This window comes from Aegilops tauschii, chromosome 4 (assembly GCF_002575655.3).
Source record: "Aegilops tauschii subsp. strangulata cultivar AL8/78 chromosome 4, Aet v6.0, whole genome shotgun sequence".
In the NCBI taxonomy this organism is placed as follows: domain Eukaryota; kingdom Viridiplantae; phylum Streptophyta; class Magnoliopsida; order Poales; family Poaceae; genus Aegilops; species Aegilops tauschii.
In genome coordinates, this window is record NC_053038.3 from 124,077,236 (window position 1) to 124,221,414 (window position 144,179).

The following is a 144,179-nucleotide window of genomic DNA, read 5'->3' on the forward strand; positions in this document are numbered from 1 at the left end:
ACTTATAGTGCAGTAGAAGGTCCAAGTCCACCGGCTAAATCTACAAACATAGTATCACCTGCTCCACCAGCTGCAGCATCCGCTTCAACTGTACTAGCATCTCAACGAGTTACTCGTTCGTTTGCTCCGGAACTGGCCAGTTCCCAGGCTGCCTTCACACCTAACACTACTTCCGAAGCACTGCTGACACAACATGACTTGGCAAGATCAAATGAACCTCATGAGCATCAACACCAAGACGGTACCTGACCGAGTCAAGTTGCAGTTGCATGCTCCTTTATATGTACTCTCACAGTTTGATGTACACTAACACTTTCCATATTCGTTGTTGAACTAGCACCACGACGCAAGCGAAAACAGACATCAGGGATAATGCTTGACAGATTAACAAAATCTAAAGGAGGAAGAATGGAGATCCATTTTGAGGCAGGTTTAAAAAGGCCACGTGATGCTACAGAGTCAGCCAAGTTAGTATCAAAGGCAGCCGTTGCCGTTAGGTGTCATGCGCGTATCCTCCCAACGTGGATCCAGTACAGGAATGAGAAAGACAATACCCAGTTTAACACCTTCCTTGACCAGTACAGGATCTCGTAGCTATATTGCACACTGCGAGACTCTTGTAAATAGCTGCTACTTCCTTCTTTTTTCTGTGCCATATTATCGTATCTATATTGACTTGTTCCAAATACAGAGGAAAGCCTGTGCGGACCAAAAAACCCTGAACCGAATGCAGTGCAAATCTTCAAGGATTGCCACACCAGCAAGATGAAGGGCATGAGCACACTAGTTCAAGCCGCTGTTGTAAGTCCTTACTCCTCTTGCCTTTGAACTGATTGGTACTGTGATGTGTTCATTTAACTACTTGGGTTGCAGCCAATGTCAGTTACTCTGTTCACTTTTATACACAGTTGTCTTAACGTATCATTTCACCTTACATGGTTTAAAAGAGATGAAGGATATTCTTTTGGTCTTGATCTGTAATCTAGTTGTTATGTTCACGTGCGCACACAATGATAAAATAGCATGTTTGTTTTATATCTGTTTGCCCATGATATGAATGATGACATACTATGTTCATCCTACTTTAAACCATGTCTCTTTATCCTTAGATGTCAACATATGTGAGGAAATAGACAATACAATAGGCATGCTACATGGACATATGTTCCGAAAGTGGTTTTATTATGTAGTTGGCACTACAATACATGCTAGTGTATTACAGTAGTTCACCAAAATAAGTTATGTATAAACGTGTAACCTACTTTGTTCGTTTTTGTCTCATTAGTAACTTATCTGGTACACTAATCTACAAGTTCAAACTTTCAGGAAGCTATGGAACAAATGATTGAACAGCCACAACCACCTGAAGGTGACGAGGCTACCACATGCACAATATCACCTCTTGCTGTAGTGCGTCAGTATCTCTCCACTAACAGTGCAAAAAGCACCTTCCTGCGTAATTTTGGGTTGGTTGTCAAGGTAACCTCGTCCAAATTGCCTACTGAACAAAATCTTCCTGCTAGACAGAGTGATATATCTGTGCACCAGACACAAGTCCAATCCCTAATGGACGTCATTTTGGAAACAAGAATAGTGGTTGACAACTGTCGTCAAGATATGAATGGTTTTGAAACCAGACTATCAGACATTCGCTTCGTTGTTCAAGAGCAATGGCAGAAAAAAGGTGAAGATCGTGCTGCTCCATCAGATTCTACAGCCTGAAACATTAGCACTCAGGTCAAATGATCTGTGCTTCTATACATCTGATGGTGCTTTTATGTGCAAGGACTGTAAACTTTATGCCAACAAGCCTTTTGTTGTATGGTTGGAATTTATTTTTTTGTGATACAGCATTTATGATGCTGCCAAAGGCTGCAATAATTACGACGCTATTTTTGTATAGTGTAGGTTTATCTTAGTAATGTATTCAGCCGAAAGCTTCGTAGGAGCCCAACATGCCAACATTTGTCGGGCCCATTCCAATTGGGCTAAAAATGATTATGGGCCGAAATTTGCATGTAGCCCACTAAAAATATCTGGGCCTAAATCAGCATAAGATTTCATATTTTTCTGGTAGGCCTGTGCCCATAGTGGGCCTTTAACAGGCCTAAACATAATTTGGGGCCTCAGTAACAATAGGCCGTTTACAGGTGTAAATATCTCGAGCCCATAAAAACATTGGCCTTTAAAAGACTGATAGTGAGATTGGACCCTGATTGTGCCAAATAACCCACTGGTCTTAGCAGGCCAAAATGGTGGCCCATTTAGGATGCGGATCTTTCACAGGCCGAAATTCGGATGGGCCGTAAATGCGCCAACCTAATACACGGGCCTTTAACAGGCCGGAAGTTCGTTCGGGCTAGATTATCGCCATTTTTATATGGGTCGTTAATGGGCCCGATGTGACGTTGGGCCACATATGGCCCATGGATTTCGTCCGACGTTAACAGGCCGAAAATCACAACAGGCCGAAAGTGGCCCAAATCTATAGTGGGCCTCTAACACGCCGAATGTCAGACATGGCCGAATATGACCCAAATCCTTCACGGGCGTTTATGGGCCGAAAGTTTCAATGGCCTGTAAATGGGCCCAAATGAAGCAGGACCTTTAACAGGCCGGAAATACACCGGGCCGTAATTCGGCCCATATACTTAGCAGACTGTTAACGGGCCAGATTTGACACTAGCCGTACGGGCCTTAACTGAGAATGTTGGGCCTTTAGCTGGGCCGGCCCATTATGGTCTGCAAAATCTTGTGGGCCTTTAGCTGGGCTGGCCATTGTGGTCCGCTAAATCTTATGGGCCTTTAGCTGGGCCGGCCCATTATGGTCTGCAAAATCTTGTGGGCCTTTAGCTGGGCCGGCCCATTATGGTCCGCTAAATCTTGTGGGCCTTTAGTTGGGCCGGCCCATCTAAACTTTATGGGCCACTTTTGGGCCCATCCACGTGTCAACATATCATAGGCCCATCTCGACCGTTGGATGAGTGACACATGTGCTAACGCGGAGCTGACGCGTGGTTCCGTCAGCCAATGAGAATTTTACACGTGGAAAATCGGCATTGGTCGTGGCTGTTAGCGGGTTATCGGATCCAAAACCGGACCCGATAGCTTAATGGCGTCCCGTTACGGTGGATGCCACGTGTCGGTCACCCTTGACGAAAGCACTTCTATGACGCATGATTTATCGTCATGGAAGTGGACACTTCCGTGATGATAATTTTGGTAATGTCATGGAACACTTCTATGACAGCACAGGTATGACTATCTTCATTCTGTCATAAATTTGTCATGGATGTACATGCATGACAGAAAACGTGACCTACTGTGACAAACACGTATCATCAAGGAAGTGTATTTTTTTGTAGTGCATGTAGACAAGACCGAGACATCTCTCCAGCCAATAACCAACAGCGGGATCTGGATACCCATGTTGGCTCCCACATGTTCCACGATGATCTCATTGGATGAACCACGATGTTAGGGATTCAATCAATCCCGTATACAATTCCCTTTGTCCATTGGTATGTTACTTGCCCAAGATTCGATCGTTGGTATCCCCATACCTCGTTCAATCTCGTTACCGGCAAGTCTCTTTACTCGTTCCATAACGCATGATCCCGCGGCTAACTCCTTAGTCACATTGAGCTCATTATGATGATGCATTACCGAGTGGGCCCAGAGATACCTCTCCGTCATACGAAGTGACAAATCCCAGTCTCAATTCATGCCAACCCAACAGACACTTTCAGAGATACCTGTGATACGTCCATTTTGCATCATGCTTTTATATCGATATTTATTGCATTATGGGCTATTATTATACGTTATGTCACAATACTTATGCCTATTCTCTCTTATTTTACAAGGTTTACATAAGGGGGGAGAATGCCGGCAGCTGGAATTCTGGGCTGGAAAAGGAGCAAATATTAGAGACCTATTCTGCACAACTCCAAAAGTCCTGAAACTCCACGAAAGTTATTTTTGGAAATAATAAAAAATATTGAGCGGAAGAAGTACGTTAGAGGGGGTCCCACCTGGCCACGACGGTGGGGGCGCGCCCTACCCCCCAGGGCGCGCCCCCCTGCCTCGTGGGCCCCTGTTGGCTCTCCGGTGGCCATCTTCTGCTATATGAAGTCTTTCGTCAAGAAAAAAATCATAAGCAACCTTTCGGGACGAGACTCCGCCGCCATGAGGCGGAAACTTGGCGGAACCAATCTAGGGCTCCGGAAGAGCTGTTCTGTCGGGGACACTTCCCTCCGGGAGGGGGAAATCATCGCCATCGTCATCACCAACGCTCCTCTCCTCGGGAGAGGGGAATCTCCATCAACATCTTCACCAGCACCATCTCCTCTCAAAACCCTAGTTCATCTCTTGTATCCAATTCTTGTCTCCAAGTCCGGGATTGGTACTAGTAGGTTGCTAGTAGTGTTGATTACTCCTTGTAGTTGATGCTAGTTGGTTTATTTGGTGGAAGATCATATGTTCAGATCCTCTATGCATATTAATACCCCTCTGATTATGCACATGAATATGCTTTGTGAGTAGTTACGTTTGTTCCTGAGGACATGGCATAAGTCTTGCTATTAATAGTCATGTGAATTTGGTATTAGTTCGATATTTTGATGAGATGTATGTTGTCTAGCCTCTAGTGGTGTTATGTGAACGTCGACTACATAACACTTCACCATTATTTGGGCCTAGAGGAAGGCATTGGGAAGTAATAAGTAGATGATGGGTTACTACAGTGACAGAAGCTTAAACCCTAGTTTATCCGTTGCTTCGTAAGGGGCTGATTTGGATCCATATGTTTCATGCTATGGTTAGGTTTACCTTAATACTTTTGTTGTAGTTGCGGATGCTTGCAATAGAGGTTAATCATAAGTGGGATGCTTGTTCAAGTAAGAACAGCACCCAAGCACCGGTCCACCCACATATCAAATTATCAAAGTACCGAACGCGAATCATATGAACGTGATGAAAACTAGCTTGACGATAATTCCCATGTGTCCTCGGGAGCGCTTTTCTCTATTAAGAGTTTGTCCAGGCTTGTCCTTTGCTACAAAAAGGATTGGGCCACCTTGCTGCACTTTATTTACTTTTGTTACTTGTTGCTCGTTATAAATTATCCTATCACAAAACTATCTGTTACCACTTATTTCAGTACCTGCAGAGAATACCTTGCTGAAAACCGCTTATCATTTCCTTCTGCTCCTCGTTGGGTTCGACACTCTTACTTATCGAAAGGACTACGATAGATCCCCTATACTTGTGGGTCATCAAGACTCTTTTCTGGCGCCGTTGCCGGGGAGTGAAGCGCCTTTGGTAGGTGGAATTTGGTAAGGAAAAATTCATATAGTGTGCTGAAATTTACTGTCACTTGTTACTATGGAAGGTAATCCTCTGAGGGGCTTGTTTGGGGTATCTTCACCCCCGACCAGTAGAGCAAAGAGTTGCTCCTCAACCTACTGAACCTACTGAAAATGAAAATGTTCCCTTTGAAGTTCCTTCGGGTATGTTAGAAAAACTGCTAGCTAATCCTTTTGCAGGAGATGGAACAAAGCATCCTGATGAGCACCTAATCTATGTGGATGAAGCTTGTGGATTATTTAAGCTTGCAGGTATACCCGATGATGTTGTTAAGAAGAAGGTCTTCCCTTTATCTTTGGAGGGAGATGCATCGACATGGTATAGGCTATGTGATGATACGGGGTCATGGAACTACAAACGATTGAAATTGGAATTTCATCAGAAGTTTTATCCTATGCATCTTGTTATCGTGATCGCAATTATATATATAATTTTTGGCCTCGCGAAGGAGAAAGCACCGCTCAAGCTTGGGGGAGGCTTAAATCAATGTTATATTCATGCCCCAATCATGAGCTCCCAAGAGAAATAATTATTCAAAGTTTTTATGCTCGGCTTTCTGAAAACAATCGCACCATGCTCGATACTTCTTGTGATGGCTCTTTTATGATGAAGACTATTGAATTCAAATGGAGTTTATTGGATAGAATTAAACGCAACTCTAAAGATTGGGATCTCGACGAAGGTAAGGAGTCAGGTATGACACCTAAGTTTGATTGTGTTAAATCTTTTATGGATACCGATATTTTCCGTAAATTTAGCACTAAATATGGACTTGACTCTGAGATAGTATCTTCTCTGTGAATCCTTTGCTACTTATGTTGATCTCCCCAAGGAGAAGTGGCTTAAATATCATCCTCCCATAGAAGTAAAAGTAGCTGTACCTATTAAAGTTGAAGAAAAGACTATCACTTATAATGATCCTATTGTTCCTACTTCTTATGTTGAGAAACCACCTTTCCCTGTTAGGATAAAGGATCATGCTAAAGATTCAACTGTGGTTCGTAAAAGCAATATTAGAACTTATACACCTCCTGAGCAAGTTAAAGTTGAACCTAATATTGCTATTGTTAAAGATCTCTTGGCTGATAATATTGATGGGCATGTTATTTATTTCTGCGGTGAAACTGCTAGAATTGCCAAACCTTGTGCTAAAGATAAACGTAGACCTGTGGTAGGCATGCCTGTTATTTCTGTTAAAATAGGAGATCATTGTTATCATGGCTTATGTGATATGGGTGCTAGTGCTAGTGCTATACCTATTGCCTTATACAATGAAATTAAGCACGATATTGCACCTACTGAGTTAGAAGATATTGATGTCACAATTAAGCTTGCCAATAGAGATACTATATCACCAATGGGAATTGTTAGAGATGTTGAAGTCTTGTGTGGGAAAACTAAATATCCTGCCAATTTTCTTGTTCTTGGTTCCCCACAAGATAGCTTTTGTCCCATTATATTTGGTAGACCCTTCTTGAACACTATTAATGCTAGGATAGACTGCGAAAAGGATGTTGTTACTATTGGTTTGGGTGATATGTCTCATGAATTTAATTTCTCTAAATTTAGTAGACAACACCATGAAGAGGAATTGCCTAGTAAGGATGAAATAATTGGTCTTGCTTCTATTGTCGTGCCTCCTAGTGATCCTTTAGAACAATATTTGCTAGACCATGAAAATGATATGTTTATGAATGAAAGGAGGAAAATAGATGAAGTATTCTTTAAACAGGAACCCATCCTAAAACACAATTTGCCTGTTGAAATCCTAGGGGATCCTCCTCCACCCAAGGGTGATCCCGTGTTTGAGCTTAAACCGTTGCGTGATACTCTTAAATATGCTTATCTTGATGAGAAAAGGATATATCCTGTTATTATTAGTGCTAACCTTTCAGAGCATGAAGAAGAGAGACTATTGAAAACTCTGAAGAAGCCCCGAGCTGCTATTGGATATACTCTTGATGATCTTAAGGGCATTAGTCCCACTCTATGTCAACATAAAATAAATTTGGAAGAAGATGCCAAACCAGTTCGTGATCGGCTCAATCCTAAGATGAAAGAAGTGGTAAGAAAGGAAATACTAAAGCTCCTTGAGGCAGGTATAATTTATCCCGTTGCTGATAGTCAGTGGGTAAGTCCTGTCCATTGTGTCCCTAAAAAGGGAGGTATTACCGTCGTTCCTAATGATAAAGATGAATTGATTCCGCAAAGAATTATTACAGGTTATAGGATGGTAATTGATTTCCGCAAATTAAATAAGGCTACTAAAAAGGATTATTACCCCCTACCTTTTATCGATCAAATTCTAGAAAGATTATCCAAACATACACATTTTTGCTTTCTAGATGGTTATTCTGGTTTCTCTCAAATACTTGTGTCAGCCAATGATCAATCAAAGACTACTTTTACTTGCCCTTTTGGTACTTTTGCTTATAGACATATGCCTTTTGGTTTATGTAATGCACATGCTACCTTTCAAAGATGCATGATGGCTATATTCTCTGACTTTTGTGAAAAGATTTGCGAGGTTTTCATGGACGATTTTTCCGTCTACGGATCCTCTTTTGATGATTGCTTGAGCAACCTTGATCGAGTTTTGCAGAGATGTGAAGAAACTAATCTTGTCTTGAATTGGGAAAAGTGCCACTTTATGGTTAATGAAGGTATTGTCTTGGGGCATAAAGTTTCTGAAAGAGGTATTGAAGTTGATAAAGCCAAGGTTGATGCTATTGAAAAGATGCCATGTCCCAAGGACATCAAAGGTATAAGAAGTTTCCTTGGTCACGCCGGATTTTATAGGAGGTTCATTAAGGACTTCTCAAAAATCTCTCGGCCTCTGACTAATTTATTACAAAAAGATATACCATTTGTTTTTTATGATGATTGTGTAGAAGCATTTGAAATACTTAAGAAAGCATTGATCTCTGCACCTATTGTTCAGCCACCTGATTGGAATTTACCCTTTGAAATTATGTGTGATGCTAGTGATTATGCTGTAGGTGCTGTTCTAGGGCAAAGAGTTGATAAGAAATTAAATGCTATTCAATATGCTAGTAAGACTCTAGACAATGCTCAGAGAAATTACGCTACTACTGAAAAAGAATTCTTAGCAGTTGTATTTGCTTGTGATAAGTTCAGACCTTATATTGTTGATTCTAAAGTAACTATTCACACAGATCATGCTGCTGTTGGAAATATGCCCTAGAGGCAATAATAAAATGGTTATTATTATATTTCCTTGTTCATGATAATTGTCTATTGTTCATGCTATAATTGTGTTATCCGAAAATCATAATACATGTGTGAACACATAGACCATAACATGTCCCTAGTGAGCCTCTAGTTGACTAGCTCATTGATCAATAGATGGTTACGGTTTCCTGACCATGGACATTGGATGTCATTGATAACGGGATCACATCATTAGGAGAATGATGTGATGGACAAGACCCAATCCTAAGCATAGCACTAGATCGTGTAGTTCGTTTGCTGAAGCTTTTCTAATGTCAAGTATAATTTCCTTAGACCATGAGATCGTGCAACTCCGGATACCGTAGGAATGCTTTGGGTGTACCAAACGTCACAACGTAACTGGGTGGCTATAAAGGTGCACTACAGGTATCTCCGAAAGTGTCTGTTGGGTTGGCTCGGATCGAGACTGGGATTTGTCACTCCGTATGACGAAGAGGTATCTCTGGGCCCACTCGGTATTGCATCATCATAATGAGCTCAATGTGACTAAGTAGTTAGTCACTGGATCATGCATTACGGAACGAGTAAAGTGACTTGCCGGTAACGAGATTGAACGAGGTATTGGGATACCGACGATCGAATCTCGGGCAAGTAACGTACCGATTGACAAAGGGAATTGTATACGGGATTGCTTGAATCCTCGACATCGTGGTTCATCCGATGAGATCATCGTGGAACATGTGGGAGCCAACATGGGTATCCAGTTCCCGCTGTTGGTTATTGGCTAGAGAGGTGTCTCGGTCATGTCTGCATGATTCCCGAACCCGTAGGGTCGACACACTTAAGGTTCGATGACGCTAGGGTTATAAGGAAGGTTTGTATGTTGTTCGGAGTCCCGGATGAGATCCCGGACGTCACGAGGAGTTCCGGAATGGCCCGGAGGTAAAGATTTATATATGGGAAGTCACCATACGGTCACCGGAAATATTCGGGGGGTATACCGGTATTGTACCAAGACCACCGGAGGGGTTCCGGGGGTCCACCGGGAGGGTCCACCTGCCCCGGAGGGCCTTATGGGCTGTAGGTGGAAGGGAACCAGCCCTTAGTGGTCTGGGCGCCAAACCCCCTAGGGCCCATGCGCCTAGGGTTTTGGGGAAACCCTAAAGGGGGGCGCCCCCCCCCCTTGCTTGGGGGGCAAGCCACCTCCCCCTTGGCCGCCGCCCCCCTCTAGATCCCATCTAGAGGGGCCGGCCCCCTTCCCCCTTCTCCCTATAAATAGAGGGGTGAGGGGAGGGCTGCAGCACCACATCCAAGGCGCAGCCCCTCCCCTCCCCAACACCTCTCCTCCTCCGCGTGTGCTTGGCGAAGCCCTGCCAGAGAACTGTCACTCCACCACCACCACACCGTCGTGCTGCTGTTGGAGCCTTCTTCCTCAACCTCTCCCTCCTCCTTGCTGGATCAAGGCGTGGGAGACGTCACCGCTCTGTACGTGTGTTGAACGCGGAGGTGCCGTCCGTTCGGCGCTTGGATCATCGGTGATTTGGATCAAGACGAGTACGACTCCATCAACCCCGTTCTCTTGAACGCTTCCGCTCGCGATCTACAAGGGTATGTAGATGCACTCCTCCCCTCTCGTTGCTTGTAAACTCCATAGATTGATCTTGGTGATGCATAGAAAATTTTAATTTCTGCTACGATCCCCAACAGTGGCATCATGAGCCAGGTTTATGCGTAGTTTCTATGCATGAGTAGAACACAAGTTGTTGTGGGCGTTGATTTTGTCAATTTACTTGCCGTTACTAGTCTTATCTTGATTCGGCAGCATCGTGGGATGAAGCGGCCCGGACCGACCTTACACGTACGCTTACGTGAGACAGGTTCCACCGACTGACATGCACTAGTTGCATAATGTGGCTAGCAGGTGTCTGTCTCTCCCATTTTAGTCGGATCGGATTCGATGAAAAGGGTCCTTATGAAGGGTAAATAGAAATTGGCATATCATGTTGTGGTTTTGGCGTAGGTAAGAATCGTTCTTGCTAGAAACCTATAGCAGCCACGTAAAAGTTTGCAACAACAATTAGAGGACGTCTAACTTGTTTTTGCAGCAAGTGTCATGTGATGTGATATGGCCAGAAGGATGTGATGAATGATATATGTGATGTATGAGATTGATCATGTTCTTGTAATAGGAATCACAACTTGCATGTCGATGAGTATGACAACCGGCAGGAGCCTAGGAGTTGTCTTAATTTATTTATGACCTGCGTGTCAACTGAAACGTCATGTAATTACTTTACTTTATTGCTAACCGTTAGCCATAGTAGTAGAAGTAATAATTGGCGAGAGAACTTCATGAAGACACGATGATGGAGATCATGATGATGGAGATCATGGTGTCATGCCGGTGACGATGATGAACATGGTGCCCCGAAGATGGAGATCAAAAGGAGCAAAATGATATTGGCCATATCATGTCACTATTTGATTGCATGTGATGTTTATCATGTTTTACATCTTATTTGCTTAGAACGACGGTAGCATAAATAAGATGATCACTCGCTAAAATTTCAAGAAAGTGTTCCCCCTAACTGTGCACCGTTGCGAAGGTTCGTTGTTCCGAAGCACCACGTGATGATCGGGTGTGATAGGTTCTAACGTTCGCATACAACGGGTGTAAGCCAGATTTACACACGCAATACACATAGGTTGACTTGACGAGCCTAGCATGTACAGACATGGCCTCGAAACACAAGAGACCGAAAGGTCGAACATGAGTCGTATAGTAGATACGATCAACATGAAGATGTTCACCGATGATGACTAGTCCGTCTCACGTGATGATCGGACACGGCCTAGTTGACTCGGATCATGTATCACTTAGATGACTAGAGGGATGTCTGTCTGAGTGGGAGTTCGTTAATAATTTGATTAGATGAACTTAATTATCATGAACTTGGTCTAAAAACCTTTACAATATGTCTTGTAGATCAAATGGCCCACGCTAATGTTGCCCTCAACTTCAACGCATTCCTAGAGAAAACCAAGCTGAAAGACGATGGTAGCAACTACACGGACTGGGTCCGTAACCTGAGGATTATCCTCATAGCTGCCAAGAAAGCATATGTCCTTGAAGCACCGCTAGGTGATGCACCTGTTTTCCCAGCAACTCAAGACGTTTTGAACGCCTGGCAGTCACGTAGTGATGATTACTCCCTGGTTCAGTGCGGCATGCTTTACAGCTTAGAACCGGGGCTCCAAAAGCGTTTTGAGCAGCACTGAGCATATGAGATGTTCCAAGAGCTGAAAATGGTTTTCCAAGCTCGTGCCTGGGTCGAGAGATATGAAGTCTCCAACAAGTTCTACAGTTGTAAGATGGAGGAGAATAGTTCCGTCAGCGAACACATACTCAAAATGTCTGGGTTGCACAACCGCTTGTCTCAGCTGGGAGTTAATCTCCCAGATGACGCGGTCGTTGACAGAATCCTTCAGTCGCTCCCACCTAGCTACAAGAGCTTTGTGATGAACTTCAATATGCAGGGGATGGAAAAGACCATTCCTGAGGTATATTCAATGCTGAAATCAGCGGAGGTGGAGATCAAACAGGAACATCAAGTGTTGATGGTGAATAAAACCACTAAGTTCAAGAAAGGCAAGGGTAAGAAGAACTTCAAGAAAGACGGCAAGGGAGTTGCCGCGCCCGGTAAGCAAGCTGCCGGGAAGAAGACAAAGAATGGACCCAAGCCTGAGACTGAGTGCTTTTATTGCAAGGGAAACGGTCACTGGAAGCGGAACTGCCCCAAGTACTTAGCGGATAAAAAGGCCGGCAATACCAAAGGTATATATGATATACATGTTATAGATGTGTACCTAACCAGCGCTCGTAGTAGCTCCTGGGTATTTGATACCGGTGCGGTTGCTCATATTTGTAACTCAAAGCAGGAGCTGCGGAATAAGCGGAGACTGGCGAAGGACAAGGTGACGATGCGCGTCGGGAATGGTTCCAAGGTCGATGTGATCGCCGTCGGCACGCTACCTCTACATTTACCTACGGGACTAGTTTAAAACCTCAATAATTGTTATTTAGTGCCAGCTTTGAGCATGAACACTGTATCTGGATCTCGTTTAATGTGAGATGGCTACTCATTTAAATCCGAGAATAATGGTTGTTCTATTTATATGAGAGAGATGTTTTATGGTCATGCCCCGCTGGTCAATGGTTTATTCTTAATGAATCTCGAACATGATGTTACACATATTCATAGTGTGAATGCCAAGAAATGTAAGGTTGATAATGATAGTCCCACATACTTGTGGCACTGCTGCCTTGGTCACATTGGTGTCAAACGCATGAAGAAACTTCATGCAGATGGACTTTTGGAGTCTCTTGATTATGAATCATTTGACATGTGCGAACCATGCCTCATGGGCAAAATGACCAAGACTCCGTTCTCCGGAACAGTGGAGCGAGCAACCAACTTATTGGAAATCATACATACTGATGTGTGCGGTCCAATGAGCGTTGAGGCTCGCGGTGGCTATCGTTATGTTCTCACCCTCACTGATGACTTGAGTAGATATGGGTATGTCTACTTAATGAAACACAAGTCTGAGACCTTGGAAAAGTTCAAGGAATTTCAGAGTGAGGTTGAGAATCAACATGACAGGAAAATAAAGTTCTTACGATCAGATCGTGGAGGGGAATATTTGAGTCACGAATTTGGCACACACTTAAGGAAATGTGGAATTGTTTCACAACTCACGCCGCCTGGAACACCTCAGCGTAATGGTGTGTCCGAACGTCGTAATCGCACTCTATTGGATATGGTGCGATCTATGATGTCTCTTACCGATTTACCGCTATCATTCTGGGGTTATGCTTTAGAGACTGCCGCATTCACTTTAAATAGGGCTCCGTTGAGACGACACCGTATGAATTATGGTTTGGAAAGAAACCTAAGTTGTCGTTTCTTAAAGTTTGGGGATGCGATGCTTATGTCAAGAAACTTCAACCTGAAAAGCTCGAACCCAAGTCGGAAAAATGTGTCTTCATAGGATACCCCAAGGAAACCATTGGGTATACCTTCTACCTCAGATCCGAAGGCAAGATCTTCGTTGCCAAGAACGGGTCCTTTCTGGAGAAAGAGTTTCTCTCGAAAGAAGTAAGTGGGAGGAAAGTGGAACTTGATGAGATGACCCCTCTCGAACCAGAAAGTAGCGCAGCACAAGAAAATGTTTTTGTGGTGCCTGCACCGACTAGAGAGGAAGTTAATGATGACGATCATGATCAAGTTACCACTAAACTTCATAGGTCCACAAGGACACGTTCCGCACCAGAGTGGTACGGCAACCCTGTCCTGGAAATCATGTTGTTGGACAACGGTGAACCTTCGAACTATGAAGAAGCAATGGCGGGTCCAGATTCCAACAAATGGCTTGAATCCATGCAATCCGAGATAGGATCCATGTATGAAAACAAAGTGTGGACTTTGACAGACCTGCCCGATGATCGGCGAGCGATAGAAAATAAATGGATCTTTAAGAAGAAGACGGACGCGGATGGAAATGTTACCATCTATAAAGCTCGACTTGTCGCGAAGGGTTATCGACAAGTTCAAGGAGTTGACTACGATGAGACCTTCTCACCCGTAGCGAAGCTGAAGTCCGTCCGAATCATGTTAGCAATTGCCGCATTCTACGATTATGAAATATGGCAAATAGACGTCAAAACGGCATTCCTTCACGGCTTCCTTAAGGAAGAATTGTATATGATGCAGCCGGAAGGTTTTGTCGATCCTAAGAATGCTGACAAAGTATGCAAGCTCCAGCGCTCAATCTATGGGCTGATGCAGGCATCTCGGAGTTGGAACATTCGCTTTGATGAGATGATCAAAGCGTTTGGGTTTACACAGACTTATGGAGAAGCCTGTGTTTACAAGAAAGTGAGTGGGAGCTCTATAGCATTTCTCTTATTATATGTGGATGACATACTATTGATGGGAAATGATATAGAATTCTTGGAAAGTATAAAGGCCTACTTGAATAAGTGTTTTTCAATGAAGGACCTTGGAGAAGCTGCTTACATATTAGGCATCAAGATCTATAGAGATAGATCGAGACGCCTCATAGGTCTTTCACAAAGCACATACCTTGACAAGATATTGAAGAAGTTCAATATGGATCAGTCCAAGAAGGGGTTCTTGCCTGTATTGCAAGGTGTGAAATTGAGCACGGCTCAATGCCCGACCACGGCAGAAGATAGAGAAAAGATGAGTGTCGTCCCCTATGCCTCGGCCATAGGGTCTATTATGTATGCCATGTTGTGTACCAGACCTGATGTAAACCTTGTCGTAAGTTTGGTAGGAAGGTACCAAAGTAATCCCGGCATGGAACACTGGACAGCGGTCAAGAACATCCTGAAGTACCTGAAAAGGACTAAGGATATGTTTATCGTTTATGGAGGTGACGAAGAGCTCGTCGTAAAGGGTTACGTCGATGCTAGCTTCGACACAGATCTGGATGACTCTAAGTCACAAACCGGATACGTGTATATTTTGAATGGTGGGGCAGTCAGCTGGTGCAGTTGCAAGCAAAGCGTCGTGGCGGGATCTACATGTTAAGCGGAGTACATGGCAGCCTCGAAGGCAGCACATGAAGCAATCTGGATGAAGGAGTTCATTGCCGACCTAGGAGTTATTCCCAATGCATCGGGGCCGATGACTCTCTTCTGTGACAACACTGGAGCTATTGCCCTTGCCAAGGAGCCCAGGTTTCACAAGAAGACCAGGCACATCAAGCGTCGCTTCAACTCCATTCGTGAAAATGTTCAAAATGGAGACATAGATATTTGTAAAGTACATACGGATTTGAATGTCGCAGATCCGTTGACTAAACCTCTTCCACGGGCAAAACATGATCAACACCAGAACTCTATGGGTGTATGATTCATCACAATGTAACTAGATTATTGACTCTAGTGCAAGTGGGAGACTGTTGGAAATATGCCCTAGAGGCAATAATAAAATGGTTATTATTATATTTCCTTGTTCATGATAATTGTCTATTGTTCATGCTATAATTGTGTTATCCGGAAATCGTAATACATGTGTGAACACATAGACCATAACATGTCCCTAGTGAGCCTCTAGTTGACTAGCTCGTTGATCAATAGATGGTTACGGTTTCCTGACCATGGACATTGGATGTCATTGATAACGGGATCACATCATTAGGAGAATGATGTGATGGACAAGACCCAATCCTAAGCATAGCACTAGATCGTGTAGTTCGTTTGCTGAAGCTTTTCTAATGTCAAGTATAATTTCCTTAGACCATGAGATCGTGCAACTCCCGGATGCCGTAGGAATGCTTTGGGTGTACCAAACGTCACAACGTAACTGGGTGGCTATAAAGGTGCACTACAGGTATCTCTGAAAGTGTCTGTTGGGTCGGCTCGGATCGAGACTAGGATTTGTCACTCCGTATGACGGAGAGGTATCTCTGGGCCCACTCGGTATTGCATCATCATAATGAGCTCAATGTGATTAAGTAGTTAGTCACGGGATCATGCATTACGGAACGAGTAAAGTGACTTGCCGGTAACGAGATTGAACGAGGTATTGGGATACCGACGATCGAATCTCGGGCAAGTAACGTACCGATTGACAAAGGGAATTGTATACGGGATTGCTTGAATCCTCGACATCGTGGTTCATCCGATGAGATCATCGTGGAACATGTGGGAGCCAACATGGGTATCCAGTTCCCGCTGTTGGTTATTGGCTAGAGAGGTGTCTCGGTCATGTCTGCATGATTCCCGAACCCGTAGGGTCGACACACTTAAGGTTCGATGACGCTAGGGTTATAAGGAAGGTTTGTATGTTGTTCGGAGTCCCGAATGAGATCCCGGACGTCACGAGGAGTTCCGGAATGGTCCGGAGGTAAAGATTTATATATGGGAAGTCACCATACGGTCACCGGAAATATTCGGGGGGTATACCGGTATTGTACCGGGACCACCGGAGGGGTTCCGGGGGTCCATCGGGAGGGTCCATCTGCCCCGGAGGGCCTTATGGGCTGTAGGTGGAAGGGAACCAGCCCTTAGTGGGCTGGGCGCCAAACCCCCTAGGGCCCATGCGCCTAGGGTTTTGGGGAAATCCTAAAGGGGGGCGCCTCCCCTTGCTTGCGGGGCAAGCCACCTCCCCCTTGGCCGCCGCCCCCCCTCTAGATCCCATCTAGAGGGGCCGGCCCCCTTCCCCCTTCTGCCTATAAATAGAGGGGTGAGGGGAGGGCTGCAGCACCACATCCAAGGCGCAGCCCCTCCCCTCCCCAACACCTCTCCTCCTCCGCGTGTGCTTGGCGAAGCCCTGCCGGAGAACTGTCACTCCACCACCACCACGCCGTCGTGCTGCTGTTGGAGCCTTCTTCCTCAACCTCTCCCTCCTCCTTGCTGGATCAAGGCGTGGGAGACGTCACCGCTCCGTACGTGTGTTGAACGCGGAGGTGCCGTCCGTTCGGCGCTTGGATCATCGGTGATTTGGATCACGACGAGTACGACTCCATCAACCCCGTTCTCTTGAACGCTTCCGCTCGCGATCTACAAGGGTATGTAGATGCACTCCTCCCCTCTCGTTGCTAGTAAACTCCATAGATTGATCTTGGTGATGCGTAGAAAATTTTAATTTCTGCTACGATCCCCAACAGCTGCTATTAAATATCTGATGGAAAATAAAGATGCTAAACCTAGACTTATTAGATGGGTTCTCTTGCTACAATAATTTGATTTGCATATTGTTGATAGAAAGGGAGCTGAGAACCCCGTCGCAGACAACTTGTCTAGGTTAGAAAATGTTCTTGATGACCCACTACCTATTGATGATAGCTTTCCTAATGAGAAATTAAATGTCATAAATGCCTCTCGTACTACTCCATGGTATGCTGATTATGCTAATTATATTGTTGCTAAATTTATACCACCTAGTTTCACATACCAGCAAAAGAAAAAGTTTTTCTATGATTTGAGACATTACTTTTGGGATGACCCATATCTTTATAAAGAAGGAGTGGATGGTGTTATTAGACGTTGTGTACCTGAGCATGAACAGGAACAAATCCTACGCAAGTGTCACTCCGAGGCTTATGGAGGGCACCACACTGGAGATAGAACTGCACATAAGGTATTGCAATCTGGTTTTTATTGGCCTACTCTCTTCAAGGATGCCCGTAAGTTTGTCTTATCTTGTGATGAATGCCAAAGAATTGGTAACATTAGTAGACGTCAAGAAGTGCCTATGAATTATTCACTTGTTATTGAACCATTTGATGTTTGGGGCTTTGATTATATGGGACCTTTTCCTGCCTCTAATGGATATACACATATTTTAGTTGCAGTTGATTACGTTACTAAGTGGGTAGAAGCTATTCCAACTAGTAGTGTTGATCATAACACTTCTATTAAAATGCTTAAAGAAGTTATTTTTCCGAGGTTTGGAGTCCCTAGATATTTAATGACCGGTGGTGGTTCACATTTTATTCATGGTGCTTTCCGTAAATGCTTGCTAAATATGATGTTAATCATAGAATTGCATCTCCTTATCACCCACAGTCTAGTGGTCAAGTAGAATTGAGTAATAGAGAGCTCAAATTAATTTTGCAAAAGACTATTAATAGATCTAGAAAGAATTGGTCCAAGAAACTTGATGATGCATTATGGGCCTACAGAACTGCATATAAAAATCCTATGGGTATGTCTCCGTATAAAATGGTTTATGGAAAAGCATGTCACTTACCTCTCGAACTAGAACATAAGGCATATTGGGCTATTAAAGAGCTCAACTATGATTTCAAGCTTGCCGGTGAGAAGAGGTTATTTGACATTAGCCACTTGATGAGTGGAGAACCCAAGCTTATGAAAATGCCAAGTTGTTTAAAGGAAAAGTTAAAAGATGGCATGACAAAAGGATACAAAAGCGTGCGTTTAATGTAGGTGATTATGTATTGCTATACAACTCTCGTTTAAGATTTTTTGCAGGAAAACTTCTCTCTAAATGGGAAGGCCCTTACGTTATTGAGGAGGTCTATCGTTCCGGTGCCATAAAAATTAACAACTTCGAAGGCACAAATCTGAAGGTGGTAAACGGTCAAAGAATCAAATATTATATCTCAGGTAATCCTATAAATGTTGAAACCAACATTATTGAAACCGTAACCCCGGAGGAATACATAAGGGACACTTTCCGGAACGTTTCAGACTCCGAAAAGGAATAGGTATGTGGTACGGTAAGCAAACCGACTCCAAAACAATTTTTATGGCAATATTTCTCCGTTTTGGAATATTTAGAAAAATAGAAAAATAAGAAGCAGTCCGGGAAGGACACGAGGGCTCCACGAGGGTGGAGGGCGCGCCCTACCCTACTGGGCGCGCCCCCCTACCTCGTGGAGCCCTCGTGTCCTCTCCGGACTCCGTTTTCTTGCACGATACGTATTTTGGTCGGTAAAAATTCATTATATAATCTCCCGAAGGTTTTGACTCCCGTATCACGCAAATATCCTCTGTTCCTGTTTCGAGCTATTTTTCTGACAGATCTAGATTATCATGACGTCTCCAAGTGCCCCCAAGGACAAGTTCTTCGAGAAGGTCATCAACCCTTACCTCACGGAGGTGCTGCGACACCCTCAAACCATTGAGTTGCGTGATGGGTTGCTGCAGATCCGCGATGTTGAGGGACCGAAGGGGACCGAAAGCATGGAGACAAGGCCCGAAGCAATGGAGCAACAAGTTTTCAAGTGCCAAGGGATGGTGGAACGTGGACTCAACTCCAACCACATGATGATCGCGGAGTTCACCAACAACCACAAGCTGGATGCTGACAACATCGGGGAGACCATCTTCAAGCTTCACGAGATGATCGAGCACCTTCAAGCCCAAATCTATGACCTGCCAAACCAAAACTGTGAGTATGAATATAGATTCAAAAGGATGAGTCTGGCTGCAGATTTGAGGATCCCGGAGACTCGATCATCCTTCTATGATGGTGAGCCTATGCCTTGGAAGATGGACGATAAGCCCGCATCATCAACAACACCGCCACCTTCTTCATCAGCAAAGGAGACATAATCACATGGGTATGGGCACTCCCCTTGGCAACTGCCAAGCTTAGGGGAGATGCCCCGGTATCGTATCACCATCACACTCCCATCTTTATCGTTTTTTTTCTTAGTTCGATCCCATTAGTGGTATCTTGATCTAGTAGAATAAAGTTTTGGTATGATCTAGTTTTGAGTTTTGCTTAATGATGTCTCTATGTAATCGAGTCCGTGAGCTATATAATAAAGATTAGTGTTGAGTCAAGGGCTTGATTATCTTGCCATGATCTTGAGTGAATAAAAGAAAAGAGAAAATAATAAAAAGAAACAAAGAGATCATATTGATCTTGTCGAGAGTAATGACTTCACATAGAAAGAGTATGATGATTAAAAATTGTTGAGAGTTGACAAGCATAGCTTTGATCATCGTTGCAATTAATAGGAAGTAATAAAGAAAGAGAGGTTTCACATCTAGATGTACTATCATAGACATCTTTTATGATTGGGAGCACTCATTAAAATATGACATGCTAAAGAGTTGATGTTGGACAAGGAAGACAACGTAATGGGTTATGTTTTCTTATATCTGAGATAAAGTATATTGTCATGGATCATCCAACATGTTGAGCTTGCCTTTCCCCCTCATGCCATTCTTAGCACCAAGTAGAGATACTACTTGTGCTTCCAAAAACCCTTAAACCAGTTTTGCCATGAGAGTCCACCATATCTACCTATGGATTGAGTAAGATCCTTCAAGTAAGTTGTCATCGGTGCAAGCAATAAAAATTGCTCTCTAAATATGTATGATTGATTGGTGTGGAGGAAATAAGCTTTATACGATCTTGTGATGTGGAAGAAATAAAAGCGACGGACTGCATAATAAAGATTCATATCACAAGGGGCAATATAAAGTGACGTTCTTTCGCATTAAGATTTTGTGCATCCAACCCTGAAAGCGCATGGCAACCTCTGCGTCCCTCTGCGAAGGGCCTATCTTTTATTATTATCTTCTACCTTATGCAAGAGTCATGGTGATCTTCACCTTTCCTTTTTACATTTTATCCTTTGGCAAGCACAGGGTGTTGGAAAGATCCTGATACATATATCTAATTGGATAGGGTTAGCATGAATTATTATTGTTGACATTACCCTTGAGGTAAAAGCTTGGGAGGCGAAACTATAAGCCCCTATCTTTCTCTGTGTCCGATTAAAACTCTGTAACCACAAGTATTGCGTGAGTGTTAGCAATTATGAAAGACTAAGTGATAGTTGAGTATGTGGACTTGCTATAAAGCTCTGACATAGACTCTTTCTGATGTTATGATAAATTGCAATTGCTTCAATGACTGAGATTATAGTTTGTTAGTTCTCAATAAAGTTTCTGATTCATACTTGGCATTGTGAATAGATTATTACTTGAGCATAAGAAATCATATGACAATATCCATTTATGTTGCTGTTATGAGAATAATCATGATGCCCTCATTTCTGTATTTTATTTTATCGACACCTCTACCTCTAAACATGTGGACGTATTTATCGTTATCAGCTTCCGCTTGAGGACAAGCGAGGTCTAAGCTTGGGGGAGTTGATACGTCCATTTTGCATCATGCTTTTATATCGATATTTATTGCATTATGGGCTGTTATTATACGTTATGTCACAATCCTTATGCCTATTCTCTCTTATTTTACAAGGTTTACATAAGGAGGGAGAATGCCGGCAGCTGGAATTCTGGGCTGGAAAAGGAGCAAATATTAGAGACATATTCTGCACAACTCCAAAAGTCCTGAAACTCCACGAAAGTTATTTTTGGAAATAATAAAAAATATTGAGCGGAAGAAGTACGTCAGAGGGGGTCCCGCCTGGCCACGAGGGTGGGGGCGTGCCCTACCCCCCAGGGCGCGCCCCCCTGCCTCGTGGGCCCCCTGTTGGCTCTCCGGTGGCCATCTTCTGCTGTATGAAGTCTTTCGTCAAGAAAAAAAACCATAAGCAACCTTTCGGGACGAGACTCCGCCGCCACGAGGCGGAACCTTGGCGGAACCAATCTAGGGCTCCGGCAGAGCTGTTCTGCCGGGGACACTTCCCTCCAGGAGGGGGAAATCATCGCCATCGTCATCACCAACGCTCCTCTCATCGGGAGAGGGCAATCTCCATCAACATCTTCACCAGCACCATCTCCTCTCAAAACCCTAGTTCATCTCTTGTATCCAATTCTTGTCTCCAAGTCCGGGATTGGTACTAGTAGGTTGCTAGTAGTGTTGATTACTCCTTGTAGTTGATGCTAGTTGGTTTATTTGGTGGAAGATCATATGTTCAGATCCTATATGCATATTAATACCCCTCTAATTATGAACATGAATATGCTTTGTGAGTAGTTACGTTTGTTCCTGAGGACATGGGATAAGTCTTGCTATTAGTAGTCATGTGAATTTGGTATTCGTTCGATATTTTGATGAGATGTATGTTGTCTAGCCTCTAGTGGTGTTATATGAACGTCGACTACATAACACTTCACCATTATTTGGGCCTAGAGGAAGGCATTGGGAAGTAATAAGTAGATGATGGGTTGCTACAGTGACAGAAGCTTAAACCCTAGTTTATCCGTTGCTTCGTAAGGGGCTGATTTGGATCCATATGTTTCATGCTATGGTTAGGTTTACCTTAATACTTTTGTTGTAGTTGCGGATGCTTGCAATAGAGGTTAATCATAAGTGGGATGCTTGTTCAAGTAAGAACAGCACCCAAGCACCGGTCCACCCACATATCAAATTATCAAAGTACCAAACGCGAATCATATGAACGTGATGAAAACTAGCTTGACGATAATTCCCATGTGTCCTCGGGAGCGCTTTTCTCTATTAAGAGTTTGTCCAGGCTTGTCCTTTGCTGCAAAAAGGATTGGGCCACCTTGCTGCACTTTATTTACTTTTGTTACTTGTTGCTCGTTATAAATTATCCTATCACAAAACTATCTGTTACCACTTATTTCAGTACCTGCAGAGAATACCTTGCTGAAAACCGCTTATCATTTCCTTCTGCTCCTCGTTGGGTGCGACACTCTTACTTATCGAAAGGACTACGATAGATCCCCTATACTTGTGGGTCATCAACCTGTAGTACACCTTTATAGCCACCCAGTTACGTTGTGACATTTGATACACCCAAAGCACTCCTACGGTATCCGGGAGTTTCACAATCTCATGGTCTAAGGAAATGATACTTGACATTAGAAAAGCTCTAGCAAACGAACTACACGATCTTGTGCTATGCTTAGGATTGGGTCTTGTCCATCACATCATTTTCCTAATGATGTGATCCCGTTATCAACGACATCCAATGTCCATGGTCAGGAAACCATAACCATCTATCGATCAACGAGCTAGTCAACTAGAGGCTTACTAGGGACATATTGTGGTCTATGTATTCACACATGTATTACGGTTTCCGGTTAATACAATTATAGCATGAACAATAGACAATTATCATGAACAAGGAAATATAATAATAACCATTTTATTATTGCCTCTAGGGCATATTTCCAACAGCATCACCCTTTCCTCTTCAAGGGAAAATCCAACACATGCTCAAGAAGTAGCAGCGGCCGCTAGAGCCAGCGCTCCGCGGCGCGCAAAGACTCGCGATTACAGTGCTGTAAACGGTTTTAGCGCGCCGCGCGATGCGCGGCTGTTGGAGATGCTCTTAGAAGTTACAACTACTCAAAAATGCCATTGTTTTGTGAGATGCTTGCTCAAAATGCCATTAGATATCTAAATAATGTCACATTTCATTAGATGTTTGCTTAAGAATGCCATTAGACATCGTTATTGTCAGGTCAAACCCGTTGACCATGTTATATCACAGAAAATACCCCTAAACCCACATGTCAACTCTTTCTATCTCATAATGACAAGTGTTGGCCCCACTTGTCAGGAGTAAGCAAGAGAATAATTTTAGAAGAAAATAAGAACGTCATTGGGATCAGGTGGGACCCACACTTAATTGTAGTGTGATAGTGGAAGAGCTGACATGTTGGTCCATAGGTATTTATGTCACTATAACATGGCAAACGAGATTTGAGCCGACAGTAATTGTGTCCACTGGCATTTTTGAGCATGCACCTAAAGAAGCGATGACATTTTTGAGTAGTTGAAATTTCTAGTGGCAATACTGAATAGTGTCACACAACTAGTGGCATAAGTTGATAAAACCCTATAATGATAGACAAGACTTGGCCAACAAGCCGGTAAATCTATTCAAACTCTAATATTATCTCTAAACTGACTGGACTCTTTCCTAAAAAATGCTTAATCAACTAGGACCCTAAATTGTTGGGCTAGTCCACATAATAGTATCCATATTTTAAGATGAGCACTACTCGTAGTTCATGCAATGACATGCTTGTATTGTTGTAAGTGAGCCATTACAATTTTTCAGTCCATCACATGATTGTATTGGCGTAATAGATGGTACTCATGTGACTTCTAGAGTGTCGAGGTCACAAGCTGCAACATAAAGAGGAAGAAAACACTACACAAGCCAGAATGTGCTTGCTGTTGTTGATTTCGATCTGAAGTTCACATATGTGTTAGCAGATTGGGAAGGATCAAGCCATGATGCTAACATTATTGCTGAAATCATGGCTTGAACTGATGGGATCAATATCCCCGACAGTAAGTTCTACCTAGGAGATGTTGGATATGCATGTCCTTCTGGGTTCTTTTACCCTTCATGAAAACCAGGTACCATCTCGACTGCAGAGGAATTATTCAATTTCAGACACTCTGCCTTAGAGTTACAGTTGAAATGGCATTTGGTGCTTTGAAGAATAGATTTAAGGTCCTTGATGAGAAGGCATTCCACCATTTCTCCATCCAAGTAAGGTTTGTTCTAGCATGTTGCATTCTGCATAATTGAATATTAGAACAGGGTTACGACGAGCTTGTGTCGAAGGAGGAGGACGCGGCGGTTGATGATGACCACGACTTTGACCAGGGTGTGGAGGGACATGACAATGAATCTTAAAAGAGCAAAGAGTTGGAGTGGGCTGAGGCAATGTGGGACAACAAAGGCAACATAGAGATCAGAAAACATTCCACCCTTTATTCACTTAGCAAGACCCAACAGAGCCACATATGCAAATAGCCCAAAAACGACGCAGGTAACTAAACATGCCTATCGAAATTGAAAGGATATAATTCATATAGAAAAATGTTTGGAGCAGAGAAATTTTGGAGGAAGAGTCTTACCACATGTTTCTTTTCTTTGACGTCTCCGATTCCTATATTCTTCTTGGAGAAAATTTGCAAAACAAAGCATCATGTTTGCGCATGAGTTTGCTAAAATCCATCGAAACACTGCTCAACAAAGGCAACGGTCTACAAAAACCATCAATTTTTTGTAATTTTTTTTGCAAGAAACACTGCTCAACTAGTCGCGTTTTGACACCGAATATGACCGATGAGGCCCATCGTCAGTGTTGATGTGGCACCAAGTCTTCATACCACTTGATAGGAACGTTAAGTTGAGGAAGGGCCCACCTGTCATTGCCCATTCGCATTTGCATTTTGTTAAGCACCTCATGTGCATCGACCGTTTCATGCTCTCTACCACGCACAACACGACATCGTGGAGGTTGCCGACCGCCGACACCTGCACCCCGCGTTCGCCCCGCACATCAGCACTGGGCCCCATCGGTCAGATTCTATGTCAATACGCGGTCAGCCAAGCAGTTAGTGCTTCTAGAAAACAAATTACTCAAAGATGGTGGTTTTTAGAAACTGTTAGCATTTCAACGGTTTTCGAAGAACTCACGTGCAATTGTGATGGTTTTATGCAATTTACTCCTTGTGTGATGTCCAAACAACAGTTTTTGAGTTTTTTTTTTTTTTTTTGCGGTTTTAGTTCCTGTAGGAATCCTTGATGCACGACATCTCAATTCTTGCGTTTCCATACATATGTTCCAAAGGAAGCGTCCCTAATTTCCTGTCCTGACAGCAATCGTATGATACAAACCACGTATATCCAAGAATTCAGTTACTTTTATCGCAAAAAAAATGGAATTCAGTTACTTGGACAAATCTAATGTGCAGATTGCACATGTTGACGTGTACTGATTATCATCATTTCCCATTTTCTGACGCTTTATGAGCAATTGGGCTTACAGAAGGAAGCACGTAATGAGAGATATCTGGGGCTTCCGGTCCACGTTGGTCAGTCAGGAACTAATATGTTTGGGTACATTAAAGATCGTATTTGGGAACGCATTCAGGGGTGGATGGAAAAGCTGCTGTTAAAGATTAATAGCATGATTGACAGATATTTCTGGGCTCAACAGGAAAATGAGAACAAGGTTCATTGGATTAGTTGGGAGAAGCTTACACTGTCAAAGGATAAAGGACAAAGGATCTTCATTCATTCAACTTGGCCATGCTAGCTAAACAGGGTTGGCGATTATTGACCACCCCATCTTCCCTGTGTGCATGGGTGTTACGGGCCAAATACTATCTGCACAGCGATGTGTTGCAGGCACAGCCAAAGGAAGGAATCTCGTATACATGGAGAAGCATTTTGAAAGGTGTGGAATTGTTAAAGGAGTGATTAAGAGTAGGAGATGGATCATCGATACAAATTTGGACATGTCCATGGGTCCCTTGTAAGTAGGAAGACGACCAACCAATTACACCGAAGGGTCTTTCCATCCCGCGAAAGGTAGATGAATTGCTTGATCCATACACTGGCGTGCCGAGCCAATTCTTTTGCTGGCTTCTAGAATAGGCTAGGATGTCCCCTACATTCTAGAAGCCCAATCAAATTTATTTATTTTAGAAGCCTACTAATTAAGACTTGACTAATAAGCTCTTAAAAAATCATTTTTGGTTGGGCTTCTAGAAGCCTAAAATTGCCACCAAAAGAACTAGCCTATGCCATTCAAGCTGCTCAAGGGTGGTGAATGACCATTACCGAGACAAATGCTATGGAGCTCAAGAAGGCCATCAGGTAGACCGACTTGGACCTGGCACCAGTGGGTCTTTATTTGAGAAATAAAAACTGTTCTTAATATACATTTTTCTGTCTTTTAAGGTGACATTTTGTCCCAAAACTTGTAATATACATTTTTCTGTCTTTAAGGTGACATTTTGTCCCAGAACTTGTAATAAGGTTGTGTATGCCTTAGCGGCGTTCGGTTCGAAGATGGACGTCGAGCCCCAAGCCGTATGGCCGGGTGGCGCTCCCACCTTTGTCCGAGACTTGGTGGCCAGCGACATTGCTGTGCACGTTGGTTAATGGAATAAAGATATTCCATGTCAAAAAACCAGAAGTATATGCATAAAGATCAGCTTCGGCAAGGTTACCAGAAGCAGTTTCAACGTCGACCAACAACCACCTAGTCAATCTATAGTTACACAAATCTGTCAGCACAGCTCCAACGTTTTCCCTATTCGTCTTTCATGGCCGTCTGATGCCTCCTTCTCTGTGCAACCTCGACAAGCAGAGTCAGCAGAGCTTCGCATACCTGCGACGTGTTCGCCTGATCCCCGGGCTCCTCATTCATCGAGGAATACACCATCCACGCATGGTCCAGCTTCCGCTCTGGTCGGACCGCCACCGATCCGGGAACTTCAGCATCCTTCCTCGTCACAAGACCGTCACTCTTCTCACCATACCTCGCCACCAGCAGCTGCGAGCATGCTGCCAAGGCAGCTGAAAGTGGCATTACAACCGGAATCCTCGCAGGATTGCCGTCAGCGGCAACCGGGAGCTCCACATGCGCGACATGAGAGAGGGCTGTCAGCACACTTGGGGTGATGCTTGCCTCCGTGTGGAATGATACAATTGGCACCTCGGGGGGCAATGGGTGCTGCGCCAGGAATTCTTTCCTCCTTTCATATGTCAGATCTTCTAGTGCCTGCAGATCACCCTGGAGAAACCCAAATGATTATGAAATTAAATTTGGTGTCATCCACTGTGTAAGCTGGCATGGTAATGATTGCAATGATCAATTCACAGAAAATACCTTAAGGACTTTTGAAACCAAAATCTCCATAAGCTTGCGTAGCATGACATAGTCACCAAGCTGCCCCTCTCTCAGGATATCAGAAGCAACTGGGCTTCCTCCATAGGGGCTTTGAGCTAGTACCAAACCTGCAACCTTGTCTTTCAGTTGTGGCCAGTAGAGTGACAGAGCTGCTGCCGCATCTACACCACCCTTGCTGTGACCGAGAAGTAGCACACGTTTCCTTGATCCCCAGTATATTTCTTCAATGTATTCCTTTATCTCCCTTGCGTTTTTACTTACTGAAGACTGAAGGACACCTTTAGTATCACTTGATGAAAATAATATATCAAGAGAAGAACACAAACTAATATAGGTAAGTACCTCACTGTGAATCTTGGCAATGTGACAAACCAGACCCATTTTGGAGAAGTATGCTTTTGTCTTCACAAAGTAAAGTGGCCCGTGGTTACTAAATAAACCTGTAAAAGCAGAAGAACATGTGTAACCACAAAAGTTCCATAAATTGTTTTCAGTACCGACATAGCATCAGACTAACCTGGAACTAACAAATACACCACCGCATCAGGTAGCTTGTGCTCATTTTTTCTGGAGAGGAGTAAAATAAATACATAAGATAGTTACGAAAAGCATTCTTTACATATTGTAAAAACTGAGATTCAGTGTTTTATTTTCACTGACCTCACGGAGTCAAGTATCTCCAAAAATCTGGTCGTCCCATCCTCAGCTGCAGGTAAGCCTTGAGTGCGCTGAAGCCATCCGATATCATCTGCTGAACCACGTACAGTTTTCCGAGCACGATCTACGAGACTGCATATAGACATATAAAGAATCCACCATTATATTCTAATTCCAATTTAATCTAAAAATAATAAGAAAACACTGCTGGTTTAAATGAAAATAGATATAGTTGAAAAGTATAATACACAAATGACAGAGCAATCTCTACCCTTGAAATAGTGAAGCTCCATTCTGAAAAACACGAAAAGGTGCCATCTGCCCTGAGATGTCCGAGATTTCTTGAGAGGAACTTATTACACTGGGAGACAAGCTACTGCCATCCAACTCTGCAGAAGAAGTCTGAAGAGCAGGCCTGCCAGAAGTTGAGACCGGTGGAAGTATTGCTAGTTCTTGGCCTTCCTCCGGTATTCCTGTAATAGAGAGTAAAGATAATGAAGGGGTTCAACCAGATTTATGACATGAATAAAAAAAATCTTACGGCATAATCGTCAGTCAAAACAAGAAATCTAACCTGTGTAACCAGGCACCGGGAGGCACTGGGTAAAATACGAAGCTATTTGGGCAAGATTAGACGCAGCTTGGTTTAATGCTGGGACAGAGGGAAAGAGTTCTGAATCTTCAGCCCTATAGACTGATTGGCTATCGTCAACCTAGATATTGTGATTTATCAGTAACTATTTTGTTAGCAAAAGGAAGTGATAAAACAAAAAAACAAAAAATGACCACAGGGGCCTTTAGCCAGCATACTGCAGGTAACGGATACGTAAGTAACAACCCTGTCCTGGCACTAAGGTTAAGTAAGCCAAATCACTTGGCAACTTGGCTTGGTGGGTTTTTGTGGACGTTAATTGCACGACGCAGCAAGCAAGTTGGGTTCAGAATACTGCAGGAATTGCCATTTAATCATTCGCGTTGGATAAAATGGCTACACGAGTAGCAGACCAATTTCCTTGTGAAAGGAATGTCAACTCTCGACTTGAATAGGCTCAATTCAATTCCTTTCACCTAGTGACGGGCATGCTTATATTTCTGCAGATTTATATAATTAAAAAAACATAGAAGTGTTGCTGCAATGTGGTAAAGTTGATGGACCAAACCCTTCCTTCCGAATTAAACTTGAAAATGTATATGAAGAAGACCAGTAGTACGGAGGAAGGATAAGGATAATAAGGGGTTGAAAAGTTCAGGTTTATTATGGCAGGCAGCAAACAAGGCAAACAGACAGCTATGACTGCTGCCTGCTTCATTCCTACCATGACAAGAAAAAACTGCAGTACCAAATTCCTAACCCAGCCAGGTAATATCTGAACATAGAAATATTCAAGGCATAGGAAGGTGGGTAGTAACAGCAAGAGGAAAACAAGTAGAGATCAAGATGAACACGCATACGTACCGACGCGGAAGTAGAAGGCTCTCCCTGTGCTGAGGGCTCCATGCTGGACCGATGGATCCGCTAGTCCCAGATATTAGTCCTAACGCGCTGGAAGAATACGGATTGAGAGGACCACGAACGATAAAAGTTAAGAGGAATGAATGAATTAGGAACGAAACAAAACAATCTCGATTCGATCGGCTGACAGACGGACTGACCAAAGGAAACGGGAATCGGAACCACGAACCGGTGGATCCAGGAGGCGGCGGCTCGGCTGTCTTCTCCAGCGGGGGTGAGGTGGGGGTGTGGCGGCGGGAGAGGAGAAATTCCGTTTCGTGGGGAGGCAGGAGGGGACGGGACGGTAGTCGGTTTCTGCGGCAAGAAGTTGGTGGGAGCCTGGGAGGGAGGGAGAAGACGACTCCCCCACGGACACGCGGCGCACCAGCAGCCCCAGTTCACCCGTGACTTCACCTCGACTACCCTAGGGGCGTGTTTGGTTACATTGCCGATTCAGCCTGGCCCGGCGATTCTGACTCTATTGAGCCGGTTTGAGGAGATGCAGGCAAAAAACCCTAGATGCATATAGTTTGGTTACCTGCATGCCCCTAGTTGCATGAGACAAACATTTTTGACCCAGCGATTCGCATTGCATTAGGTGCACATATGACATGGTGTTTGGTTGCAACCTGCATAAGGTGTTGTCGCCACTTCTATCTAGTGGTGACCTTACCACACACAATCTGAACATAGTGCCAGCTAGTTAAACAAATGACAGTTCAGCCTAACTACAATCAAATGACAGATCAAATTATTAAGAGCCATTGGCTAAATAGGGGATAGTTCATCGGTGTTGCTGCTTCATCTTCCTCTTCTGCTGCTGCTGCTTCTTCTTCCTCTTCTTCTGTGCTTCTGCTGCTGTTTCTTCTTCCTCTTCTTCAAATCCCGCACTGACCTCTGTTAAGCCACATTGCCTCTGCCCACTCCAACCTTTTGTTCTTCCAACCGTCATTGTCAAATGCCTCCACACCATGGCCAGAGCTAACAACATCGTCAGGCTCGACCTCTTCCTCCTCAGGCACGTGTTCATCAAAGCCCCACTGGAGGATCCAGTTATGTAGAATGCAACAAGTAAGAACTAGCTTAACTTGAGTGGGGTATGGGTGGAATGGCTTCTGATCCAGGATCTTAAACCTATTCTTCAGAGCTCCAAATGCCCTCTCAACAGTTACTCTAAGGCTGGAGTGTCTGAGATTAAGCAGCTCCTGTGGAGTCCTAGGAAAGTTCCTACCAGAGAACTCGTTGAGATGGTACCTGGTTTTTCTGAAGGGTGGAAGAACACCCGGCCGACATGCATAGCCAGCATCTCCAAGGTAGAACTTGCCGTCGGGGATGTTGATCCCATCAGGTCGACTCATGCTGTCAGTGAGAATGTTTGCATCATGCGCTGACCCCTCCCAGCCAGCCAGCACATATGTGAACCTGAGATCAAAGTCAACAGCAGCAAGCACATTCTGGCTTGTGTAGTGCTTCCTCCCCCTGTATGCTGCAGACTGTGACCTAGGAACTCTGGCAGTGACATGAGTATCATCTATTGCCCCAATGCAGTCCTGAAAATGGCATCACTAGCCTGTGTTAGTGCTGAACTTGCACAATACAAGCATATCAAGCCATGAAAAATGTATATTGTCAATGCTCACCTTGAAGTATGGATACCATCTTGGGCTTCTGCGAATCTTTGGTGGAGTCTGGCCAGATGGTCTCGTGATCATCTCTCCTCTAAGCTCCCCAACAGCAAAAAGCACCTGCTTGAAGTACCTAGAGATGGTCTCCATTAACCTCCTGAACGTGTTGTGAATGACCCTGAACCCCTGGTTATGGCCAACAACATAGAGGAACATGGCCACTTGCTCTTCGACACTGGTGTTGATGCTATCTTGTAACAGGCCCCTGCTCCTGAAGGTCTCGACAAGCCTGGAAAATGGTGCTTTTTTCATTCTAAGCATCCACAGAGCCTCGACGTCATTGCAGTTGTAGATGTAGTTCAGATTTTGGATCCTCTCCTATTCCCGGGGAAACAATGGACCATAGCGGATCAACGGTCTCCCAACACGACGAACATCTCTCTGGTGCATGAACATGACCCATGCCTGAATCACACTAATCAGTGCTGCTTCCTGGATTATCAGCCTCATCCGTGCGTCCATAACCTAGTCGACATCGACGGTTCGTTCAGTGGGAAATCGATCCTACACCTAGCTTAAAGGCCTAACCACTGAGCTAACAAAGGGGGAGGGGGTGCTGCTTACCGGCATCGGAGACGAGGACGGCGTAGGGGGAGCCATGGCACAGAGTAGGTCGACCAGACGGTGGCTAACAGCAAGGGGAGCACCAGATCAGCCGCAAACGCTGCCGCCTCTTCCGCCGCCGCCGCCTATAGCGCAGATCTGAAATCGCAGCCGCCACCAGTGGTGAGGCAGTGGAGAAGAAAGGGGGGCAGTGGCTATGGGTGAGCGAGTGAAAGGGGGTGAGGCAAATTTGGCGCCGGGACGGCGCGCCAGATTTCCATCTCCCGCCATCCCCCCTCGCCCGCGCCTCGCTCCCGCCCAGAGACCTCGCGCCGCACTCAGCCTGGCTCGCGAGAAACTGCCGATCCGAGGGTTTCCAGCAAGCCAGGCTCTGGGCTGCTTTGAGAAGCGTGCGATGCAGGCCCAACAGGAAAACCAGGCAACCAAACAGGCCTCTCCCTTCCCGCGCGGGCCTGGTTGGGCTCGGTGCGGGCAACCAAACACACCCTAGATAAATCCCTCCACTAAGACTAGTCACAGTGAGGAGTAACTTAGAGTAGTAACATGCATACGTTACTAGTCTATGTTACTACCTCCACAGTGGGTAGTAACATATGTATTGTGTCATGCATCACTTTATTTATTAGGTTGTAGATTCATCTTTTTTTGATATGTGTGATGTTACAGTAACTAGCTATGTTTCCACATGCCTCTCTTTCTTTATTAATTACATGCCACATCATCTATTTTGCCTAGATAAGTGTGATGTTATCATTTATGTTACTTCCACTGTGGCTAGTCTAACTTTACTGTGTAGGGACTAACTGATTTAGGGGCTCTTTGGTTTGAGATTAAGTTTGCCTAAGGTTGAAGTTTGATCAATTTAGGTGGAGGTTTGATTCAAGTCACACATTAGTTAAGCCACACTAGGGTCCCACATCACATACACTTAAAAAGTGTGGCAAAATTCACTTAGGTTTGTCAGCTTATGGCTCCCATTTTAAACAACTAACCTTAGCCAAGTGTGACAACATTGTATGGCAAAGTATGGCATTGTTAAGCCTAAAACCAAACAACCCCCTTAGTATAAACTAACAAAAATATCAGTGTGTTGCAACAGAAAAAAGCATTCACACGTCTTTAACACGATAGTCATGATTGAGGACCTTAATGGGTCCACGTGCATCTAATCTATGTTCCCGCTTATTCTCCTTCTCACATTTGTTGACGATGGTCTTGGTGCTCACATAATCACAACGCGTGTCTCTCTTTCTCTTCAGATAAGATGAGAAATCTGACTTTTTTCAGAGGTTTTGTCGAGGCGTACATGTGTGGTTATAGAGCAAGTTGTTTTCCCAAAAGTAGCGGCGGACGGGCAAAAGCACTAATGAATTTATTATTAGGTATAGATTTGTATTACAATATGGATGAAGGGCATAATAAAGGACAACTCAAATGCCGTAGTCAAATTACCCGTAAACATCTGGACCCCACAATTTGAACATTTTGAGTCATCCAACGTTATTCATCAAATATTTGTGGATGCGCGTCTGAATTTTCACAAATTGGAAAAAAATATGGGGCAGCTTTGGGGTGTTCTAACCTCCAGCATGTACGTGCTTCACAGCTCGGACCCAAAAAAACCATATTTTTTCCTGCTCCAACCACCACTTTGCGCTCTGCCCGTATTCATGTCGGTCAAGAGTGAACGTGACCAGTCACTGACGCATGCTGGCCAAAGGGCACGGCATTCACACTGGTTCAGGGGTTGAGGCACCTGCTCCGACCCGCTACTCGCGTTGTGTTAATGCCAGCTCAGAGCAGATGCAGCCGAACGGACGACGGGACGGATTAATTCCTATTACATTGAAGTCAGGTGCTCGTCCATCCACCTGTCGGGCATTGAACAGGCATGGCAACCGAGATACCCAATCCGGGTGTCCACATTCAAACCGGCGCCTATTCTGGCTAGAGCCCGATATATGAAGCACGGTCGCGCACGGCACAAACCTCGCCACATCTGCTTCCCTTTACTCCATCGTTCACGACTGCCAGTGTACCTTAGATTCAATTTGTCTGTCGCTCACAACCGCTGACGCAATGATCGCGAGTGGGAAAGTGTGGTGGAAGCGGCTCTCGCAGCGCCGCTGACATGAGACCGCGGGCATCGTCCATGACTCACAGGCCCAACACGTGAAACTCATAGAGGCCGGACTGCCTCGTAGCTCACTGAGGAGAGCTCTGTGGACAAGGTTCGTACGCTGGAGGAGGCGTTTGACAATGAGCCGAAGCAGGTGCCCACCCCCATGCCGATTGTGGGCTCCACCATGGCGTAGGAGCAGGCACACTTAGACATAGTCATGGCAGAGGACGAGCAACCGGAGCAGGCGGTGCTGCCAGTCTCCGTGTTTCAGATGATGTAGGAGGAGCATTGGTACAATCTAGAGCTCCTCAAGCAGCACTAGCTCGCGGAGCCTAGATCTTTGGTGAACGAGTCGTCGCTGACATGGCCATGGACGATCAGGGCTTCGTCAACGAGCAATGGGCACTCTACGAGTTTGTGCGCAACGCCTGCACCATCCTTCGTGTGCATTGGCAGCTCCACATCATGGAGGCGGAATGCGACCCCCCCCCCCTCTTTGAGAAGATTGAGGCAGAGGCGGTGCAAACGATCGCGGATGGTGACGCTGCCTGATGGCCTTCAATTGCATAGGATTTAGTTGTAGCATTTTTTATGTAAGAGTATCGATCCCACAGGGAGCAGCGGAATCAGAATTTTGCCTGTTGTAGTGAATTTGTACTTTTATGCTTGTAGATAATTGTACACTCAAAGCAAAGTGAGGGCGGAAATAAACTATAATTGAGTAATGGAACAAACTTTGAAGTAAATAGAGAACAATGACTGGAATAACTGATGGAACAACAAACGAGTAAGGCATTTTCAAGGAGTCTGGAATCCCCATTGGTATGTTTCTAGCGCACATATGCTTGGGCATAGTATGTTATGGATTCTTGAGCCACTCTTGACGATTATGCTGGGCGGAGCCGGGTACAGAACACATTCTACTCGAAGTAGACTTTGTACCACACATGCCACCATCATAGTCTCTCCCATAGGGTTACAACTCATGATAATTAATAATTTACCCCGTGGACGCGACCTCTCTAAGGGTTCTCCGTAATTGCCCCATCAATTGCAAAAGTTAGGAGTAAAGGCTTTGACTATCACCTTGAATTACCTTCACATCCTAGCCCTTTACAACAACAATAATATAATTCATGGTCATAAGGCACAAATGATGATTGGGGCCCTTTCACAACATTCACAAAGTTATTAAACTAAGCATTCAACAGAGGGTCTCATATCTAAATAACGGTTTAGATCCTACACATACCAGGGTACATCATATCCCCGAGAACTAGGGGTCTACTCACACATGGAGACAACAAACATCATGACAAGGGTGATGGCATACATGGATGGATGATTCGAATAACACACAAGATGATCCACTAGGGTTCCTGAGGTTACAATGGTAAGGATGTGGATAATGATGATGATGACGGTGGTGATGATGTTGTAGCCCCCTTGTGCGTGAGGAAGATAGCCCCCTTCTCCTTGTTAATCCCTCCTCCAGATGATCTCCGGAGGCTAGGGTTCTGCCCGCTCGACAGGTTTCTAGTCTCTCTGAGCGTCTGATCCTCGATTCGATTTCACGAGTGGAATTAGTCGATCCGGCGGCGGTATTGGCACTCCATACGACCGCCCATGCGAGCCGGCGCGGTCGCATGGGACGCCATCTTTTGCTCTGGAAGCGCGGTGACGATTCCTTCTTTGGCCTTCTTGCTTTATTCTTTTATGGTAGGTGATTATCACTTTAAATAGGTGATTCCACTACCATTTCTGTAGATTTCTTCCATATTATGCTAAATGGTCCAAAAAGCGTTACCTGAGAGATTATTAACAAAAAGTGGTGCACGAACGCAGTAAAATTCCATAAAGCCTACCATGTAGGCGCAAAATACTTGGTAAAATTATCACATAAATTGGACTCATCACTGCCAACGTCGGCAACTACGTGTCATTCATGTGCGCCGCAACGACCACGAGTTCGAACCATCCACATCGATCATCGACCTCACCTCCACCAGCGACATTAGCAACCAGGCGGCGGACTCCGACGAGAAAGAGTAGCACATGTGACATGGAAGTTCCCACGTCCAACAAAGAGTGGGAGGTGGGAGACTGACATGCCCACGACAAGGGAAGAGTAGACCAGGGTCAGCGACTTTTGCTATGTAAAAAATATCCTACTATTAAATGATGTGTCCACTTTTATTTGATGCACCAGGTTGGATGCCCAGCTTCGCTAGCGCTATCCGCGGAAAATTTGCATATCTGTTTTGATGGATGGCGTTGGATATGCCCTTATCAGAATCAAAACAAATAGCACTCTGTGCATGGTTCCAAATACTTGATTTTTTTAGTAACAAAGTATGTGTTATATACCAAGAATTTCCTTTCCATGGGATATGCCAACAAATTTGTATGTTTAGAAACTCTATTCATATACGGATTCGATACTATGCTTTCGATGATATATTCAACACATTTGACCCGCGCCGACCCATAAATATCCATAATTTCATGGAAAATCCACATCGTTCTTTCCTCCTCTTGAACAAAAGACCCCAGGCAATCAGGTTTCCTCTTCCTCCCGTTGGTGCCCCGCCTTTGATGGCATTTGGGTCGTGCAGGTGTGGCGGATCTCGACCCCTATCGGCGGGAGGGAGCCCGCTCTCGTTCTTATTAGGTTTAGCGTCTTGGTTAGGGTTGTGAGGTGGTGACGATGTTCCTTACTAGAAATAATGTCTCCCACTTTCATCCTTGTACCGATGATGCATCTATCATTGTCGGAGGGCGAGTGGAGGTGTGTTTCCATTGGATCTCGCGGGGAATCGGTCGATACTGGTCTTCGGTGGATCTGTTTGGATCCAGTCTTTGTTTGGCTGTTTAAAAGTTTGATCCTTGCAGTCTACGACTCTCTTCATCGGTGGTGGTTAATGTTCAGGTGGAATGGGCCTGTTGGGTTTTATCACGATGACTTCTTGTGGTGTCCTACTTCGAGGGGAAATGATCACATCGAGGATTTGGGTAAATTGGAAGGAAAATATGAGAGGTAGATGAAGGGGGGTAGAGAGACAGATGGGGAATTTCAATTTAATTCATCAAGCATGAGCGTTAGAGGGACAACACTCCGCTTATCTTCCTTCTTACGATTGGGACCTATGGTCCATACACCCATTCTTGCCACTCTCTTCTTCTTGACGCTTACCCCATCTTTATCTCACCCTAGGCGACGTCTTCTTCGGATGCGTCATCGTCCGAGTCCACTAGATCGAGGATCTTGTGGTCCGCCTCTGCCACTCTCAAGGTCGCATTGACCTGTCGCACAGGCGTGATAGTCACCACGCCTTGATGAAAGGGTCGATATAGTTGACTAGAGGGGGGTGAATAGGCAACTAACAATTTTTAGCTTTTCTTTACCAATTTAAACTTTGCATCAAAGTAGGTTGTCTAGATATGCAACTAGGTGAGCGACCTATATGATGCAACAACAACAAGCACACAAGCAAGCAAGGGAAACAACACAATATAAGCTTGCACAAGTAAAGGCACGAGATAACCAAGAGTGGAGCCGGTGAAGACGAGGATGTGTTACCAAAGTTCCTTCCTTTGAGGGGAAGTACGTCTCCGTTGGAGCGGTGTGGAGGCACAATGCTCCCCAAGAAGCCACTAGGGCCACCATATTCTCCTCACGCCCTCACACAATGCGAGATGCCGTGATTCCACTATTGGTGCCCTTGGAGGCGGCGACTGAACCTTTACAAACAAGGTCGGGGCAATCTCCACAGCTTAATTGGAGGCTCCCAACGACACCACGAAGCTTCACCACAATGGAATATGGCTCCGCGGTGACCTCAACCGTCTAGGGTGCTCAAACACCCGAGAGTAACAAGATCTGCAAGGGATTAGTGGGGGGAATCAAATTTCTCTTGGTGGAAGTGTAGATCGTGGCCTTCTCAACCAATCCCTAGAAAATCAACAAGTTTGATTGGCTAGGGAGAGAGATCGGGCGAAAGTGGAGCTTAGAGCAACAATGGAGCTTGGGGATGGAAGAGGTGGTCAACTTGGAGAAGAAGACTCCCCTTCTATAGTGATAGAACAAATCCAACCATTATCCACTAACTCAGCATGCGATGAGTGGTACTACTGCACCCGGCAAGCGGTACTACCGCAAGGGTCCGCGGTACTACCGTAGGGCACTGCGGTACTACCGCTGGCGTGGCAGGAGCTAGACCAGCCTTTGGCAACAAGGCTGAGGGCGGTAGAACTGCTGGCGCGGTACTACCGCTCCCCCTTGCGGTACTACCGCAAGGCACGGTTGGTCTAGACTTGGAAGGCACGGACATATAAAAATACATCTGTGGCTACTTCCGCTGAGTTTCGATCTATGCAAAAGTCCGACACGGTACTACCGCAAGCCTGGAGCGGTACTACCGCGTAGGGCGCGGATGTAAAAAATTACATCCGCCCCTACTTCCGTTTATGCTGCTGTGCCTGGCCAGAGCTCACGGTACTACCGCGCCCTTGCAGCGGTACTACCGCGTAGGGCGCGGATGTAATAATTTACATCCGCCCCTACAGCCGCTCGTGCAGCTGAGCCTGGCCAGAGGCCACGGTACTACCGCTCCCAAGGAGGGGTACTACCATGAGCACCTACGGTACTACCGCGCCTACGGCCGGTACTACCGCAAGGGCCTGCGGTACTACCGCTTTGAAGGGCAGTAGTACCGCATGCCCCAGTATAGCAACACTAGGAGTCCTTCATTTTGCAAAGACACGGATAAACGGAGGATGCTCCAAAGAGCCAACAGAAAGGTGGTGCAAAAGGAATAGACGTGTACGTGTTGATTCCACCCAAACCTTTCCAACACGGACCCCCTCTTAATAGTATGACTTTCCTACGACTCAAAACCACCGGAAAGAAACGTAGAGAAACGCCGTCCTCAATAGTCTTCGAGGGGCACCAAATCGTCTTGTGCCTAGTCATGATATGTCTGAAATGCTCAATGCACACGATTAGTCCGCAAATGCATTGTCATCAATCACCAAAACACCTAAGGGATAAATATGCCCTTACAATCTCCCCCTTTTTGGTGGATTGATAACAATACGGGATTTGCACATAGGGATAAAAAAATAGATCATTGGCAAACCCCACCTCTATAAAATATGGACGGGCTCCCCTTAGATGTGTGCTTTCTAGAGAAATGCTTTGGACTGCATGGCACACATACTAGGATCAACACTCCCCCTATATTTTATAGACAAGGCATATCTTGCAACAACAAAGCTAACACTAAGCAAGGAGGCAAGATACTAACAAAGAGCATAAAGAAAAGGGCACAAGATAGCATAGGCTCATGAGCTACTAAGTACGAAAGACAATAAGGTACGCTAGAGTGCATATGTATTACACCATATGAAAGGGAACCTGGTCTCACAAGCACAAATCAAACCAAAGCAAACGAGGTCCAACAGACTGAAAGCAAAGCGACAAAGCGAAACAACATGACACACGACTCGCAAATCCTACACTCTCTCCCCCTTTGGCATCGAGACACTAAGAAGGTAGAGAGGACACCTACGACACAAGTGGTGGCTCAAGCTGAAGTGATCACTCGTCATGCTCCTCGTCGGTCTCGGCAGTGGGGATGGTCTCCTCGTCAGATTCAGTCCACTGGTAGCCCTGCTTCACCATCCATTCAGCCTCTGGGGTGATGTGGTTCTCGGATCCGCTGGTTACCTCCTCGCCAAATGTCCTCAAGATCCTCTTGTCACGGCGGCGACTCTCCTTGGAAGCAACATGGGTCTTGTACTGCCCCTGGGCTTGCATGCAGAACAAGGCCTTCATCTTAGCCTTCAGCTTCTTAGCCCATGTGGGCTCAATAGAGGGAGGAGCATACCCAGAAGAGTTGTCCTCATCCACTTCCTCCTCCTCAATCTCATCATCATCAACATCCATTCGAGCAGCCTCTGCCTCAGCACGAGTAGTGGTGTTAGCCCACTAAGGTTTTGATGCGGAGCTTGACGGGGTCGTGACGGATCTAGTCAGGGGCAACAAACTCATCATCGGGATAGAGCTTCTCCCTAGTCCTCGTGATCAAGAGAAACAGGTAAGGAGCATAGATGGGTACCTTACGGTTGAACACTGCAAACCGAAGCTCGCACCACATGATGTGTGAGACGTCAAGTGGTTGAGTCTGAGCGTGATGCGCCTCCTCACAAATGAGCATCATATCCATGAGATAGGCATGCACCTTGTCCTTGTCACCAATGCGTGGAAAGAGATAGTTGTGGAAGATCCGGTGCTGATGTCAAGGAATGGGTTCAGCACCCACGTCTTGTCATTGGGAAGCTTCTTCTCAACAAGGTACTGCTGGAGCTTGTTCTTGCTAGCGGACTCGGGGTTGGCATGAGGGCGAACACCAATGGGCGTGTTGAGCCCCTCATCAGGCACGTGTAGCAAAGCCATGAAGTCCTTTCACTTAGCAGTCATCTGTTGTCCATTGGTCATCCAAGTCATGGACCATTCCTCATTAGTATGAAAGTGGACCAAAGAAAAGAACTGGGCCACAATCTCTGGGTCAATGTCCAGGTGGAAAGAGATCACGTCATCAATGCCAAACTGCTCCACCAGGTCCAAAGCCTCACCAAAATAGGCACGGTACTTATCCTGCCTCATGTGATTCATGTCAATCCAGTGCACGTCCACGTAGATGTTCTGCTTGGCCTTGATCACATCCAAATGGATAAGATTCTGCTGCTTGGTCTAGAACAAATCATTCCCTCTGAAGTTGGCACGGGGATTCACATAGGGGTTGATCCTCCTTCGAGTGACAAACTCAGCAAGTGGTATCTCATCCATGCCCATGGAGGGCTCCTTGTTCTTGGTGGCGGTGGTCTTGGTTCTGCGTTGGGGGGAATTGGAGCCCTCTGGAGCTTCATCTTGGTTGCGCACGCGCTTGGAGCCTGTGTCACGGCTTGGATTCGAACGGCGGATAGTGGAACCGGAGCCATCGCCTATGACACACAACACAAGAACACGCAAGAGAAGCAAAGGATCAATGCAAAGACCACAGCAAAACAAGTGAAACAAGTAGGAATAGCATTGGGTAATTGCCACATGGAAGATTTGACATCAACGATAGTACCACTCGGATGCGCGGAACTAAAATTTTACTGCTGCTCTAGCCACGGTAGTACCGCGCCTTGATGGCACGGTAGTACCGCGCCTGGAGCGGAAGTAAAATTTTACTTCCCCGCCCCGCGCAGCAGTACCACTCCTGAGGAGCGGTAGTACCGTACGAGCGGTAGTACCGCTCGGGAGGTGCGGTAGTACCGCACGGGGTCGGATCCGAGACAACAGCGGATCTGAGCACGGCCGCGACAACGGAGCGGTACTACGGTTGATCAAATATACCAGGGAGCAACATACCAAATACCATTTCTATGCATTACTACACTCCTACATCCTACTCTTGCAAAGATTTGGCCTAAAATCTCAAGAACAACATGTATCTCCCCAAAAACATAGAAACGAGAAAACAAGCCAAAGAGAGAGGGATTTGGGGAGAAACCTTGTTCCATGGCAAGAGGGTGTGGTGGGGAATGATCCCACCGGTCGGAATGCGAGGAGAGCGGCCGGAGATGGAGATCCGGCAAGGTCCTCCGGCGCCGTTCTTGGGCAGGAGAGAGAGAGAGAGACGATGTGGGGAAAAGGAGTTGAATGGGTATGGGGGAGTTAGAACTCCCCTTGCCCGCTCTTAACCCCCACGCGCTCACGACTGCGCGGTAGTACCATGGGTCATCGTGGTAGTATCGCCCGGGCAGAAGTACCGCACCGTGGGCGGTAGTACCGCTCTTCCAGCGGCAGTAAAAAATCACTGCCGTGCTGGTTGCGGTAGTACCGTGTGCAGCTCCTGCGGTAGTACCGTGGTGAGCCACGGTAGTACCGTAGACCCAAGAAAATGCATGTTTCCCAAAAAGAGAAGAAAGCAGCCTTTGCAACGCAACCTACAAGCGAACGGACACCCAAAAGGGCTAACACACGAGACAACACACGCAAGCTCGGCACGAAGAAAGAAAGGCAAGAGACAACAAGGACCAAACACATGACACAACCTCTCCAAAGAGAGGGCGGTGGCCAGAGCCACCTATGTTTGAGTCAATTGGTATGGCACCGCGAAGAATTATCCTTGGGCCCATGACCAAAACTCGTCTTTGAAACACAAGTACCATCAACAATGGCTAATGTGACAGAGTTGATCAATTTATGCATAATGGGGGGAGGGAGAGTTCATTGAGAGAACAACACTCCCCCTATGTCCATGCCTACATCTAAACAAGATAACAAGTTGAGTATGGTGGGGTTTGCAAGGGTTCAAGCAACATTGCTTGACTCAATGATATTTAGCTCATGCCTTAACTCGCGAAATCTTGCTTCATCCAAGGGCTTCGTGAAAATATCTGCAAGGTTATCATGAGTGTTGACATAGTTGAGCTCGATCTCCCATCGCCTAATGTGATCCCGGATGAAGTGATACCGAATCTCAATATGCTTCGTCTTGAAGTGTTGAACCGAGTTGAGAGAAATCTTGATGGCACTTTCATTGTCACACCAAAGAGGCACTTTGTCACAAATGACACCGTCATCCTTTAAAGTTTGCCTCATCCATAGAAGTTGTGCACAACAACTACCGGCGGCCACATACTCCGCTTCGGTGGACGAGAGAGACACACAACTTTGCTTCTTGGAAGACCAACTCACCAAAGAGCAACCAAGGAATTGGCACCCTCCGGAAGTGGACTTCCTATCCACTTGTCTCCTGCCCAATCGGAGTCCGAATAGCCCACAAGGTTGAAATTAGATCCTATTGGATACCATAAGCCAAAGTTTGGGGTATGAGCCAAATATCGAAAGATTCGCTTGACCGCCACAAAGTGGCTTTCCTTAGGTGCGGCTTGAAACCGTGCACAAATTCCCACACTCAACATGATATCCGGTCTATATGCACAAAGGTAAAGCAAGGAGCCAATCATGGAGCGATATACCTTTTGATCCACCGCTTTACCATTGGGATCTATGTCAAGTTGGCATTTGACGGGCATTGGAGTGGGAGCCGGCTTGACATCACTTAGCTTGAATCTCTTGAGCATGTCTTGAGTGTATTTGGCTTGGTTGATGAAGGTTCCTTCTCTTCTTTGCTTGACTTCGAACCCGAGAAAGAACTTCAACTCTCCCATCATGGACATCTTGAACTTGGAGGTCATGAGAGCGGCAAATTCCTCATTGAAAGCTTTGTTAGGGGAACCAAAGATAATATCATAAACATATAGTTGGCACACAAACAACTCCCCTTTGACCTTCTTAGTAAAAAGAGTGGGGTCAATTTTCCCAATTTCAAACCCACGATCTTGCAACAACTCAGTAAGGTGGTCATACCACACACGTGGGGCTTGTTTAAGGCCATAGAGTGCCTTATCGAGTTGGTACACATGGTCGGGAAATAGGGGTGCTCGAACCCAGGGGGTTGTTTGACATACACCAACTCATTAAGAAAAGCACTTTTCACATCCATTTGTTGCAACTTGAAATTATGATGAGAAGCATAAGCAATCAACAACCGAATAGATTCAAGGCGAGCAACGGGAGCAAAGGTTTCACCGTAGTCGATACCCTCGACTTGGGAGTAGCCTTGTGCTACCAAACGAGCCTTGTTGCGGGCTATAATTTCATGAGCATCTTGCTTGTTCTTGAATATCCACTTGGTTCCAATGACATTATGGTTCCCCGTTGGCCTTGGCACCAATCTCCACACCTTGTTATGCTCGAAGTTGTTGAGTTCTTCATGCATGGCATTAAGCCAATCCGGATCTTCGAGCGCCTCATAGACCTTTTGGGGTTCAACACAAGAGACAAACGCGTGATGTTCACAATAGTTTGCCAATTGTCTAGGAGTGCTTACCCCCTTTCGTATGCTTCCAAGCACATCTGTCATGAGATGACCCTTGGTAGAGAGCTTGGATGCAATCTTGGCGGCGCGACGCTCCAATTCCTCCTCAGGAGTGAGTTGAGGAGCGGTTACTTGATCATCTTGAGCGTCGTCTTGAGCTAGTTCTTGATCTTGATCTTGCTCTTGATCTTGAACTTGCTCGGAGGAGAGAACTTGACCTTGGGCACCACTTGGTGGTTCAACACCGTCTTGAGGTTGATCTTGCCCTTGGTCTTGTTCATGAGGTTGAGGGCCTTCACTTTGTTCTTCGGAAGCATGTGGGCCTTGGGTTGATGATGGTTCCACTTGAGTGGAACATTGTCCTTCTCCTTCGGCCACAAGGGGTTCCTCAATGGGTAGGATAAAACCAACACCCATTATTCTTATGGCTTGGGGAGGAATTTCATCACCTACATCACAAGTGCCACTTTGCTCCACTTGGGAGCCGTTATTTTCATCAAACTCCACGTTACACGTCTCCTCAATAAGTCCAGTGGACTTATTGAGGACACAGTAAGCATGAGAGTTTGTAGCATAACCAACAAATATGCCCTCTTGAGCTCTAGCCTCAAATTTAGACAAACGAACACCTTTCTTGAGAATGAAACACTTACACCCGAACACCCGAAAGTACTTGAGGTTGGGCTTGTTACCGGTGAGTATCTCATATGGAGTCTTGTTCAAGCCTTTGCGGAGATAGAGCCGATTGGATGCATGACACGCGGTGTTGATGGCTTCGGCCCAAAAGTTGTATGGAGACTTGAACTCCACCATCATGGTCCTTGCTGCATCCATCAATGTCCGGTTCTTCCTCTCCGCTACACCATTTTGTTGAGGGGTGTATGGTGCGGAATATTGATGCTTGATCCCCTCATCACTAAGAAACTCATCCAAGGTGTAGTTCTTGAACTCGGTGCCGTTGTCACTTTTTATTGTCAAGATCTTTGCATTGTGTTGGCGTTGGGCTTCATTTGCAAAGTCAATGACGGTTTGTTGAGTCTCACTCTTCCTCTTGAAGAAGTATACCCAAGTGTATCTTGAGTAATCATCCACAATCACCAAGCAATACTTCCTACCCCCAAGACTATCAAAGGATGGAGGCCCAAAGAGATCCAAGTGAAGGAGCTCCAAAGGCCTCTTTGAGTAGATGATAGTCGTGGGAGGGTGAGCCTTCTCATGTAGCTTTGCTTCGATGCAAGCGTTGCAAGCACGATCTTTGGCAAAACTAACATTTGTTAGTCCACAGACATGGTCCCCCTTGAGAAGACTTGGCAAAGATCTCATATTGACATGGGCTAACCGGCGATGCCAAAGCCATCCCACGTCAACTTTAGCCATTAGGCATGTCGCGGTCTTAGTGGGTCGCTCTGAAAAGTTAATCACATAGAGACCATTCTCGACATGCCCAACAAAGGCTACTTTAAGAGTCTTGCTCCACAAGAGGGCCAAGGTATCAATATCAAAGAAGGTGGCAAAGCCCATGATTGCAAGTTGACGGACGGAAAGTAAATTTTATGCAAGGGACTCAACAAGCATGACCTTCTCGATCGCGAGATCATGTAAAATTTGAAAATTTGAAAATTCACTTCTTTATTTTATTAATTTAGGATCCAGAAGAAGTAGTTTTCGATGACAACCTTGCCAAGTCCCAATACCTTAGAGGACGAGGCATCACCCCACTCGACATTGGTGGGCATAGATGGAATCTTGTGCACGTCCACCACCAATTCCTTGCTTCCGGTCATATGATTAGTGGCTCCATTATCGAGCAACCATGATCCCCCACCGGAACAAACAGCTACAAGAGATCAATGCTTGGTTTTAGGTACCCATTTTGTAATGGGTCCTTTGATGTTAGTGACAAGGGTCTTAGGAACCCAAATAGACCATTCAATGTACTCATAAGGAGAACCAACAAATTTTGCATAAACATGCCCATCACTAGCACGACATAACACATAAGAAGGGTTAAAGTCGCCGGCTTTGTTGGAAAGGGAAGCATTGCCCTTCTTGGCATCACCACCCTTCACATTGTTCTTCTTCTTCTCCTTAGAAGCACCCTCTCCCTCCTTCACAAAAGTTTGCTTGAGAGGGGGGGGGGGTCGTTTGGCCTTGTCATTCTTCTTCTTGTTCTTGGACTTGGGTGTGAACCCAATCCCTTCCTTGGCCACAACTTCCTTTTGATTGCTCAAAAGGTCGCTGAGGTTCTTCTCACCTTGTATGCACGACACAAGACCTTTCTCAAGTTGCTCCTTCAACTTTGCATTCTCCTCAACAAGATGCACATGCTCACAACACGGGTTAGTAGCATTTCCATTATCAATTAAGACCATATGAGGAAAAGTGGCTTTCTCCTTGGTTAGCTTTACTTGGAGTTGATCATGAGACTCTTTGAGGCTAGCATGAGCACCCTTCAAGACCTTGTGAGCCTTGTCAAGTAAGTCAAACTCCTCTTTGAGTCTAGCAAGATCAACCCCAAGCTTGGCCTTCTCGGAGTTTAGGACACGAGACACAACAAGAGCATGATCAAGATCTTTCTTCAATTTAGCGTGGTCATCGTTGTATGACTCCTCAAGAGCCAAACAATGACCGCGCTCTTCCTTAAGAGCATTGGAAAGATCCGAAATCTCATCGGCATAGTCATGACTATGCCCCTCCATCTTAGAGATGGTATCTTCGTGAGCCTCGATCATGTCATTGGCTTCAGCAAGTTGTTCCAAGAGAGCAATGAAGTGCTTCTTGGATTTACCTTTGAGCTTACTTATAAAAGACTCAAATTCATTTTCCTCCACATTAGACCCCTCATGTTCATCAATGCAATCCGTCAAAGAAGGATTAGCAATGATGGTAGTTTTGATGTTGGGGGTTACCTTGTTGGTGGCTTTAGCCATGAGGCACTTGGCGGTGATGTTCTCATTGGGTGAGTCGAAGAGAGACACCCGTGGAGTTGTCGCAATGGCAACGGAGGCCATGGCAACCGACTCACTGTCTTCATCATCATCATCATCCTCATTGTGCTCTTCTTGTGCCACCAACCCCTTCGGAGGAGTCTTCTTGGTGAAGTTGTTCTTGTTGGGGAAAGACTTGGCCTTGTCTTTTCGGATGAGCTTGCCACCATTGTCTTCCCTCTTCTCATATGGGCACTCCGCAACAAAGTGGCTCACATTGCCACAATTATAGCAAGTCCTCACTCGTTTCTTGCCCTTCGCACCACTTGAGTTGTTCTTGTTGAAGTTGGGCCTCGTGTTCTTCTTGCTCCAAAATTGCCTTGAAGCGAGAGCCATGTGATCATGATAAACATATTTTGTATCTTCGAGATTGCTCTCCTCTTCTTCCTCTTCATCCTCTTCTTCCACACTAACCTTGGCCTTCAAAGCAAGGTTGGGCTTCTTAGCTCTTTGAGAGCGCAACACCGCATTGTCGGCGGTCTTGTCCAAGATCCTCATTGCCACAAACTCATCCAACACTTCACTTGAGGACAAGGTGTGGAAGTCCGGCCTTTGACGGATGACGGAGGACATGGCCTTGTGGTAAGGCATCATGGCCTTGAGAAACTTGCGCTTGATCCAATTGTCATCCGTATCCTTGCTCACATGATCTCGGAGTGAGACCGCGAGAGTGGTTAACCTCCAGTAAAGCTCACGAGGTTCTTCATCTTCATTCATTGCAAACTCATCGGCTTCATCTTGCACCACTTCATAGTTGGAGCATTGAATGCTTACGCTCCCCTTGTAGAGAGAGACAACATGATGCCATGCTTCCTTGGCCATGGTGAAAGGTCGGAGGTGTGCAAGATCTTCGGAAGGTATTGCATCTTGGATGATGAAGAGAGCATTCTCATTGAATTGATGATCCGCGGCTTCTCTAGGGGTGATGTTGCTTGGGTCATGAGGATAAAAACCTTGCTCAATGACTCTCCAAAGATTAGTATTAACATGATTTAAATGACGTTTAAAGCGATAGAACCAAGCATCAAAATCCTCATTTTTCACAATATTAGGGGGAGAACCGGCATGATTCAAATGAGTGGAAGGAATCGGTCCACCATAAGTAAGAGGAGGTTCCACATGGGCAAAGATGCCATTTCCACTTCTACCACTAGATAAAGACACTTTGTCATTAGTAGCTTCCCCCTTGTCGGAGTTAGCATCCGTCACCTTGTTAGTGGGATCGACCATTTCCAACGGTGCGGTGGATAGTTTAAGACCATCGAGAAAGTTCTTAAGCATGCTGATACGTCTCCGTCGTATCTACTTTTCCAAACACTTTTGCCCTTGTTTTGGACTCTAACTTGCATGATTTGAATGGAACTAACCCAAACTGACGCTGTTTTTGGCAGAATTGCCATGGTGTTATTTATGTGCAGAAACAAAAGTTCTCAGAATGACCTGAAACTCCACGGAACTTATTTTTGGAAAATATTAAAAGTACTGGCAAAAGAATCAAGGCCAGGGGGCCCACACCCTAGCCACGAGGGTGGGGGGCACGCCTGCCCCCTAGGCGCGCCCTCCTGCCTCGTGGGCCCCCTGGTGCTCCACCGACCTCAACTCCAACTCCATATATTCGTGTTCGGGGAGAAAAAAATCAGAGAGAAAGATTCATCGCGTTTTATGATACGGAGCCGCCGCCAAGCCCTAAACTCTCTCGGGAGGGCTGATCTGGAGTCCGTTCGGGGCTCCGGAGAGGGGAATCCGTCGCCATCGTCATCATCAACCATCCTTCATCACCAATTTCATGATGCTCACCGCCATGAGTGAGTAATTCCATCGTAGGCTTGCTGGACGGTGATGGGTTGGATGAGATTTATCATGTAATCGAGTTAGTTTTGTTAGGGTTTGATCCCTAGTATCCACTATGTTCTGAGATTGATGTAGCTATGACTTTGCTATGCTTAATGCTTGTCACTAGGGCCCGAGTGCCATGATTTCAGATCTGAACCTATTATGTTTGCATGGATATATGCGAGTTCTTGATCCTATCTTGCAAGTCTATAGTCACCTACTATGTGTTATGATCCGGCAACCCCGAAGTGACAATAATCGGGACCACTCCCGGTGATGACCGTAGTTTGAGGAGTTCATGTATTTACTATGTGTTAATGCTTTGGTCCGGTACTCTATTAAAAGGAGGCCTTAATATCCCTTAGTTTCCATTAGGACCCCGCTGCCACGGGAGGGTAGGACAAAAGATGTCATGCAAGTTCTTTTCCATAAGCACGTATGACTATATTCGGAATACATGCCTACATTACATTGATGAATTGGAGCTAGTTCTGTGTCACCCTATGTTATGATTGTTACATGATAAACCGCATCCGGCATAATTCTCCATCACCGATCCAATGCCTACGAGCTTTTCACATATTGTTCTTTGCTTATTTACTTTTCCGTTGCTACTGTTACAATCACTACAAAACCCAAAAATATTACTTTTGCTACCGTTACCGTTACTTCCATACTACTTTGCTACTAAATACTTTGCTGCAGATACTAAGTTATCCAGGTGTGGTTGAATTGACAACTCAACTGCTAATACTTGAGAATATTCTTTGGCTCCCCTTGTGTCGAATCAATAAATTTGGGTTGAATACTCTACCCTCGAAAACTGTTGTGATCCCCTATACTTGTGGGTTATCACATGCATTTGACCTCGGCCGTCATGGAAGTTTTCAATGGGTCCAAAGCCACATTAAACTTCTCGCGTGAGACCGAGGTTCCCCCATCAGCCGTAGACGAGGACGGAATCACACCGGGGTGCTCCTCCTCACCGTCTACGGAGTCAACCATACTCTTCGGACGGCAAAGTCCTTAATAAAGAGACAAGGCTCTGATACCAATTGAAAGGATCGATATAGTTGACTAGAGGGGGGTGAATAGGCAACAAACAATTTATATCTTTTCTTTACCAATTTAAACTTTGCATCAAAGTAGGTTGTCTAGATATGCAACTAGGTGAGCAACCTATATATATGATGCAACAACAACATGCACGCAAGCAAGCAAGGGAAACAACACAATATAAGCTTGCACAAGTAAAGGCACGAGATAACCAAGAGTGGAGCCGGTGAAGACGAGGATGTGTTACCGAAGTTCCTTCCTTTGAGGGGAAGTACGTCTCCGTTGGAGCGGTGTGGAGGCACAATGCTCCCCAAGAAGCCGCTAGGGCCATCGTATTCTCCTCACGCCCTCACACAATGCGAGATGCCATGATTCCACTATTGGTGCCCTTGGAGGCGGTAACCGAACCTTTACAAACAAGGTTGGGGCAATCTCCACAACTTAATTGGAGGCTCCCAACGACACCATGAAGCTTCACCACAATGGAATATGGCTCTGTGGTGACCTCAACCGTCTAGGGTGCTGAAACACCCAAGAGTAACAAGAGCCGCAAGGGATTAGTGGGGGGAATCAAATTTCTCTTGGTGGAAGTGTAGGTCGTGGCCTTCTCAGCCAATCCCTAGAAAATATGAAATTGATGATGAAGGCTCTCCTAATAAATATGAATTGCCTGTTGTGCCTGAGGGCTATGTTATGGATGAAGAGACTAAAAGAGACTTTCTTGCTTGCAATGATAGAAGTGATCTTTAGAAATTATTATCTAAGCTTAAACAAAAAACTTTGAATGCTAGAATGAAATATGATCCTGCTTATGCTACTTCACCTATCTTCATTACTGATAAGGATTGTGAATTCTCTGTTGATCCTGATATAATTACTTTGGTTGAATCTGATCCTTTTTATGGCTATGAATCTGAAACTGTTGTGGCACATCTTACTAAATTAAATGACATAGCCACCCTGTTCACTAATGATGAGAGAACCAGCTACTGTTATATCCTTAAAATATTTCCATTCTCATTAAAGGGTGATGCTAAGATATGGTTTAATTCTCTTGATCCTGGTTGTGTGCGTAGTCCACAGGATATGATTTATTACTTCTCTGCTAAATATTTCCCTGCTCATAAGAAACAAGCTGCTTTAAGGGATATATACAATTTTGTGCAAATTGAAGAAGAGAGTCTCCCACAAGCTTGGGGGAGGCTTCTCCAATTACTTAATTCTTTGCTTGATCATCCTCTCAAGAAAAATGAAATACTTGATATCTTTTATAATGGACTAACCGATGCTTCCAGAGATTACCTGGATAGTTGTGCTGGTTCTGTTTTCAGGGAAAGAACACCGGATGAAGCTGAAATTTTATTGAATAATATGTTGACCAATGAAAATAATTGGACACTTCCTGAGCCAACTCCTGAGCCTATACCTAAACCAACTCCGAAGAAGAGGGGTGTTCTATTTCTCAGTCCTGAAGATATGCAAGAGGCAAAGAAATCTATGAAAGAAAAAGGTATTAAAGCTGAAGATGTTAAGAATTTACCTCCTATTGAAGAAATACATGGTCTTAATTTACCGCTTGTTGAAGAAATATATGATCTTAATCCATTACCTATCGAAGAAACACATGGTCTTGATAACCCGACACAGGTAGTAAAGGTAAATTCTCTCTATAGATATGATAAAGCTGAAATCCCTCCTACTAAGTTTGCTAGCCAATGCTTGGATGAGTTTGATAACTTTATGGTTAAGAAAGAAGATTTTAATGCTTATTTTGGTAGACAATTAAAACAAAATGCTTATATGATTGAACACTTGGGTGATTATATGTCTAGAGTTAAAGGTGAACTTAAACTCATTAGTAAACATGCTTCTATGGTTACCACTCAAGTAGAACAAGTACTTAAGGCTCAGAATGATTTGCTCAATGAATTAAATAGAAGAATAATGATTATGCTGTTAGAGTGGCTACTAGAACTGGTAAAATGACTCAGGAACCTTTGTATCCTGAAGGCCATCCTAAGAGAATTGAGCAGGATTCTCAGAGAAATAATATAGATGCACCTAGTTCTTCTAAAAAGAAGAAAAAGAAAAATGATAGGACTTTGCATGCTTCTAGTGAACCTATTGCTGAACCACCTGAGAATCCCAATGATATTTCTATTTCTGATGCTGAAACACAATCTGGTAATGAACATGAACCTAGTGATAATGTTAATGATGATGTTCATGTCAATGCTCAACCTAGTAATGATAATGATATAGAAATTGAACCTGCCGTTGATCTTGATAACCCACAATCAAAGTATCAACGTTATGATAAGAGATACTTTGTTGCTAGGAAACACGGTAAAGAAAGAGAACCATGGGTTCAGAAACCCATGCCTTTTCCTCCCAAGCCATCCAAGAAAAAGGATGATGAGGATTTTGAGCGCTTTGCTGAAATGATTAGACCTATATTCTTGCGTATGCGATTAACTGATATGCTCAAAATGAATCCTTATGCTAAGTATATGAAAGAAATTGTTACTAATAAAAGAAATATACCGGAAGTTGAAATTTCCACCATGCTTGTTAATTATACTTTTAAGGGTGGAATACCTAAGAAACTAGGAGATCCAGGAGTACCAACTATACCATGCTCTATTAAAAGAAATTATGTTAAAACTGCTTTATGTGATCTTGGAGCCAGTGTTAGTGTTATGCCTCTCTCTTTATATCGTAGACTTGATTTGAATAAGTTGACACCTACTGAAATATCTTTGCAAATGGCTGATAAATCAACTGCTATACCTGTTGGTATTTGTGAGGATGTGCCTATTGTGGTTGCAAATGTTACCATTTTAACGGACTTTGTTATTCTTGATATTCTCGAGGACGATAGTATGTCCATTATTCTTGGAAGACCCTTTTTGAATACTGTAGGGGCTGCTATTGATTGCAACAGAGGCAATGTCACTTTTCATGTTAATGGTAATGAGCATACTGTACACTTTCCGAGGAAACAACCTCAAGTCCACAGTATCAATTCTATTGGAAAAATTCCATCGATTATTTTTGGAGGTTTTGAATTCCCTCTTCCTACTATCAAAAAGAAATATGATATTCTTATTACTAGGGACGTGCATATCCCCGTTGAGGTAACATAGTGTTATTCGAAATTTCTCTGGTTTCATGCGATTCGGAATGAGTTTGTTAACAAGACCTAATCAACCTTGTTAGTGGATTCCTTTTGATGAGCATGAGATGGATGAAGTTAGAAGCATAACCTTCTGTACCCTCTCTCTACTTTCTGATATTTAGTTGAAATAAAGCAAAAATAGTATTTTCTGTCTGTTTTCTGAATTATCCGTGCAATATAAAAATACCCCGAAAATAAAAGTTCTCCAAATGCCCTGCCAATTTAATATGATTTTTTCTGGAATATTTGAGAATATTTGGCACTGAGAACACAACAGGGGGAGCAAGCACCTGGCCACGAGGGTCCAGGGCGCTCCCACCCCCCTGGGCGCGCCCCTGCCTCGTGGGCCCATGGTGGCTCCCCTCCACTTATTCCTGCACCCACACACTTCTTCTTCCTCCCAAAAAAATCACCATCCAGCTCAAGCACGAGTTCTAGCTCATTTTGCTGCGATTTTCGATCTCCTTGCTCAAAGCACCTCTCACAAAACTGCTTTGGGGGATTGTTCCTTGGTATGTGACTCCTCCATTGGTCTAATTAGTTTTTGTTCTAGTGCTTTATTCATTGCAAATTTGTGCTGCCTAGGTGACCATGTTCTTGAGCTTGCATGTCAAATTTATATGGTTCCAAGTAGTTCTAATGCATGATATAGGCTCTAGGCACTTGTAGGAGTAGTTGCTATCAATTTTGTTGAGCTTGGTTCAATTTTATTTGAAGTTACTAAAATTTTCAAAAAAAATTCAGAGGAAGAAATATGTTTAGGAAAATGTACCAAGGTGGTTCTTCAAGGAAGCAAGGACCCAGGCTTGCAATGCGTGATGCTGACGATGAACCACCAAGGGATGCTCCAGTGCGGCCTTGTGAATGGGCTTCAGAAGACTTTATGGATCGAGCAGGAATCAAGAAAGAATTTAACGCATATTTGCGTAACGCTGGTCTTGTGAGCTTCGAGGCGGAAAAGTGCCGTCAGTACCACTATCTCACTAGTTCCTTTGTGAGGAGGTTTGAATTTTCATCTTCACGCAATTCTCAAACTGTCCTGTTTGATCTTTATGAAAATTCTTATACTATGGACTTAGAGGATTTTACCACTGCTTGCAAACTTCCACAATGGGGTAGTGCTAGTGAACCTCACAAATCTGAATTTAGAGATTTTCTTGCTAGTATAATTGTGGGTGAATCTAGAGACATAGCACAAGCTACCATAGGGAGCATTCATTTTCCTGCTATACATTATTTAGCTCTCTTCATAGGTAGGTGCATAAATGGTAAGGATGAAGCATGTCATATGTGTGTCCCTGACCTCAGTATTCTCAGGAGTGCTGTGTTAGGAGATAAATCCTATAATTTGGGAGCCATTGTTGCACGTAGGTTGCATCATAATAGATTTAATGGAGATTTCTTTGGTGGAATTTATGCAACCCGTATAGCTAATTTTCTTGGTATAACCATACGTGAGGATGATATTGAGTTGCCTCCTGCTTATTTGGATTATGAGGCTATGGTTCGTCATCATTTTGTTGAAAGGAACGATTAGTTCCTCCAGTACCGACTAATCTTTGACAGATGACGCACCTATCACGTCGCTCTCCCTGCTTCTACTTTCTTTGACTTTCAGGCAAAAGGGAGATATTTTATAACCAGAGAGGAGGCGGAAGAGTATAAGAGGAGGGCTGAGATAGCTCGCCTCCAAGCTGCAGCCCACGATGCAATGACTGCTGCATCTCAGTACGACCACAACTATAACTTTGGATATCCGCCAGGCCATCCGTGGCAATAAAACAACTTAGGCCAAAAGCCTAAGCTTGGGGGAGTACGTATTTCCCACCGACATTACATTCATGTCCACACACTCATTGCTAGTTGTCGGTGCTCATACTTTTTCATTGTAATATCCATGCTAGTTTATTTCCCTTTTTATTGCTTTCTTCTTGTGTGTTTGATAAACCTTAAGAAAAACAAAAAAATTAGTAGTAGCTTTTAGCTAGTTTACTTTCTTGCTATAGTAGTAATAATTAAAAAGAAAACCCAAAAATATTTCCTGTTCTTCTTTTGCTTGTTGGGAGCTTTCCCGTGTAAATAGTTTTATTTCTTTTCTTTTCTTTGGGGGTCGATAGGAGAAGACCATAATGAAATTGTTGAAGTGGCTCTTATATGCATTATTGTTGATTTAACCAAGAGCCCATATTGCCTTGTCTTCTCCTGTTTATTGAATGCTCGCAGATTCCAGCTTAGTCCAATGCACGTGCACTATTATTATTATTCACATCATTCGGTCGTGTAAGTGAAAGGCAATAATGACGATATATGATGGACTGACTGAGATGGGAGAAGCTGGTATGAACTCGACCTCTCTTGTTTTTGTAAATATGATTAGTTCATCGTTCCTGATTCAGCCTATTATGAATAAACATGTTTGCAATGACAATTAGAGATTATAGTTGCTTATGCCATGCTTAATTAGCTAGGAGTTTATAATGGTTTACCTTGCGTGCCAACATGCTATTAAAGTGGTTGTGATGTGGTATGATGGGGTGGTATCCTCCTTTGAATGATTCGAGTGACTTGAATTGGCACATGTTCACACATGTAGTTGAAACAAATCAACATAGCCTTCACGATATTTATGTTCATGGTGGATTATATCCTACTCATGCTTGCACTCAATGTTTATTAATTTTAATGCATGGTCATGACTGTTGTCGCTCTCTAGTTGGTCGCTTCCCAGTCTTTTGCTAGCCTTCACTTGTACTAAGCGGGAATACTGCTTGTGCATCCAATCCCTTAAGCCCCAAAGTTATTCCATAGGAGTCCACCATACCTTCCTATATGCGGTATCTACCTGCCGTTCCAAGTAAATTGTATGTGCCAAACTCTAAACCTTCAAATGAAATTCTATTTTGTATGCTCGAATAGCTCATGTATCAACTAGGTTTGTCTGTATCTTCCATGTTAGGCGGGTTATTCTCAAGAGGAGTGGACTCCGCTCCTCACTCACGAGAAAATGGCTAGTCACCGGGATGCCCAGTCCCATGCTTTAAGAAAATCAAATCAAAATAATTGCAAACAAAACTCCCCTGGGACTGTTGTTAGTTGGAGGCACTCATTGTTTCGAGCAAGCCATGGATTGATGCTTCTTGGTGGAGGGGGAGTATAAACTTTACCATTCTGTTTGGGAACTGCCTATAATGTGTGTAGCATGGAAGATATCGCCATCTCATGGTTGTTATGTTGACAATGAAAGTATGCCACTCAAATATTATTTATCTCTGCTTTAAAATCGAGCTCTGGCACCTCTACAAATCCCTGCTTCCCTCTGCGAAGGGCCTATCTATTTACTTTTATGTTGAGTCATCACCCTCTTATTAAAAAGCACCAGCTGGAGAGCACCGCTGTCATTTGCATCCATTATTAATAATTTATATTGGGTATGACTGGATCTCTTTTACCATGAATTACAGTGTTTAGTCAGTCCTTGATCTTTAAAGGTGCTCTGCATTTATGTTTTGCGGTCTCAGAAAGGGCTAGTGAGATACCACCTTGTTATATCATATCATGATTGTTTTGAGAAAGTGTTGTCATCCGAGATTTATTATTATTGCTCACTAGTTGATTATGCGATTGATATGAGTAAACATGAGACCTAAGAGTTATTGTGAGTATGGTTAGTCATAATCTTTGCTGAAAACTTGAATGCTGGCTTTACATATTTACAACAACAAGAGCAAACAGAGTTTGTAAAAGTTTTTCTTTATCACTTTCAGTTTATCAACTGAATTGCTTGAGGACAAGCAAAGGTTTAAGCTTGGGGGAGTTGATACGTCTTCGTCGTATCTACTTTTCCAAACACTTTTGCCCTTGTTTGGACTCTAACTTGCATGATTTGAATGGAACTAACCCGGACTGACGCTGTTTTCAGCAGAATTGCCATGGTGTTATTTATGTGCAGAAACAAAAGTTCTCGGAATGACCTGAAACTCCACGGAACTTATTTTTGGAAAATATTAAAAATACTGGCGAATGAATCAAGGCCAGGGGGCCCACACTCTAGCCACGAGGGTGGGGGCGCGCCTGCCCCCCCGGGCGTGCCCCCTGCCTCGTGGGCCCCCTGGTGCTCCACCGACCTCAACTCCAACTCCATATATTCGTGTTCAGGGAGAAAAAAAATCAGAGAGAAAGATTAATTGCGTTTTACGATACGGAGCCGCCTTCAAGCCCTAAACTCTCTCGGGAGGGCTGATCTGGAGTCCGTTCGGGGCTCCGAAGAGGGGAATCCATCGCCATCGTCATCATCAACCATCCTTCATCACCAATTTCATGATGCTCACCGCCGTGAGTGAGTAATTCCATCGTAGGCTTGCTGGACGGTGATGGGTTGGATGAGATTTATCATGTAATCGAGTTAGTTTTGTTAGGGTTTGATCCCTAGTATCCACTATGTTCTGAGATTGATGTTGCTATGACTTTGCTATACTTAATGCTTGTCACTAGGGCCCGAGTGCCATGATTTCAGATATGAACCTATTATGTTTTCATGAATATATGTGAGTTCTTGATCCTATCTTGCAAGTCTATAGTCACCTACTATGTGTTATGATCCGGCAACCCCGAAGTGACAATATTCGGGACCACTCCCGGTGATGACCGTAGTTTGAGGAGTTCATGTATTCACTATGTGTTAATGCTTTGGTCCGGTACTCTATTAAAAGGAGGCCTTAATATCCCTTAGTTTCCATTAGGACCCCGCTGCCACGGGAGGGTAGGACAAAAGATGTCATGCAAGTTCTTTTCCATAAGCACGTATGACTATATTCGGAATACATGGCTCCATTACATTGATGAATTGGAGCTAGTTCTGTGTCACCCTATGTTATGATTGTTACATGATAAACCGCATCCGGCATAATTCTCCATCACCGATCCAATGCCTATGAGCTTTTCACATATTGTTCTTTGCTTATTTACTTTTCCATTGCTACTGTTACAATCACTACAAAACCCAAAAATATTACTTTTGCTACCGTTACCGTTACTTCCATACTACTTTGCTACTAAATACTTTGCTGCAGATACTAAGTTATCCAGGTGTGGTTAAATTGACAACTCAACTACTAATACTTGAGAATATTCTTTGGCTCCCCTTGTGTCGAATCAATAAATTTGGGTTGAATACTCTACCCTCGAAAACTGTTGCGATCCCCTATACTTGTGGGTTATCACATGCATTTGACCTCGGCCGTCATGGAAGTTTTCAGTGGGTCCAAAGCCACATTAAACTTCTCGCGTGAGACCGAGGTTCCCCCATCGGTCGTAGACGAGGACGGAATCACACCGGGGTGCTCCTCCTCACCGTCTACGGAGTCAACCATACTCTTCGGACGACAAAGTCCTTAATAAGGAGACGAGGCTCTGATACCAATTGAAAGGATCGATATAGTTGACTAGGGGGGTGAATAGGCAACTAACAATTTTTATCTTTTCTTTACCAATTTAAACTTTGCATCAAAGTAGGTTGTCTAGATATGCAACTAGGTGAGCAACCTATATGATGCAACAACAACAAGCACGCAAGCAAGCAAGGGAAACAACACAATATAAGCTTGCACAAGTAAAGGCACGAGATAACCAAGAGTGGAGCCGGTGAAGACGAGGATGTGTTACCGAAGTTCCTTCCTTTGAGGGGAAGTACGTCTCCGTTGGAGCGGTGTGGAGGCACAATGCTCCCCAAGAAGCCGCTAGGGCCATCGTATTCTCCTCACGCCCTCACACAATGCGAGATGCCGTGATTCCACTATTGGTGCCCTTGGAGGCGGCGACCGAACCTTTACAAACAAGGTTGGGGCAATCTGCACAACTTAATTGGAGGCTCCCAACGACACCATGAAGCTTAACCACAATGGAATATGGCTCTGCGGTGACCTCAACCGTCTAGGGTGCTCAAACACCCAAGAGTAACAAGATCCACAAGGGATTAGTGGGGGGGAATCAAATTTCTCTTGGTGGAAGTGTAGATCGTGGCCTTCTCAACCAATCCCTAGAAAATCAACAAGTTTGATTGGCTAGGGAGAGAGATCGGGCGAAAGTGGAGCTTAGAGCAACAATGGAGCTTGGGGATGGAAGAGGTGGTCAACTCGGAGAAGAAGTCTCCCCTTATATAGTTATAGAACAAATCCAACCGTTATCCACTAACTCAGCACGTGACGAGCGGTACTATCGCACCCGGCAAGCGGTACTACCGCAAGGGTCCGCGGTACTACCGCAGGGCACTGCGGTACTACCGCTGGCGCGGCAGGAGCTAGACCAGCCTGTGGCAACAAGGCCAAGGGCGGTAGAACCGCTGGCGCGGTACTACCGCTCCCCCTTGCGGTACTACCGCAAGGCAGGGTTGGTCTAGACTTGGAAGGCACGGACATATAAAAATACATCCGTGGCTACTTCCGCTGAGTTTCGATCTATGCAAAAGTCCGGCACGGTACTACCGCAAGCCTGGAGCGGTACTATCGCGTAGGGCGCGGATGTAAAAAATTACATCCGCCCCTACTTCCGTTTATGCTGCTGTGCCTGGCCAGAGCTCACGGTACTACCGCGCCCTTGGAGCGGTACTACCGCGTAGGGCGCGGATGTAAAAATTTACATCCTCCCGTACAGCCGCTCGTGTAGCTGAGCCTGGCCAGAGGCCACGGTACTACCGCTCCCAATGAGCGGTACTACTGTGAGCACCTACGGTACTACCACGCCTGTGGCCGGTACTACTGTAAGGGCCTGCGGTACTGCCGCTCCGAAGGGCAGTAGTACCGCATGCCCCAGTACAGCAACACTAGGAGTCCTTCATTTTGTAGAGACACGGAGAAACGGAGGACGCTCCAAAGAGCGAACGGAAAGGTGGTGCAAAAGGAACAGACGTGTACGTGTTGATTCCACCCAAGCCTTTCCAATGCGGACCCCCTCTTAATAGTACGGCTTTCCTACGACTCAAAAACACCGAAAAGAAACATAGAGAAACACCGTCTTCAGTAGTCTTCGAGGGGCACTAAATTGTCTTGTGCCTAGTCATGATATGTCTAAAATGATCAATGCACACTATTAGTCCGCAAATGCATTGTCATCAATCACCAAAACACCTAAGGGATAAATATGCCCTTAGACTTGAGAAGGAGCTTCATCCCAAATGGGTGCCTTAGGGATAGCAATTCTTGAGTGTATAGTAATCCATCCAGTTGCACAATCCACAGGAAGGTGAAACCACTGCACTAGGATTTGAGGTGTAGCATGGTTGCCTTTTCTTGACGAGGCGACATTGAAGGTATGCCTTAAACGTTTCCTAATGCCTAGAAATTGGATGGGCTGGCCCTTATGAAAGGACTATATAACCCCCAATAGAGGTTGATACAATAGTTAGGAAGTAAATGGGAATTATCAGATTGTGATTTTGCTAATCTTTTGCATATGTGTCTCAGGCATATGAGCGAACTTGGTTTGCCTAGCAAATGACAATGATCCTATTAGTCGCAGCTGCAGCTATTCTGACAGTTGGCTAAAGACCGGTGTGTAATTGACAGAAAACAGTTGCAGCTGAGTGATACTTCAGAAACGTATTTATAATTTTTGTTCTGTGCATGCTATATTCAGATCATTTATACATGCTTTTGGTGCACATTTATGTTATTTTTATTGGACACCACTAGGCATGGGACTAATAATTTTTGGCTGCTATCAAACTAGTGGTACCGTCCGATAAAAAGCATCATAAATGTCTAATGTAACAGTTAGGCTCTGCATGAGTTAATTCGGTTCATTAATTGATTGCTCCGTCATAACTCTTCCCGTTGTTACCTTAGAGCAAGTACAATAAACTTATGTAAGAGCATCTCTAGCAGACTCCGTAAAACGCCGCGACCTGCAAAATAACCGTCAAAATATGGGTTGGCGCAAAAAATTATGCCCGAGCAGACCCCGCAAACGCGTCTGACCTGTAAAAGTTTTTGCGGGGCACGGCAAAAGATCACCCTCAGCCTTTAGATTCACGGGGTGGGAGGCGACCCGAGCTCGCCCCTTATCCACAGCGAGATTTGGCGTGAGGGAAATTTCCACGCGGCCGTTCCCGCTCCCCCCCACCTTGGCCGCCATTGCCCCGCCACCGCGCGCTCCGGTCCATCTTCCCTGCCATTCTTCGCCGCCATGGAAGCCTCCTAGCCGTCCCCCATCACCGTGGAGGTCGCGCACGCGCAATCCCCTCCGGCGGATCTCGTCGCCGGCCATGTCGCCCCCGCCAGCGGCTGGGCGGCGCCGCCGCTGCGCGATTTGCCCGGCCGCCGGCAGGGAAGGTGAGAAAGGTTTCAGGCATGAAGAGGAAGAAGGTTCCTACGAAAAGGCCGGCGCCTTCGTCCACTCCCTCCGCCTCGGCGAGATGTTCCCCGACGATGCCGTTCAACGGCGCTGCTTCCACCGCACGCGAGGTGTTCGATGAAATGGCCAGAAGGTATGCATCTTCGATCCCTTGTTCTTGCTTCTCTTTTCGCCATTGTGGTAGCTCGTGACTTGATTTTACTCAATGTAGTGGTGGTTCAAACAATGCCATTGCCGAGTCTGTGAACTTGTTGGACACCAATGCCATCGACATTGATCAAGCCCCGTTCGCTGATTTCGATTACAATGAAATGGAGGGTGGCGTGGATGATCACGGTGGTGAAGATGAAGTGGAGGAGGTAGACGAGGGGGGTATGAGCAAGCGCAAGCAAAAAAGCGTGAGATCGAAGAACTACACGATCTTGGAAGATCAAATCTTGATCAAGGCTTGGAGTGCGGTGTCTCTTGATGCTTGCACGGATACATCTCAAACTTCCAAGAGATATTGGCAAAGACTCAAAGATCAATACTTCCGCATGATGGCCAAGCATCCCAATAGGACACCACGGACCTTTCGGACACTCCAAGGTCATTGGGACGTGATCAAGCCGATTTGTAGCCGTTGGGCAGCTTGCTTGGTGATACGTCTCCAATGTATCTATAATTTTTTATTGTTCCATGCTATTATATTACCCGTTTTGGATGTTTATGGGCTTTATTATACACTTTATATTATTTTTGGGACTAACCTATTAACCGGAGGCCCAGCCCAAAATGTTGTTTTCTTGCCTATTTCAGTGTTTCGAAGAAAAGGAATATCAAATGGAGTCCAAACGGAATGAAACCTTCGGGAGAGTTATTTTTGGAACGGAAGCAATCCAGGAGACTTGGAGTAGACGTCAGGGAAGCTTCGAGGAAGCCACGAGGAAGGGAGGCGCGCCCTACCCCCCTGGGCACGCCCCCACCCTTGTGGGCCCCTCGTGGCTCCCCTGACCGACTTCTTTTGCCTATATATATCCATATACCCTAAAAACATCATAGAACAGAATAGATCGGGAGTTCCGCCGCCGCAAGCCTCTGTAGCCACCGAAAACCAATCTAGACCCGTTCCGGCACCCTGCCGGAGGGGGGAACCCTCACCGGTGGCCATCTTCATCATCCCGGCGCTCTCCATGACGAGGAGGGAGTAGTTCACCCTCGGGGCTGAGGGTATGTACCAGTAGCTATGTGTTTGATCTCTCTCTCTCTCGTGTTCTTGATTTGGCACGATCTTGATGTATCGCGAGCTTTGCTACTATAGTTGGATCTTATGATGTTTCTCCCCCTCTACTCTCTTGTAATGGATTGAGTTTTCCCTTTGAAGTTATCTTATCGGATTGAGTCTTTAAGGATTTGAGAACACTTGATGTATGTCTTGCATGTGCTTATCTGTGGTGACAATGGGATATCACGTGATTCACTTGATGTATGTCTTGGTGATCAACTTGCGGGTTCCGTGACCTCGTGAACTTATGCATAGGGGTTGGCACACGTTTTCGTCTTGACTCTCCGGTAGAAACTTTGGGGCACTGTTTGAAGTTCTTTGTGTTGGTTGAATAGAATCTGAGATTGTGTGATACATATCGTATAATCATACCCACGGATACTCGAGGTGACATTGGAGTATCTAGGTGACATTAGGGTTTTGGTTGATTTGTGTCTTAAGGTGTTATTCTAGTATGAACTCTATGATAGATCAAACGGAAAGAATAGCTTCGTGTTATTTTACTACGGACTCTTGAATAGATCGATCAGAAAGAATAACTTTGAGGTGGTTTCATACCCTACCATAATCTCTTTGTTTGTTCTCCGCTATTAGTGACTTTGGAGTGACTCTTTGTTGCATGTTGAGGGATAGTTATATGATCCAATTATGTTATTATTGTTGAGAGAACTTGCACTAGTGAAAGTATGAACCCTAGGCCTTGTTTCCTAGCATTGCAATACCGTTCGTGCTCACTTTTATCATTAGTTACCTTGCTGTTTTTATATTTTCAGATTACAAAAACCTATATCTACCATCCATATTGCACGTGTATCACCATCTCTTCGCCGAACTAGTGCACCTATACAATTTACCATTGTATTGGGTGTGTTGGGGACACAAGAGACTCTTTGTTATTTGGTTGCAGAGTTGCTTGAGAGAGACCATCTTCATCCTACGCCTCCCACGGATTGATAAACCTTAGGTCATCCACTTGAGGGAAATTTGCTACTGTCCTACAAACCTCTACACTTGGAGGCCCAACAACGTCTACAAGAAGAATGTTGCGTAGTAGACATCACTTGGAACAAGTTCGCAATGCACCTCCAAGTGGAACCGTGGAATCCGACTATGTGAGTTCGTTTTCACGTCCCAAGTTGTGCACATCATTTGCATCATATGAAGTGATTGCATCATTTGACTTTGTTTTAATTGTGTAGGACAAAATTGCCCAACAAAGATACAAAGACATGGAAGCTTCCGAAGGCAAAAAATTTGAACTAGAGCATTGTTGGGGTTGGGATATGCTTAAAGAGTGCGACAAGTGGAAGTTGATTGACAAAGAATCCCCACCGAAGAGAGGTTCATTTACGAACATGGATGAAGATGAAGATGATGATGTCCCAAGAAACTTGAACAAGCCCGATGGTGACAAGAAGACAAAGGAGAAGATCAAGAGGGAACACGAAGCATCGAGCTTGCGGGACAAGATAGATGCCATGGTGCAATCAAATTAGTTGATGATAGCAAAGACATTGGAGACAAAGAAAGAGTTGGCCGAGAAGAAGGCACGAGAGAAGCAAGAGAAGTGGCAATTGCTCAAGGACGAGGGGTTGCGCAAGGCGGCCATTGAGGAGAGAAGAGCGCGTGCCGCTGTGAACAAAGCCATGTCCAAGCTTCTTGCCAAAGAGAATAGGATCATGACATTGAACCGCAATGACATGGACGACATCACCAAAGAATGGCATGATATGGCAAGGAGAGACATCTTGAAGAGGACGATGCTTGCGTCGGCCCGTGCGTGTTACAGTGTCGGCGATGTTTTCTCATCGGGATTTGGAACCAATGTCGCCGATGCATTCAGCGCGTCTGCCGATGATATCGGTGCCGGAGTTGGAACAAGTGCCGGCGATGGATTCGGGGGCGGCGATGACCTCGATGGAGGTGGTGCGGAGTGAAGAGCGACCAAGATGATGACGGACGTGGTCGTCGCTTTTTGCATGAAGTCCTTTTGCGTTTGTCCTACAAAACTATGATTTTATTTGCGCGCGACAGAACATGAGCTTGTTTCCTGCTTCATTCGTTCATACACTAAGTTCAAGGCATGATACAAAGTTATTTTCTTCCAAACCCCCAATAGTATGTACACTACTTCTAAGTTAATATCATATGTTTCCTATAGATTGTAGACTTGCTTCTCTTCACGTGTGATCGTCTTCATTGTAGGGAAGATCTAGGTGTCATCACACTTGTAGGTGTATGCATTGGTCGCTTCCACGTATGCTTCCATATATGTCTCCGGCAGCGCCCAACTGCTTGAAGCATACATCACCAAATATATGGAAAATATGAAGCATGATAATAGTGTTTAAATGCAAACAATGCTCTTGACAATATAAGAAAATAAAATAAAAAGTAGAAGTATGTTTCTATTGTCCTAAACTATCTTGACCTATGAAAACATATAGTAAAGTTAAGAAGCATGGACATTAAGAAGTGAAAGTGCAACTATCCCTAGGTGGTTTTGGTAATTCTTAACAACATATAGCTCATTGAACTAATGCTCTTTCAAGATGATCATTTCAGAAAAGTTCAATGATTGGCATGGTATGGACTAGGAATGTGGACCCCTCAAAATGCTAAGGACACATATTGGCTCAAGCTCAAGACTCTACATTTTCATTTTAGTAATCCAAGATCACATTGAGTCCATAGGAAAAGTCAATACTATTAAAAGGGGATGAGGTGTTGCTTAATGGCTTGCTTGCTCAAATGCTTAGTGATATGCTCCAAAAGCCCTCAACCACTTTCTCATATCTCCATATGTCCCAAACCAAAAGTCAAACTCAACCCCACCGATTTGATCTATCCGGCGCTACCGAGTTCATTTGACATAGCCATAGCCAAAAACCCTAGTCAGTTCGGTCTCACCGATAGGGATCTCGGTCTCACCGAGATGGGATTGCAAACTCTCTGTTTCCCTTCGTAACGTTTCGGTCTAACCGAGATGAGCGATCGGTCCCACCGAGTTCGCAATGCAAACTCTTGGTTTCCCTTTCGTAATGTTTCGGTCTCACCGAAATGAGCGATTCGGTCCCACCGAGTTTGCCTGACCAACTCTCTGTTTGCCAATTACAGAAATCGGTCTCACCGAGTTTATGTGATCGGTCTTACCGAGATTACGTTATGCCTTAACCCTAATGAAATCGTTCCCACCGAGTTGACATGTCGGTCCCACCGAAAAGCCTAACGTTCACATTTTGAACTAAATCGGTCTGACCGAGTTTCATGATTCGGTCTCACCGAGTTTGGTAAATTGTGTGTAACGGTTAGATTTTGTGTGGAGGCTATATATACCCCTCCACCCACTCTTCATTCGTGGAGAGAGCCATCAGAACGTGCCTACACTTCCAGCATTCATTTTTTGAGAGAGAACCACTTACTCATGTGTTGAGACTTGAGACCAAGATATTCCAATCCAACCACAAGAATTTCGATCTCTAGCCTTCCCAAGTTGCTTTCCACTCAAATCATCTTTCCACCAAATCCAAATCTGTGAGAGAGAGTTGAGTGTTGGGGAGACTATCATTTGAAGCACAAGAGCAAGGAGTTCATCATCAACACACCATCTATTACCTTTTGGAGAGTGGTGTCTCCTAGATTGGTTAGGTGTCACTTGGGAGCCTCCGTCAAGATTGTGGAGTTGAACCAAGGAGTTTGTAAGGGCAAGGAGATCACCTACTTCGTGAAGATCTACCCGAGTGAGGCAAGTCCTTCGTGGGCGATGGCCATGGTGGGATAGACAAGGTTGCTTCTTCGTGGACTCTTCGTGGGTGGAGCCCTCCGTGGCTCGCGCAGCCGTTACCCTTCGTGGGTTGAAGTCTCCATCAACGTGGATGTATGATAGCACCACCTATCGGAACCACGGAAAAAAATCTTCGTGTCTACATTGCGTTTGCTCGCTCCAAACTCCTCCCCTTTATCTTCATATGCAATGATTTACATTCCGCTGCTATACTCTTAGATTTGCATGTGTAGGTTGATTGCTTGACTTGTGCTAAGTTGCTAAAATCTGCCAAGACTTAAAATTGGGAAAATGCTAGATTTTTATTTGGTCAAGTAGTCTAATCACCCCCTCCCCCTCTAGACATACTTCCGATCCTACAAGAAGCAACCATCGATGCAAACAATCTGGAATGTCGAAGCACATAATGATGCTTACAAAACATGGATAGCTGAAATATCAAATTGAGAATAACCAGTGCAATACCTTTGATTCGGACCAACTGGCAATTCATGCAATGCAATACCTTTTGATTCAGAGGCGTGACTTCGATGAGTGAAAAACAAAAGAAGCATGTTTGTATTGCCATAAACTATCTAGACTGAAGAAACTCATACAGTATGTCAGGAAGCAAGGATAAATCGAAGCATGTGTTAGTGTTATCTCAATATAATTCACGTGTTGGAAGCGTAGAAATTTAGAATTGGAAATCAGGGATTTTTGCCGCCAACATGTGGGTGCATATTCCTGTGATCTAGCAAACAATTTCACCGGAACCGATTGGTGGTTTTGTGAGCTTATACACATTAACTCTGCAAGAATATCGGGAGCGATTTGGGAGGAAACAAAACCGAGCAAACTAGACTAGGTAGGTGCGGGATTAAGGGGGATTTGGGCGTGCTTTTTTTGAGAGATAGAGGGCGGTTGGAACATGATGTTTTTGGAGGAGGGTTCAAGTCCTAGTGCTTGCATTATTTCTTGATTTATTTGCGGATTTCCAACGATACACTTTCAGTGGCAGGAGACGTTTCCGTCGACGACGAGACGCCTACGATGACTTCGCAAATCTCAAGATGATATGCCGGCTCAGTCTCGAAGGTGGTCATAGGGATAGGGTGTGCGTATGTGCATTCATAGAAGTGAGTGTATGCATGTATGTATGAGCGCTTGCTTCTGTACTGTGCTCTAAAAAAAACTCTGCAAGAATACCGGGGAGCAATTTGGGAGGAACAAAACCGAGCAAACTAGACTAGGTAGGTGCGGGATTAAGAGGGATTTGGGCGTATGTTTTTTTTTCGGAGATAGAGGGCGGTTGGAACAGGATGTTTTTGGAGTTTGACAGGAGAGAATTGATCTGAAGATTGGACTTGATCAGACGTCTCATACCTCCAAAACCATTACATTATTTTTGTGGATTCATCGTCCACCTGGGCTGTCCACGTGGTCTACGGAGCAAACTCTGCACAACATGTTCTCTGTTTTTTTTTTCAACTGTGCACAACCTGTTCAAAGAGAAGGATTGGAGAAGAGTGAACAAAAAGCATGCTACCGTTGTCTATCTTTTTTCTGGAGTCATAGTTTGTAGTAGACGATGGAAAGATAATGTACAAGAGTGAAATGCCAGAAATGCCTCATAGCCACACCTTGTCTGTGTGAACACATTCGTTTGAGCGACAATTAATTCCGAGCAGAGGTAGTACAACTTTTTTAGGGAATATAATGTAAGTTCTTCGTGCTGTTATGACACTTGGCTAATCATTACATTACGCAAACAAAAAAATTATTAAGAAAGCCATAGAGGCCGCAGGCATCAAGATAAACTGCCAAAAGGATGCATTCCATCCAGGACAGTAACAAGATTATTCATCGACCAGATTTGTACAGATGTCAGTTCATTATCCAATCCACGCACGTGCTAGATTGGTGCCAGAATGTAATTTTTGTGCATTCTGCAAGAAAAAAGAATATGTACAGAAGAACATGGGAAGGAACTCATAGCAGCATTCAGAGAAGAAAAGCATCACAACCAATATTCTCCCAGACCAGCTACCGACCAACGCTACATGGAATCGAGTGTCCACCGTTCATCCAAAAGAAAACAAGCACCTATCAACAAAGCTACAAGGAATCGGCCAGGTCGTCGGCTTCGGCTTCACCAAACCCGTAGGAGCTGAAGTGCTTCACCCTGAACTTCCACTCGCCCTTGGCACCGTCAAACGAGATAAACTCCACTCCCTGCTCCTCAGCCTTCTTCACCAACATCTCCTTGAACTTGTCCAACCTCGGCCCTTGCGTGTACTGCTCACCCGTCTTCTTATTCATGCACTTGATGTTCAGGAGGGTCACCAAAGCAGCTTTGTTCAGGCCCTGGCCAACTGGGGGCTTCTTGCTATCGTCCTTGTACACAATCACTTCACGGTTATTGAATTCCACAATCGACTCCAGATCAAGGCCCCTCACATCAGTTTCTCCCAAGAATTTGATGCTGCCATAACCTTCACGCCCAACAATGAAGTCTACAACCTGACTACAGTAGCCTGGCTCAGCACGTTCTTTGGCAGCAAGCTCCTCTAGACTGGGCTCCGTGAAGTAATCTGCCTGGGAGAGCCTAGGCACCATCTTCTCAACGGTGGCACCATTCACATGCCGAGCCACAGCCCCAGGCTCGCTTGATGCAATGTGGATGCCATTCTCCACTGTACCAGACCGAGTTGGTGTCATGGCAGCCTTATTGTGCTCCCTCCCAACAAAAGCATCTGTACAGTACCTCAAATCAGAAACAAGCGACAAACAATTTTGCAAGTCTAGGGAAGAAAGAATACAGACAGTTCTAAACAAATACCTTTATGTTTGTCATTATCAGTTGAATCCCTTGGAATTGATTGTTGGCCAACCACACTACGTGAAGGCCACTGGTCTGTTGGACGGATTATCAGACTTCTTGGGTTCTCTCTAGGGATGAAAAAGGCATCCGCTTTTGGTGTTACAGGGGATTCTTCATCATCAGCAAAGAATGGAACCTGAAGGAACAAAAAACAGAACCACACAATTATTTCTCAAACGGCTTTCATAAAACTCCAATGATAAAGAAATATAAACTAAATAACAGTCCTAACCTTGCCATCAGATGTTGCATTATATTTTCGTGGCAGCAGCTTTATCCTCCTCTGTGACAAATGCCTAGGAACCGCCATTGATAATGTTCTGCTCGGAAGGGGCTTCTCAGCAACCTGCAGGGCAGAGTAAATGTTTTTGTCAAGCAAATGTCCTTCCTCGTGGCTCTAGATACTTCAGTAGCACAAACTGCTAACAAATAATACCCTCCTTGCTCATCTCTACTATCCTTCCACTCTTCAGAAACTACTGCAAATACTTAATAAAGATGGTAAAGAAAATACTAACCGGCAAACTTGATATCCCATATTGGATAGAAGGTGAGGATCCACCATTCCCAATGGACATCTGAGGCATTGCTGGAAGGGTCCCAAAGGGATTTGAAACAAGAGTCGGCTGCATTACCATATTGGACTGGCTAGTAGTTCTGCATCAAGAATGCAACAGGCTGTTACAAACTTACAATCTGAAAAAATAATGCACTAACTACTAAATTCGAAGAAAATAGACGCCAAATCATAATAATTAAGTGATAATGATAGTGTTTCTTAGTATTTATTATCCGTGAATACAATTAAATTATGAACCAAGTAGTTTCTTTCTCTACAAGCCTACACCATCCATCTCCACATTATATATCAGTTTTGTTTGTTGCACCATATTTACGTTCACCTCATCTGTACTTCCACCCATAAAAAGGAAAAAATAAATGTACATGCGATAAGTAAATGGAATAGTCATACTGCTGTCCGAATGGAGCCATATTCATCGGGTTGGAAACACCAGAGAATCCACCTGTCAAAGCTTCAAGTGGCATACACACAGAACCTCAAAAAATTTGTTAATGAGAAGGAAGCATTAAGTATTAGGGTATACTAACCTGGTTGAGTCTGAGGTTGGAATGAGAACGAGTTTGTAGGTTGAACAGGGGCAGATTGTTGAAATGGTGACTTAAAAATGAGCAAAGATCAACTCGTTATTTGCAAAGCAAAAGATATAGAAAACAAATATCAAGGATCAATGATTTATGAAGAATAATTATCTAAACAAAATATGGTAATTGCAAGGGAATAGGATGCTTACTGTTTGAAAAGGTGAAGAAGTGTTGCCAAATATCCCTCCACCTCCAGTGATTCCGATGTTAGATGTATTGAACATACTGGTGGAGAAAGCTGGAGTGCTTGATTGCTGGTTAAATGAGTGGCCAAATGGCTGCTGCCCCATTGTAGGGGAAGACGTAAACAGCCCAGATGATTGAGTGCTATTACTAGTGGATGACCCAGCATTGAAAGGATTTGGGTTGTTGAATAGTGAAGTAGTGGTATTATTTCCAAATAGAGAAGATGAAGTGTTTGCTGGGAATGTAGAACCACTTGTTTGTCCAAACGAGGAGGTAGTAGTTGCGGACGATGAAAACGGGTTCGGAGCAGTAGCAAAAGCACTCGAAAAAGGTGAGGGTGAGGGGTTAGTAAATGGATTCACTGGTGCTGGTTGATTTGGTTGGAAACTTGGCTGTGGAGATAAGAAGTTGTTCACTGCTGGAGTTGCAGAAGAGTTTGGTCCACCTGAGGGTTCAAAGTTCAAACATTAAAAATTTCACAACTTAAAATCTAATGATACAAGCAACAAAATAATGGGACGTTTGAAATAGAAGTAATATGAGTTCAGTTTAATTGCAATTAAGGGGGAAAAGGACTACAGCTAAGCTATACCAGAAGCCAGAACATAATATCTATTCCAGTTCATAGAAAATAAGAACCATTAGCCGCAGATGTCTAGAAATGAGGTCACATATAAAGCAATAGCATACTACTCGATTCCAGACATTTCCTTTACCTTTGTCACCACGCTGGTAATCTTCCCACCTCAATTCTTCATGACTCTTCTCTTTGTATGCAGGCATGGCTGATATGGAATCAAGTTTTGCAGCAGGCTGAGAACCACTTGCAGCAGTGTCAGCATCAGGTGTTTGTACATAAGGCTGTATTCTGGTTCCTCCAGATTGACTTCCAAACGTAGTTTGCCCGAATGCTGGTGCAGCTGTTTGCGAGCCTGAAACTCAAAAAAGGAACTGATAAGATAATCTGCAGTTACACAACTGCTACAGCACATGGAATGTAACACAGTGTGATGCACTCAACACCAAGCCAAAATTATACAAACATAACCAAGTAAGTTGAATATCCAGTGGGGGAACCTACCGAATGGAGAAGTTTGTCCTCCAAAGGGTGAAGTTGTTCCGAAGAGGCTGCTACCAGTTGCAGCTGCTGATTGTCCAAAAGACGGTGAAGAACCAAAACCAAAAGCACTTGCTGGTGTGGTTGAAGTTCCAAAAGCTGGAGCACTACTCACACCAAATGCTCCGGTACCTGAAGATCCAAAACCAGGAGTTGTGGTTGAACCAAATTGTGTCGAACCAAATGCTGGGGTGCTGGAAGCACCACCAAATAAGGATGTTGATGTTGAGCCAAATGCTGGAGTCGTTGTGGAGCCAAATGCTGCCGTTGTTGTGGAACCAAAGGCCGGCGTAGTTGTGGTGCCAAAAGTGCTGTTGCCAAATGTTGGCTGTGTTTGCTGAAATGTGCTACCAAATGGACTAGACTGGCTAGGAGATGATCCAAACCCACCAAAGCTTGGCTTTTGTCCGAATAAAGATCCTGAAAATTTTGCAGAGTAGAGAGCATTAAATCGCAAGCCACAAAACTATCGGTCTAAAAAGGGAACGAAACAAAACAAAAATAGTGCTCCCTCCGTCCCATAATATAGGATGTTATTACAACCGAGATATGATTATAGGGTGACAGTATTTCAAGTCTTAGTCCTACACTCCTACTGATGAAGTGATGAAGGAAATACCGATCATAAACTTCAACTAGTAGCAGCAGTTACTATTTTTAATACTTGACAGAGATATTTCAAAGTAAAGCTTTAAACTCTAGTGCTAGATAACACAACCTAAAAGGTTGCTGTAACATAGCTTTGTTCTGTCTATAATAGTGAGTTGCAAGATTCATTGCCAGATTCTTCTTTGATATTTCAAGGTTGGCAATTAAACACATAGCAGGTGCAAGACAGGTAAAGATTCAGTAAATGCAGCATAACAAATGTGTTCCAAGTTGCGGAAGAACAGAAATTAAATGCTGAGATTGTGAGAATGAAACAAACCACCGCCAAAGTTGTTAGAGGATGTGGCGCCAAACGCGGGGGCTGGCGATGTACCAAAAGCTGGCGTGGAGCTCCCAAACGGAGAGGAGGACGGGGTGCCAAATGCAGGCGTGGATGGCTGGCCAAAGGCGCCGGTTGATGTAGCACCAAACGCGGGTTGCTGGCCGAAGGCGCCAGTGGATGTAGAGCCAAACGCAGGGGTGGATTGCTGGCCGAAGGCGCCAGTGGGCGTAGCGCCAAAGGCCGGGGCGGACTGCTGGCCAAAGGCGCCAGTGGAAGTGGCGCCAAAGGCCGGAGCGGATGGCTGGCCAAAGGTGGAGGTAGCGCCGAAGGGCGAGGTGGTCCCTGTTGGCGCCCCGAATGCGGGGGTCGGGCTGCCGAAGGGTTTGGGTGCGAAGGGATTGTTGGTGGTGGTGCTGGGCTGGCCAAAGCCCTGTTGGGTCCCGAAGGGGTTGGTTGAGGTCTGCCCGAAAGGGCTGGCGGACGACTGCCCGAATGCTGCAAAAAAAGGATGATCAAACAGCAGGTTAGCAACCATGGCGGCAATAACTAACTTTGATAGGCAAAACTGGAAGAGTATATAAGCAAACAATGGTAACTGAAATCCGCAACCGACAGCAAAACAATAGAAGAATGATATGCCCAGGCAGAAAAACTTTTTTGATGGATGGTTTATAGACACTGTAGCGCGAAAGCATTATCATTAGTAACGCATCATCAAATGGGGGATCTCGACTGCGAAACCTAGCCGCCGATCACAGCGGACGATGAGATAATGGCTACTACTTACTAGCAATACCGACAGCAATCGAGGGAAAAGCTACTACTAAGCGCACGGGGAAACCCTACCTAGGTCAGAGGATGGCGTGCGGGGGGAGAGAAGGAGAGGAGGGTGCTTACGATTGCTAGCGCCGAACATGGCTGGTTGGTGGTGGTGGTGGCCGCGGAAGAGACGGTGGGTCACCGGGCCGTCGGCGGCTGCGGCGGCGGCGGCCGGGGGTGGGGTTGCTTCTCCTTCCTCGCTGTCGATCGATGTGGTGTCGGTGTTGGTTTAGGAGGAGACGAAAAGATAATCGAAAGGCGGAGGAGGGGAGGGGGATCTGGATCTGAGGCTGGAGGGTGGGGCCCCGACGTCTGTGTGTTTGTCCTCTTGGGACCGTGCCGCGGCTCTATATAGCGGGGGAGGATAGCTTAGGAACAACGCCACAGGACAGACACCAGCGGCCAACTGACGCTATTCTCTACCGCGCCGCGTAGCTTACTTTCAACGCCAACAAAGACCACGAAAGGGTTTGCTGGGCCCTCAGGGCTTCAGGCCCATGTACACGTGAATGGAGCTGGGCTCCTAAAAGCACGGTTTGCGGGAATGGTGGTCTTCAGCACAGCATTAGCATTGGTGGTCTTCAGTTACCTGAACGCCGTTCCCTCAAAAAAAAAAAAAACTGAACGCCGTCGCGGACAGGGGACAGCGGATGAGCGGGGCATGAGAAGGGTGAGGAAGGAAGGAGGGCAGGGGGCTCTGATTGGTGCCGCTGCCACCCGGCGGCAACCCGTCGGACATAGAGGAGTGCTTCATCATACGCGGAGGCGTCCCGACTTGACGCCGTCGCCGGTTTGCGGCAGATCCGATTCCGAGGAGAGGAGGAGAGCTGCGTGTTGGTGGAGGGTGGCAGTGCGCCTAAGCTGTAGCAGCGTCAAATTTTAGTTTGTATTTGCTCATTGCAAATACCTTGAAGAACGGTAACCCTTAAATCCTTTGACCTGTTGATGAGTTGGAAAAAAGTGAGTCCAAACGAAACTGAATTGCCTGCCTGCTTGTTTTGTTTGTTTGTTAGCGGCAGAACATCAAACACATGGACGGATGCTTCATGAATCATGATCAACCCTTGACTTTCTGCCAATCTAGCTTGCCATAAACTTCATACATCCTTAATTTGATCCTCAAAATGTTACAACGTTACATTCATATATGGTACCCCCTCCGTAAACAAATATAGGATGTTTTTGCAGTTTAAATTTAAACCGCGAAAACGTCTTACAATTTTTGTGTACACAGGGAGTTCTTAAGAGCACAAAAAGTTTGTGTCTACTTTTCCCAAGTATATATACTCCAGTCTTCAATAGAACTGAAATAATCTATGTCTCTCCGCCCCTTGCTCCCAAGATCGGCGTGCCGCGTAGAATAGTAGTACAAATTACATTTATTGATCAATTCAAAATGAACTACTAGCCTATATGCTCCATACAAAACCCACGACATTAATTTGTACCCTGAGAAGCTATATATCGTCAACCGTTTCATCTCATTCATCGACAGTCATTTCGTTTCGTCTAGTAGCTAAACAGCAGTCAACCGAGAACGTTGCGTTAGCTCTTCAAAGGCGCGCATCGCTTCACTGTCAAGTCCTCCCGCAAACTACAAAATTCCAAGAAATCAAGCAAATAAAATGAGCATATGGCTTCATCCTTGATTCATTTGAAGGACGGAGGTAGTACATACCTGGTGAACCCTATATGTGAAACGCACGCTTTGAGCGACAAGAACAGCCTCATTCCCTCCTCCTGTATAAGCTGTTATTTCCTTGAGGGCTCTTTTCATGTACACCTTTGCCAGTGTTACTGATGCCACCCTCATCTGCAAATTCAAACAGACCAACAATTCCCAACCGGTTAATCTCAGTTTGATGCAAATATCAAATACAGAGATACTCCGTCTGTAAACTAATATAAGAGCGTTTAGATCACTACTTTAGTGATCTAAACGCTCTTATATTAGTTTACGGAGGGAGTACTATTTTTCTCAACTGAATACACACACATACTAATTAACTGACTACCTTCGAAGCAATCCCTGAATCAAGCATCCATTCGGTCGGAATTCCAAACTGTTTATAGCACGGCATCACTGAGCTCCTCAGATTCACTAGTCTCTTCATGCTCTTCTCCAACCTGGCAAACAATTAAGTACAGTAACTAATCAAGTTCAACACCCAAATCACGTGTCAGCTCAATTGGTTCTTGATTTCATACTTATCCAGCAGGCTTGATATCTTCCTCAGAGTAGCCTCACACGAAGTAGGGCTGCCATCGTCGGCGTTCAGAGAAGAGATCTCTGTCACAACACACTTGAGATCCCGGTATTCGAACGCTGCTTCCCGGAGTGCATCGGCTTTCCTCTCTGGCCAACTGAAGTGCTTCAACACGCCTGTCTCATCAGACTGAATTTTACAGCAACTAAGTTTGATCAGTAACCACCTCACCAACCATCCCAGTTGCCGTTCTTGCACTGGTAAAAAACGGCAAATGGAACCGGATATAATTGTGTTTGCTTGATTACCAGAGTTGAAAGTTGTTGATCAAGCCAATCAACAAAGGTCAGCACTTGCTCCACATCGGTGTAAGTAGTCATCTGAACTTTGTTAATGAGACCATTGATGAAGTCTCCTTTTGTTTCGACATCCGTCTTGATCTGAGCAAAAGATAGATATACATACATCTAGTAAGAAATCATGTCTAGCAGAAAAGATCCAGGGCCGTTTCATGGCAAGGTGCTGACCGCCAATAAGTGCGTGGAGCGGTTCTGTAGCTCGCCGACGATGCTGTTGTGATGAGCAGCACTGACAGTCACAGCTTTCTTGGTGTCACGCTTGTTCAGGGAGTTGTACATCTCAACCAACGCGGTTGCCTTGTTCACTGTGCCTGTTGTGCCACGTTGCGGAGGGGGAGGTGGCGGTGCCGGGGCTCTTCCGAGGATTTTACTAGGTGGTGGCGGCGGCGGCGGCGGTGAGGGGGGCTTAGGAGGCTGTGGTTTGCTCATGGCACTGTCTTTTTGGTTGCTTCGTTGCGCCACAGCGGTCTGCGCCTGCTGAATTAAGAATCAAGAAACATTTGCTGTCTGTTAGCCACTCGCTGCTGTGTACAGTTGTGAATGGACGTGGACATCTCATGTAGATCAAAGTAGGTTGCAGGTAAAGGGGGAGACGTACATAAATTCAGTTTTTGTTTTCAGGAAATGGAAGAAGAAGCAACTGCACAGTGATCAAAGAAGTCTGTGGTGACATGGAACCCAACTTACATGGATGTCATGCTGCTCCTGAAGCCGAGTGATGGTGCAGCGCGCAAGGGCGAGCTGGTGCGTCAGGTCGCTCTTGTCGCATTCCAGCTGGGTGTTGAGCAGCTGCAGCCTCTCCACCTCCTTCCTCAGGGCCTCCACCTCCCCACGCAGCTTGCGCGTCTCCTCCTCGGAATCCTCCTTGTGCCTCTTTGGCTTTGCAGCTGCACCAGTCACCACCCTCTCCTCCTTGCTGCTCACCCTCACAAGCCTCCTGGCTCGAGGAGGGGTGGCGGGTGCCGGAGCTGGAGACGAAGAAGCTTCCTTGACGGGTGCTGCTGCTGCTGCTCTTGGAACCCTGGTTCGCGCGGCCACCGATGGCGAGGAGATCCTGCCGCCATGGGCGTTGCTCAAAACCTGCTGCTTCATTGCGTGTGTGAATCCAAGGAGCAGCCTAAGCCTAGAGTTCTAGCCTTTATTGCTGTGTTGCGACCTGAACTGACTACTCAGTGTCAGAAAGGAAGGTGCTGCCCGGGTGGTGGTTGGCGATGGCAATATATGTTGGCAACTTGGCATGCAGCATGTGGGTTGTGGAATCGGCACACAGCTCAGCTCTTTGTTGACTGCAAAGCGGCAGATAATACAAACAAGAGAATTATCAGCGTCAATTGCAATGAGAAAAAGAGAGAGAAACAGCCTGCCTGCCTGAACCTCATTGCTGTGTTTAATGTAAGTAGGTTAGGGGGGGGGGGGGGGGGGGGGGGGGGGCTGCTTTAGTTGAGAGCGGCCAATCGGTCATGACCATGAGAGGACAAACAGGACCAGAAAGCAGAGACACAGCAATAAACCAGTGCTGTTACTATTTAACCAACCGAAAACACAGTACACTGTTGCATTGCATTGCAATACGAGATCTACTCTATTCTACATGTCAAATGGTAATTACCGTCCCTCAAACATGTTTGTATTATCCTGGTGTATGAAGACCCTAGTTATTTTATCATGCGGCAGAATTGAACTTTTTTTAAAGATTACTTCCGGATTTAGGTGTTTTTCTAGTAATTTCCTATAACTGGGTGTGTACTTGCATCTGGATTATTTATGCATTGGTTGAGGTTCTTCTTGTAATCCCATCTTATGGGGTTAAAACCCCGCAAAAAGAAAAGAGGGGGGGGGGGGGGGGGGGTTAAAAAATAGTGCATACTGCGGGAAAATAGGTGGAAAGACAAGACAGCAGCATATAAAGCATTGGATGCTAATACAGACCAAATCATTAAGCCACACACATTTAATATTGAGGGCAGGCAGTTGACAAAAGGCCGGGGTAGTTGTGGCTGGAACACTAGTATATACTTCTAGACCATGTGAGAACCATTTAGCTGAATGTTTACAGTTTAACTTGAAGCAGCACACCAAAATCTGCACATTTCAAGAAATAGATAAGCAATTCATGTTCAAGGCTCACTAACAATTGGTCCCTCTTGTTTTCCTTACTTTTGTAACTTTAAGACAGACTTTGCTTTTCATTTTGTTTAATACATGTCCGGTGCGTGCGCCACCTGGCTTTCTCACCAGTCACCACTAGTTCAATACAAAATTAATTTGGCATAATACAAGTGATCAGTTCATTGCCAAAACACATGTAACTGAAGACTGGTGGTAGTGTTTGCCATCTTTTGTCTTTGCCTTTTAGTATAGTTTAACAACTGACCCAATCACCCCAACTAGTTTTATACTTTAAGCAATGGCATAATCACGAAGCATGACAGACCAACCCCATGCACTAAACTGAATCTAAGCTAACTCGCCTAAGTGACAACGAAACAAACAAAGAAACAAAACTCATTCTCCAGCGAAAATCGGTGAGAAGAGGCAACTCCCATGGTAGAACTATGTCCTATCCATGTGAAATGGAATTAGAAGAAGAGAGAAAGCATCCAAGAGGACCAGTGGATCACAACGGAGTACTTCATCCTCCAAATAGGAATCAGAATCATTGACATCAATTTAGAATGATCACATGAATTTCATCATAATATTCCTTGCCAAAAAGTTACGAGGGACAGAAGGGCACACCTTTGTTTTGCAGGATGCAAGAGACAAGCAGCTCCAAAGGAAATAATCTGATAGCAGAACAGTATAGAGGTGCTTCTACTTATAGATGCCACGAACAGGTTGCTGATAGTGGGAAAGTAGGTGTGACATTTGGATCAAACTGAGGACCAACAATTGAATGCTGTAATCTTATATATGTATAAACAAAAAGAAAATGCCCAGCTAGCTAGCTGTTGGTGGAATGTCTCAACATTCCCCCTTCCACATCACTGAACAACCAACCCAACGAAAGCAACCCAAACTCCCAAAGTGCATATCAGTCTTATGTGTCAGGGCACAGATACATCCACTGGTAAGCCACTTCTTTTATGGATAAAATGTATACAAAAGCTTCCATGTGTTACAAGTGCATGGATTGGTCATTAATATGTTGAAGAGCTACAGCTCACCCGAGTTTCAAATTATGGTTAGACATGACATCAGAGTTGGAGATTGACCACCTAAACTCGCTTCACAAAACTTAATGGCCCCAACTGCACTTCCAAGATTTTGCATGTGCTGCTTCAAGTTTAAATCATACATTCAAACTGAGCAAAATACAATAACTTGCAAGAGCAGAAGTGCACATAATCAACATTTGATTTAATACACCTAGAGACTACATCCACTGGTTAATACAGGCAATAAGCCTACTTCCTACTAGCACACAACTCTGGCCTACTCATACAGGATACAACCACTACAGCTAAAGGCAAAACTCTAAATCTTTGCCACCACTTCAACTCTCACAGTTTCCAAAATTCTGGAGCAGCTTCGTTCTTCAAAATATCCCTCCAACGTATGGCAATGCAAGCGTTGAGAACAAACCTGCCCAGGACCAGCCAGAGGGCAAGATTGAGTGCCAACCATTGCCGGTGTTGGCCTCTCCTGGGAAGTCCGACCCAAAGTCCGATGATCCAGAAATGCCTGAGCCACTAGAGTTCAGTACTGATGATCCTGGATCAGAACCAGATGAACTAGTAACAGGGCTAGTGGATGATGTAGTAGGAGCAGTGGATCCAGCAGTAGAGCTGCAAAGATGAAATAGTTCACCATACACATCATTGCATTAAGCACGAGAGTTCCATGTTACCAGAATGCAAATTTGTAAGCTTCACCTCGTTGGAGAAGACATTGATGATGCCAATACACAGGTTCCTGAGCCTGCAAAGAGGAGATGTGAGCATGATATTTCAGAACACCAAACTGAAAATCCTTGAAGCTATCTAGAAGGAGAAACCGTCTTACTTGGATTAGCATTGGCAAGCATTGCGGCACCCCTAAAGTCGCAGCTGGAGGGTGCTGGGTTCTTCTGGTAATAGCTGTTGAAGGCGTATGACGCATGGGCTTCCAAGGTATTTGGATAATAGCAGCTCCCTGATGGCTGTATCGGTGAGCAATCTGCTCCACCAATACCGCACGCATAGTCCAGTGCGTCCTGGAGCGCGGTTTCTGATGAGCCGGCCTTGGCCACGCACCAGGCTTGCTGCCCTGACACAACTGGAGCTGTGACCGGAGTAGTGGTCGGAGCAGTAGGCGGTGTAGTGCCGACAGTAGGCACCATTGGGTTCGCCGCTGGGTTTGTCAGGGGTGCCGATGGGGGGAATGTCGAAGGGGTGGTAACAGGAATGGTGACTGGCGTGTTCGGTGCAGATGTCGAAGGGGTTGGCAATGGTAATGTGGTAGAAGGGTCGTTTGAGGGGGTTGTGATAGGTGTGGGCAAAGGGTTTAATGAAGGGATTGTGATGGTAGGGTTTGTGGACGGCACGGTGATGATTGTTGGTGCTGGGTTCGTCGATGGGACTGTGATGGGCGTGGTCGGGTTGGTCACCTGAGCTGGATCCAAGTCATCATGGACAGTTGGTTTGCCTGCGTTAGCAACAATGAAGTATTTAGAGTGATTAACTAGCATGGAATGGTAGGTTTCATGTTCTGATAGAGCACAGGCATAGAACTAAGTACGCAAGAAAGTATGTATGAGATGCATATTGCCCAAGAGGGCTATGAAATGAAAATGAAATCTTAGAAAAGAAATTATCGTTACATGCATGCTCAGTTGTAGGTAATTAGCAGTATGAAAAGAGAAGGAATGGGCCACACATGGATATCCCATCCCACTCCCAGTATATGTATCTATACCGTGATGCTCCCCAATCTGAAGCACGCACAAATCAGCACAATTAATCTCTCCCAGTCCCAGATCGAGATGTAAATGCTGAAGTAAGTAGTATTGTGTTACTCCAGACATAGAGTGGGATTTGTGTGAGTAAATAGCATAAAACTACCACTTTTCGTTATATGGTTCCAAAAAACTACCACAAATTTGTTTGTGACTGATAACTACCAGAATCGGCGTCGGCTGTTTCAAAAAACCCAAAATGCCCGTTGCTAAAAAATTAATCGGGTTTATGACAGGTGGAGCCCGCAGCTAAATGAACCGTCACTTTGACCGTTTGTTTGACCGTTAACTGACATGTGGGTCCCACATGTCAGTGTCCCTTCCTCATAAAAAAGCAAGCAGATCCCTGCAAACATTTAAGAAACGCAATCGGGTCCCTATGAACATTTAAGAAACTCTAATGAAAACTCGCCGACCAGCAGCCGCCGTGACGAGCTCGTCGGCCAGCACCGCTGGTGTGGGTGCGCCGCCCCAACGGGTCATGGTGGCCCGGCAGGGTGGCCTCGCGCCTGGAGCTCCCCGACGGCTGCCCGGCGCCGCCCGCTCGCCGGCCACCCCCATCCTGCTCCTCGGCCGCCGCGACGGCCCCGCCTTCGTGTACGCCGCCCTCCTCCCTCCTCCCTTCTTCCTCCTCCGCTCTCCGCCTCCGCCTCACCCTTCCTCCCTTCCTTGCAGCCAGCGCCGCCAGGAACGCCCGCAAGGAGGACCCCGTGCTCCAGGCCCTCGACATCGAGCGGGCCCGCCTCCGCCTCCGCCCCAGGGCACCGCCCCCCTCCTGCCCGCCGCCGCCACCGCCCAGGAAGCGCAAGACGCCCAACGACTCCGAGGACGACGCGCCCGCCGCCTGGCGCATGAGGGACCTCACCGCCCCTCCGCGGTGGCACCATGGCTGCTGGCCGGCGAGCTCGTCACGGCGGCTGCTGGTCGGCGAGCTTGGCTGCGGGATCACGGCCACGGCGCCACAGGGACCCGATTGCTTTTTTGTAAAGTTCACAGGGACCCGATTGCGTTTCTTAAATGTTTGCAGGGATCTGCTTGCTTTTTTATGAGGAAGGGACACTGACATGTGGGCCCTACATGTCAGTTAACGATCAAACAAACGCGCGGCGCTGACGTGGCCTGACAGGCGGGCCCGGACCGTCAGAAAACGGTTTAAAACGCTAGCAACGGGCGATTTGGGTTTTTTGAGACAGTCGACGAGAAAAGTGGTAGGTATCAGTCACAAACAAAAAAGTGGTGGTTTTTTTGGAACCATAGGACGAAAAGTGGTAGTTTTATGCTATTTACTCGATTTGTGTACAGATTGAAGGGGACGTTAAGTTCAGAATTAATCGTTCGTCCGTCGTATGTGTATGAATATCGCCTGAAGAAAAGAAATCGTGTGCTGCAGCCGTAGGTAGAAGCGCAAGAGTACATTTCGGAATCTAAAAATGCCCGCGATACTTGTGCAGATGAGCCGCCGGGACGGGGATCTAAACAGTAATTATAGTGGTGGCAGGGTTTTATGGCGACAGAGCAGCTGGAGAAAGAAGAGGAAGTACCTGAGACCGAGGGGAGCTCGAGGAAGAGGAAGGAGCAAACGGGGAGGAGGAGGAGGAAGAGGAGGCGAACCACCATCCTCGCCGCCGGTCGCTCCGCAACCAGACAAGAAAGAAGTGGGTCGCCGCCGCAGCCTCAGCTAGTGTTGTTTTTTGGGGGCTGCCCGAGGGAAGGGAAGGGAAAGGAAAAGGTGGTGATGGCGGACGGTGGGGGTAGCAGGAGGCACGAGAGAGAGGGATGGGCGGAAAAGGCACAAGGTGAGAGAGAGAAAGCACGCTCCCTCGCTCTCACTGTCACTGCAGCATCAGTCTGGAATGGAATACCGAATACAATACTCGTATGTATCTACCCATCCGCACTAGGGAAGAATGTTGGTAAGAGCATCTACAATCGGAGTCAGTCCAATCTTTCAGGGCCGTTTTTCGGCGATCTCGGTCGTCGGTGATGAGGGGGTCGCCGGATCTACGCATGTGGATCGTTTTTACTTTCTCGTAGTCTAGGTTTTTAGGTTGTTCAAGTAAGGATTCTTCGGCGACAATGATGACATCGCTGAATAAAGATTCTTCGGATCCTTCCCTGACAAGGCCATTGGTCCTATGGTTGAGGATGGATTTGGAAACCAGTCTATTCAAGTAAGGATGATGTGGCGGCGGCGACATCCTCGTGGTGGACCTGTGTCCTCGGGCTCCGTCGTTGCGACGACGTCTGCTCCAGCGCCGGCGTGGAACTTGGGAGGTAGTCCAGGAGCGGATGCAGATTGTGGTTTGCATCGACGAAGTCTGGAAGACGGGACGTGTGCTGGGTTCGTGGTTCGTGGATGACAGGTATGGCTTCCTCCTTCGGCGTCTTAGTGGTGGCGGGGTGCCAGATCTGGAGTTCGACGACGTGTCCGGAGTGTTGCCTCGGTCTAATTCGTTCAACGACTGTGACGCCCGGATAATTAAGCTACAGTAATTCCCTGCTAATGATGCGACGTCACCTCAGTTACTGTTGATATCCTCGCGTTGATTCAAAACCTGTTCAAATTCAAATTTAGAATAAAGTCAAACAATAAAAGTTTTCAAACATTAAAACAAAAATTTTGGAGTGTGCCAAATAATGCCTAGGTATTTAAGGTGAAGGTACCACACTTTTACAAATGCATAAATAATTTAAGTTGAATTAAAACAGAGTAGGAAAAATAAATAAAAGAAAAAAAACAAGACCAACAAAAAAATAAAAAAGGTAAAAGAAGCCCCCCTTGGCCAACTGGGCCTCGGCTCAGCCGGCTGGCCACAGCCACCCTGGGCAGGCCAGCCCAGCCTTGGCCTATATGGCCTCTCACCCCGAAACCCTAACCCCCTCCCCCAGTTGCTCCACTCCCCCCCGACTCGTTCCACTCCCCCTCTGCCCCTCCCCGTTCCAGATCGGATCAGGGGCGTTTGCCGCCGCCGCCCGGAACCCTCGTCGCAGCCGCCCCGCCACCTGCCGTTGTCGGTGCCGCCTCCCCGTCTCCGTCGCTCGTCCTCGCCCCACCTCTTCGCCGGACGCCGTCCACGCACGCCGCCGCCGCACACCGTCGCCGCCTCGTCCCGCCACTGCTTCGTCGGAGCCGCCCACCGTCGTCGTCTCCTCCTCCTCGAGCACGCTGCCGTTCCCCTGCATCGCCCGTGAGCCTCGCCCCTCTCCTCTCCCCCTCTGCTTATGTCGCTGGATCTGACCGCGCCCGCCTCTCGCGCTCCGGCCCCGCACTCACCATGGCTGGGCCGCGCCCTGGCCATGCCCGAGTGCGCTCCCGTGCGTCCCTGCGCGCATGACCCGCGCACCGGCCGCACCCAGTGTGTGCGCCGGCGGCCGCCGGCGGTGCTCTGTCCGCTGCTGCTGCGGCCCGCGCGCGTGCCCTGCGGCCTCCCCGCGCCGTGCTCCTCTGCCGCCGTGCTCGGCCTGCTGCTGTGGCCTCGGGCACGAGCGCCCGCACCCAGCGCCCGCGCCGTTAACCGCCGCCCTAACCCGCTAAGGCCCCTAGGGCCAATGACATGTGGGCCCAGCCCCAGAACAAAATGGATTAAAAAAAGAATAATAATGATAACATAATTAATTAATTAAGATAATTAATAAATTAATTAATCATGTTAATTAATCTAATTAACCCTGTTAATTAACCATAATTATTTGATTAGATAAACGGTCTATGACAGTGGGACCCACCCGTCAGCTTGACTGGTCAACGGTCAAACTGATCGCTGATGTCATGCTGACGTCATAAATGCAATTTCGAATTAAAATAATCTGCTAATTCTAGAAAATGATTTAAAACTTTAGAAATTAATATAAAATAATCTGTAACTCGGATGAAAATACCTTATACATGAAAGTTGCTCAGAACGACGAGACGAATCCGGATACGCAGCCCGTTCGTCCACCACACATCCCTAGCATAGCAAACTCGCAACTTTCCTCCTCCGGTTCATCTGTCCGAAAACGCGAAACACCGGGGATACTTTCCCGGATGTTTCCCCCCTTCGTCGGTATCACCGCCTACCGCGTTAGGGCACACCTAGCACCGCGCATTGTCTTGTCATGCACCGTCATGCTTATGTTTGCATTATATTTATTGTTTCTTCCCCCTCTTCTCTCGTTAGACACCGAGACTGACACCGCTCCTACCCAGTACGACTACGGTGTTGACGACCCCTCCTTCTCGGCTGAGCTTCCAGGCAAGCCCCCCCTTGATCAGCAGATATCGCCTATTCTTCTCTATACTGCTTGCATTAGAGTAGTGTAGCATGTTACTGATTTCGGTTAATCCTATTCTGTTGCATAACCTGTCATTGTTGCTACAGTTGTTACCCTTACCTGCTATCCTACTGCTTAGTATAGGATGCTAGTGTTCCATCAGTGGCCCTACACTCTTGTCCGTCTGCCATGCTATACTACTGGGTCGTGATCACTTCGGGAGGTGATCATGGGTATATACTATATACTTTATATACATGACACATGTGGTGACTAAAGTCGGGTCGGCTCGTTGAGTACCCGCAAGTGGTTCTGATGAGGGGGCTGAAAGGACAGGTGGCTCCATCCCGGTAGAGGTGGGCCTGAGTTCCTGACGGCCCCCGACTGTTACTTTCTGGCGGAGCGACAGGGCAGGTTGAGACCACCTAGGAGAGAGGTAGGCCTGGCCCTGGTCGGTGTTCGCGGATACTTAACACGCTTAACGAGATCTTGGTATTTGATCTGAGTCTGGCCATTTGGTCTATACGCACTAACCAACTACGCGGGAACAGTTATGGGCACTCGACGTCGTGGTATCAGCCGAAGCCTTCGTGACGTCAGCGACGGAGCGACGCGCGCCGGATTGGACTGGAACGCCTGCTAGGCTAGGTCTGCTTCCAGCCGCGTACGCAACGTGCAGGTGTGCAATGGGCGATGGGCCCAGACCCCTGCGCGCATAGGATTTAGACCGGCGTGCTGACCCCTCTGTTGAGCCTAGGTGGGGTTGTGACGTGTTGATCTTCCGAGGCCGGGCATGACCCAGAAAAGTGTGTCCGGCCAAATGGGATCGAGCGTGTTGGGTTATGTGGTGCACCCCTGCAAGGAAGTTTATCTATTCGAATAGCCGTGTCCCTCGGTAAAAGGACGACCCGGAGTTGTACCTCGACCTTATGACAACTAGAACCGGATACTTAATAAAACACACCCTTCCAAGTGCCAGATACAACCCGGTGATCGCTCTCTAACAGGGCGACGAGGAGGGGATCGCCGGGTAGGATTATGCTATGCGATGCTACTTGGTGAACTTACCATCTACTCTCTTCTACATGCTGCAAGATGGAGGTGGCCAGAAGCGTAGTCTTCGACAGGATTAGCTATCCCCCTCTTATTCTGGCATTCTGCAGTTCAGTCCACCGATATGGCCCTTTACACATATACCCATGCATATGTAGTGTAGCTCCCTGCTTGCAAGTTCTTTGGATGAGTACTCACGGTTGCTTTTCTCCCTCTTTTCCCCTTTCTATACCTGGTTGTCGCAACTAGATGCTGGAGTCCAGGAGCTAGAGATCCCGAGGATGATTCTACATGGAGTTCGGCTTCGAGGAGTAGTTAGGAGGTCCCAGGCAGGAGGCCTTGCCTTTTCGATCGTTGCTACTTTTGTGCTAGCCTTCTTAAGGCAAACTTGTTTAACTTATGTCTGTACTCAGATATTGTTGCTTCCGCTGACTCGTCTATGATCGAGCACTTGTATTCGAGCCCTCGAGGCCCCTGGCTTGTATTATGATGCTTGTATGACTTATTTATGTTGTAGAGTTGTGTTGTGATATCTTCCCGTGAGTCCCTGATCTTGATCGTACACATTTGCGTGCATGATTAGTGTACGGTCGAATCGGGGGCGTCACAAGTTGGTATCAGAGCCAACTGCCTGTAGGAATCCCCCTTTCCAACTCCTTGGCCGAAGTCGAGTCTAGTCATTGTAAAACTTTTACTAACATGGTTGTGTGGCTTACGGGCCCACGTCGCCATTGGGTGGTATTAGGATCTTTTAATCCTCGATCCTTACTCTGGGACTCTGATCTCTCTTCTATTCGGGTTAAATGATTTTACTAAATCTGACTCTAGGTTCTCGCAACTACTTCTCCCGGAGAGCCCCTTATCACAGATGATCGCCTACTGCACCAGAAGATTTCGAAGTTACTCCCCGATACTCTTTCGAGACTTCGTGCTCGTTGCTTTTGCAATTCCCTACCACTGATCTATCCCTATGGATAAATACTTACAACCGTCGTTCTTAATTCTATTCCAAGTTGATCTTGTTAATACAAGATGCCCCGAACCGCTCTCCGTTGTTCCAAGAATCCTTTGAGCTTACTGCTATATAGTTCTTGCCTCATGAATACCCTTACGGATAATTCCTCGCGCTTATCGAGTATCCGCTCTTTCCCAGTTGTTCATGTGTTTCACAAAAGTTTTCGAAATACCATTCGATCTTCCAAAAATCCTGAGCATCCTCTTGCTCTTGAAATTCTTGCTTGCTTGCATTATGGTTAATCCCTTAAGTCTGGTAATCTGATTGGCATCCTTTGTCAAATATCATTTTGAGTCCATTGATTCAATATGTTGCGAATGCTCGCAATCCTCAATCATATCCTAGAATTCATCCTTCCGGCTCAGACGTCATTTTTTTAACATGAGCTGGTTCTCGACTAATCAAATTATTGTCGATTGTATCCCTAAGACTATTCAACTTATCCATCCCTAATCAGAACATTGCTTCTGATCCCTTGATTTGAAAATCATAATTCATTTGCATTTGAGCTCTAGATTAGTCAGTTGTTTCTATAATCCAATGCCTTTGCATTGTTACTTCCTCTGGTTGTGTGCCGATGCTCACATCAGCTCTGTTATGGACCGACAGATCCTTTAATGGATTTTATCCGACAGCGTCCTTCATATTCAATAACCTTGCGAGCCTTCCCTCGGATACATAATGCCTTTGGTAAATTGTATCCTCTACTTTCTCAGCCTTGCTCTGCTTTCGAGCTGGTGATATTTACTCTTGAAGCTTGTGGTATATGTTTCTAAGATGCCCCGATGGGTTGAACCTATACCTTCTCTAAAACCGTGTGAACCCGGAAGTTTTCACGAGTCATACTCTTCTGGTGCTTCGCCAGATAACTTTTCAACACTACAACTTCGATAACGAGAAGTGGATAAAAGGTTATGCATTGGAGAAGTGGGAGTCGACCTTGAACTTTGTGTTCATGCCCATGGACACGATGTAGATCTTATCATTAAAGCTTCTCTTAAGTTAATTATTCCCTCGGTATAAGTTCATCTTATATCTGGGATCTGGCCTTTTGCAATCGTGGTTCCGACCATGTTCTCCTTTAAATACCATTTCTCGTACAAGTTTAATGTGACACCCAAGTTGTTATTTGGATTTTTCAAAAGATTTCATTTGACTTGAGGGAGGTGATTTAAATTTTTCTTCAAAAGAACTCTCCCTTTCAAATTTTTTTATGGCAAAAGTTTTATTTGGATTCACCCAAGATCTGTCTTTGGTCTTGGAGGTTCTTGCTTTTCATTTGGACTCAAGACAAAATACTTTTCACTTGGGAAAATGCCTTTTGAAAATCTCTTTGAAATTTGCACTATGGCTTTTGGAATAATCCTTTACCACTTCCAACATTTCCCTCTTGCCATGGCCTTAGTGCAAATACTCTCTCCTAACCCTCCCCTCATCTTTGGATCATGTTTGGCAGCTAATCCAGCAAGTTGAACCTCCCCTATGTTTATTTTCCATTTAAATCTTATTCAAATAAATTTCTGTCTTCTATTCTATCCATTGGTGATTTACAAAGGAACTCTACTTTCTGTTTTGATTTTTGCCCCCAAACCAACCCTCCTCCCTAGTCCTTTGAACCCTCAACCAAGATCCATGAAGATCCACTGGTCTTCAATTCAAATTTTTCAAACTACACTTGCTGCAAGTTTGGACCAGATTTGTCAAATTTGGTGAAATTCATTCAAATCCTTCTCCAAAAATTCCAAGTAAAATCAGGCAGCCTCTGGGTGCATTGAGTGGTCACCTCACCAAGTTACAGCCCCAGAAAAATTTATCTCATAGCCAAATCTTTCTGTCGAACACCTGCAGTGCATTGTCAAATTCAGGTTCAGAGAACATTTCAGTGCTACTGTCGTTTTCTTCAGAGATGGTTGTCGATCTCGACAGTGCCACTGTGTTGCCTTGCTCCTCGTCCTCTCCCCCTTGTTCCTGCACCGCAAGAACGCCTAGCACCTTGCGGACGTCGGCGACGAGCAGCAGAAGGTGCGCCGCCCCGTGACCGACGCCAGCGGCGGCTTTGCGGCCGCCAGCGGGAGGCATGGCGCTGACGGCGCCACCCAGCGCCGCCCAAGCCACCGTAGCTCGCCGCGTGGCCTTCCACTCCCCCGAATGCGCTGCCGCTCTCGTCGTGAACCGCAGGGCGCGGAGCGCGCTCTCTGCCGCCGTCGAGCCCGTGCGGTCACCTCACCGTGGACCGACGCCATTACGCCAAGACCAACTCCGTTTAGCTGTGGAATGACACCAGTAACCTCCACTGATGCTGCCTGGCCACTCAAACCTCCTGCCAATCCACTACATCGCTGTAATCGCTCGCCGGAGATTCTCCGTTCACGGCCACCCCGTCGATCCGCTTATAAATAGAGGCCCCGAGCTTCAACTCGAGCACCCACCATCCCTGCACTCCACCTAGAGCACGCCTAGCCACTGGAAGAGCCCCGAGGAGGTCTCCTTCCTCGACTCCGGCCGCCGCGACCCGCCACGGGATCCAGCTCGATTCGCCCCCGTGTGTGCACCTCCGCCTCCCTTCTCTTGCCAGTAGCTTCACTATGCATCCCTCCTTCTGACCCGCGCTTCAATTCGAAGTTTGCAGCCCTCCACCGGAGTTCCCCATCCTCACCCGAGCCGCCGTCCGCCGGAGATAGTGTCGCCGTCGACGTGGTGCTCCCCGTTGGTCGAGTCCACCACCCACCGACGCGGAAGAACAAGCTGAAGCTCTTGGTACCCTCCGATCCTCCTAACTCGCCGTGGTTCGGCGCCGGCGTCCACCGCAGTCTTCGGGCGCCGGCGAGCTTTTCAAACCTGACATGTGGACCCCGCTTGTCAGCCTCTATTCTATTCCTTCGCGAACCGTTTTCTGTTGGCACCTTCGGGAAAAATACGTTTTCTCTCTTGACCTTGCGCATTTCCAATCGAACCGTTTTCTGTTTTCTCAGTTAAAACCCTGGAACTTTTCTGTTTCATTACAGATAAGTCCCTGGACAGAAACCTTTATAACTTTTTAATAAAAAGGGATTTTTGAGTGATTCTTTTTTTGACAATCTTCAAATTTTGTCTAGTTTTTTATGGGATTTATTTGAAAATTATTTGGAGAAGTTTCTGTGCACCCATTGGTTTTCACGTTAGTACCCGTTTTTCGTGATTGCCGTAGGTTTCGGAAGAGGTGACGGAGCCGCGAACTTCGCCGTGCTAGACTCCGACTTCTCCGAACCAGGCAAGCATGTTTGAACATTTGCTATGATAAGTGTTTTGCATGTTTGCTTGAAAGTTTGTGCGTGGCATATGAGTGTCGGTAAATACCTCGTTGCTTGTAAGGCAACTACCCGCGTGTTCCAAAGTTGCGATGATCTCTGATGAGAGATGGCCTACTCATGTGGTGACATGAAGGGCAGCAAGGTGGTACTGTTGTAGCATACCAGCCTTGCATCATCCGACTTTCTCCGACGTTAACGTGGACGGAGTCACGTTATCGTTCTTTTCCCCCGCATGTTCCAAAGTTGCGACGATCTCTGATGAGAGATGGCCTAATCATGTGGTGACATGAAGGGCAGCAAGGTGGTACTGTTGTAGCATACCAGCCTTGCGTCATCCGACTTTCTCCGACGTTAACGTGGACGGAGTCACGTTATCGTTCTCCCCCCCCTTCCGTGCTACCACATGTTTCATTTGCCAGGATGCGGTTTAGTAAGTTGGTAACCTCTTTCCGTGTACACACCAAAGAGAGAGGCCGGGATGATGGTACCTTGGCCCAGGATTAAAGCCAGTCATCCGGTCAGGGGGCATGGGTGTTTCCGGTTGGGACCGAGAGGGGGGGGGGCACCCCCTTAGAGCGCGCGTATAGAAATTTGATCCCATGCTACGCGAGGTTGTAGCCTCCCCGTCTCAAGGTTTTTCTTGAACGTTGCCGAGGGTGATCCCTGGCTTCGGAAGGTTGAATTGGGTGTGTACTGGTTAGACATGTTTCTTCCAAAACACCGTAGACGGAACTAGTCCCCGTGACTACTGAAATCCGTTGGCTGTGGTTAAGTACAAACTCTGCAGAGTCAATTCCTTCCAAGTCATCGTATCCATGATCAAGTAGTGTAATCAGTATATCCATATCTATCCGCGTGGAAAACTTGTCCCCGGTGAACTAGCTCAAGTGGTAAATCCAGTTTAATTATTATTCCTGTGGATGGACTAATTTTCTTTTGTTTGTCTCGTACTTGCAGTAATTTATGTTCCCGAACTATTAAATTATTGAACTGCAATATAAGCCCTTTAGGTGACGTCGCTCAGACGTCCGACTGCGGCGTGTCTTTTACTTTAAATATAAGCCCTTTATGTGATCTCGCTCAGACGTCCGACTATGGCACGCACTGCTTTTATTTTCTGTTATGAGTCCTTTATGTGGTGTCGCCTCGACGCCCGACTGTGGCATTATCATTTCTGCAGTTTCCTCTCGAGGAGTCTTTCAGACACTCGTTTGGCACCAGTATTATTATTCTCGCAGTTTCCCTCTCGAGGAGTCTTTCAGACACTCGTTTGGCACCAGTATTATTATTCTCGCAGTTTCCCTCTCGAGGAGTCTTTCAGACACTCGTTTGGCACCAGTATTATTATTCTCGCAGTTTCCTCTCGAGGAGTCTTTCAGACACTCGTTTGGCACCAGTATTATTATTCTCGCAGTTTCCTCTCGAGGAGTCTTTCAGACACTCGTTTGGCACCAGTATTACTATTCTGCAGTTTCCGCTCGAGGCGTCATTCAGACCCTCGCTTGGCACCCAGTATTTATTATCTCTATGTCTGAACGCACTGGATAAATTGTTCATATGCTTCATGTTTACATTTGTTATATCTTATGTACGAACTGTCTTGCGAGTACTTTCATAGTACTCACCTGGCTTGTTGATTTGGCCAGATGTTGACGAAGGCGATCTCTTGGATGAAGAGTTTGATAGCGCGTCCGACGCCTAGAGGAGTCCCAGTCAGTCCTGCGCGATCCCGGATATTGGTCACTTGTATTATATACGCTTCCGCCACCCGCAATAAGTCTCCTCGAGCCTCACTCCGACGCTCGAAGAGCTGTAGTCTTCAGGAGTCATATCACTCGCTTCGCGGTGATATTTCCACCACTGTTATTATCGTGAGTTAGTAGTATGCCACCCTATCCGCCGTCTTGTTTTATCGGCGTGCATGTAATAAATTGTTGGGCAGTCTCCGCTCAACCTTGTATTATATTTAGTACTCCTGGTATTTTTCTTCTGTGACCAAGATATTGTCTACCAGTGAGAAGGAATTCTTCCTTACTGGTCCGTAAAAGGGATTGGTCTCTCAATAATTATTTTATTGAAAAACCAGTCGTGACAAGCTTGGTATCAGAGCCAGGCTGACTGTAGGAAGCCACTAGGTGCGATCGCTAATCGGTTATTAGCGTCTTTTGTGCTTTTTCAGCATTTTGCAATTGTAGCTATTTTCTGTTGGTCATCATAAATTTATGACATGACTACTCAGAATTTTTGCCTACTTTTGTAGATGGCTGGCAGCAGCTATGAGAATCGAGTGTTCACGAACGTGCCCGAGGGGTTTGTCAAGCTCCTCGTCTCCATCACCAAGCTCGCGATCGGGCCAGCAGCTCGCCCGGAGTTCACGCTCTACCAGCACTAGCTCAGTGACGACGTGTCTATGCACCAAGCTGTGGTGCAATTCAAGGGAGGACGTTCTGCAGCTCGCCACTTCCGTTTTGTGGGAAGGGCCATGCCTACGGAGAGGCATGCCATGCAGATGGCTGCCCGTGAGGCGATAGCTCGCCTTCGGGACATCCTTCCTACGATGAAGACTCGTCGCTACCGCTACCTCCCATGCCATGTGCCATACACCAGCCACTATGCGTTCGCCTGCCATCGGGGAGAGCGAGATGAAGCCATCGAGATGGTTGTGGAGTATCTCAAGGCTCTGGAGGAGTCTTTCGACAACCTTGTGGACGATCTTGTGGCTGCCCGCATGGACTTAGTCCGGGGCGGTCCTGCCAGCAGGAAGAAGCTTCTCAACACGGCGCCGCCTCTGACATTCGTCTCGTCTTCAGCCTCGTATGCACCGGCCGTTTTGGCCACTGCTCGCCGTCTGCCTACCACTGAGGAGTTCGACCGAGTCATCGCTCCTACTCCAGTCAGAGCCGCACCGCCTGCCGCACCCGCTCTACCACCAGTCGCCCCCGCACCATCACCGCAGCGCAGCGTTGCGCGCCAGGAGCCAGCTAGAGAGGAGGTGGAGGTGGATTCTCCTGGACCGCTAAGTCTTGCCATCGGCAAGGGAAAGGAAATCTTCACCATCTCCGACTGAGAGCACCGAGTAGCCGCGCGTTATGTCTGCTTGTATGATGTGCTGTTTTATCTGTACGCTAGTTTGTATTGGTGTGTTTGCTGCCTTCCGGAGTAGTACGCTAGTCTAAATAACATGTCAGGATGTGTACGCGCATCCTGAGTGCTGTATCGTGTGTTTGCTTTTCGCATGTAAGATAGTTGCTAAGCAGTTCTTCCCCATGCAAAATCGCTTATGTTTTCTTGAAAACCTTGAGATCTTTTAAATTGGTTGCCTTTGCAAGATTTTCCTTGTGCTGCACAGTTTTTCTCATGGGTTTTGCAATATAATACCCCAGACTGGAAAAATGTCTCGCCCGTGGACTCGCTCCATGCCCAATCAGCCAGAAGAGGTTTATGGGACACAGACTAGCAACAATTTCACTCAGGGTCAGTCCAGCCAACAAGACAGCGAAACAGCCCTGTCTCAAGTATGCCGTCTCTTCGAGCAAAGTCAGCAACAGCACCAAGAGATGATGAATCATGTCATCAATATGGGAAACCACCGTGAACCCTATCAACCACATTCCAAGTTATCTGAGTTATAGAAGACTCGCCCCTCAACTTTTGCTCACACCGATAGGCCGCTGGAAGCCGATGATTGGCTTCGTGACATTGAAAGGAAGCTGATCATTTCTCAGTGTTCAGATCATGAGAAGGTGCTTTATGCACCACACTACCTTACTAGAGCAGCTGCAGCATGGTGGGAAAATTTCCTACACATGCATCCCAGTGAACACAACATCACCTGGGAAGAGTTCAAGGAAGGCTTCCGTGGGGCACACATCCCTAGGAGCATCCTAAAAATCAAGAAGAGGGAGTTTGATGACCTGAAGCAGAGAGGCATGTCAGTAACAGAATACAATGGTCAGTTTACCCAGCTGTCTCGTTATGCCTACGGCGAGCACATGACAGAAAATAAGAAGATGGAAAAATTCCTGGACGGCCTGGCACCAGCACTAAGATGCCAACTGATTGTACACACCTTTCCGGATTTTAAGACTCTGGTGGACAAGGCCATTACCTTGGAGAATGAGCGCCGTAGTCTGGAAGATATCCGTAAGCGAAAGAGGGACAAGACGACTCTTGCTCGCAACAACCGAAGCAGGACTGAGGTTCCACGGACAGACACAAGGAGACCCACGACTACTGAACCAAGGCCCGTCGGACAGTTTCATGCCAGGAACAAGGAGTACACGTACCGTCCAGGGGTCACCTGCTATGCTTGTGGTCAAGAAGGGCATTATGCTAAACAGTGCCCAAAGCCGAGGAACCCGGCACCCAAGCCAAACAATGGTGGGAACAATCCAGCCCCCAAGCGCAACAATTTCAACCCCAACAACAACCACAGGAAGGGTCACCTGAACCATGTGACCAGGGAAGAGGCGCAGAATGCCCCAGACATCGTGCTCGGTACGTTCCCTGTCAACACAGTACCTGCCACGGTTTTGTTTGATTCTGGAGCTTCCCATTCGTTCGTTTCGAAGAGTTTTGTTTTGCAACATGGTTTTCCGATACTTCCCTTGGAAAAATCTATGGTCATCAAGTCCCCCGGAAATAAGCAAATCGCTCAGGGTTACTGCCGAGGAGTGGTCATTGAGTTCGAAGGACTACAATTCCACGCGAATCTCATCGTGTTGGAGAGTAAGGGACTGGATGTCATTTTAGGGATGGACTGGTTGACCACCAACAAAGGATTCATCGACTGTTTCAATCGGACAGTGATTCTCACTCACCATCACGGCAAGACAATAAGAGTTTCCGCTCAAGAAAGGCCACGATCACAGCAACCAAAACTGAACAAAATGGACATTGCAGAACTGAGAAAAGTTCAAGTGGTATGCGAGTTTCCTGATGTGTTCCCTGAAGAACTACCAGGCATGCCACCAGACCGAGAGATAGAATTCAGCATCGAACTAGCACCTGGCACAGCTCCCATCTATAAGAAGCCTTATAGAATGGCACCCTCAGAATTGGTGGAGGTAAAGAAGCAGATAAAAGAATTATTGGACAAAGGATTTATTCGAGCCAGCTCCTCACCTTGGGGTTCGCCTGTGTTGTTCGCAAAGAAAAAGGATGGGACACTGAGACTGTGTATAGACTATCGAGCCCTCAATATGGTCACCATCAAAAACAAATATCCGATGCCACGGATAAATGATTTGTTTGACCAGCTCGCACAAGCCAAGGTATTCTCAAAGATTGATTTGAGATCGGGATATCACCAATTGAAAGTACGGACAGAAGATATCCCCAAGACAGCATTCACTTCCAGATATGGGTTATACGAGTTTACAGTGATGCCTTTTGGACTAACGAACGCCCCCGCATATTTCGTCCACCTCATGAACAAAGTGTTCATGAAATTCATGGACAAATTTGTGGTGGTATTCATTGACGACATTCTGGCTTACTCCAGGACACCAGAAGAGCATGCTGAGCACCTCAGAATTGTTTTGGGAGAATTGAGGAAACATCAGTTGTACGCCAAATTTAGCAAGTGCGAATTTTGGCTAAGACAAGTTGGTTTCTTAGGCCATATACTGAACCAAGAAGGCGTGGCCGTAGACCCAGAAAAAGTCAAGGCCATACTGGACTGGAAGCCACCCGCCAACGTTACTGATGTGCGGAGTTTCCTAGGAATGGCCGGATATTATAGAAGATTTATTGAAGGATTCTCCACTGTGGCAAAACCTATAACACAGTTGCTCAAGAAGGACAAGAAATTTGTATGGACGAAAGCATGCGAGACAAGCTTCCAAGAACTCAAGAAGAAGCTGACAACCGCACCGGTCTTAACTGTGCCAGACATACACAAGAGCTTTGAAGTGTATTGTGGCGCGTCCCGAAAAGGTCTCGGATGTGTACTAATGCAGGATGGTAAAGTGGTCGCATATGCCTCACGGCAGCTGCGAAAACATGAGGAAAATTACCCAACACATGACTTGGAGCTAGCAGCAGTTATTCATGCACTCAAGGAATGGAGGCACTTTCTGTTGGGGAATCGCTGTGAAATATACACGGACCATAAGAGCCTCAAATATATCTTCACACAGCCAGAGCTAAATTTACGCCAACGACGCTGGTTGGAATTGGTCAAGGACTATGATGTCGGCATTCACTACCATCCAGGGAAAGCAAATGTAGTGGCAGATGCCCTTAGTCGAAACCCCAGCCCGGACAATGATGGTCCGCAAAACTTGAGGCCTGAGTTTCAGCAAGAGTTCACTAGGCTCAACATGATGTTAGTTTCTGAGGGCACCGTGTCAAATCTAGAGATACAACCCACCCTGGTGGAACAAATTAAGAAGGCTCAACAGGGACATCCCAGCATCGAAGGCATAAAGAAGAAGATGAACCTTGGTAAGGCTTCAGAGTTCGTCACCGACAGTGAAGGGACACTATGGTACGGAGACAGACTTTGCGTACCAAACATTGAGGAACTCAAGCAACAAATCTTAACCGAAAGCCACACCGCTCCATACTCGATCCATCCTGGAGGAACCAAAATGTACAAGGACATTCAGGAAAGATTTTGGTGGCACGGTATGAAAAGAGATATAGCCACATTTATTGCTTGTTGCGATTCATGTCAGCGCATCAAGGCCGAGCATCAAAAGCCAGCAGGGCTACTCCAGCCAAACAGGATACCGGAGTGGAAATGGGATGAAATAGGAATGGATTTCATCGTGGGACTACCCCGATCACAACGTGGGAATGACGCCATATGGGTCATCACAGACCGACTAACCAAGGTTGCTCATTTCATTCCCGTGAAGACTACCTACTCCACACAAAGACTGGCCAAACTTTATCTCTCCCGTATAGTTTGCTTGCATGGAGTCCCAAAGACTATAATATCAGACCGAGGCACACAATTCGTCTCCAAATTTTGGGATCACCTACAACAAGCTCTGGGCACGCAACTAACTTTCAGTACAGCGTACCACCCTCAGACTGATGGACAAACGGAACGTGTAAACCAAATCCTAGAGGATATGCTAAGAGCCTGTGTGCTCACCTATGGATCCAGTTGGGAAGAGAGTTTGCCGTATGCCGAATTTGCTTACAACAACAGTTACCAAGCCAGCTTGCAAATAGCACCCTTTGAAGCATTGTACGGACGAAGGTGTCGTACCCCACTGAATCGGTCAGAAACAGGTGACAGCCGTATCTTCGGCCCAGACATGCTTAAGGAGGCCGAGGAGAAAGTTAAACAAATCAGGGACAGACTCAAGACAGCACAGAGCCGACAAAAGAGCTACTATGATCAGAAACATCGTGAGGTCAGCTTTGAACCCGGTGATTCCTTATACCTCCGAGTATCTCCTATGAGGGGTCTGCAATGGTTCAAAATCAAGGGGAAGCTAGCCCCAAGATTTATTGGACCATTTTGTGTAAAGGCACGAAGAGGCATGGTAGCCTACCAACTAGACCTACCCAAGGAGCTGTCAGACGTCCATGACGTATTCCACGTCTCACAGTTAAGGAAATGTGCGAGTAACCCGGAGAAGCATGTACCTCATGAGAACATTGATATGCAGCCAGATCTCACCTACAGAGAAAGGCCGGTAAAGATATTGGAGGAATTTGAAAGAAGGACCCGTCAGAAAACGACAAGATTTTTCAGGGTTCAGTGGAGCAACCACACTGAGGATGAAGCTACATGGGAAAGGGAAGATTTCCTCCGGGCAGAGTATCCATATCTATTTGAGGATCAGCAGAAATCTCGAGGACGAGATCTTTCCTAAGGGGGTAGGTGTTGTGACACCCAAGTTTTTATTTGGATTTTTCAAAAGATTTCATTTGACTTGAGGGAGGTGATTTAAATTTTTCTTCAAAAGAACTCTCCCTTTCAAAAAAAAAATTATGGCAAAAGTTTTATTTGGATTCACCCAAGATCTGTCTTTGGTCTTGGAGGTTCTTGCTTTTCATTTGGACTCAAGACAAAATACTTTTCACTTGGGAAAATGCCTTTTGAAAATCTCTTTGAAATTTGCACCATGGCTTTTGGAATAATCCTTTACCACTTTCAACATTTCCCTCTTGCCATGGCCTTAGTGCAAATACTCTCTCCTAACCCTCCCCTCATCTTTGGATCATGTTTGGCAGCTAATCCAGCAAGTTGAACCTCCCCTATGTTTATTTTCCATTTAAATCTTATTCAAATAAATTTCTGTCTTCTATTCTATCCATTGGTGATTTACAAAGGAACTCTACTTTCTGTTTTGATTTTTGCCCCCAAACCAACCCTCCTCCCTAGTCCTTTGAACCCTCAAGCAAGATCCATGAAGATCCACTGGTCTTCAGTTCAAATTTTTCAAACTACACTTGCTGCAAGTTTGGACCAGATTTGTCAAATTTGGTGAAATTCATTCAAATCATTCTCCAAAAATTCCAAGTAAAATCAGGCAGCCTCTGGGTGCATTGAGTGGTCACCTCACCAAGTTACAGCCCCAGAAAAATTTATCTCATAGCCAAATCTTTCTGTCGAACACCTGCAGTGCATTGTCAAATTCAGGTTCAGAAAAGTTCAGAGAACATTTCAGTGCTACTGTCGTTTTCTTCAGAGATGGTTGTCGATCTCGATAGTGCCACTGTGTCGCCTTGCTCCTCGTCCTCTCCCCCTTGTTCCTGCACCGCACGAACGCCTGGCACCTTGCGGACGTCGGCGACGAGCAGCAGAAGGTGCGCCGCCCCGTGACCGACGCCAGCGGCGGCTTTGCGGCCGCCAGCGGGAGGCACGGCGCTGACGGCGCCACCCGGCGCCGCCCAAGCCACCGTAGCTCGCCGCGTGGCCTTCCACTCCCCTGAACGCGCTGCCGCTCTCGTCGTGAACCGCAGGGCGCGGAGTGCGCTCTCTGCCGCCGTCGAGCCCGTGCGGTCACCTCACCGTGGACCGACGCCATTACGCCAAGACCAACTCCGTTTAGCTGTGGAATGACACCAGTAACCTCCACTGATGCTGCCTGGCCACTCAAACCTCCTGCCAATCCACTACATCGCCGTAATCGCTCGCCGGAGATTCTCCGTTCACAGCCACCCCGTCGATCCGCCTATAAATAGAGGCCCCGAGCTTCAACTCGAGCACCCACCATCGCTGCACTCCACCTAGAGCACGCCTAGCCACTGGAAGAGCCCTGAGGAGGTCTCCTTCCTCGACTCCGGCCGCCGCGACCCGCCACGGGATCCAGCTCGATTCGCCCCCGTGTGTGCACCTCCGCCTCCCTTCTCTTGCCAGTAGCTTCACTATGCATCCCTCCTTCTGACCCGCGCTTCAATTTGAAGTTTGTAGCCCTCTACCGGAGTTCCCCATCCTCACCCGAGCCGCCGTCCGCCAGAGATAGTGTCGCCGTCGACGTGGTGCTCCCCGTTGGTCGAGTCCACCACCCACCGACGCGGAAGAACAAGCTGAAGCTCTTGGTACCCTCCGATCCTCCTAACTCGCCGTGGTTCGGCGTCGGCGTCCACCGCAGTCTTCGGGCGCCGGCGAGCTTTTCAAACCTGACATGTGGACCCCGCTTGTCAGCCTCTATTCTATTCCTTCGCGAACCGTTTTCTGTTGGCGCCTTCGGGAAAAATACGTTTTCTCTCTTGAGCTTGCGCATTTCCAATCGAACCGTTTTCTGTTTTCTCAGTTAAAACCCTGGAACTTTTCTGTTTCATTACAGATAAGTCCCTAGACAGAAACCTTTATAACTTTTTAATAAAAAGGGATTTTTGAGTGATTCTTTTTCTGACAATCTTCAAATTTTGTCTAGTTTTTTATGGGATTTATTTGAAAATTATTTGGAGAAGTTTCTGTGCACCCATTGGTTTTCACGTTAGTACCCGTTTTTCGTGATTGCCGTAGGTTCCGGAAGAGGTGACGGAGCCGCGAACTTCGCCGAGCTAGACTCCGACTTCTCCGAACCAGGCAAGCATGTTTGAACATTTGCTATGATAAGTGTTTTGCATGTTTGCTTGTAAGTTTGTGCGTGGCATATGAGTGTCGGTAAATACCTCGTTGCTTGTAAGGCAACTACCCGCGTGTTCCAAAGTTGCGATGATCTCTGATGAGAGATGGCCTAATCATGTGGTGACATGAAGGGCAGCAAGGTGGTACTGTTGTAGCATACCAGCCTTGCATCATCCGACTTTCTCCGACGTTAACGTGGACGGAGTCACGTTATCGTTCTTTTCCCCCACATGTTCCAAAGTTGCGATGATCTCTGATGAGAGATGGCCTAATCATGTGGTGACATGAAGGGCAGCAAGGTGGTACTATTGTAGCATACCAGCCTTGCGTCATCCGACTTTCTCCGACGTTAACGTGGACGGAGTCACGTTATCGTTCTCCCCCCTTCCGTGCTACCACATGTTTCATTTGCCAGGATGCGGTTTAGTAAGTTGGTAACCTCTTTCCGTGTACACACCAAACAGAGAGGCCGGGATGATGGTACCTTGGCCCAGGATTAAAGCCAGTCATCCGGTCAGGGGGCATGGGTGTTTCCGGTTGGGACCGAGAGGGGGGCACCCCCTTAGAGCGCGCGTATAGAAATTTGATCCCATGCTACGCGAGGTTGTAGCCTCCCCGTCTCAAGGTTTTTCTTGAACGTTGCCGAGGGTGATCCCTGGCTTCGGAAGGTTGAATTGGGTGTGTACTGGTTAGACGTGTTTCTTCCAAAACACCGTAGACGGAACTAGTCCCCGTGACTACTGAAATCCGTTGGCTGTGGTTAAGTACAAACTCTGCAGAGTCAATTCCTTCCAAGTCATCGTATCCATGATCAAGTAGTGTAATCAGTATATCCATATCTATCCGCGTGGAAAACTTGTCCCCGGTGAACTAGCTCAAGTGGTAAATCCAGTTTAATTATTATTCCTGTGGATGGACTAATTTTCTTTTGTTTGTCTCATACTTGCTGTAATTTATGTTCCCGAACTATTAAATTATTGAACTGCAATATAAGCCCTTTAGGTGACGTCGCTCAGACGTCCGACTGCGGCATGTCTTTTACTTTAAATATAAGCCCTTTATGTGATGTAGCTCAGACGTCCGACTATGGCATGCACTGCTTTTATTTTCTGTTATGAGTCCTTTATGTGGTGTCGCCTCGACGCCCGACTGTGGCATTATCATTTCTGCAGTTTCCTCTCGAGGAGTCTTTCAGACACTCGTTTGGCACCAGTATTACTATTCTCGCAGTTTCCCTCTCGAGGAGTCTTTCAGACACTCGTTTGGCACCAGTATTATTATTCTCGCAGTTTCCCTCTCGAGGAGTCTTTCAGACACTCGTTTGGCACCAGTATTATTATTCTCGCAGTTTCCTCTCGTGGAGTCTTTCAGACACTCGTTTGGCACCAGTATTATTATTCTCGCAGTTTCCTCTCGAGGAGTCTTTCAGACACTCGTTTGGCACCAGTATTACTATTCTGCAGTTTCCGCTCGAGGCGTCATTCAGACCCTCGCTTGGCACCCAGTATTTATTATCTCTATGTCTGAACGCACTGGATAAATTGTTCATATGCTTCATGTTTACATTTGTTATATCTTATGTCCGAACTGTCTTGCGAGTACTTTCATAGTACTCACCTGGCTTGTTGATTTGGCCAGATGTTGATGAAGGCGATCTCTTGGATGAAGAGTTTGATAGCGCGTCCGACGCCTAGAGGAGTCCCAGTCAGTCCTGCGCGATCCCGGATATTGGTCACTTGTATTATATACGCTTCCGCCACCCGCAATAAGTCTCCTCGAGCCTCACTCCGACGCTCGAAGAGCTGTAGTCTTCAGGAGTCATATCACTCGCTTCGCGGTGATATTTCCACCACCGTTATTATCGTGAGTTAGTAGTATGCCACCCTATCCGCCGTCTTGTTTTATCGGCGTGCATGTAATAAATTGTTGGGCAGTCTCCGCTCAACCTTGTATTATATTTAGTACTCCTGGTATTTTTCTTCTGTGACCAAGATATTGTCTACCAGTGAGAAGGAATTCTTCCTTACTGGTCCGTAAAAGGGATTGGTCTCTCAATAATTATTTTATTGAAAAACCGGTCGTGACATTTAAGCACTTGTCTTCTGTAAGAGCAATACCCCAGTCCAACCTCTACTTTGGTTTGTCGTCGAGTATTACCCCCCTGGTATCTCGAGATTATCACGGAACTGCATAACTTCTTATGAGTTCTCCATCAATTATTACATTCTCATTGATTCCAATTTTTCACGGGCTCCGAGTTATTAAACACTCAAGGACATCGATAACTGAATCGAGTCCGCATCACGATTATACAACTCTTAGTAATCTCCTTTGCTTACGAGTTCGTACTCGATCACGTCATCCCTAGCCTGCTCGGCTATGTCATTATCGTGCCGATTTTAACTGTGCTACCTGGTCCTTCCCAGCGCACAAATTTCGACAGTGAGCTAATCTTGCGTCGATCTTCCTCGTCATATCACTTCTCCTTGAACAGCAAACTTGATTTCGAGTTTGTGTCCTACCCGTGGTTCCAATAACCTTTCGCTTTCATCATTCCTTTTACTTGATGTCATCGTCGATCAATTACATCTTCTTGAAAATCTCTCGACAAATTTGTCGTGATCATTGTCAACAGTTTGACTTCTTCCAAGTTGTGTGTCGAAATTCAGGATGAGAAATACCATCCTTGCCCCTCGATGAATTGTGTTATCATCGACAACATTCTTGCCTCCCCCCAACACATACTTGTTCATGTTTTGTGTTATACCTTGAGATCCTTGCTATCCAGCATTTGTTCTTCTTTACTTTGGAGTATTACCATCTTTTATATCAAGAATGTCGTGAGAATTTCACCACCTCTTAAGAATTCTTGATATAGTAATACATCTTGCCGTCTACATTAAGTTCTTGGTCCCCATGTTGATTTTAACCGAAGTACCCACAAATGAACTGTGATGTGTAAAATTCAAAACTTCCAGCAACCCTATTGCTTGTAAGTTAATGAACGATAGTTTCATTCCTTTGTGTATTGGTTATCGAATCACCATTCTAACATTAATCATGCTACCTAAGCCCATATTCGGGTGCACCTTTCAACCAATGTTTAATTGTGTATGTTTTCCTTGAGCATACATCATTAAGTCATTCGATCTAGCTAATGTTATCTCCTTGTTCACATAGTTGTGGAAATCCATCTTTTGGAAATCTCAATGGATTGTCGCTGAGTCAATTAGTCACCTCCTCACCTCTCCTTGACTTAATGATGAACCCTTGTTCGGAACTCGCTTCCATATTTCATCTCCCGAGAATCTTCGATGTCGTTTCGACAATTTGTGTTGCACCTTTCTTCTCAGGCATCCTGAGTCTGAGTTATCCTGGCACCAATCAGATCTGAATCTCGGTCAGATATGATGGTTGGAACATATTTCCAAGAGTTATAACATTGGTCTATTTATGACCCGGTAAGGTGATGTCATGCCTAACACACCTGGTCGGAGGACCTATTGTTAGTTTCCTTTTTGGCAAGGTTAGTCATTCTTCCGTGAGGAAATTGTAAGACTTATTCTATAAGTTGTTCCTGATGGATCCTTTTTTTTCCAAAGTCTAATTTTCACCTGTTGACCATGTCAATGCTATCTCGAAGCATGTCTATGGTACTCCGATTTTTAACAAGAACATTTGAAGCCCAATGCTAAATGTTTGCTGCTCAATTATCCAAACACCGCTGTATGGGTAATGTCATGAATTTTCTCTTCCCTTACCTAAAGAGTTTTCTACATTATATCCTGTTATGGATATCATGCTCTGCTTGTCCTTGGGAAGGATATACCCTTGACATATGTGTTTTAAACACATTTTCCTTTCCATTGTTCTGTTTAATCTGATAATCATATTTTCCTTTCCATTGTTTGGTTTAACCTTTCTTGTGATATGTATGATCTAAGCAGTAATATTCTCCTGCCTATGTAAACACCTCGGTGTACAATTCTGTCAGCAAGACCCTGTTACTATTGTTGATGACACTCCGGTAGCCACCGATGGACGAGAACTTTGCCTATTGGTCCGCCTCGTTCAACGAGGAGGAAAATGGTTCTCTTCGTCCCTCGCCCTTGGTACCGATGTTGTTGCCGACATAACTGATAGGCTATCCTCTGACATGCCTTGCTTACATGATCGTGCAAGACGTCATCACCCTTCCTACTTTTAACCCACATAGTGGGCCCATAACCCACAGTTCCACATGATTGAAACCTGACTCTCCTGTACACCTTGTTGCCAAAGTTATTCCTCGCGCTTGATTTCGTATGTAATTCATGGGTCATCTTCCTAGTGATCCATTCTGGTTTCAGACACAATACTTATTCTCGTTGCTCTAGACTCCTATCACACTTTGGTTCAGGCATCGAACGATTGTCTATCCGTTTGAAACTTCTTATTGTACCTTCTTACTTTGCTCTCGATATGTTTCATTTAACCAACTCGAGAGATACCCATGTGTTCATTCATGGGATAACCCCCGATGATTACCCCTTATAGCCTTCTATCGTTGCCGAGCTGCCCCTTACCTATTCGTAAGTACGTTGGAGTTCCCGAAGAAAAGGACGACTTCACCATGATGACCTGAAGCAGAGTAATGAAGACGTCAATGTAAGGGATCGACCTCTTCGAGAAGAGCAACCAAGGCCGAGAAGATCCGTTAGAATTTCGTAACCAGACCTTTCCCCCTTCTCTACCTCTTAAATCTCGGGACGAGATTTCTTGTAGTGGAGGAGAATTGTGACGGCCGGATAATTAAGCTACAATAATTCCCTGCTAATGATGCGACGTCACCTCAGTTACTGTTGATAACCTCGCGTTGATTCAAAACCCGTTCAAATTCAAATTTAGAATAAAGTCAAACAATAAAAGTTTTCAAACATTAAAACAAAAATGTTCGGAGTGTGCCAAATAATGCCTAGGTATTTAAGGTGAAGGTACCACACTTTTACAAATGCATAAATAATTTAAGTTGAATTAAAACAGAGTAGGAAAATAAATAAAAGAAAAAAAAAACAAGACCAACAAAAAAAATAAAAAAGGTAAAAGAACCCCCCCGGTGGCCAACTGGGCTTCGGCTCAGCCGGCTGGCCACAGCCACCCTAGGCAGGCCGGCCCAGCCTTGGCCTATATGGCCTCTCACCCCGAAACCCTAACCCCCTCCCCTAGTTGCTCCACTCCCCCCGACTCGTTCCACTCCCCCTCTGCCCCTCCCCGGTCCAGATCGGATCAGGGGAGTTCGCCGCCGCCGCCCGGAACCCTCGTCGCAGCCGCCCCGCCACCTGCCGTTGTCGGTGCCGCCTCCCCGTCTCCATCGCTCGTCCTCGCCCCCCTCTTCGCCGGACACCGTCCACGCACGCCGCCGCCGCACACCGTCGCCGCCTCGTCCCGCCACTGCTTCGTCGGAGCCGCCCACCGTCGACGTCTCCTCCTCCTCGAGCACGCTGCCGTTCCCCTGCACCGCCCGTGAGCCTCGCCCCTCTCCTCTCCCCCTCTGCTTCCGTCGCTGGATCTGACCGCGCCTGCCTCTCGTGCTTCGGCCCCGCACTCACCATGGCCGGGCCAAGCCCTGGCCATGCCCCAGTGCGCTTCCGTGCGTCCCCGCGCGCATGACCCGCGCACCGGCCGCACCCAGTGTGTGCGTCGGCGGCCGCCGGCGGTGCTCTGTCCGCTGCTGCTGTGGCCCGCGCGCGTGCCCTGCGGCCTCCCCGCGCCGTGCTCCTCTGCCGCCGTGCTCGGCCTGCTGTTGTGGCCTCGGGCACGAGCGCCCGCACCTAGCGCCCGCCCCGTTAACCGCCGCCCTAACCCGCTAAGGCCCCTAGGGCCAATGACATGTGGGCCCAGCCCCAGAACAAAATGGATTAAAAAAAGAATAATAATAATATAATTAATTAAGATAATTAATTAACCTAATTAATCATGTTAATTAATCTAATTAACCCTATTAATTAACCATAATTATTTGATTAGATAAACGGTCTATGACAGTGGGACCCACCCGTCAGCTTGACTGGTCAACGGTCAAACTGATCGCTGATGTCATGCTGACGTCATAAATGCAATTTCGAATTAAAATAATCTGCTAATTCTAGAAAATGATTTAAAACTTTAGAAATTAATATAAAATAATCTATAACTCGGATGAAAATACCTTGTACATGAAAGTTGCTGAGAACGACGAGACAAATCCGGATACGCAGCCCGTTCGTCCGCCACACATCCCTAGCATAGCAAACTCGCAACTTTCCCCCTCCGGTTCATCTATCCGAAAACGTGAAACACCGGGGATACTTTCCCGGATGTTTCCCCCCCTCGCCGGTATCACCGCCTACCGCGTTAGGGCACACCTAGCACCGCGCATTGTCTTGTCATGCACCGTCATGCTTATGTTTGCATTATATTTATTTTTTCTTCCCCCTCTTCTCTCGTTAGACACCGAGACTGACACCGCTCCTACCCAGTACGAGTACGGTGTTGACGACCCCTCCTTCTCGGCTGAGCTTCCAGGCAAGCCCCCCCTGATCACCAGATATCGCCTATTCTTCTCTATACTGCTTGCATTAGAGTAGTGTAGCATGTTACTGATTTCGGTTAATCATATTCTGTTGCATAGCCTGTCATTGTTGCTACAGTTGTTACCCTTACCTACTATCCTATTGCTTAGTATAGGATGCTAGTGTTCCATCAGTGGCCCTACACTCTTGTCCGTCTGCCATGCTATACTACTGGGCCGTGATCACGGGTATACACTATATACTTTATATACATGACACATGTGGTGACTAAAGTCGGGTCGGCTCGTTGAGTACCCGCAAGTGATTCTGATGAGGGGGCTGAAAGGACAGGTGGCTCCATCCCAGTAGAGGTGGGCCTGGGTTCCTGACGGCCCCCGACTGTTACTTTCTGGCGGAGCGACAGGGCAGGTTGAGACCACCTAGGAGAGAGGTGGGCCTGGCCCTGGTCGGTGTTCGCGGATACTTAACACGCTTAACGAGATCTTGGTATTTGATCCGAGTCTGGCCATTTGGTCTATACGCACTAACCAACTACGCGGGAACAGTTATGGGCACTCGACGTCGTGGTATCAGCCGAAGCCTTCGTGACGTCAGCGACGGAGCGGCGCGCGTCGGATTGGACTGGAACGCCTGCTAGGCTAGGTCTGCTTCCGGCCGCGTACGCAACATGCAGGTGTGCAATGGGCGATGGGCCCAGACCCCTGCGCGCATAGGATTTAGACCGGCGTGCTGACCCCTCTGTTGAGCCTAGGTGGGGCTGCGACGTGTTGATCTTCCGAGGCCGGGCATGACCCAGAAAAGTGTGTCCGGCCAAATGGGATCGAGCGTGTTGGGTTATGTGGTGCACCCCTGCAGGGAAGTTTATCTATTCGAATAGCCGTGTCCCTCGGTAAAAGGACGACCCGGAGTTGTACCTCGACCTTATGACAACTAGAACCGGATACTTAATAAAACACACCCTTCCAAGTGCCAGATACAACCCGGTGATCGCTCTCTAACAGGGCGATGAGGAGGGGATCGCCGGGTAGGATTATGCTATGCGATGCTACTTGGTGAACTTACCATCTACTCTCTTCTACATGCTGCAACATGGAGGTGGCCAGAAGCGTAGTCTTCGACAGGATTAGCTATCCCCCTCTTATTCTCGCATTCTGCAGTTCAATCCACCGATATGGCCCTTTACACATATACCCATGCATGTGTAGTGTAGCTCCTTGCTTGCTAGTTCTTTGGATGAGTACTCACGGTTGCTTTTCTCCCTCTTTTCCCCTTTCTATACCTGGTTGTCGCAACCAGATGCTGGAGTCCAGGAGCTAGAGATCCCGAGGATGATTCTACATGGAGTTCGGCTTCGAGGAGTAGTTAGGAGGTCCCAGGCAGGAGGCCTTGCCTTTTCGATCATTGCTACTTTTGTGCTAGCCTTCTTAAGGCAAACTTGTTTAACTTATGTCTGTACTCAGATATTGTTGCTTCCGCTGACTCGTCTATGATCGAGCACTTGTATTCGAGCCCTCGAGGCCTCTGGCTTGTATTACGATGCTTGTATGACTTATTTATGTTGTAGAGTTGTGTTGTGATATCTTCCCGTGAGTCCCTGATCTTGATCGTACACATTTGCGTGCATGATTAGTGTACGGTCGAATCGGGGGCGCCACAAGTTGAGATTATCAACAGTAACTGAGGTGACGTCGCATCATTAGCAGGGAATTACTGTAGCTTAATTATCCGGGCGTCACAACGACAATGACTTTACTTTTGGTGAGCCACCTTGGAGGTCCGCAAAGCTGCATATCAGGGATAGAGCCGTGTCGAGCTCGGGTGAGGAGGTGATCCGTCATTTTTTTTTCGGTGGCTACTATGGTGGTGCCGGGGGCAGGTGACATGCGTTGGTGTCAAGCTCACATATGTTCTGCTATCTTTTCAGTTTTGTCATGTCGGTACTTACGTGACTTGTACTTTGATCTTTATGATATAAATGAGACAAGTATTACCATGAAAAAAATCTACAATCGGAGTTGGCTCCTGTACGTCCATCCGACTCCAACAAAGGACCCGAAATGGTCCGACTGCGTGTATTCATGGCTAAACGAACACAAAACGTGGCACAACACCTGGAAAGAAACGGACAAACATTCGTTTTTCGTCCGCTTTCAACCCATTTTCAGCCTAACTTTGGGCCGTGTTTGCGTAGAAACAGACACGCCACGGACGGGGTGCACGCCTGCCCGTGTCCTCCCCTGACCCGCCCGTCACGGACACAGGCGCCCCTTTTCCTCCCCCCTCCCCTCGGCCACTCCCAAACCCCTAGAACCCTACCCCGCCATCACCGTCGCCGCCATTTTCTCGGCCACCTCCCTGTCCGGCCCGACACACCCCCTCCACCTCCCGCCTCCACCCCCACCCTCTACCCTCGGGCCTTTGTCTCTTCCGCGTTGTTGTCCAGCTGGGCCGTTGAATTTGAGCGCATCTGGCTGTCTGATTTGTGCGCGTCCGGCCGCAGGCGGTTGTGCATAGCCATGGATTGGCCGCACCGGACCGCACAACCCCGGCAACACCTCTGCATCGTATGTAGGCATTAACTCTGCCTCTAGCCGCTCGGATCTACCTCGCCGGAATGACGCCGGCAAAAATACGCCCGCCCGTCGTCCGGGCTCGACGCTGACCCAACGGCTGGTCGGCTCACTGTCGTCGCTCATAAAGTGCGATGGCTGCCCGAGGCAATTCGTTCGCCGCGTTTCTACCACGCCGAAACATCCGGGGTGGGTGTTCATCAAGGGCAAAAAGATAAGGTATATGCTTGTTTTGCTTCAGTTGTGCTTCCGGATTCGGTGTAATTTTAATAGCTCTTAGCTCATATGCAAATTTGTGTGTAGGATCGATGCAAGTTTTGGTATTGAGAAGAACATAGATGCTCGTGCACTCTTTGGTAGAATAGAGGCTAGAGATGAGATTAGAGATATGATGTGAAGCAGTGTCTACTTCTTTAGAATCGAAGAAGAAAGAAGTGTACAGGATCAAGAATCTGCAGATCAACAAAGAAGGCATCGAGAAGATATTAATCCAACTTGTGGAAGCAATTATGGAAGTGGCATTTATGTTAAAATGCCTAATTGTGGTTCTTATTTTCTTTGGTCTTACTACTCTAGTCAAGAATTGGTGAATGCACTATCATGTATCAAAATGTCGCTCATGAAATAGAAAAATATGTTGGCAAAGGTAGTGTCAGGCATCAGGCGAACTAGATGCGACCGCGCATTGGGTGCATAGCCGTGCATCATAAAAAACACCCGGACGCCATCCCATTGCCACCCCCAAATAGACAAAATCCAGATAAAACAGACGTCTGTTTGGGGTTGTGCGTTAGAGTTGCCTTTATACATCCGGACGTGGGCGTGTCCGTGGTCACCCCTCATTTTCCCATCGCTGCATTCACTTACTTTATATTAGATACCTCAGATCCATACTATATTAGGTACCTCAAATCCGTACCAAGTATATAAAGTAAAATCTATGTTTTTTCTCCAAAAAGAAAGATAGCCCCGTCCTCTGCATCATCAGGATGTTGCACATACAAATGTATTATTAAGAATGCAAGATCCAGCAGCCGAACAACATTGAATCAGAAATAAGGCAAAAAGAAAATCCGAGGCAGCATGCCTTGCGACAGTAACTCCACCAGATAGCCATTAACTCTATCTTACAAGAAGACATCAAAACAAAAAATACACAACTCCAAGCCACGCCTTCAAGAAGAAATCATCGCACATGCGCCGACGATGATGAGTCCAACATAAGGTTGAACTCCGGATTCTCATCCCTAAAGCCAAACTTCAATCCACCACCTTCAACAAGGTCACGACACATGCGCACATAGACATAGCCTGATCAGAGATCTTGTGTTTCCACTGGAACGCATAAACTCATCGTTGAAGCCGTTTGTACCATCATCCCTTATCCGACTATCGACGCCTCGTTAACCGGATACCTCTGGAGAAGATATCGAAAGACGAAGACGTCACATACCGCTTGCCTCCTGTCACTCTCATACCACCTTCGATCCAGCAGCAATACACTCTGCTAGAGCCATCGTGCATCACCTGCTGGTATTACTTGACGGCTCTGCATGAGACGTTGTGCGTAGCATCCGCCCATGGCTTCACATGCCGGTGACACGCATTGCTCGACGTCTCCAGAAGAGACGCATGTGTCAACTGTTGAGCCGCATTGAACCCAGTCTGTGATGGAGGGGACATCCCATACGTCGCCAGCCTTAGAAAGGTCGTCACCACCCTGAGATCTAGCCTCCGAGTCGCCCACACGACCGCGGAGTCCATCATCGCCGAAGAAGAGGGGGCGGCCACCCCGATTCCGGCCGCTACATGGAGCACCCACCACCGCGCCAGCCGCTGTAGTCCCCATACAACAGCAACTGTCGACGCGGCCGTCAGATCTGGGCTCTAGGCCCCGAATCCCTCACGCGGCGCCCCATGGCCAGTCGTGCCCGGCCCGTCGTCGAGCTGACGAGTAGGCCACCACCAGATCCGCCGCCCTGAAATTCATGCCCCCTCGAGCATGGCACACTGGCCCAGTCAAATCTGACCTGAGGGCACACCCGCATGCATCCGGCCCTCCACCAGGCCCTCCACGGCGCCCGCTGATATCTCCTTTTTGTTGATCCGGTATTAGAAATAAAAAGAGTACCCCGCACCTATTTCCCCAGAGGTGACCCTGGGTTATCGAACCCACGAGAGATTGCCTTGAAGCGATGGTCTCTAGCAAGCTTTTTGTTGGGACCCCGATTCCAAGTCACATCGATCTAGCCGGTAACACCTCATATCACTTTGCGGCCTCACGCACGGTATTCCCACGTGTGTCGCCTTACCATGGCCCGGGACCGTTTGCGCCTTTTGGCTCACGTATATGATAGTGTCGCTAGCATCCATATGACAGAGAACTCGGGCCGACATGACTAGTCGTGAACCCAAAGTGGCACTAACTTACGGGGACAGGCATACATGAATCAACATCGAGCATGTCGGTCAGCAGCGTGTGAATCCGGGCTGTAGCACTAGGCTAACAGGACTCCGGGAACCCGGGCTGTAGCAGGGTAGGCAGGACTCCGGATGTCACCGCGTGACATTTCCCCGAAGGGACAGACACAGGAACGAAGTGAATCACATGCCGGCCAGTCAAGTGTTCCGGAGCATTAGTGCTGGGCTAGCAGGACTCCGGTGAACCGGGCTGTAGCGGACTACTATGGCTCATGGAAGCACAAGACTACATTTCCCCATAAGAGAGGCTACCAAGGATAAACAACTAGGTTGTCGGATCCCACACATACCAAGCATTTCAATCATACACACAATATGCTCGATATGTGCAAATACAACATGGCATCACAACAAGACTCTACGACTCAGAGTATTTATTCATTAGGCCCCGAAGAGCCAGATATTACAAACATGGGTCTCATGACCCAACATTCAGAGCATACAAGTCAAAGCACATGCGGAAGCTTAACATGTCTGAGTACAGACATCTATAAATGAAAAAGGCTGAGATGCCTGACTATCTACCAGAACCTGCCGAGGGCACAAGATCGTAGCTGAGGTATCAAGCTAAACGTCGAAGTCCACACGGAACTACTAGCGAGACTGACGTCTCTCTGCAAAACATAGAATAGGCAAACGTGAGTACAAATGTACCCAGCAAGACTTACATCAGAACTAGCTACATATGCATCGGTATCAACAAAGGGGGTAGTGGAGTTTAACTGCAGCAAGCCAGCTTTGACTCGGTGGCTATCCTGAACTACGACTGCAAGTAACTCTTTTGAGGTGGCGCACATGAGTCCACATATTCACCATATCAATACACCACTATGGATCCGCTCCCGTCTCCCTACGAGAATGCCATCCATAGCACTCACGCTTATCTTGCGCATTTTAGAGTATCCACTTTCACTTGTCTATGAACTGTACAGGCAACCCAGAAGTCCTTTTCCGCGGACACGGCTATTCGAATAGATCATATTAACCCTGCAGGGGTGTACTTCGTCACACACGCTCTCGCCACTTACCACCATGTACACGTCGTGTACCTCGGCAACCTTCAAGCGGAATCCTGGCGAGGGAGTCGACCACGACCTGACTAACCACACAAGTCTCTCGTCCAGGTTTATCGCCTATTCGGGTTCCATCCGCAAGGAGATCCGGCCGGGGTGTCGCTCACGGCCCCAAACGATGTGTGCAGGGTTCCCAAGCCCACCTCGACGGATGGATCTACGCTTGGTACACCGTGCCACGGTGCCTAGTCTGTCCCAAGCCCACCTGTACCGGGTACCACTTGGTAGACTACTAACACAACCTACAAACACCAGAAACTAGTTGCAACTCCTGGACAGAGATCAAGTTGATTAATAAGTCGAGAGGGGCACTTAAGCATTCCAATGTGTGGTAGTAACTGTTCATGGATCACAAACACAGAACTCAGTTCCTGTGGACGGCTGCAATGAGACAACCCACCATGTACTCCTACATGGCCTCTCACCGCTACCTTTAACAAATCGTGTTCACACACTTAGCTCTCAACAGTAGGACATGTTCACCACATTACAATTCATCCCCGATGAATCAGACCTGACTCAACTCTAAGCAGTAGCAGGCATGACAAACAAGCATGAATGAGTAGGCACATCAGGGCTCAAACAACTCCTACTCATGCTAGTGGGTTTCATCTATTTACTGTGGCAATGACAGGTCATGCAGAGGAAAGGGGTTCAACTACCGCAGCATGTAACAGTTGAATCGTTGTTGTCCTAATGCAGTAAAAGAGAGCAGAAGCGAGACAGTGGGTTTGTATCGGAATGAACAAGGGGGTTTTGCTTGGCTGGCACTTCTGAAGATATTATAGTTCTTCATCGGTGTCATCGATCACGTCATCGGAGCAACGGCTACTGAGAGGGGACGGTTACCGGCAAACAGAGAAGGACACAATCAATGCAATGCGACAATATGATGCATGGTCATGACATGTCAAGAATGTTATGATTTACACTAATGCATCTAGCAACAGTTTAAATGAGGTCCATATGAACTAAGGGTTCATATGCAAACTCCATATTTAGCATTTATAATGTCATTATCATGTTTTCACCTATACAGCAGGTATAACTTAGTTTGACATGCATGAAAATGATACAGATGGATAGATTGCATTTTTCTGATCATTTTTCATATATAAATTATTTCATTCTGAGCTACGGTTGATTTTATATGATTTTTAGAAGTTTATACTATTTTCTGGAATTTTCTGAATTATTTTAAATCCAGAAAACCAATACTGCGTCAGCATGACGTCATCACTGTGTCAGCGAGTCAACGGGCTGGCCAGGGCCAAACCTGACCCATGGGACCTGCCTGTCAGTGAGTAACCTAACTAATCCAGATTAATTAGCGCTAAACTAATACTAATCTAGTTTAGTTAAGAGCATGGGCCCACACGTCAGTGACTCAGGGGGAGTCAAACTGGGGTCAAACCGGGTCAAACAAGGTCAAACCCGCCGGCGACTCGACGCCGGCGAGGCCCGAGACGGCGGCGCGGCTCGGAAAACGCCCACAGGGCACGGACGAGGCCGTTCTTGGGCTCATTGGAGATCTCTTGCAGGCACACGTCGGGTGGTGGTGGCGGCCGGGCCTATGGTGGCCGGAGCCGACGACGGCGAGCTCCAAGGCGGCGGCCGGAGTTCGGACACGCACGGGTTTGATGTTCCGGTGCGCGGCAGGACCAGCTGGTGGTCGGGATCGTCTCCTAGGAGCAACCCAAGCACGATGACGCGCCCAGGCGCAGGCTACGGCGTCGGTAGCCATGACGGCGATGAAGCACGGCGCCGGCGAGCTTCGGAGCTCATGGGGACAACGTCTACGATGAGGGATAGACCACGGGGTCAGGGGGAAACGGTGGTAGAGCTCACCGCGGTTCCGACGAGCAAGCTAGCTAGGTTGGGGAAGCACAGACGGCGGCGAATCAACGATGAAGTTGCCGGCGGCCGAATATTGAAGATGAGCTCGGGGACGGCGCTGCGGGGCTTCTGGCGGGGCGTGGCTCGGTGAGGGGGTCGAGGACGGCGTCGCGGAGCTCGGGGATGCGTCGAAGTGGCGAGGGGGTGGCTCTGGCTATGGGTACGACGATTGGCGGCGACGAGCTCCGCTCGGGCAGAGAGGAAGAGGGAGCAGAGGAGGGGGAAGAGGTCGGGAGAGAGAGCAGCGACTGAGGGAGAGGAGAGAGGGGTTGAGGGGAGTGCGTGGCGCCCTCGGGTGCCTCCAGCGGCGAGCAGGTAAGCAGGAGGTGGCCGGCGCGTGGCCAGCGTGCAGCGAGCACGCGCTCGTCCTTCTGTCCAGGGAGGAAGATGACAGGGGGGGCCTAGCTGGGCTGGGCCGCCACAGTGGTGGGCTGGCCTAGCCACTTGGGCTGCAGGTAAGGCCCAGGTATCTCTCTTTTATTTCTGTCTTTAGTTTCTGTCTTCTATTTTCTTTCTCTGTTTTGGATTAGCAAAAATACTAATTCATTCTGTAAAATCCTGAAAATAATTGTGGGCACTTTTGAAAATATTTCCAACAGCCCTCAACTAGTTTCAGAATTATTAGAGCATTTAAAATATTTATAGGATTTAAATGCCCCAATTCAAATACAATATGAGTTAATTCAAAAATCCAAAAATGACCTAGAAATATTGGCATCATTTTTGGGAGAGGTTTTCACCTTTATCAAAAATCATGAACATTTTCAAAGGCATTTTGGGTTAATTGAAAATATTGTTTATTTGAACCTAGTTGAATGCATTTGGTGCTAGGGTTTCAACATCCCCATTTCAAGTTTCTTTGAAAATTAAACATGATGACATGAGGAACAAGCAAAGTCAAACAAGGGCTGATCTGGGGCTGTGACAGCTCACCCCCACTAAACAAGAATCTCGTCCCGAGATTCAAGACGTGAGGTAAGAAGACAGAGGGGACACAAAGCTAACACGATCTTCATGATCCAATTGCTCTTCGCGAAGATGTTGATCCGTTGCTTCAATTAACGTTGACGTCTTTGCTTTCGAGATCTTCATCCGACACGATGACGACAAGGGAAACTCTATAGAAATCGATCTCCTTAAAGATCGAGCAACTCACGATCAACTCACGGAATGCGACGTTGAGTATCTCTTGAGCTGAGACTCAACACATACATCGAGAGAGGGATGAAGTGAAACAGAGAACGAAGATTCAAGTTGATAAGCACAATTCCACGCTGAATAAGATGGTGCATGGTTTGAAAGTAGCGAGGAGATAATTGCCACGATTCCATAACGGGGCACCTTGGGGAAGGTGACTTGTAGAACTATTCCTTAAGTGGCAAAAAGAATTACTTTTGATACAAAGATCATGGAAACTCTCTAAAACGGCCCAAGGAAAATCGCAAACGATCATTTGAAGGAGTTCGGAGAAATGGCATACTCAGATCGGAAAGGAAACTATGGTTATGGAGCAACTCGGCAAACGGAAGGCACATTCCCGTTGATACCGGGGATATAACCTAGTGTCTGAGTATGCTCTCCAGAACTTGAGCATTTCCATATTCATCAAGGTTTTACCAACATCCGTGCCGAGGATCCTGGCAACACATCATACTACCATGATGAACGGTGATGGAGGATGCAGGTGCAAAGGAGGACAACACTTTCTCAGATTTCACCTTAGCGAAGCCAAGGGAGCAAAATCTGGATGATCGACCGAGAGACATTTAGCACTCCGCTTCTAATGTTCTCCTTGATGTTCTAGCGTAACCCATTAGATGTGGTTTGGTATCTTGAACATCAAGTAGTAGGTCGGACTTCGGGTGCGCAGGAATCCATAAGGAATAACTGCGGGAGTAAATCCTACGGAATCCTTATGGGGAGGTGGCCAACTTACTCAATCAAGATACTACAATAATAGGTCTTCCGGCTGGGTGTGTTGGCCACGACATCCACTTTACCGGTTATCGAGAGACCAATATTATAATTCTTGGAAAATGTTCCAACCATCATATCTACCCGAGATTCAGATCTGGTTGGTGTCAGGATATTCCAGACTCATCAAGTCTAGAAGGAAAAATGAAAGTTTGCAACACAAATCGACGAGATGACGTTGCGAGATTCTCAGGGGATGAACTATGATAGCAAGCTCCAAAACATGAGCTGGTTCTGCTACATACATGTGAACACGTTGTCCCAGACAAGCATGCCCACATGGTAGTCTTACAATGAAACACTACCGAGTTCTGGTTGGGAACCATCAACGAGGATATCGAAGTTCTTTCATAAGTCCGGATTAGCTCTTATGAAGGAACTCCTTCTCCTTGAACAAATCAATCAGTGGCTTGGTGTGCTAGGGATACATATAGAATGAAGGTTGCAAGTCTCCAAACCACGGTATACTTCGCACATATGCATGACTGACTTGGGATGATTCCAGAGGAGGCAAAACAAACTTTCTCGAATTCACGGCGGCAACTTGCATCTAATGCACATGAATTAGAGTAAGTCACTTCTTTCATCCGACATATGCTTCATGAACGGAACACGAAGATAATGCTTATAAAGTTTCCAATACTAGCTGGATGTTCAACACGAGTCATGGAGAAGGTAGCAGTGTTGCTGATGGGCTCAACAACAATTCATCCAGGTTTCCATGGAGATGGAATTCCATAATTATGTGAACAAGTGATAGCATTGGTCAGACCCAAAAGATATAATGGTGTATGCTCGAGGGATCAACCACGAGTAAGACAACATTATGAACATCGTTGGTCCTGATTGATTTGATGATAGCCCATACTCAAATCAAAGTCTTGATACGACAATAGGTCCAACAACTGATCACAGGGACCAATCGATGAAGATATCATCTATCTTCAACACACGCAAATATATCCCTTGAAATGAACTAAGCTGGCAAGCTTTTATCTTCCAACTCTCCAAGTTGTTGTTTAGCTTGACCAACTAGCTCAGGGGTATCCAACACGGATTCTTGGAGAAGGGGTGGTTTATAAGAAAACCAACATGATCACGAACTCAACATAACAGTCAGGGGATAACCTAGTAACACTTCCGAGAAGATATTCGGAAAATCACGAACCACCAGTACGTTGCTAAGCTCGAGATCAATCTTGCTTTTCAGGGCAAGACGATGTGATCAAGAGAGTAAGGGTTTGACAAAATCCTAACTCATTGATCGAAGAGTGCACCAGAAATAAGGACTAGGTAGCACGATCAATCTTAGGATGATGATTTAATAACCAGGACACTAAGAATGAGAGTGTTGTCCATTAACTACCAAGCAACGGAGTTGCTAGGAGTATTGATTTCACACATCACAGTACACTTGTCGGCATTCCGGTTGTGACAACACGGGACCAAGAAATGAGTGATGATGGCGAGGAGTATCACTGCGTCAAGAATTCATAAGAGGTGGTGCAATTCCTACGATATTCTTGACATAAAGGGGGTAATACTCGAAGGTAGAATAGAACAAAAACTGGGTTGGCATTTTGATCTGCGGAATACAACTACTTTGACCCAATCCCAAAGATGGACGAGGTACTGGAGTTTGTTTCTCCTAGTCATTCCGGATTAGAATGGCTTGACAGACCACAAGAATAATAGGCATCGATAACACAAATGCACAATTACTCCTGACTATCAATTGATAGACGAGGGCCAGAAAATAACTAAAGAGGGACAACCCCAAGGAACATATGTTTTTCTGAGTTGTGGATGCATGGATTAGTATGTCGAACAAATTCAACATATTTCTTCCGGATAACCCATGCAGAGGAGGAAGGACTGGCAGAGTCACAATATGAATGGAGTACTCCTCAAGAGCACCCTGGTGTGATCTTTTGGTTAAAAGAACTCCTGCCAAGAATGGTTCATGGTATTTGGAAGAACGATATACCACGGACCTCGAGGACTGTCGCAAGGTTACTAATATCCTAAAGGAACGAGCAAACACTATCAACATGAGGTAAGTAGAGTGAATCTTGGGTCAAGACCCCAGAAATAGAGAGCCTACTAACTAAATGGCATCATGGGATGCTTTCGAGAATAATGGCCAGAATCATCACACCAGAAATACAAAGCATTGCTAGATTACTAGGTGACTCCCTAAGACACCTAGGGTCATAATAATAGCTCCAACATATATGTCGAGGCAATAGAGTACCCCAACTCACTGATTAGTGTGGTTGAACTGGCCCAAAGCGACATCGGAACGGAAAGAAGGGATTTGCAAATGCATCAGACTATTTAGAAACCTGGGATGACTCGGACAGCATAACGGCTGTAAATGCTCAGAAAGGATTTGACACATCCACAAGGATTTGCATAGTCACTTAACAACATCATATCAAGGTTCTGGGATGAACTATCAACACATGGAAGTAGTAGAAACTGAACTGAGGCTTCAGACCAACAATCCTACGAGTCTACGGATTAGTAACACGTGATCCTGATAGAAAGATGAGAAGCCTAGTTCTTAATCCCCGTAGAAGAGAAGAGGGTGACTCAGATCAGAAGGGCATAAGGTAAAGGAGTAAAAAGAGCCTTACGTTCCCTCCCACAATCAATTCCCTTATATAGCTAAAGCATTTCTAGACACAACTTCGACCAGTTTGGCTTGGTAATCCTACAGGCAGTCAGGCTTTGATACCAAAGCTGTCGGGACCCCGATTCCAAGTCACATCGATCTAGCCGGTAACACCTCATATCACTTTGCGGCCTCACGCACGGTATTCCCACGGGTGTCGCCTTACCATGGCCCGGGACCGTTTGCGCCTTTTGGCTCACGTATATGATAGTGTCGCTAGCATCCATATGACAGAGAACCCGGGCCGACATGACTAGTCGTGAACCCAAAGTGGCACTAACTTACGGGGACAGGCATACATGAATCAACATCGAGCATGTCGGTCAGCAGCGTGTGAATCCGGGCTGTAGCACTAGGCTAACAGGACTCCGGGAACCCGGGCTGTAGCAGGCTAGGCAGGACTCCGGATGTCACCGCGTGACATTTCCCCGAAGGGACAGACACGGGAACGAAGTGAATCACATGCCGGCCAGTCAAGTGTTCCGGAGCAGTAGTGCTGGGCTAGCAGGACTCCGGTGAACCGGGCTGTAGCGGACTACTATGGCTCATGGAAGCACAAGACTACATTTCCCCATAAGAGAGGCTACCAAGGATAAACAACTAGGTTGTCGGATCCCACACATACCAAGCATTTCAATCATACACACAATATGCTCGATATGTGCAAATACAACATGGCATCACAACAAGACTCTACGACTCAGAGTATTTATTCATTAGGCCCCGAAGAGCCAGATATTACAAACATGGGTCTCATGACCCAACATTCAGAGCATACAAGTCAAAGCACATGCGGAAGCTTAACATGTTTGAGTACAGACATCTATAAATGAAAAAGACTGAGAAGCCTGACTATCTACCAGAACCTGCCGAGGGCACAAGATCGTAGCTGAGGTATCAAGCTAAACGTCGAAGTCCACACGGAACTACTAGCGAGACTGACGTCTCTCTGCAAAACATAGAATAGGCAAACGTGAGTACAAATGTACCCAGCAAGACTTACATCAGAACTAGCTACATATGCATCGGTATCAACAAAGGGGGTAGTGGAGTTTAACTGCAGCAAGCCAGCTTTGACTCGGTGGCTATCCTCAACTACGACTGCAAGTAACTCTTTTGAGGTGGCGCACACGAGTGCACATATTCACCATATCAATACACCACTATGGATCCGCTCCCGTCTCCCTACGAGAACGCCATCCATAGCACTCACGCTTATCTTGCGCATTTTAGAGTATCCACTTTCACTTGTCTATGAACTGTACAGGCAACCCAGAAGTCCTTTTCCGCGGACACAGCTATTCGAATAGATCATATTAACCCTGCAGGGGTGCACTTCGTCACACACGCTCTCGCCACTTACCACCATGTACACGTCGTGTACCTCGGCAACCTTCAAGCGGAAGCCTGGCGAGGGAGTCGGCCACGACCTGACTAACCACACAAGTCTCTCGTCCAGGTTTATCGCCTATTCGGATTCCATCCGCAAGGAGATCCGGCCGGGGTGTCGCTCACGGCGCCAAACGATGTGTGCAGGGTTCCCAAGCCCACCTCGACGGATGGATCTACGCTTGGTACACCGTGCCACGGTGCCTAGTCTGTCCCAAGCCCACCTGTACCGGGTACCACTTGGTAGACTACTAACACAACCTACAAACACCAGAAACTAGTTGCAACTCCTGGACAGAGATCAAGTTGATTAATAAGTCGAGAGGGGCACTTAAGCATTCCAATGTGTGGTAGTAACTGTTCATGGATCACAAACACAGAACTCAGTTCCTGAGGACGGCTGCAATGAGACAACCCACCATGTACTCCTACATGGCCTCTCACCGCTACCTTTAACAAATCGTGTTCACACACTTAGCTCTCAACAGTAGGACATGTTCACCACATTACAATTCATCCCCGATGAATCAGACCTGACTCAACTCTAAGCAGTAGCAGGCATGACAAACAAGCATGAATGAGTAGGCACATCAGGGCTCAAACAACTCCTACTCATGCTAGTGGGTTTCATCTATTTACTGTGGCAATGACAGGTCATGCAGAGGAAAGGGGTTCAACTACCGCAGCATGTAACAGTTGAATCGTTGTTGTCCTAATGCAGTAAAAGAGAGCAGAAGCGAGACAGTGGGTTTGTATCGGAATGAACAAGGGGGTTTTGCTTGGCTGGCACTTCTGAAGATATTATAGTTCTTCATCGGTGTCATCGATCACGTCATCGGAGCAACGGCTACTGAGAGGGGACGGTTACCGGCAAACAGAGAAGGACACAATCAATGCAATGCGACAATATGATGCATGGTCATGACATGTCAAGAATGTTATGATTTACACTAATGCATCTAGCAACAGTTTAAATGAGGTCCATATGAACTAAGGGTTCATATGCAAACTCCATATTTAGCATTTATAATGTCATTATCATGTTTTCACCTATACAGCAGGTATAACTTAGTTTGACATGCATGAAAATGATACAGATGGATAGATTGCATTTTTCTGATCATTTTTCATATATAAATTATTTCATTCTGAGCTACGGTTGATTTTATATGATTTTTAGTAGATTATACTATTTTCTGGAATTCTCTGAATTATTTTAAATCCAGAAAACCAATACTGCGTCAGCATGACGTCATCACTGCGTCAGCGAGTCAACGGGCTGGCCAGGGCCAAACCTGACCCGTGGGACCTGCCTGTCAGTGACTAACCTAACTAATCCAGATTAATTAGCGCTAAACTAATACTAATCTAGTTTAGTTAAGAGCATGGGCCCACACGTCAGTGACTCAGGGGGAGTCAAACTGGGGTCAAACCGGGTCAAACGAGGTCAAACCCGCCGGCGACTCGACGCCGGCGAGGCCTGAGACGGCGGCGCGGCTCGGAAAACGCCCACAGGGCACGGACGAGGCCGTTCTTGGGCTCATTGGAGAGCTCTTGCAGGCGCACGTCGGGTGGTGGTGGCGGCCGGGCCTATGGTGGCTGGAGCCGACGACGGCGAGCTCCAAGGCCGCGGCCGGAGTTCGGACACGCACGGGTTTGATGTTCCGGTGCGCGACCCGAGCACGATGACGCGCCCAGGCGCAGGCTACGGCGTCGGTAGCCATGACGGCGATGAAGCACGGCGCCGGCGAGCTTCGGAGCTCATGGGGACGACGTCTATGGTGAGGGATAGACCACAGGATCAGGGGGAAACGGTGGTAGAGCTCACCGCTGTTCCGACGAGCAAGCTAGCTAGGTCGGGGAAGCACAGACGGCGGCGGATCGACGATGAAGTTGCCGGCGGCCGAATATTGAAGATGAGCTCGGGGACGGCGCTGCGGGGCTTCTGGCGGGGCGTGGCTCGGTGAGGGGGTCGAGGACGGCGTCGCGGAGCTCGGGGATGCGTCGGAGAGGCGAGGGGGTGGCTCTGGCTATGGGTACGGCGATTGGCGGCGACGAGCTCCGCTCGGGCAGAGAGGAAGAGGGAGCAGAGGAGGGGGAAGAGGTCGGGAGAGAGAGCAGCGAGTGAGGGAGAGGAGAGAGGGGTTGAGGGGAGTGCGTGGCGCCCTCGGGTGCCTCCAGCGGCGAGCAGGTAAGCAGGAGGTGGCCGGCGCGTGGCCAGCGTGCTGCGAGCACGCGCTCGTCCTTCTGTCCAGGGAGGAAGACGACAGGGGGGGCTAGCTGGGCTGGGCCGCCATAGTGGTGGGCTGGCCTAGCCACTTGGGCTGCAGGTAAGGCCCAGGTATCTCTCTTTTATTTCTGTCTTTAGTTTCTGTCTTCTATTTCCTTTCTCTGTTTTGGATTACCAAAAATACTAATTCATTCTGTAAAATCCTGAAAATAATTGTGGGCACTTTTGAAAATATTTCCAACAGCCCTCAACTAGTTTCAGAATTATTAGAGCATTTAAAATATTTATAGGATTTAAATGCCCCAATTCAAATACAATATGAGTTAATTCAAAAATCCAAAAATGACCTAGAAATATTGGCATCATTTTTGGGAGAGGTTTTCACCTTTATAAAAAATCATGAACATTTTCAAAGGCATTTTGGGTTAATTGAAAATATTGTTTATTTGAACCTAGTTGAATGCATTTGGTGCCAGGGTTTCAACATCCCCATTTCAAGTTTCTTTGAAAATTAAACATGATGACATGAGGAACAAGCAAAGTCAAACAAGGGCTGATCTGGGGCTGTGACACTTTTGCCAAAGTGTCAAGTCTAGCTTTTGACCGGATCAGCAAGCAAATAGTGATTCAAACACTTGTAATAAAAAGAAGGTACGGGGATGAGGTCTTAATGTTTACAACCATGTATTAGTGTTGGGATAGAAAAATGATATTAGTTTGTCCTCGGGAAGCCACACATCAAGAGGTGCTTGCTTTGTTTGGAATGGGGGATGTGTCCAAATAGCATCCTTACCGGCACGAGTCCTGCATAAATAATCAGTTGTCCTACCGAAGGCCCTATCCATCTTGCGGGGTTGCCCCGATAATTAAGATAATAATATCAGACAAAAGCTTTGGGCGTTCAATGACTACACCTCATGAATCCCCAAGGACATGATCCATGTTACCCTACTAAACCTTACTGTGACCGGTGTTCGGTATAACACTTCATGGTCCTCTTGCTCATAGCCTCACCGGTGCTCGATCTCCATGATCCTGGGTACCTACAGGGATGAAGATCGCGGACAAGACAAGAGATACTTCATGATGCAATTTTATTTTACACATACAAGACATTGTGTCAAAGGCTTCCATTGACCCCTTCACAAATTACCTGGGGCTGCAAGGCTCATGCCTCACCCCATACCTTACCGGACTACTCACACGTGGAGATCAGATTGTGAGAAGAAATCATTGAAGAACACATCTTGAGATTGATTGATTGCAATTTGTATTACAATAGATGCCCTCTGCGATGCACGATTACAAGTATGAACTAGATGAGAGATGGCTATGGTGGTGGATATGGCTATGGAGGTGAAAATGGCGGCGACTATGGTTTGTGGATGAAGATGAATGGGTTGTGGTTGTGCTCGACGCTCCTCCTCTGCTCCTTCTATTGACATTCCGACAGGGTCCCCTTAATAAAAGTTATTTAGGTGGACGAGTTGCCTTGGTTTCCATGCCAAATGACCACTCATGCGAGCACACACGGTCGCATGGAACGCCGTCTTTTTCTTTGGAGTCCTTCTGACGCCTCCTGATGATTCATTTCTTTTCCATTTTCCTTCCTTTCCTTTCTCCCACGTGATATCTTCCCTTTTTAGCCCATTTCCTGTGGAAAAATATTAAAGAGAGGATTTGTGGAATCTTTTGCATTCATTAGTCAGTAGTGGAAATATCGGAGAAAATATCTCTCTTTTAGTGAAATATCTCGGTTTAAACAAGGTTTAAATGAGTGTAAAAATATCACTCATCAACTCCCCAAGCTTAAATTTGATCTTCCTCGAGCAACATAGAGAGAAATCTGAATCATAAGGAACTCAGTTGTTTAAACTAAAATAAAGAGAAGGTTTTGGTTCACTTACGATAAGAATGCCTAGATAGCCCTCCGCTTCTTGACCTAAAAAGTTATCATAGATATAGTGGTGGCATGGTTATAGTGCAAGTGTTAGTGAAGTAAAGATAATAAACACAAAGTTTCTAATCTACTAGATAAAACAACTTTGCAACACTTCATTTCATTTAATATAGACAACACTTGCTTGTTGGGCATGCACAGAAGAGTTTCCTAAGATAGAGCCATGAAAACATAAGTTAGGGAGTAGAAAGCATGTAGTGAAACATGATGCCCAAGTGCTCTTGAACACACCCATAATTGTTTCCTCCTCTAGGCTCTTAAACACTTTGTTTCAAGAATTGTTTGCTGGAACTTTGATTGTCATGTGAAGGAGATTATGCCAAATAAGTGATCATGCATAGATTTTTGATGTGGCTTAATGTTTGGGAACTATGGACCTTTAGCAATAATGTCTCTTTCGAGCTTTTTTGACCAGTCCCCTTTATTTACCACATACACACCCATTCAAGAGAAAGCCGAATAATATTCATTTGTAGTGTTGCCACTACGCACGGTAACAAACTCATAGCCAAAATCCGAGCTATTGCTCTTGGTGGATGGTTCATTGGCCAGCGGAGTCCTCAGCATAACATCAAGAAGGGTGACGAAGCCACATTTACACACATAAATGCGCATATAGTAGCAAAGGCTATGGTACCAGCCTGAGGCTGTAACACCATGTTGAGATATACAACACATATTTTTGGCATAACCTCACCCACCTTTCAACTAAGTTCCTCTAGACAATTTAATCCACAAGTGCTATCAAGTCCATTAAAATTAACAACATGGGGTTGAGCATGTTCAAACATCACTTCCCTACAATTTATCAACTCCCAAGTCTTGAAAGACTTTCTCTTGTGCAAAGTTATACTTGTTTAATTTCATTTCATTTTCAAAGCTGTCCCATGACAAGTCTTAGTTGTCTAAACTAAAGAAAACAAATGCTAAAAAAATATTACATCTACTAGAGCAAAGCCTTTGTATCAACTATCAAGAGTCACTCCCATCCACACATATTACACATACTACTACTACTACTACACCTACTCTAAGTATCCAAGTGCAAAAGACAGTGATCGTAGGACATACCTTCGCGGTCTTGAATTTACACACTTCTCTTCCTTACTCTTGCATTCCTCATTGTCCTGGCATAGATCAACTCCTATGAAAACAAAATGAAAATGAACCCAAGGGGCTAAATAAGAACGAGAGCAAATCAAACCTTATTCTATTTTTGGGTTTTTGAAAACTAACTTGCAACCAAAAAATCGCAAAGACAAAAACAAATAAAAAGTGTTGGGGGAACGACACCTATGGGATCACGAGGATCCCTTCTATAGTTGGCGGGCGCGGGGCTGCGCAAAGAGCGGGTTTGGGAGATCAACACGGGGGAATTTTATCCAGGTTCGGGCCGCAAGCGATGCGTAATACCCTACTCCCGCTGGTTTGTGTTTATCTGGTGTTCTTGGACTAGCTACAAAGCGTGCAGGGTCCAAAAAGTCCGAATCCTTCCTCAGTACGCCTTGGGCCTCCTTTTATAGTCAAAGGGGTCGCCACAGTGGCACACAGGAGGTGGAAAGTATGTACAGTGTACAAGCTTATCGCCTGACATCACTGGACAAAACACATTTAATGCGCTACTTAGGTGTCCTCTTGATTTATCGGGGACGACAACGAAGCCCGTCCCGTCCGTCGCTGCTTCGCCTTGCTTCGACACGCGTCCAGGCCAACGAGGCATGCAGTGATATGCTGGCTGGCTGGCTGCTGAGTTGGTGCGGTGGCAGAGTCTTCACGAAGATCTGCATGCCACCACGCAGGTGCTTGCTGAGTTGGCCTGGAAGCTGCACGTCGCCACACAGGTGCCTGCCTTGTTGGCGGGCCGACTGCTGTGTTGGAACGGCGGTGGAGCCTTGGCAAGTGTGGGCCTGGCTGCAGCCCCGCAGATGTCCCCGGCAAGGGTCTTGCCGGGGTCTCGTAGGTGTCCCTCGCAAGGGTCTTGCCGGGGGTCTTGTGAGCGTCCCCGGCAAGGATCTTGCAGGGGGTTTCCGTCTTCTGGTTCTCATCTAGTCTTGTATGCTCTTGGTCTTCACAAAGATCTGCATGCTACCATGCAGGCGCCTCCCGAGCCTTGGTTCCAATGTCGTTGATGGTGTTGGAACTCTTAGGCTCAAGGGTGGCGGCCTCGCTGGTGTTGGGCAAGTTGCCTCGGCAAGGCTCTTGCCGGGGCTACGCAGGCTGCCCCGGCAAGGCTCTTGCCGGGGGAAAGCCCACCTTGTCCCTTTGCTCCTCGCGCCTCTGGCTTGGCGCTGCTCTGGTAGTCTTGTGTCTCTGCTCCCCCTCCTGCTCTGCCAAGCACGGCCGTAAGTGTGGCTGCGACTGCCTGTGCACAAGTAAAGGGATACAGAAGGCCCCTACTTTTGTGCAACGACAGGAGCCCCCGGGCCTAGGCCACATATAAGCACGGAGCATTATTGGGCCAGGCCCAGAACGGTGCGTGGGCATGCATGGTAGAGGTTTTACCGCAGTAACTCCCTCGCCAGTTGCGCTTCCCCACGACCCGCATTGGATGCGTGACGTGGGGGTCATGCGTGGAGCGGTTGCTGCATGCTTGCGTCACATCACGGAGGATAGTAAAGAGGCAGCTCGCGCCTTTCCCATAAAAAGAGGAAGCCGCAGGGGCGCGGCTCATTTACTAAGTGGACTCGGGTCGTGGCCTTCGAGGCGCCCGCGTCCCATGATCACGGGGTGGAAGACGGTCGCTTCACTTGTCTTCTCGATCCTGGCCCGCTCGCCATGTGTCCTCCATGCCCCAAGGAGGGTAGGTGGTGGACACGAAGGGCACGGGCCTTAATGCCGAGGCGGGAAACCGGGTCGTCGCTGATTGGAGCAGCGGGTCGGTCCCGATTCCCTGCGCCCCTAGCGGCCGGATTGGTTAAGTGGGGCGGCCGTCCTTAGATTGGGGAGGCCGAGCCCCGACCCCGCCCCTTTATAAGAAGGGGAGGTGGACGACATCTTTCAATCCTTCAACATTCATCTCCTTCCATCTTGACTCCTTCCTTCCCTTCGCCATGGCAAGAGGGCGTGCCGACGCTCCAATGGCAGCGACAAGGGCCTTTGCTCGACAGCGCGTTCCCCCTCCCCAGGAGCTCGTGGTGGCGGAGCCCACCGCAAGAGGAGGAGGGAGGAGGCGAGGCCGAGGCTACCGTGGCACTCGGGGGAGAGGAGGACGGGGCGGCGCACCGGCCGCGCCTCCGCCAGCGGATCTTCCCCCAATGGAGGGCCATGTCGGAGACCAGCCCCGCGAATTCTTCATCAGGTTGTACAAGCCAGTGCACGGTCGCCTGCGTCTCCCCACTCTGTTCGCTCGAGAGATGGAGCTCGACCCACCACAGGCCTTGAGGCTGCATATGAGGGGTTGCGGGAATGGCAGCATGCGGGTCGAGGTCGACTTCCCCGCCCCTCACGTCATGTATCTCCGCCGCGGGTGGAAAATCTTCGCCCATGCCCATGGCCTGCCGGAAGGGCTCGTTCTCCACTTTGCATTGACGGAGAGCGGCCTGCTCTCCATCAAGGTCTTTGGGCGCTCGAGAACTCGCCTAAGGTGTTGTGTGTTGAGCTCCACTGACAACGAAACCTCCTCCTCGGGCGAGAGTGACGAGGTGGACAGCGACAGCGACGACGAGGGCATCAAGCCGGAGGTAGCCGACTCTGACTGACCGCATCGCCCTCCTCCCTTGGCCACGCGCCCTGCCGAGGGTCTTCCTCGTCAAGCTCTCCATTGGCGCGTTCCCCATTGCTTCCTTTTTGCCTTCACCTGCCGCACCTGGGAGGAAAGGGGCAAGAACGAAGATCACGGGGCACTTATCTTTCTTTTAAATTGTAGGCACTTGCCAAAATCTTAATTTCTAGATAATGTAATCTCTCGAGCCCATGCTTGTGTCCTGTAACTTCTGTACTCGCATCAGCATATTAACGAAAAAGTCTAGTCCTGCCGGGAACCCGTGCACGCATACGTTCGTGCGGAGGCGAAATGCCTCCTTAGTGTAAATAAACGAGTCCTCCCGGAAAGCCGCCTTGCCGGCGCCCCTTGCGCCTGCCGGAGAATCATATCTGTCGGGTTACAGACAAAGGGTCTAGCCCCCTGTCCACCTCCTTTTAACAAGGGCTACTACGACCACTCCGACCGAAGCAGCGTTCGGGCCGAAAATGGGAGCACCCGAGTTCTTAAAGAAGAGTGGCGAGGTTTTCTAATGCACAAGTCATAGGTTATGAACACGAATGGGCAAGAGGTAAACTTTATCTGTTTGGTTTGCCGGGGATCACCATGCCAGGCGGTCTTCTCAACTTCTTGCCGGAGCCGGGTCCTTGGCGGGATCGCGCGTCCTTGCCATGGCTGGAAAGAAGAGAGGGCAAGAGCATGGAACCTCGGCGGTCCCCTGATATTTATTTGAATCAAAAAGCAGTACAGTACCCTAGACAAGCATTCATATACGTATACACATAAACATGGAAATCAACAGGAAACTATACATACTAAGGGATTTCTTTCCCTGACTGCGCACAGGGTCTGCGCCTGGCTCTATACATAGGGTTACATGCCCTGCCGGCAAGGCTAGTACAAAATGGGGGTTGCCGGGGCTCCCGGCAACCGCGCCTTAGGGGTAAAACTTGCGAAGATGTTCGATATTCCGGGAATTGCTCACCGGAATGCCATCTTCGGTCTCCAGGCGGACTGCGCCGGGCCTGGTGACTCGTATTACCCGATAAGGGCCTTTCCACTTCGGCGTCAACTTGTTTGAATTCTTGGTGGATTGGATCCGCCGAAGAACAAGGTCGCCTTCCTCAAGGCTTCGGGCATGAACCTTCCGGCTATGATAGCGGCGCAAGGCTTGCTGGTAGCGAGCGGCTCACACAACAGCCTGAAGACGATCTTCCTCAAGGAGCGTCGCGTCATCTTGGCGCAACTGCTCTTGCTCAAGCTCATCATAAGCGAGCACTCGAGGTGACCCGTATATGAGTTCAGTGGGGAGAACTCCTTCTGCCCCGTATATCAGGGCAAAGGGTGTCTGGCCAGTTGATACGTCTCCGTCGTATCTATAATTTTTTATTGTTCCATGCCAATATTCTACAACTTTCATATACTTTTGGCAACTTTTTATACTATTTTTGGGACTAACATATTGATCCAGTGCCCAGTGCCAGTTCCTGTCTGTTGCATGTTTTTTGTTTCTCAAAAAACCCATATCAAACGGAGTCCAAACGGGATAAAAACTGACAGAGATTTTTTTGGAATATTTACGATTTTTGGGAAGAAGAATCAACGCGAGACGATGCCCGAGGGGGCCACGAGGCAGGGGCGCGCCCCAGGGGGTCAGGCGCGCCATGGACCCTCGTGGCCACCCCGTAAGGCGGTTGGAGCCCTTCTTTCGCCGCAAGAAAGCTAATTTCCGGATAGAGACCGTGTCCAAAATTCAGCCCAGTCGGAGTTACGGATCTCCGGTTATAAAAGAAACGGTGAAAGGCCAGATCCGAGAACGCAGAAACAGAGAGAGACAGAGAGACAGATCCAATCTCGGAGGGGCTCTCGCCCCTCCCACGCCATGGAGACCATGGACCAGAGGGGAAACCCTTCTCCCATCTAGGGAGAAGGTCAAGGAAGAAGAAGAAGAAGGAGGGGGGCTCTCTCCCCCTCGCTTCCGGTGGCACCGGAATGCCGCCGGGGGCCATCATCATCACCGCGATCTTAACCAACACCTCCGCCATCTTCACCAACATCTCCATCACCTTCCCCCCTCTATCTACAGTGGTCCACTCTCCCGCAAACTACTGTACCCTCTACTTGAACATGGTGCTTTATGCTTCATATTATTATCCAATGATGTGTTGCCATCCTATGATGTCTGAGTAGATTTTCGTTGTCCTATCGGTGGTTGATGAATTGCTATGATTGATTTAATTTGCTTGTAGTTATGTTGCTGTCCTTTGGTGCCCATCATATGAGCGCACGCGTGGACCACACCATAGGGTTAGTTGTATGTTGATAGGACTATGTATTGGAGGGCAAGAGTGACAGAAGCTTCTACCTAGCATAGAAATTGATGCATACGGGATTAAAGGGGGACCAATATATCTTAATGCTATGGTTGGGTTTTACCTTAATGAACGTTAGTAGTTGCGGATGCTTGCTAATAGTTCCAATCATAAGTGCATAGAATTCCAAGTCAGGGATGACATGCTAGCAGTGGCCTCTCCCACATAAAACTTGCTACCGGTCTAGTAAAGTAGTCAATTGCTTAGGGACAATTTCGCGACTCCTACCACCACTTTTCCACACTCGCTATATTTACTTTATTGTGTCTTTATCTAAACAGCCCCTACTTTTTATTTACACGCTCTTTATTATCTTGCAAACCTATCCAACAACACCTACAAAGTACTTCTAGTTTCATACTTGTTCTAGGTAAAGCGAACGTCAAGCGTGCGTAGAGTTGTATCGGTGGTCGATAGAACTTGAGGGAATCTTTGTTCTACCTTTAGCTCCTCATTGGGTTCGACACTCTTACTTATCGAACGAGGCTACAATTGATCCCCTATACTTGTGGGTTATCACCAGTGGCTCGATTTGGTGTCGTCCTGATTGACCAAAGAACCATTGGCAACTCATCAATTCAGCGCCTTCCGCACATGTGCAGCTTGTCAAAAGTTCTAGTCTTGAGGCCCCAGCACTTCTGCATTCGCCCTCTCAGCCTGGCCGTTGCTTCTGGGATGAGCAACAGAAGCAAAACAAACCTTGCTGCCGAGGTCTTGAATGTACTGCATGAAGGTGTGGCTTGTGAACTGTGTGCCGTTGTCGGTGATGACCCTATTGGGCACACCAAAACGGCAGACTAGCCCCTTGAAGAACTTGACGGCTGACTGTGTCGTCACCTTTCTCACCGGCTCCACTTCCGGCCACTTTGTGAACTTGTTGATTGCGGCGTACAAGTACTCAAAGCCCCCGACAGCACGGGGAAAAGGGCCCAGTATATCGAGCCCCCAGACCGAAAATGGCCAGGAAAGAGGGATCGTCTGAAGAGCTTGAGCTGGTTGATGAAGCTTCTTTGAATGGAACTGGCACACTTCACACTTGGTTACTACTGAAGTCGCATCCTGGAGAGCGGTGGGCCAAAAGAAACCTTGCCGGAATGCCTTTCCGGCAAGGGCTCTCAACCCTATGTGGGATCCACACATGCCTCCATGTATCTCTGCCAACAGCCTCAGTCCGTCTTCCCGAGGAATGCACTTCAACTTCACACCGTTCGGTCTCCTTCTATATAGGGCATCATCCACAAACTGGTACATGCTGGATTGATGGGCTACTTTCTCTTCTTCTTCCTGCTCCTCGGGGAGCTCTCCTGTTTGGAGGAAACGGACGGTGGGCTACGCCCATGCCGGAGCCTGGGGCTCGACGGCAAGGACTAAAGGCACATCTTCGGCCGTAAGGGCAGCTGCCTCTATGGCCAGGGCTTGAGGCCCTGCCGGGGGTTGCTGCTCTCCGGCAAGCTTGGGGCACCCGGCAATGTCATTGCCGGCGGCTCACTACTAAATTACAAACCATTGCTAATTAAAATTGGCTTTGATATACCTTGGGATCCGGGTGGATCCATTACTTGAGCACTATATGCCTAGCTTAATGGCTTTAAAGAAATCGCTGCCAGGGAGACAACCCAGAAGTTTTAGAGAGTCATTTATTTCTGTTGAGTGCTTTTATATAGTTGAAAAACAAAAAAATAAAGAGGGGAACCCAAAACTTTTTCAAAAAGGAAAGTGAAAGTGAGAGAGACAAGCATTGTTGAAGTGGGAGCTAGCCTTGAACTTTGTTCATGCTCATGGAAACTTTGTGAATCTTGATTACAGAAAATTTTCAACAAAAATAATTATACCCTTGTACAATTCCATTGTATTATAAAAATAATGTGCCAAGATTTGCCTTTAGGATGTTTACAATGCTTGTTGGTTTGTACGGTGCAGGACAGAAACTTTGTTTGTAGTGCGCGATTTTACATTTTTTACTGGAACGTCAAATGGTTCTGAAACTTTTTGAACTGTCTTTATATACAAATTTTTTATTTTTCCTAAATTTGGCAGAAATTTTCAAGTATCAGAAGTATGGTGAATGTTCAGATTATTACAGACTGTTCTGTTTTAGACAGATTCTGTTTTTGATGCATAGTTTGCTTGTTTTGATGAAACTATCAATTTCTATCAGTGGATTAAGCCATGGAAAAGTTATATTACAGTAGCTACAATGCAAAAACAAAATATGAATTGGTTCTCAACAGTACTTAGAGTAGTGATTTGCTTTATTATACTAACGGATCTTACCGAGTTTTCTGTTGAAGTTTTGTGTGGATGAAGTGTTCGATGATCGAGAAGGTCTCGATGTGAGGAGAAGAAGGAGAGGCAAGAGCTCAAGCTTGGGGATTCACAGGGCACCCCAAGTAAATATTCAAGGAGAGTGAAGCATCTAAGCTTGGGGATGCCCCGGAAGGCATCCCATCTTTCTTCAACAAGTATCCGTATGTTTTCGGATTCGTTTCGTTCATGCGATATGTGCAAATCTTGGAGCGTCTTTTGCATTTAGTTTTCACTTTTCTTTTATGCACTATGATTGTATGAGATAGTCCTTGGTTGATTTATAGAATGCTCATTTCACTTCACTTATATCTTTTGAGTATGGCTTTATAGAATGCTTCATGTGCTTCACTTATATCATTTGAAGTTTGGATTGCCTGTTTCTCTTCACATAGAAAACCGCCATTTGTAGAATGCTCTTTTGCTTCACTTATACTTGTTAGAGCGTGGGCATAACTTTTGTAGAAAGAATTAAACTCTCTTGCTTCACTTATATCTATTTAGAGAGATGACAGCAATTGGTCATTCACATGGTTAGTCATAAAATCCTACATGAAACTTGTAGATCACTGAATATGATATGTTTGATTCCTTGCAATAGTTTTGCGATATAAAGATGGTGATATTAGAGTCATGCTAGTGGGTAGTTGTGGATTAGTAGAAATACTTGTGTTGAGGTTTGTGATTCCCGTAGCATGCACGTATGGTGAACCGTTATGTAACGAAGTCGGAGCATGATTTATTTATTGATTGTCTTCCTTATGAGTGGCGGTCGGGGACGAGCGATGGTCTTTTCCTACCAATCTATCCCCCTAGGGGCATGCGTAGTAGTATTTTCTTCGAGGGCTAATAAACTTTTGCAATAAGTATATGAGTTCTTTATGACTAATGTGAGTCCATGGATTATACGCACTCTCACCCTTCCATCATTGCTAGCCTCTTTGGTACCGTGCATTGCCCTTTCTCACCTCGAGAGTTGGTGCAAACTTTGCCGGTGCATCCAAACCCCGTGATATGATATGCTCTTTCACACATAAGCATCATTATATCTTCCTCAAAACAGCCACCATACCTACCTATCATGGCATTTCCATAGCCATTCCGAGATATATTGCCATGCAACTTCCATCATCATCATATACATGACTTGAGCATTTATTGTCATATTGCTTTGCATGATCGTAAGATAGCTAGCATGATGTTTTCATGGCTTGTCCGTTTTTTGATGTCATTTCTACGCTAGATCATTGCACATCCCGGTACACCGCCGGAGGCATTCATATAGAGTCATATCTTTGTTGTAGTATCGAGTTGTAATATTGAGTTGTAAGTAAATAAAAGTGTGATGATCATCATTATTAGAGCATTGCCCCATCAAAAAAAAGAGAGGCCAAAGAAGCCTAAATAAAAAAGGGGCCAAAGAAGCCCGCAAAAAAAGAAAAAGAAAAAGAAAAAGGGGCAATGTTACTATCCTTTTACCACACTTGTGCTTCAAAGTAGCACCATGTTCTTCATGATAGAGAGTCTCTTATATTGTCACTTTCATATACTAGTGGGAATTTTCATTATAGAACTTGGCTTGTATATTCCGATGATGGGCTTCCTCAAATGCCCGAGGTCTTCATGAGCAAGCAAGTTGGATGCACACCCACTTAGTTTCCAGTTTGAGCTTTCATACACTTATAGCTCTTAGTGCATCCGTTGCATGGCAATCCCTACTCCTCACATTGACATCAATTGATGGGCATCTCCATAGCCCGTTGATTAGCCGCGTCGATGTGAGACTTTCTCCTTTTTGTCTTCTCCACACAACCTCCATCGTCATATTCTATTCCACCCATAGTGCTATATCCATGGCTTGCGCTCATGTATTGCGTGAGGGTTGAAAAGGCTGAAGCGCGTTAAAAACTATGAACCAATTGCTCGGTTTGTCATCGGGGTTGTGCATGATGTGAATATTTTGTGTGGTGAAGATGGAGCATAGCCAGACTATATGATTTTGTAGGGATAACTTTCTTTGGCCATGTTATTTTGAAAAGACATGATTGCTTTATTAGTATGCTTGAAGTATTATTGACTTAATGTCAAATGATAGACTATTGCTTTGGATCACTCGTGTCTTAATATTCATGCCATGATTAGATTATGTGATCAAGATTATGCTAGGTAGCATTCCACATCAAAAACTATCTTTTTATCATTTACCTACTCGAGGACGAGCAGGAATTAAGCTTGGGGATGCTGATACGTCTCCATCGTATCTATAATTTTTGATTGTTCCATGCCAATATCTTAAAACTTTCATATACTTTTGGCAACTTTTTATACTATTTTTGGGACTAACATATTGATCCAGTGCCCAGTGCCAGTTCCTGTCTGTTGCATGTTTTTTGTTTCGCAGAAAACCCATCAAACAGAGTCCAAACGGGATAAAAACTGCCGGAGATTTTTTTTGGGAATATTTATGATTTTTGGGAAGAAGAATCAACGCGAGACGATGCCCGAGGGGGCCACGAGGCAGGGGGGCGTGCCCTGGACCCTCGTGGCCACCCCGTAAGGCAGTTGGAGCCCTTCTTTCGCCGCAAGAAAGCTAATTTCCGGATAGAGATCGTGTCCAAAATCGGCCCAATCGGAGTTACGGATCTCCGGTTATAAAAGAAACGGTGAAAGGCCAGATCTGAGAACGCAGAAACAGAGAGAGACAAAGAGACAGATCCAATCTCGGAGGGGCACTCGCCCCTCCCACGCCATGGAGACCATGGACCAGAGGGGAAACCCTTCTCCCATCTAGGGAGAAGGTCAAGGAAGAAGAAGAAGAAGGAGGGGGGCTCTCTCCCCCTCGCTTCCGGTGGCACCGGAATGCCGCCGGGGGCCATCATCATCACCGCGATCTTCACCAACACCTCCGCCATCTTCACCAACATCTCCATCACCTTCCCCCCTCTATCTACCGTGGTCCACTCTCCCGCAACCTACTGTACCCTCTACTTGAACATGGTGCTTTATGCTTCATATTATTATCCAATGATGTGTTGCCATCCTATGATGTCTGAGTAGATTTTCGTTGTCCTATCGGTGGTTGATGAATTGCTATGATTGATTTAATTTGCTTGTAGTTATGTTGCTGTCCTTTGGTGCCCATCATATGAGCGCACGCGTGGACCACACCATAGGGTTAGTTGTATGTTGATAGGACTATGTATTGGAGGGCAAGAGTGACAGAAGCTTCTACCTAGCATAGAAATTGATGCATACGGGATTGAAGGGGGACCAATATATCTTAATGCTATGGTTGGGTTTTACCTTAATGAACGTTAGTAGTTGCGGATGCTTGCTAATAGTTCCAATCATAAGTGCATAGAATTCCAAGTCAGGGATGACATGCTAGCAGTGGCCTCTCCCACATAAAACTTGCTACCGGTCTAGTAAAGTAGTCAATTGCTTAGGGACAATTTCGCGACTCCTACCACCACTTTTCCACACTCGCTATATTTACTTTATTGTGTCTTTATCTAAACAGCCCCTACTTTTTATTTACACGCTCTTTATTATCTTGCAAACCTATCCAACAACACCTACAAAGTACTTCTAGTTTCATACTTGTTCTAGGTAAAGCGAACGTCAAGCGTGCGTAGAGTTGTATCGGTGGTCGATAGAACTTGAGGGAATCTTTGTTCTACCTTTAGCTCCTCATTGGGTTCGACACTCTTACTTATCGAACGAGGCTACAATTGATCCCCTATACTTGTGGGTTATCACCAGTGGCTCGATTTGGTGTCGTCCTGATTGACCAAAGAACCATTGGCAACTCATCAATCCAGCGCCTTCCGCACTTGTGCAGCTTGTCAAAAGTTCTAGTCTTGAGGCCCCACAGCACTTCTGCATTCGCCCTCTCAGCCTGGCCGTTGCTTCTGGGATGAGCAACAGAAGCAAAACAAACCTTGCTGCCGAAGTCTTGAATGTACTGCATGAAGGTGTGGCTTGTGAACTGTGTGCCATTGTCGGTGATGACCCTATTGGGCACACGAAAATGGCAGACTAGCCCCTTGAAGAACTTGACAGCTGACTGTGCCGTCACCTTTCTCACCGGCTCCACTTCCGGCCACTTTGTGAACTTGTTGATTGCGGCGTACAAGTACTCAAAGCCCCCGACAGCACGGGGAAAAGGGCCCAGTATATCGAGCCCCCAGACCGAAAATGGCCAGGAAAGAGGGATGGTCTGAAGAGCTTGAGCTGGTTGATGAAGCTTCTTTGAATGGAACTAGCACGCTTCACACTTGGTTACTAGTGAAGTCGCATCCTGGAGAGCGGTGGGCCAGAAGAAACCTTGCCGGAATGCCTTGCCGGCAAGGGCTCTCGACCTATGTGGGAGCCACACATGCCTCCATGTATCTCCGCCAATAGCCTCAGTCCGTCTTCCCGAGGAATGCACTTCAACTTCACGCCGTTCGATCTCCTTCTGTATAGGGCATCATCCACAAAGTGGTACATGCTGGACTGATGGGCTACTTTCTCTGCTTCTTCCTGCTCCTCGGGGAGCTCTCCTGTTTGGAGGAAACGGACGGTGGGCTACGCCCGTGCCGGAGCCTGGGGCTCGACGGCAAGGACTAGAGGCACATCTTCGGCCGTAAGGGCAGCTGCCTCTATGGCCAGGGCTTGAGGCCCTGCCGGGGGTTGCTGCTCTCCGGCAAGCTTGGGGCACCCGGCAACGTCCTTGCCAACGGCTCCTAGGAGCTCAGCGGGAAAATACTTGCCGGAGCCCGCCTTCCTTTGTTTGCTCTGTCCTGCTGATGGTTCAACGGATGGCTGAGTTAATTGAAGCACAAAGGTACCTGGTTCCACAAGGAACTTGAGGGCAGCGTGTTTTGACAGGTCGTCAGCAATGTCGTTCTCCGCTCGGGGAACATGCTCTGCTTGCAATCCGTCAAAGCATTCTTCCAACTTCCTCACTTCATCCACATAGGCCTCCATCAACGGGCTCTAGTAATCCTTGTTCACTTGCTCGACGACGAGCTGCGAATCACCTCTGATGATGAGCTTCCTGATTCTGAGGTCTGCCGCGATCCTGAGACCGGCCAGCAATCCCTCATACTCCGTTGTGTTGTTCGTTGATTTTTCCCGAGGAAAGTGCATCTGGATTATGTACTTGAGGCGCTCTCCGGTGGGTGCGACGAGTAGTACGCCGGCACCAGCACCTTGGAGTGAGAAAGCTCCATCAAAGTACATAATCCACTCACTGCTCGTCTCCTTGCCGGGAAGGGTGGTCTCTTGGATCTCCTCATCGGGCGTTGCAGTCCATTCTGCTATGAACTCTGCCAAGGCTCGGCTCTTGATTGTCGAAGTACTTTCAAACTTGAGGCCAATGCTTGACAATTCCAAGGCCCACTCCACAATCCTCCCGGTTGCATCCAAGTTGGGCAGGATTCGTTGCAACGGGAGGCTGGTGACGACGGCGATCTCATGTGCTTGAAATAGTGGCGCAGCTTTCTCGAGGCCATGAGAAGGCCGAAAAGTAGCTTCGGTGTACCAGAATATCTTGATCTAGCCCCCTGCAGGAGGGAACTGACAAAATAAACCGGGTGCTGCACCACCTTCTTCTTCTGTTCCACTTCGCCCATCTGTGCAGACTCTGCCTTGCCGGGGCCGGGCCTTGCCGGGGAGGACTCCGGCCCACCATTCGATGGTTCCGCTGCTACTGATGCTTCTTCCTCAAGTTCCCTCTGCGCCACCAGCGCAGCAGTAACCACTTGATTCGTTGCTGCTAAGTATAGCAGCAACGACTCTTGTGGTTTAGGAGCGACTAGTATTGGCGTGGAGGAGAGGTACCTCTTCAAGTCTTGGAGCGCTGCCTCTACCTCCGGAGTCCACTTTACTGGACCCGCCTTTTTCAAAACTTTGAAAAAGGAGAGGGCGCGCTCAGCAAATTTGGAGATTAACCTACTCAGGGCAGCAACGCAGCTGGCGAGCCTACGGACGTCTTTGACCCGTTTTGGCGCCTCAATCTGCTCAATTTCCTTGATCTTGTCGGGATTTGCTTCGATTCCGCGTTGAGACACAAAGAACCCAAGAAGTTTGCCGGAGGGGACACCTAACACGCACTTCTCTGGGTTGAGCTTGAGGTTGATCTTGCGCAGATTTGCAAATGTTTCTTCTAGATCTTGCACGAGTGTGGCCCTGTCCTTGGTTTTGACCACTATGTCGTCCATATAAGCTTCCATATTTCTATGTAGCTGGGGCTCAAAACCAATTTGGACCGCTCGGGCAAACGTCGAACCAGCGCTCTTCAATCCGAAAGGCATTCGTACAAAACAATACGTACCACATGGGGTGATGAACGCGGTCTTTTGTTCGTCTTCCTTCACCATGAAGATCTGGTGGTATCCTGAATAGGCGTCGAGGAATGACAACAGGTCACACCAGGCAGTGGAGTCCATAATCTGGTCGATGCGTGGCAGAGGGAAAGGATCCTTTGGACATGCTTTATTGATATCTGTGTAGTCAATACACAACCTCCATTTCCCATTTGCCTTACGCACCACAGCTGGATTGGCCAACCACGTGGGGTGGAGCACTCCTCTAACCAGGCATGCCGCCTCCAACTTCCTGATCTCCTCGATGATGAACTCTTGTCGCTCCAAATCTTGCTTCCTGACCTTCTGCTTGACGGGCTGCGCATGAGGACAGACAGCAAGATGGTGCTCAATCACCTTCCTGGGAATGTCGGGGATGTCGGATGCTTGCTATGCAAACACATCGACATTCGCCTGCAGGAAGGCTACGAGCGCACTTTCCTATTTGCTGTCGAGGGTGGAGCTTATAGTAAAAGCCCCGCCCGTGCCGTCCTCCTTGAAGGAGACCTTCTTGGTTTCCGGTGGTGCAGCCTTGGATTTTTTGCTCTTGCCGGTGGAGCTCTCTAGCACGTCCTCAACGGGAGTGTTGCACTCCGAAGAGGCGCGCTTGCCGGAGTGGGTGCCAGAGGTCTTGCTGGAAGAGGTCTCGCCAGAAGGGGTCTTGCCGGCAGAGGTCTTGCCGGCCTTCTTCCTTCCCGGGGCTTCAGCAGCAGGAGCAAGTGCCTTGGCGGTAGCTGCTGCAACTGCCTCTCGGTAGAGTTGGTTGGTGCAGATGAACGCGTCTTTCTTGTCAGAGGGGACGGTGATGATGGTCAGCGGCCTGGGCATCTTCAATGTGTTGTAGGCGTAGTGTGACGCCGCCATGAACTTGGCCAGTGCTGGGCGGCCAAGGATCCCATTGTACGGCAAGGGGATCCCGGCGACACCAAAAACGATCTTCTCCGTCCTATAGTTCAGCTCGCCCCCAAACGTAATGGGAAGCGTGATTTTACCCTTTGGCTGGCTCCTTCCTGGGTTGACCCCTTGAAACGTGCCCGTCTCCTCGAGATCTCCATCAGGAATCTGCAACCTCTTGATCACATCGGGCGAGATCAAATTCAGACCGGCCCCACCGTCAACCAACACTTTTGTCACTTTGAGGTTGCGTATTGTTGGTGAAACCAACAACGGCAAACACCCGACCGTAGTTGTGCGATCAGGGTGGTCCTCGGTGTCAAAAATGATGGGCATGCGGGACCACTTCAGTGGCTTCTGGGCATCGAACGATGGCTCCGCCGTAGTGACCTCGCGCGCCCACTGCTTCAGTTGGCGGTGTGAGGTGTGCAACGAGGCGCCACCGTCGACACACATGGCCTCTGTAGCTTTCTGGAACTCGTGCTCGCCGGACTTGTCGTCCTCGTCATGATCATCATCTTCATCCTTCTTATCACGGCCCCGAGCGGGCCTCTCTTGTTGATTATCTTGGCCGCGGCGACCTCCTTGGCCGCCACGCTTCTTGCCGGACCCCTCAACACCATCATGACCTTCTCCTTGTCCCGCCTTTCGTATTCAGCTTTCTGCTTTTCTGCAAGCAGCTCAACCTGTCGGCAGTTTTGGAGGTCATGGCCCTTGGTGCGGTGGATCTTGCAGTACTGCTTGTTGGAGCCTCCTGGCTTGTCGGCGGCCACCAAGGCCCGGCAGGCGGCGCACCCGGCAACCTCCTTGCCGAGGTCGTCAGCCTTGGCCTTCTTGGCGGCGCCGGGGTCGCCGGATCCGTCAACGGCAAGCACAGTCTTGCCCTTACGCTTCCTGCTGCAGCGCCGGCCCTTCTTTGTCGGGGCGGCGGTGTCTTCGTCAGTGGAATCGGGTTCTGTGCCGGCATCCTCTCCAGGGTACTTCCTTCCTTCCTCAGCCCGAGCACATCTATCAGCCAGAACATAAATTTTGGCTACATCCTTGACCTTGTTCATCGCCAGCTCTTCACGCATCTTGCGGTTGCGTACGTTCTGATGGAACACACTGATGACAGCGGCGGGATGAACATCTGGGATGGTGTACTGCACACGGCTGAATCTTTGTATGTACTTACGCAGGGACTCGCCATCCTTCTGGGGGATGACATGCAAGTCACTTGCCTGGCCAGGAGCTTGGTGGCCTCCGGTGAAGGCGCCAACAAACTCGTGGCACAGATCCGACCAGGAAGAGATGGAATCCACTGGCAGGTGCATCAACCACGACATGACGTTGGGCTTAAGAGCCAATGGAAAGTAGTTGGTGTCTGCGTTCTGGGAACGGGGGTCCCCAGACTTTCCTGCCTGCGGCCCACAGCGTGGCCAAGCAGCAGGCCGTACGGCCCATCTTCGTCAACAAGGCACCCAGGACCCTCGCGAGGGTCCAAGCCTTGCGAGGCGGACGACGCAAGACCTCCTCTGGAGTGGCCTAGCCAGGCAGGCTCACGAGGAGCGGAGATATCAAGGGAAGGCAAACCTCACGAGGCTCTCGTGACGTGAGCCATGACGAACGGTACCAGGCAGGTGCCAGTGCGCGCAGCGTCCCTATTTCCTCTTTGGTGCTAAGGAGGCCAGCGCAGGCGAAGAGTACCGAGGCATCAGGCAAAGGTTGCCATGTTGGTGCAACGAGACCAAGACCAGGAGGACGGCAAGGCGGAGGTCATCGTGGAGCCCAAGACGGCATCACCCCAGAGCTTTTCGCAGGCGAAGACCGCTTTTGTCAAGATAGCTTGTACTAGCTGCCCCCTTCAAATTTGCCCGCCGTTGTTGGCTCCCTTCCCGCTCAATATTTGGGAAGAGGACCAGGGCCTATATAAGTAGAGCTAGCCACCACAGTAGAGGCATCGAATCCTCACGCCACAAGTTCATACGCACAAGAACACCTCAACCTCAGGAGGCTGTTCTTCCCTTGTACTGTTCATCATCAGCCCAAGAGGCAATCCACCACCACCACACTGGAGTAGGGTATTACACCGCAACGGTGGCCCGAACCAGTATAAACCTTGTGTCTTTCTGTGTTGCGAGTTCGTCGAGTTCGTCCGCGAGATCTTAGCGAGCTAGAGCGTAGATCGGTAGAAGGGAAAGACTTCGCGCACACCCCAGTGTTCGAACCTTAAGGGTTTGTCGGAACCCCACATCCGACAGTTGGCGAGCACCTTGTCGTCGCGAGCCCCGGCGGATTGCATCGCGATGGTGTAGATGCTGAGGAACTCTGACGGGTGAGTCTTGCCGTTGTACTTTTCCCCAACATCAGGCTTGAACGTGCGGTGGGAGGGCCACTGGAACTGCCGCAGCTCTCAGGTAAAGGCAACCCACCGCGTAAGGCAGGTCATCGGGGCCCCCCGGCGCCAGGTGGTCCATAGTAGGCCCCACACGCCGATCTGACTGATGGCGCGTCTCCCGCCGTTGCTCGATGGTGGTTCGAGCGTCTTCTTGAGCTCGCTCCCGAAGGACTTCGCGTTGGTCGCGGTGGGCTCGCGGGTCGGACGACGCCGTAGAAACGTCGTCGCAGGCGTCGGCCCGGTGAGCCAGCGGCTACTGTCGCGGCCGCGGGGGAGGAGAGTGCACCATGGTCGCAGCATGCCCGGTCCTCCCACCGCCGACACGCGTCGGCTCGACAGAACGCCGGCACGAGGGTCCCGCTGGAAGTGGCTCATCTTTGTTGGCGAAGCTGACGAGGCTTCGAATGGTGGCTCTCCACTCGTCGAGCTTCTCCGCGGCGGGCGGGAAGTCGAGGAGCAATTGTATGCGCGCTAACACTTCTCCTGGCATGGGTGGCGGCAAAAGCTGCGTGGACCGTGACGCACTCCGACTTCCAACCACGTTAGAAGGAGCTCTATCA

At 46.8% G+C, this 144,179-nt stretch overlaps 4 protein-coding genes and 1 pseudogene across 8 annotated transcripts; all 5 read right to left on the bottom strand.

The window, feature by feature from the left end:
* Positions 1-26,924: 26,924 nt before the first annotated feature.
* LOC109779119 (uncharacterized) lies at positions 26,925-30,247 on the bottom strand. 2 transcript variants are annotated; one of them, XM_020337722.4, is made up of 9 exons: positions 29,990-30,247; positions 29,793-29,879; positions 28,911-29,049; positions 28,608-28,809; positions 28,340-28,468; positions 28,197-28,246; positions 28,022-28,119; positions 27,659-27,946; positions 26,925-27,562 (listed from the first exon to the last, which is right to left on the bottom strand). In XM_020337722.4, exons 2-9 carry the CDS (start codon positions 29,832-29,834, stop codon positions 27,080-27,082), a joined length of 1,431 nt encoding a protein of 476 aa, XP_020193311.1. In that variant the 5' UTR covers positions 29,835-29,879; positions 29,990-30,247; the 3' UTR covers positions 26,925-27,079. The 2 variants fall into 2 exon arrangements, with proteins under 2 accessions (XP_020193311.1, XP_020193312.1); XM_020337723.4 differs by having other exon boundaries at positions 30,019-30,228.
* A 459-nt stretch (positions 30,248-30,706) lies between these two features.
* Positions 30,707-61,450, bottom strand: LOC109779115 (uncharacterized; annotated as a pseudogene).
* Positions 61,451-68,374: 6,924 nt separating this feature from the next.
* LOC109779120 (nuclear pore complex protein NUP98A) lies at positions 68,375-74,091 on the bottom strand. Of its 3 annotated transcripts, none has more exons than XM_020337725.4 (11): positions 73,744-74,091; positions 72,844-73,341; positions 71,880-72,335; positions 71,515-71,730; positions 70,762-71,243; positions 70,559-70,628; positions 70,422-70,473; positions 69,967-70,105; positions 69,681-69,794; positions 69,407-69,584; positions 68,375-69,320 (listed from the first exon to the last, which is right to left on the bottom strand). In XM_020337725.4, exons 1-11 carry the CDS (start codon positions 73,760-73,762, stop codon positions 68,683-68,685), a joined length of 2,862 nt encoding a protein of 953 aa, XP_020193314.3. In that variant the 5' UTR covers positions 73,763-74,091; the 3' UTR covers positions 68,375-68,682. The 3 variants fall into 3 exon arrangements, with proteins under 3 accessions (XP_020193314.3, XP_020193313.3, XP_073352497.1); XM_020337724.4 differs by having other exon boundaries at positions 70,422-70,482; positions 73,744-73,991; XM_073496396.1 differs by lacking the exon at positions 73,744-74,091 and having other exon boundaries at positions 70,422-70,482; positions 72,844-73,396.
* Positions 74,092-74,734: 643 nt separating this feature from the next.
* LOC109779121 (INCREASED PETAL GROWTH ANISOTROPY 1-like protein 2) lies at positions 74,735-79,121 on the bottom strand. Of its 2 annotated transcripts, none has more exons than XM_020337727.4 (8): positions 78,971-79,121; positions 76,919-77,517; positions 76,400-76,705; positions 76,181-76,312; positions 75,874-76,061; positions 75,681-75,792; positions 75,344-75,478; positions 74,735-75,259 (listed from the first exon to the last, which is right to left on the bottom strand). In XM_020337727.4, the coding sequence occupies exons 2-8, from the start codon at positions 77,321-77,323 to the stop codon at positions 75,182-75,184; spliced, it is 1,356 nt and encodes a 451-aa protein (XP_020193316.1). In that variant the 5' UTR covers positions 77,324-77,517; positions 78,971-79,121; the 3' UTR covers positions 74,735-75,181. The 2 variants fall into 2 exon arrangements, with proteins under 2 accessions (XP_020193316.1, XP_020193315.1); XM_020337726.4 differs by having other exon boundaries at positions 76,400-76,708.
* Positions 79,122-79,496: 375 nt separating this feature from the next.
* LOC109779122 (uncharacterized) lies at positions 79,497-82,933 on the bottom strand. The gene is made up of 4 exons (XM_020337728.4): positions 82,709-82,933; positions 80,237-80,857; positions 80,107-80,152; positions 79,497-80,019 (listed from the first exon to the last, which is right to left on the bottom strand). Exons 1-4 carry the CDS (start codon positions 82,782-82,784, stop codon positions 79,770-79,772), a joined length of 993 nt encoding a protein of 330 aa, XP_020193317.1. The 5' UTR covers positions 82,785-82,933; the 3' UTR covers positions 79,497-79,769.
* Between the last annotated feature and the right edge of the window lie 61,246 nt (positions 82,934-144,179).

Coding starts and splice junctions, on each gene's coding strand:
- LOC109779119 (XM_020337722.4), bottom strand. CDS start 29,834: ATGGAGCCCTCAGCACAGGGAGAGCCTTCTACTTCCGCGTCG. Junction 28,469..28,607: donor GGAGCTTCACTATTTCAAGG/GTAGAGATTGCT, acceptor GTCTATATGCAG/TCTCGTAGATCGTGCTCGGA. Junction 27,947..28,021: donor TTGCCAAGATTCACAGTGAG/GTACTTACCTAT, acceptor GGTGTCCTTCAG/TCTTCAGTAAGTAAAAACGC.
- LOC109779120 (XM_073496396.1), bottom strand. CDS start 73,381: ATGGTTGCTAACCTGCTGTTTGATCATCCTTTTTTTGCAGCATTCGGG. Junction 70,483..70,558: donor CCAACCTCAGACTCAACCAG/GTTAGTATACCC, acceptor TGCCACTTGAAG/CTTTGACAGGTGGATTCTCT. Junction 70,106..70,421: donor ATGGCTCCATTCGGACAGCA/GTATGACTATTC, acceptor TTCTTGATGCAG/AACTACTAGCCAGTCCAATA.
- LOC109779122 (XM_020337728.4), bottom strand. CDS start 82,784: ATGGTGGTTCGCCTCCTCTTCCTCCTCCTCCTCCCCGTTTGCTCCTTC. Junction 80,858..82,708: donor CGAGCTCCCCTCGGTCTCAG/GTACTTCCTCTT, acceptor TTGCTAACGCAG/GCAAACCAACTGTCCATGAT. Junction 80,153..80,236: donor GCTTGCCAATGCTAATCCAA/GTAAGACGGTTT, acceptor TCCTCTTTGCAG/GCTCAGGAACCTGTGTATTG.
- LOC109779121 (XM_020337726.4), bottom strand. CDS start 77,323: ATGAAGCAGCAGGTTTTGAGCAACGCCCATGGCGGCAGGATCTCCTCG. Junction 76,709..76,918: donor AGGAGCAGCATGACATCCAT/GTAAGTTGGGTT, acceptor TTCTTAATTCAG/CAGGCGCAGACCGCTGTGGC. Junction 75,479..75,680: donor ATTCAGGGATTGCTTCGAAG/GTAGTCAGTTAA, acceptor TTGAATTTGCAG/ATGAGGGTGGCATCAGTAAC.